This window comes from Sorex araneus, chromosome 2, assembly GCF_027595985.1.
Source record: "Sorex araneus isolate mSorAra2 chromosome 2, mSorAra2.pri, whole genome shotgun sequence".
Taxonomy (NCBI): domain Eukaryota; kingdom Metazoa; phylum Chordata; class Mammalia; order Eulipotyphla; family Soricidae; genus Sorex; species Sorex araneus.
Genome location: NC_073303.1, coordinates 28,888,012 through 29,032,190, shown reverse-complemented (window position 1 = coordinate 29,032,190; position 144,179 = coordinate 28,888,012). Strand labels below are relative to the sequence as shown.

Genomic DNA, 144,179 nt, shown 5'->3' with positions numbered 1-144,179 from the left:
ACTCCTGTCTGGGAGGAGCAGACAGGCCATGAGTTCCCGAGGGTGGCCAATGAGGAGATTATCTGGTGCTGGCAGGATGTGGCTTATGGGTGTTATCTCAGGGTCACAGGAGGCTGAGGAAAGCAGGTAGAGGATCTCTGTTCCCAGGTCCCGTTGAGTCCAGATCTTCCATATGAACCCAAAAAACACACTTATTTATCTATCCGAAGAACGCAAAAATATTCATTATAAGCAATGTATAAAACTTATGTTTATTATAGAACTCAGCAAATAAGCTAGGGGGTGGAAGCAACCCATATATTCCGACAATAGATGAAGGGAAACAGAAGCTATGGCTTGTGTGCATGTCCACACGTGTGCGCGGACACACACACACACACACACACACATACATACACACATATTAATTTAATATTAGGAAGTTGTAAGAATGGTCAATTCTTGATGTTGCTTCAATTTCGATATAATGAAAAGATATATACACATCTCTTAATAGGAACACTGCTAGATTCTATCACTGAAGTTTCCTCCTATAAGTATAGCCCTCAGAAGAATAGAATATGACTACATAAGAATTAGGAGATTATTTTAGATAATGTATTACAACCTCACTGTTTTGATTTTCATTACCCTGTTATAATTGACTTATAATAATAAATATTAACCTTTTTTCTATTTGAGTGGTGGACAGATAATTTCTCATTTCTGTCCAGTGTCTATTATAATCATTTATTTTGCAATGCAAAGTTTCTTAACTTAGTGTAGGCCTACTTATGCATGTGTTTTCTCAGCAAATGCCATTTAGTCACTGAACATACCTTTAGTTTCAATCACATGAATGGTTCTGCCTGTATTTTTCTCAATATAGTTTATGGATTGATATATAATTTTTAGTCATTTTGAGTTAACTTTTGTATAATGTGTAAGATAGTTATGTGAGATCATTTTAAAATATGGCTGGTTAGTCTTTCAGGCAGAATAAACAAAACAATCCTAGGAAATAACTAGGTGGGAGGATTTTTTTTCTCTATTTTTAAATTGTACTATAAAGTTACAACAGTAAATACATTGTGTGCAACTGGAAAAAAGACACAGTTTAAGGCCAATATAATAGAATTCATAGCCCAACATAAACCTTCTGGTATATGGACAAGTATTATTCATCAAAGCATCTAGCTTTGTATGAAAGAGGAGCGAGGAAATACTCTTCAGGGAACGGTATCAGAAAATTTGCCCATTCTTTTTAAAATCAGATTTATCATTAATGTTTGATGTATAACTTTACATGATATTACAAATATTATGTGTGCCATTAATTTCTTGGTGCATGTATGATGTTTCTTTCTATATAACTATTTATTTCAATTTAGAGTTAACTTTCCTGTATGTTGCAAAGAATGTCTGTTTGTATTTTTATTATTTATGATTTTTTTATTTTTTTTATTAGTGAATCATCCTGAGGTACACTTACAGACTTAAAATCTTTAGTGATCCTCCCCTAACGCAGGTAACTTGGACCTTGGATTGACTTCTGCCCTTCCTGCCCCTCCTGAGAGACATTTCATGCAGGCCCCGCCTACCCTGAGGTTTGCAAGTGCCCCAGCACCCCCTCTTCCCAACCACCCACCTCCAGCCTCTCCAAGCACCGCTCTAACCAACACTGCCCTAACCCAGGTATGGGTCCTGAACTGCCCAGGTTTCATCCTGCTTCTCCACTAGGTTGATTGGGGGCGTTTCCTTATGTCAGGGGGTGTGGTCTCAAAAGAGGCGTGACCTCCTTCCAGAGCAGCCCAGTTATTTCTCCACTTCCCTGCATTGTGCACTTAGGTCACCATCTGTGTAACCTATTCCTTTGAAGAACACACTGGCCATCTTAGTCACTATATGCTAATAGTCCACTACCCTAGCCTATCTTAATTTCACAAAAACTGTCAGTGAACACAAGAAGCTGCGCAAAAGCCTTTATAAAAAGATCATAGCCTCAAGTCTTCAATAGAGGCCCTACATAAGCTAGGAAGAGCACCTCACAGTAAGGCCAATAACGACATGAAGAAACAGTGAAAATCCCCACCACCAAGAGAGAATGCAGAAAAGATCTCAAAGACTCAACAGGGGACTACCCACAAATACAGCCTCCTTTCAGATAAAGAATTCAGAGAGGAAATCGTGAAGATGGTTGACGAACTCAAAGCAACTATGGAAGAGACATCCAATAAATTAAGGGAGAACATGAACGCAGCATTGGAACAGACTGCCAAGATAATAAAGGAAGAAATGAGAGCAGAAATTTCAAAGCTACGAACAGAAGACACACAATTAAAGGAATCGGTAGATGAGATAAAATACTCAGTAGGCGCCCTCAACAGTAGAATGGCTACAGCCGAAGACAGAATCAGTGAGCCAGAAGATGAGCTGCAGAAAGCATATAGGCAACAACAGATAATGGCAAAAGACCTCAAAATAGCTCTAGGGTGAATCAGAGTCCTAGGGGATGACCTGACGAGGAACAAAATAAAATTCATTTAAATACCAGAAGCACAGGAACTAGTTCTAATGAAAAAATCACAGTTAAGGACATCATTAGTAAGAAATTCCCAGAGCTAGAGAATGCGGGATCCACATCCAAGGAGCCCGAAGGGTGCCAGCTAAAGGGATCACAATAAAAAAATCTCCAAGGCATATCATAATCAGAATGATGGTTGCAGTGGATAGAGACACAATCCTGCAAGCAGGAAGAAAATCACATGCAAAGGAGCACCCCTTAGATTTACAGCAGACCTATGAGAGGAAACCCTGTAAGCCCAGAGACAATGGTGGGGTATAGTGAAAAAACTCAACAAAATGAACGCCTCACCAAGAGTACTTTATCCGGCTAAACTCTCACTTAAACTCAAAGGAACCATACACTATTTCACTGATAAACAACAGCTCAGGAACTTCATAGACTGAAATTCAAACTTAAAAGAAGGACTAAAGGGGCTACTATAAGACAAGGAAAAACCCTACAAGAAAAACAAACCCTACAAAAAGATGGCATAAAATCCCATGACAGTAATCTCTCTTAATGCACAAATCAAGAGGCACAGAGTGGCAAAATGGATTCTGAAACTAAACCCAACTTTCTGCTGCCTACAAGAAAACACATGTAGAGTCAGAACAAACACAGACTCAAAGTCAAAGGATACAAAATAATCCTACAAGCAAACAACTCACTCAAAAATGCTGGAATGGCCATACTATAGTATCCGACAGCATAAATTTCAAGCTGAAAAAGAGTAGAAGGGATAGTGAAGGTCATTTTCTATTCATCAAGGGATATGTACATTAGGAAGAAATCACACTCTTAAAAGTATATGCACCTAATGAGCGAACAGCTAAATACTTAAAACAACTCCTAACAGAATTTAAAGGAGACATCATTAGCACCACGATAGTAGTTGGAGACTTCAACACTGCCCTGTCACCTCCGGATAGATCAACAAGAATAAAACTCAGCAAGGAAACAATGGTTCTGAAGGAAGAAATGGAAGGGAGAGGGCTAATAGACCTATTCAGGGCTTTATACCCCAAAAATAAAGGATACACATTCTTTTCCAGTGCATACGAAACATTTTCCAAAATAGACCACACACATTCCTCAATAGAATTCGGAAGATAGAAATTGTATCAACTATATTTTCAGACCACAATGCACTGAAGATAGAAGCTAATCACACACAGAAGCGGAGAACCAAATCAACCACCTGGAAATTAAACAACTCATTGTTGAACAATGAGTGGGTCATGAAGGAAATCAAGGAAGAAATCAAAAGATACCTAGAAACAAATGAGAATGAGGACACAAGCTACCAGAACCTATGGGACACAGCTAAAGCTGTGTGAAGGGGAAAATTTAGAGCCCTGCAAGAATTCCTCAGAAGGAAGAAGGGGCCTACATAGATAGCTTAACTTCAGAACTCAAGATCTTAGAAAAGGACAAGGCAAAAGGAACCCAAACCAGTTCGAAGGAAAGAAATAATAAAACTTAGAGCAGAAATTAAAGACATTGAAATCCAAAAAACAATCCAAAAGATCAATGAAACAAAGAGCTGGTTCTTCAAGAAAATAAATAAGATTGATAAACCACCAGCAATACTCACAAAGTAAAAGAGAGAGATAGAACCCTAATAAACTGAATCAGAAATGAAAAGGGGGACATCACAACAGAAACCAATAAAATTCAAAACATCATCAGAGACTACTTTGAAGGTCTGTATGCCACAAAACAAGAGAACCTAAAAGAAATAGATAAATTCCTGGATTCGTAAAATCTCCCAAGACTGAATGAAGAAGACTTGGAGGACCTGAACATATCCATTAATATCAAGGAAATTGAAACTGTAATAAAAATTCTTCCCAAAATCAAAAGTCCAGGCCCAGATGGATTCACTAGTGAATTCTTCCAAACACTTAAAGAGAACCTGTCGCCAGTTCTCCTCAAGATTTTCCAGGAAATTGAAAAAACAGGAACTCTCCCAAACAGTTTCTATGAAGCACATATCTGCCTAACACCAAAAACAAAGACACTGCTAAGAAGGAAAACTACAGGCCAATATCCCTGATGAACACGGATGCAAAGATCCTCAATAACATACTAGCAAATAGAATCCAACAACTCATCAAGAAGATCATACATCACGACTAAGTCGGATTCATACCCGGGATGAAAGGATGGTTTAACATTCAGAAATCAATCAAAATAATCCATCACATCAAGAAAAGTAAAAATAAAAACCGTATGACAATTTCAATAGATGCAGAGAAAGCATTTGACAAGATCCAACATGCATTTATCATGAAAACTCTCACCAAAATGGGTTTAGAAGGAACTTTCCTCAAGATAGTCAAAACCATCTACCACAAACTTGTGGCAAGCATTATCCTCAATGGAGAAAACCTAAGGGCCTTTCCTCTAAGATCAGGGACAAGACAAGGATGCCCACTCTCACCACTTCTGTTCAACATACAACTGGAAGTACTTGCAATAGCAATTAGGCAATAAAAAGACATTCAGGACATCCAGATAGGAAAGGAAGAAATTAAACTCTCACTATTCGCAGATGACATGATTCTATGCCCAGAGAATCATAAAACCTGTACTAAGAAACTCCTAGAAACAATAGATATGTACAGTAAAGTTGCAGGCTATAAAATGAATAGCCAAAAATCCATGGCCTTCCTAGACGCAAATAGTGAGACAGAGTAAAGTGACATAAAAAAAAAAGGCCATTCCCAATTGTGCCCCAGAAAATTAGTACCTCGAAATCAGCCTAACTAAAGAGGTTAAGGATCTCTACAAAGAAAACTACAAAACCCGACTCAATGAAATAAAAGAAGAGAGGAGGAAATGGAAACATATTGCCTGCTCATTGATAGGAAAACTTAACATTGTCAAAATGGCAATACTCCCCAAAGCATTATACAGATTCAATGCGATCCCAATAAGAATACCCATGAAATTCTTCAAAAAAATTGATCAAGCAATCCTCAAATTCATATGGAATAAAAAACGAATAGCCAAACCAATTCTTGGGAAAAAGACGATGGAAGGCATCACCCTCCCCAACCTTAAACTCTAATAATACAAAGCAGTAACAATTAAAATAGCATGGTACTGGAACAAAGGCAGAGCCGCAGAACAATGGAACTGGGTGGAATATCCCTACACACCACCCCAATTATATGAACATCTAATCTTTGATAAAGGAGCAAGAAATGTGAAGGGGAGCAAGGAAATCCTCTTTAACAAACAATGCTGGCATAAGTGGTCAACCACATGCAAAAGTTCCCTGTGCACTGGAAGAGAAATGTGTGTTCTTTCTTTTTGGGATACAAAGCCCTGTATATATCTATTAGCCCTCTCTCCTCTATCTCTTCTTTCAAATCCAGGGTTTGCTTGCTGAATCTTAATCTTGTTGATATATTTAGAGGTGATAGGACAGTGTTGAAGTCTCCTACTACTATTGTGTTGCAAGCAATGTCCTCCTTAAAATATGTTAGCGGTTGTTTTTAAGTATTTATCTGCTTCATCGTTATGTGTGTACACCTTTAGAAGTGTGATTTCTTTCTTCTTTCTGCTTGATTAGTAAAAAATGGCCTTTGCTGTCCCTTCTAATCTTTTTCAATCTAAAAATCTATGTTGTTGGATAGATTGGCCACCCCATCTTTTATGAGGGAATTGTTTGCTGCAGGATTGTTTTCCATCCTTTGACTTTGAGTCTGTGTTTGCTCTGACTGTTCAGATGTGTTTCTTGTTGACAGCAGAATGTTAGGTTTAGTTTCTGAATCCATTTTGCCACTCAGTGTCTCTTAATTGGTACATTTAGACCATTGACATTGAGGGAGATTATTGTCATGGGTTTTTGTGCGATCTTTCTGTAGGGGTTTGTTGCACTTGTAGGAGTTTTTCTTGACTTACAGTAGCCCCTTTAGTCCTTCTTTTAAGGTTGGTTTTGAGTCTATGAATTTCCTGAGCTGTTGCTTATCCATAAAAAAGAGTATCATTCCTTCAAGTTTGAGTGAGAGTCTAGCTAGACAGAGAATTCTTGGTGAGGTATTCATTTTATTGAGTTTTTTCAGTATATCCCACCATTGTCTTCGGACTTGGAGGGTTTCCTCTGGTAGGTCTGCTGTGAATCTAAGAGTTGTTTTTTTTGTAGAGAATCATGCTAAGTGAAATGAATCAGAAAGAGAGGGACAGACATAGAGGGACTGCACTCATTTGTGGAGTGTAGGGTAACATCACGTGAGGTTGACACACAAGGATCGTAGATACAAGGGCTGGGTGGATTGCCCCACAGCTGGAAGACTGCTTTATGAGCGGAGGGGAGAAGTTAGATGGAATAGAGAAGGGATCACTAAGAAAATGATGGCTGAAATATAAGTGGATCGACATGGAAAGTATCATGCTAAGTGAAATGAGTCAGAAAGAGAGGGACAGACATAGAAAGATTGCACTCATCTGTGGAATATAAAATAACAGAGTAGGAGACTAACACCCAAGAATAGCAGTATTTAATACAAGGAGGTTGGCTCCATGGCTTGGAATCTGGCCTCACATGTTGGGGGAGAGGCAGCCCAGATAGAAAAGGGAACATAAGGTAAAATGTGGTTGGGGACCCCGCGTGAGAAGAGAGAAGTGTGCTGAAAGTAGACTAGAGACTGAACACGATAGTCACTCAGCACCCCTATCCGCAAACCACAACACCCAAAAGGAGAGAGAACAAAATGGAATACCCTGCCACAGAGGTGAGGTACGGTGGGAGGGGATGGGATTGGAGGGTGGGAGGGATACTGGGTTCACTGGGGTGGAGAATGGACACCGGTGGAGGGATGGGTTCTCGAACATTGTATGAGGGAAACACAAGCACGAAGTTGGGTAAATTTGTAACTTTACCCTCATGGTGACTCACTTATTAAAAAAAAATAAAGGAAAAAATAAATAAAAGGCTTTAAGGGAAAAAAAAGAAAATAATGGCTGGAGGAACCAGTTGGGATGGGAGATGCATGCCGAAAGTAGATAATGGACCAAACATGATGACTCTCAGTGTCTGTGTTGCAAGCTATAATGCCCCAAAGTAGAGAGAGAGTATGGGGAATATTGTCTGCCTTAAAGGCAGGGGTAGGGTGGGAAAGGGGGGGTGTATACCTGGGATATTGGTGGTGGGGAATGTTCACTGGTGGAGGGATGGATGTTTGATCATTGTGAGATTGTAACCCAAACATGAAAGCTTGTGACTATCTCACGGTGATTCAATAAAATTCAAAAATTTTTTTAAAAAAAGTTGTTCCTTTGTATGTAATTTCCAGCAATACTTTGCTGCTTGCAGTATTGTGTCTCTATCCATGGTATCCATCATTCTGACTATGATATGTCTTGCAGTATTTTTACTAGGATCTCTTTTAGCTGCCACTCTTCGGGCTCCCTGGATATGGATGCCTGCATTCTCCAGCTCTATGAACTTTTCTGCAATGATATATTTTACTGTGGCTTTTTCATTGGTGTTGTCTCCTTGTCCTTCTGGTACTCCAATGATTCTTATGTTGTTCCTCTTGAAATCATCCCCTAGGTCTCTGATTCGCCTAAGAGCTATTTTGAGGTCTTTTCCCATTGCTTGTTGTTGCCTGTAAGCTTCCTGCAGCTCATCTTCAAGCTCGCTGATTCTGGTTTTGGCTGTAGCCATTCTACTATTGAGGGCACCCACTGAGTTTTTAATTTCATCTACAGAATCCTTTATTCATGACACTTCTTTTTGTAGCTTTTTTTTCCTCTCATTTCTTCCTGTGTTTTCTCGGCTATTCGTTCCATTGTTTCTTTCATGTCCTCCTTTAATTTACTGGATGTCTGTTGAACCGTTTCTTTGTATTCATTGAACATCTTCAATATTTCATCTCTGAATCCTTTATCGGAGTGATCCTATTTATGGGTAATGCTTGTTGAGGCATCTGGACCCTTTTCATCATCTCCTCGTAGTAGAGATTTTCTTTGTTTTTTCATGTTTTTGTGGCAGTATGGTGATGGAACTTCCAGTTCACTATCAGTATTCCCCTCTAGTTGCGAGAAAGGATTCTGGATAAGATTGGTCAATGGTGGTCATCTTTTCCCCCTTCTAGAGTATCACCTACCTCTCAGGTGCTCCTCCACGACTGAGGTGAGGTATCTATGAAGCTTTGGAGGATGTGTTCTTTTATATTGGATTTTTTAGAGGTTCTTATGACACCAGTATTACGGTGCAATTGGAATATGCTACTGGACTATTAGCTTAATGTGTTTGAGATTGCCAGGATATTCTCCATCAAATTAGGTGATGGGAGTACAGAGTGCCAAGAAAGTGAAAGTTACTGTGGCCCCAAAAGAACCTAGCTCACTTATGGTGAGGCCACGCCCCCTATCTCAATGTGGGTGGAGTGCCAGTTGAGGGCGCACAAACCTGAGAGAGGGAGAAAACCGGGAGCGGTGTTGGAGGATAGCGCAGGGTGAACGGTATGGTGCTCAGGGAGGAGGGGTGGCTCAGGATCTGAGTGGACACCTGGGGTGCAGGAGCAGGGTAAATGGTGTCCCGGGTCCAATTCACTGACCTGGGAGAGGGAGAAAACCAGGAGCTGCACTGGAGGATGGCACGGGGTGGACAGGATTGTGCTCAGAGATGTTGGGCGGCTCAGAGTCCTAGTGGATGCCTAGGGCGCAGGCGTGGGGGAACTATTATTTATTAATTTTAAGGTAACATGATTTATAACAATATTTATACATTAGGTATAATGTTCTTTTTTTAATTTTATACCTATTTTTAATTTATAATCTAAAAACAGTGACATTTGAAAGCCACTTAAAATTGGGAAATATATACATATATATATACACATATATATATGTATATAACTTTGTATTGACCCTAAATTTTTGTTTATTTTTGGACTACACCATTACGCCCAGAGCTTACTACTGATTCTCCAGTCAGGGATTGCTCATGGTAGAGATGAGCGTACCAAATATGAAGCTGGAGTTAAAACTTAAAAATTGCTTTTTAAAAAAAAAAATTGCTGTCTTTTTTTAAAAAAGATAGAATATTTCAGTTTAGTATAGGTGAAACCTTGTTATTTTTACATATACTAAGAATTAAATGAGTGTTTGGAAAGTAGATCATAAACATATATTGTAGTTTATCCTTTGAAACTTTTCTCACTAAAATATATAATTTTGTGAATGCCTGCATTAGAAATAAGATATTTATATGAGGTTTCCAAAATAGACGAGGAATACCTTCTGTCAGGAGTATAATAGTTGGCTGAGTTCAGGATAATATCAATTTCTGATAGCAGACTACTGACAGAAGGCAATGATAAAGTGAACAGGGCTGTGTGTTTAAGAATGTTACCGTTAGCAATAATAGGGACAAAAAATGAAAAAAATATTTCTAAGTCCTATTTTCACTATTGGATCATTTAGTATCTTCACGTGAGATTGAATCATCAAACATTGACATCAAATTTTCCCAAATGACTCATTCATGCTCTACTAGATCTCTGATACATGTGACATGCTTTCCTTTGTGGAAGCAGATCTTTTCAGCATAATCTCTAATTATAATCACAATAATAAATTTCTTTATACTTGAGCTTTATAAATTTGTACAGATCTGTCCCAATTATGTATAATTAATTTAATCAATTGAACATCTCATTAACATTGATTTTGTATTATGTATTTGAAAGTAAATTAACTGCCACATCCAATGAATTTCCAGAAGTTAAATATTTTTTTACATTTTTTAAATTAATCTAATCAGCTCCAGAAGTTAAATATATTATATTTTCTAAATTAATCTTCCACCCTAAATTTTGAGATTCTGAAGATATTATATTCATAAAAATGGTGATATTATATCTTTAAAAACACTGGTACCCATGCTATATGAAATGAGTCAGAAAGAGAGGGAAAGAAATAGAAGGACTGCACCCATTTGTGGAATATAGAATAACATAACATGAGGAAGACACCCAAGGACATTAGATACAAGGGCCAGGAGGCTTGCTCCATAGCTGGAAGACTGCTTCATGAGCAGATGAGAGAAGAAAAATGGAATAGAGAAGGGATCACTAAGAAACTGATGGCTGGAGGAATCACTCTGGATGGGAGATGTGTGCTGAAAGTAGATAGTGGACCAAACATGATGACCTCTCAGTGTCTATGTTGTAAACCATAATGCCCAAAAGTAGAAAGAGAGTATGGAGAATATTGTGCGCTGTGGAGGCAGGGGGAGGATGGGAAAGGGGGTTTATATCAGGGACATTGGTGGTGGGGAATGTGCACTGGTGGAGGGATGGATGTTTGATCATTGTGTGACTGTAACCCAAACATGAAAGCTTGTAACTATCTCACAGTGATTCAATAAAATTGAAAAAAATAAACACAAACCCAGGGTTATAACAATAGTGAATGAAGGAATGATAGAATTTTATAATATTCTGTATGTAACAATTAATGTATTCACAGATTAAATTAGATTTTTAAAAAATATTTTCTTGGAAATATTCATATCTTGTGCCCCAAAATATTCAAAATATTTGAAGGAGTAATTCAAAAATTAGTTTTTCATATAATATTGATTTAAAGTAAGCTATTAAAGTGAAGCTTAATGCTTTGATAAATATGTATATAATTCTGAACTTCAAAGAGTCTTTTTTCTTTAGCTTGGTGTATGCAGGGCTTGGATCAGTGCTCAGAGTTGCTCCTAGTGGTGCTTGGAAGGCCAAATGTGGGTCAACCAAATGCAAGGCAAATGTCTTATATACTGTACTATCTGTTGACCCCATGAGTCATTTTTAAACTTATCTTCTCTGGACTTCTCAGAACTGACTTCATAACAAAGAATTAACATTATGATTCTAAAGTCAGTTGTTTTGATATTGTGTACGTGAGTATGATGTAAGATGTGCACAACAAAATCATAGAGAATGTGTTCTTTATTTTGAGTCCAAAATAATTTATTATCGTGTGTTTTCTTTCCTGTGAGTTGAACAAGAGAAATAAGACCCATATCAGTTTTCCCAACCTGAAACCCATCTCAACCAAGAGGAAGAGGGGTAGATTTTTGGAGTTGCTCTATGAAGGAGAATTGAAGACAGGTTTGGGATAGGGTAAGTTTCTCTCCAAGGTCATATATGCACTAAGACCAAGTAAATTCTACCAGCAGTAATAGTTATAGAGAGTGAGGGAATTTCTGTATGATCTCAAGCTTGTTCTCATCAATATTTTCCTTCCAGAAGAACATATAAAGTTAAAAGATCAAAACTTAAGACATTTAGAAGATTTTCTTCAGCAAATTATTGTGGAACTGTTTCTCAAGTAACTCAGGTCAGTTTTGGGTGCTGAAATAAAGAAACAAACATAGCATGTTTTAATCTAAGAGAACAAAAATACCTCTAATGTACACAAAAAATGAGGAAAGAAACACTAAGGATGTAGAGATAGTATACGTACAATGGAAATGGATCTGAACATATAGTGATAGAGCTAGATAAATCAGTATCAGAGAAATTAAGATTAAAGCTCAATATTTATGCTTGTATAGGATAATTATTATTCTAGGAAAGACACACTGTAGCTCTGTACTGTAACACTGCCCTCCCATTGTTCATCGATTTGCTTGAGCGGGTATCAGTAACGTCTTCATTGTCATTGTGAGACTTGTTGTTACTCTTTTGGCATATCGAATATGCCACAGGGAGCTGAAGCTGATTTGATATTATGAAAATTTATAGATTAGAAAAAAGAGAAATTTTAAAAGGAAAGGACTATATCTTTGCCATATTTTGCTGTATTGACCTATCACAGGTCATTAAGAAATACACATGCAGAAATACCATTCTTGCATACACACACACAAACACACACACACACACACACACACACACACACACACCCCATTATTTCCCAAGATATAAACTTCCTTTTACATTGATCTGGATTAAAATACAATAGGGAAAAAATGTTTCGCGGAACATACACTAAAAATTTAACATACAGGGGCTGGAGCAATAGCACAGCGGGTAGGGCATTTGCCTTGCACGCGGCTGACCCGGGTTCTATTCCCAGCATCCCATGTGGTCCCCTGAGCACCGCCAGGGGTAATTCCTGAGTGCAGAGCCAGGAGTAACCCCTGTGCATAGCCAGGTGTGACCAAAAAAGCAAAAAAAAAAAAATTAACATACACTAAAAGTTTCTTCCATCTCCCTCAGCCACCATCAGATTGACCCATACATTTGCCCAGCTCTGTTGGTTTGCCCAGGAGGTGCATACCAAACAGCTAAACTTTATGAAATCACTGCTTCCCACAGTTAAAAACTCTGAACAACCCTCCAGTCATGCATGGATTCACCTAGCCAAAGCTCCAACAACTGTACCCACTCTCACATACACATAGCCCCAATGCAGCTATGCCAAAGGTTCAATTTCACCACTTCACAAATATTCTCTGAAAAGATGTGAATTTGTGAATAATTTCAGATACTAAGCGCCCAGGTTGAGAAATCTGTTATTTTTCAAAGTCAAAGTCAGAGTAGGTAACCTCACCCTAGTCCCCATAAATCCAAAAATCTCAGCAGCCAAGCCCACCTCCAACAGCCACAACCATGCTGATTCATTGACCTAGACTATACATTCTGAAGTTATTAGACCACACAACTGCATATGCAGATGCACAATACCTCCTAAAGCAATAAACAGCCCAATAAATGTTTTTAAAGGACTTAACAACCCTGCAATTAGATATAACAATTTTCACAAAAATTGATTTTTATAGTTATTGATTTTAATATTGGAACTTTGTTATCTAATAGATTTTAATTCTAGAATGGCATCAACAGCTGTGGATTTTTCTACATTAAAATAAATTAAAAACAAAAAGAAATTTCTCTTAGTTCTCTGGGGAAGTAAGGGCTTAGTTACACAGAATGAGGAAGTGGATTAAATGGACAAAAAAATAGAATACAGGACTCAGAATGCTGCAACCCCTGACATGGATTTGCTACTGAGGAAATGGTCCAGTATCTGCTCAATCTCATTATGATTTCCTTGGTGAAGGACAATAGATCTAGATCATAAGAGAGTTGTTTTTCCCAAACTGGCAAGGCATAGATGAGAGAACCTAAAAAAAATGAAATGGCTAAATGCCTGTATCCCTTTAACCGCCCAAAGAATGAACCAAGATGATTTGGAATACCTAAACCAATTTATCACTATCAAAGAAGTTGAAGTGGTAATCAAACCCTTCCCCCAAACAAAATCCCAGGCCCAGACAGGTTCACTAGTTAATTCTTTCAGACTTCCCTAGTGAATTATTTCAAACCTTTAGAATACCTACTGCCAATACTTTTCAGACTCTTCCAGGAAATTGAAGAAACACACACACTCCCAAATACTTTCTATGAAGCAAACATTACCCTGATAACAAAAGGAGACAAAGACACCACAAAAGAAGAAATTACAGGCCGATCTACCTGATGAACACAGATGCGAAGATCCCCAACTAGCAAATAGAATACAATAATTCATCAAAAAGATCATACACCAGAACAAGTAGAATTCACTCCAGGAATGCAAGAATGGTTTAACATACACAAGTCAATCAACGTAGCACACCATAGTAATAAAAAAAATAAAAACTATAAGATCATATCAATAGATACAGAGGAAGCATATGTCAAGATCCAGCACCCATTCATTATAAAAGCTCTTAATTAAATGGAAATTGAAGGGACTTCCCTCAATATGATCAAAGCCATTTATCATAAGCTCACAGCAAACATTATTCTGAATAGGAAAAACACGAAAATCTTTGCTTTAAGATCAGGCACAAGACAAATGTCTTCTCTCACCATTTCTATTTAACATAGTACTGGAAATACTTGACATAGCATTAGGAGAGAAAAAGATAAGGAGGGCATCCAGATATAAAAGGATGAGATCAGACTCTCACTATTTGCTGATGACATGATAATTATATTTATAAAATACTAAAGATTCTGCCAAAAACATTTCTAGAAAAAACATATTTGTATAGTAACATGGCAGGCTACAAAATTAATATATAAGTTTATGTATTTCCTATATACAAATAATAAAGAGATTTTTTTTAAAAACTCTATTCGCAATTTTACCTCAGAAAATCAAGTTCTATGGGACAAATTTAATTAAAGAAGTGAAAGGCACATACAAAAAATTACAAAATACTCCTTTAAGAAATAAAAGAGCACATGAGGAAATGGAAATACAACCCCTGCTCATGGATTAAGAGGATTAATATCATGAAAATGGCAATAGTTCCCAAATTTTTGTACAGATTCAATGCAGTTCCTATAAAGACACCCATGTCATTTTTAAAAGAAATAGATCAAACACTCTTGAAATTTATGTGGATCAATAAACCCCATCCCCAAATAGCTAAAACAGTCACTGGAAAAAAAAAAAAGATTGAGGCATCACTTTCCCCAAATTGAAGCTGTACTACAAAGTGGTAGTAAATAAAATAGCATGGTATTGGAATAAAAACAGACCCTCAGATCATAGAATAGACTTGGCTGCATTGAGAAAGAACCACAGGGAAATGATTTGTTAATATTTGATAAAGAAGCAAAAAATATGAAGTGGAGCAAGCAAGTCTCTTCAACAAGCAGTGATGGGAAAACTGGGCAGCTACATACAAAAAAATAAATAAATTCAACTCTTTCTAACATCATACACAAAAATCAAATAAAGCTATTAAAGACTTTGATAGCAGACCTGAATCCATAATGACCATAGAGGAAAATATAGTCATAACTGTCCATGATATTGATGCTAAAAGAATCTTTAAGGATGAAACAAAACTGACCAAGCAAGTGAAAGCAAAGAAAAACAAATGGGACTATATTAAACTAAGAAGTTTCTACACTGCAAAAGAAAGATAACCATAATACAAAGATAGTACAAAATATAGGAAAAATTCTTTATCCAACACTAATCTGATAAGGAATTAGATATATAAGGCACTGGTTGAACTTTATAACAAAATAACATACAACCCTATGTTTAAAATGGGGAGAAGGGATGAACAGAAACTTCCTCAAAGAAGAAATACAAATGGTCAAAGGCACAGGAAGAAGTGTTCTACACCACAATCAGAGAGATGTAAATCAAAACAAAACCGAAATATCAGTTCATGCAACAGAGATTGGCACCCATTAAAACAAACAAAATACACCAATGCAACAAGTATTGGTGTGAACATGGAGGGAAAGGAACTATCATTTACTACTCATAGGAATGCTTATTGGTCCAGCCATTTTGGAAAACAATATGAGCATTCCTCAAAAAAACTAGAAATTGTGTTTCCAATTGAACCAGCAATACTGTTTCTAGCAATATACCCTAGGTTTGGGGTATATAAATAACACATAGCAGAAAAGCCAGCTGCACTCCTATGTTCACTGTAGCACTATTCATAATAGCCAGTGTCTGGAAACAACCTATGTGCCCCAAAACAAATGAGTGGATAAAAAAAAACTATGGTTTATCAACATAATGAAGCACTATGCAACTGTTAGGAAAAAAAGAAGTCATGAAATTTGCTTATACATGGATAGACATGGAAAGTATCATGCTGAGTGAAATGAGTTAGAGGGAGACGGATAGACATAGAATAATTGCACTCATTGTAGAATACTTTTAAAAGCATAATATGTGAATAATACTTAAAGACATAGAAACAAAAGCTGGGGGGATTGGTCTATATTAGTAAGCTTGTCACAAAGGAAGATGCAGAGTGAAGTTAGGACAGAGAAGACACTACTATGATAATGATAATTGCAAACAATCATTCTGAACAAAAACAGTGCTGGAAGGAAAATTGGAAGAAATTCGAAGGAAGAAAATTCATTAAAATAGTATATCTCATCATGATTTATTGTCCTTGTCTCAGGCTTTGCAAAGCTCTTCTTTGCTAGTTGAGCCTTCTATATTATTGTTTTTTGTTTATTGAGCTTAATTGGCTTTTATGTTACTTTCCCATATAATTTGGTGTGTTTCTACTGGGATGTCAGTATTGCAGAATTTTAAAATGTCACTCTAGAGACACTAGGATCTGTAGAACTGGGCCAATGGATGATTTTACATGGTAGGATCTGTGGGATGTGGGTGTGGCTGCTGGGATTTCTAGAAGTATGCGCCAGAAAGTTTCAAACCTCATTCTGAGAAGACCTCAGAGTTTTCAGACTAAAACTGATGTACATGGAATTGTCAACATTTGGTGTCTCTTTAAAGATTAGTCTGGAAGCAGTGAAGTTGGACGATTGACATGACGACAGCTGTGGTGTGTGGGTTCAATAGTTGGGACACAGGCAGGGAGAGGACTTGTTCAGTACCACTCCCAAAAGTACCCCAGGGTTCTCAGCCAGGATGCTGGTTTACCCATGAATCTTAGTGGTTTGGCATGTATCTCCTAAAAGATTAGTCATGAATCTGTAAGGTTAGACCAATGACTCTATATGGTGGCAGCTGTAAGGTGTGGATCTAATTATTTTTGTACTTGGCTCCCAGTCACGTTATTGTGTTTAAAATACTCATCAATTTTCACCAGCACCTTTTGGGACATGAATGAATCTTAAAGGCATCACTTTTCAACTCACTCCAATGCCAAAATCTATAATTATTTGTACATTTTCTTCTTCGAGGGCTTTAAGACTTAGATATTATTGGATATTGTCAAATTCCTTATCACTCAGATATACTCATTCTTATTCTGAGAAATCAGTAAGTTATAATGTGATATATGAAAAAGAACAGCAAAACTTGATCCCATTTCTATATTGTAAAAAAAAGAAAATGAGTCGATTTCATTAATTCTATCCATAAAAACTTTTCAAGATAATAAAATGTTCTTGTAGAACTTAAAATTTTCCTTTATAATCATTTACACTGTAGTGGTTATCAAAAATGCTGTGAAGCTACTGTAAATGGTGTGGTAACAAGATGTGGTTCCAGGCTTAATGCCTGTATTTTTTCAGAGATCACTCCTGGTGGTTCTCAGAGGACTATATGTAGGGCGTTAACCAGAGTCAGCCAGTTGCAAGGCAAGCACCCTAACCCTATATTATCATTTCCATGCACCTTTGCCCCTGTATTAGCTCCACTGCCATTTTGATAACTGTTTCAATTTCCTCAATCATGTTTTATTATTTCCTTACATTTAACTCCTAGAAATCTTCCAACAGCAATCCCTTTACCAGTGTCCTCTTTCCTTCATATCTTGTTTTCCTTGGCCTTCCTCTATTACAGGTTCTTTTCCCTTTTTTCTTTAAGGCACTGTGGTTTGTAGTATGGTTACTGAATGCATAGGACACATATCACTTTACCTCCTTTCAGCACTGTGTTCTTATTCAAACTGGAAATACTTTACATTCTAAGAATGTATTCAGTTAATCAAGGTTTTTGTACCACTTGCAGTGGTACTCATGTCTCTGCATTCAGGAATCACTCTTGTTGTGTTCAGGGGATAGAAGACTGTCAGGGATTGAACCCAAGTGAGACTCATGCAAGGTGAATGTCTTATATGCTATGCTAATTCTTGTGCTCTTTAACTTTTTTCTATCTAAAATCAATGTTGTTATTGACTTAATCATCCTTAAATCTGTGTTATAGCCTTGTATGATAAAGGATACTTGATTGAAGTTCTTTTGATTGAGTTCTTTGAATGTCTTTTTTTTACATTTTTTATTGTAGACAAAAGCCACAACTATTGATACAACTTTAAAGATAAAATTGATACCATAGTAAATGTTAGCTCAGTGCTAAAATGCTAAAATCAAAAAGCATAAAAATCAGTTTTGTATGTGAAAATTGTTATATCTGATCATGGGGTTGTTAGGTCCTTATCTAAGAATTTCTTAAGCTGCTTTTTGCTAGTTGAGCCATATATGTTAATGTTTTTGTTTGATGAATTTATTTGATTTCTATGTTACTTTATCATCTAATTTGGTGTGCTTCTACTGGAATATAAGTATTGAGGAATGAGGAGGTGTATAGTAATTAATTACATTTTGATTGGTCCAGAGACTTCAGGGTCTATGATCTGGTCCTTATACAAAATGAAATTGAGTCAAACTGGCAGCAGCTGTAGGAGGTGGGCATGTCTTCCAGGGCTTCCGGAAGTACAGAGTATTGGGGGAGAATCTGCCTACCCCAATTACAAGAAATACCAGAGTACCTGGGATTTCCAAAAGCCTGGGAACTGAGGTACCTGAGATTATTTGTTGTTTGGCATGTCTGATGAGAATGATCGTGAAGCAGTGGAGTTGAGCCTTTGGCATGGCTGCGTAGTAAGTTGTGGGTGTAGGGATGAGGTTTCTGACCAGTCGATATGTCTTTTATTTCCTTTTTATAGAGTTTATTGTATTTGAGACTTCATTTTACCCTTGCTGATTAAATAGTCTCTATTCCTGTTTAGTTGTTGTGATTTAATAAAAATTTGTCTTTGTAATATTGTGCTTGAATTTATTTTGTTTGTCATTCATTGAACTTCCGAGGTAAGTACATGAGTCTCTTCTCAGACTAGGAAGTTCACTTAATTTTTCTTCAACCAGCATTCTTCCCCAATCTATTTTTCTTATTTTTCTGAAATTCCTATATATTTGATATTGTTCCTCTTGTTCTGTGAATTAAATTTTTTAAATTTTCTCATTTTTGTTTTTAGTATTTTTTTTACCACACGTGATCGTAAGTGCTTATTCCTGACTCTGATCAATGATCACTCCTTACAAACCCAGTGGACCATAAATGGTACCAAGGATTGAATTTAGGTTGAATTTAAAGGCAAACACCTTTCTTGTCATATTCTCTTACCACCCATATTAATTTTTTTATTTCTCTTTTTGTTACCATTTTATTTATGAAATCATGTGTCTTTTCCTTGAGATGACATATTCAGTTTTATTTTGTTCTGTTGTTGAGCTCCTCTACTGCATTTATTAATTACTTGATTAATATTTGAGTTCATTTTTCTATCATTGGTTCTTCAAGTTTATTCAAAACATGTTATGTAAAATCTTTACTATCTTTGATGAAAAAATTTCTCTGGGTGATTTAATACAAGTAAATGTGGTATCAAAGTCCATTTGGTTAAGCAATTGAATTAGAAATTAGTTTTACTTGCAGATCAGTGCTACTCAACTCCATCTCCCTACAGAATCACCTGAAGACAGTTATAAAATGCTCCCATGTCTCACTTACACAAAACAAATAAAATTTTCTCAGTACAGTGAATGAAGGGCTGGAGCAATAGCGCAGTGGCTAGGGCATTCGCCTTGCATGCGGCCAACCCGGTTCGATTCCTCTGCCCCTCTCAGAGAGCCTGGCAAGCTACCGAGAGTATCTCGCCCGCACGACAGAGCCTGGCAATCTACCCATAGCATATTCGATATGCCAAAAATAGTTACAACAAGTATCACAATGGAGACGTTACTGGTGCCCGCTTGAGCAAATTGATGAGCAATGGGATGACAGTGATATAGTAAATGAAATTCACAAAGTATATGTTAAAAATATAGTAAAGTGACTGCTGTGTAGCTTTTATGAAGCATAGATATACACTACCATGTTTTATTTGTACTTAACTATCATATTTCTGTGTATAGCTCATACTGAGTCTCATTTAAACCAGGTAATGAGGTAGTAGGTAATGCATTTATTAAAGAATCATTTTGACCCTACCCAAAACTGGACACATTTGAACTGTTATTCTTATGAAGGGTTTTACCTTCAAGTTATTAAGTGCTACTGATCCATAACATTATCTTTAAGGGCATAAACTATATGATGCCTCACCCATAAATTTTGCTCTATGACAATAAAAATTCATGAGGGTAGTTAAAGTATAATTGGTTTCTAGTAAATTATAAATGTACAGTAATTGCATCTTCATTATATCATTTCAATTTCCTTTTTTTCTAAATGCTCTAATTACAAAGATTACACAAGGCAAAAATGTTCTTTAAAATGAGCTTACTCTAATAAGGACTTTAATATAATAGGTGACCAGGCAAAATGATAGTCACCTTACAATGTATTGAGGCCAGTTTAATAGCTATATATTAACTAACATGGTTACTTATGAGTTGTTTGTAGATAATGCTAGAGAAGAATAGGTTCTAACTAGCATCATCCTCATATGTATTTTCATGAATTTATTATCAAACTTTTTATCTTTCATTACTTTCTTTTGGTTTTTATACCACAGCCACGACTTAGTCCTGATTTTGAACTCAGGAATTACTCTTGACAGTGCTCAGGGAACTATATGGGGTGCCAGGAATTGAACCTGAATCAGTCACATGCAAAGTCACATGCAACCATGCAAGATAAACACCCTACCCACTCTATTATCTCTCCAGTCACTCCTCTTTCCTACAATCTTTATCTCTTCTTACTTGTTCCAGCTCAATATATTAGAGTAGCCATTTTTTTTTATCAACTTCAACCTTTAGAGAAATATTTTGATGATTAAAGGTATATCAATAGCATGAAAATAGGAGCTCCATATTAAATTGTGGGACTTTAAGGTTGTAGTATGAAATTTATCCTGTTGATTATTTTAGAAATTCTTTTTTGTGCCCACCTGTGAGTTCATGTGAGTTCTATCACTACAAAGGAGAAATTCTATCAACTTCAACCAGGCTGATGCTGTCTTAGACTAATATTTTGGTTGCTGATTTTGATACCAATTTGAAACATCCAAAACAAATGACTTGTTTCAAAATAAGAACTAAATTTTAAAAAAATTATTTTATTCTTTGTATATTTAAAATCAGGATATATTTAATCCTAGGTGACATCACCTTTGTAAAAAAATGTTTTCTAATTAACAACAATTAGTTATTACAAAAAAATCAGTGCCAGACATGATTGTTAGGTAAAGACCCACCAGTAAAGCTTACTGCAGATATTATTTAAGACAGATATTTATATGTAAATTTACTAGAAATATTTTTCTGTGATTTTCTATCACTGTATCACTGTCATCCTGTTGTTCATCAATTTACTTGAGCAGGCACCAGTAACGTCTCTATTCCTCCCAGCCCTGAGATTTTAGCAGCGTCTCCTTACTCGTCTTTCCCAACAATTGGAGACTCTTTCAGGATCAGGGGAATAAGACCTATCATTACTGTTTTGGGCATATAGAATATGCCACAGGTAGCTTGCCAGGCTCTGCTCGTGTGGGTGGGATACTCTCGGTAGCTTGCCGGGCTCTTGAACATGTCACTGTCACTGTCATCCCATTGCTCATCGATTTGCTCGAGTGGGCACCAGTAACGTCTCTCATTGAGAGACTTATTGTTACTGTTTTTGGCATATCCAATATCCAATATGCACAGGTAGCTTGCCAGGCTCTGGCACGCGGGCTCGATACTCTCAGTAGCTTGCCGGGCTCTCCGAGAGGGGCAGAGGAATCAAACACAGGTTGGCCCAGTGAAAGGCAAAAGCCCAACCGCTGTGCTATTCAAAGCAAAATAATTTGTTTTCCATTTAAATGGAGAGAAATTCTCTGTATTGCAAGATTTTTGTGCCATGTAAGCTTCTACAGCTCACAATAGAAACTATTGTTGGTGTTTGTAACAGATGATCAGTTTAATGAATACATGACATGAACACATTCTTTATATGTATTAGTTTATGACACTTTTACCAATATTCCCAACATAATTTGTATGAATAATCTACATATTCCCTATGTCCAAAGTGGGCTGTTTTCCTACCTCATTTCCATAAATTTGCTACTAAATATAACAAGGCAATTGTCTCTGCCATTCTCTTTTATCTCTTAATGTTATATAAATTACAAGATACTACTTTATTAAGAGTAGAAATGCTATATAAGCATTTCACAATGCTTGTAACAAAATAAGTAATAAATCATGACATGACTAAGCCAATATTTCTGGACACTAAATTGACCATTGTTACTGAGGTAATTTGACTGGGGAGGAGGAAAGAATGCTCCTACAGAAGATGGAGTAAGTTGACAGAAATACTTTACGTTAATGTACACGAAAAACTGAAGATCTTCTAAGATTCGTAAAAGGAAGGATAAATCACTTTTTAATTCCACAAAGATAGTTAATGTTTATCTGGGCTGAGAGATGGTACAGAGGTCAAGATATTACCTTACATGTGATTGAACTTTGTTTATTTCCCAGGACAGCAGTTTCTTGATCAAAGAGTAATCCCTGAGCACAGAGTCTGCACTAAGTCTTGAGCACCACCAGGTATGGCACGCATGCGCGTGGACACACACACACACACACACACACACACACACACACATTTCCTTTTCAAGTAGTTAGCAACTCTATCTGCAAGGAAGGGACTCTGAACTCAATCTTGGGGTGTAATTCTGATAATAAAATGTCACTCTCACAAGAACATGTAATGACAAGAAAGAAAAGAATTAATTAAAAGGCAAAAAATGAAACCGATACAACTTCTACAATATACCTGCACAAAATGTTGCACATTTTTTTCCCTTATTCAGTCATATCAGGCCTTCAGAGATGTACCTCTTCTCAAGTGTTAACTGTACCTTATGCTGTTGTGATATTTATACCTGACTTTTAGAGTCTTGGCCTCCAAAAACATTTATTCTTCACTTCATCTTTTCTAATAAATATATGGCAATTGTAACTACAGCCAAGGCAAGTAATTTAATCACTGATTAGTCAGTGTCCTGTGGAATATCACCCCATAAATGCAGGCCCTAAGATCTGGGTAAGGCAAGCTTAGCACAAGGCCACAAGAGCGAAAAAATGTGCAGCCAAGCAGGAAATGTGCTTCAAGGGAAAGTTTAGGCTTAAACAGAATAATGTCCTGCTTGGGAAAGTTCAGACTTAAGCAAAAAGCATTTTGCTAGGGAAAGGACAGGCTTAGACAGATTTGGGGGTGGGGACGTCGGGTAGAGGGCATTGTAATGCAGTCAACCTGGCAGGGAAATTTGTGCCAAGAAGAAAATTTTCATAGTCTCAAGGCTATTGCTAGTCCACCATAGGTTCCCTCATACTCACTGTGTCACTGTCACTCTGTTACTCATCGATTTGCTCGAGCAGGCACCAATAATGTCTCTTTCGTGAGACTTGTTACTGTTTTTGGCATATCGCATATGCCACAGGGAGCTCTCAGTAGCTTTCCAGGCTCTCCAAGAGGAGCAGAGTAATCGAACCCAGGTTTACTGCGTGCAAGGCGAACACCCTACCTGCTGTGCTATTGCTCCAGCCCCTCATGCCCACAGCTATGCTCAAAGGTTTTCCTTTGTTCTATGTACTAGCTCATAATGAATGGAGTGCACAATGCTAAGGAAGGAGGAAATGGCCACTGTACAAAAGGCCAGGAATGCTTTGTCAAGATTAGCTTGCTACCTGAACAACCACTGCATTTGTCTCATTGTCTTACACTGACCACGCTGGACAGACTGAAGGTATCAATTTGATGGGTTTATCCTGGTGATCCCCCACAGTGGTGCTCTTATTCCTGAGATACCTTTTCCACCATGACTTCCTAACAGTCTTCTGAATTGGCCTCCACAAAACCTCCTCTGTTTTCCCAAGCTCTGTCACTTTTATTTGTACCTTCTCTCTGGCAATGTCCCTCTCTGATTTCCTTCTAAAAAACATATATCTGGTATCTCCCATTTTAAAAATTAAGCAAAATTTTTTTTTGCAAAATAAAATTAAGCAATATAAACATAAACTAAATTTCTCTTTTCTAATTTGCATTCTGTTAAAGATGATTTTATCTCTTTTTCCCTTGAAGTCTCTGTTTCTCTGAAGCGGGGGTCTAGTCTAAGACTCTTACCCTAATATTCACTCGACTCCTTAAGCCCCATTAATCTGCTGAAATTGTCTTAGTTAAGTCTCCTGTTATGGACATTTTATGGAGTTTTGGGAACTATTCTTAGCAGTGCTCAGGGTTAACTCTTAGCTCTGTGTTGGGGGATCATTCTTGGCAACTCTCAGAAAATCAGGATCAGGATCAGGTGTTGGCATCCGACCTTCCAGTGTGTACTCAGTCTTTTAGCTCAACTCTATAATGCTGGACAGAAAAGGTCACTAAGTACTTGACACATTCTTTTCAGATTGTATTTCTGTGTGTACCTATGGGTGAGTCAACCACAGGGTGTTTCTCCTAAACTCAGGTTCTTAATCATGTCCTATCAGCTAACTCCTCTTGCCTTGGTTTACAAATTTCAATTTAACAGTTTTTTCCCTCCACGAGTTCCTCATTTTAGTTATTCAGATGAGATTGGCAGTTGTTTACATGAACATTTTAGACACCTGTCTTGAGCTTTTGGTTGATATCTCTAACTACCGTCAGAATACCTCATCTTGACCTGTACCTCAAATTCAACTTATACAAAGATGAATTCACCATTTCTCCTCAAATTTTTCTCCTGTGACTATATATCCCTTTCTCAGACAATGTTTACCATCTACTAAAACTAAACTTTTTTTGATTATAGAGAAAAATTTTAAAATAGCTTTTTATTATTTCAGTAGACTTGCAGTATTATTATTCCCTATCTTCCTTAATTCTTTGTGTGCATATATGTAGTTCTGTCTTTCAAATTTTGTTTATCTTCATTGTGTCTATTAGACCAGAAACCGTGAAATAGTCCTTAAAATACTGTTAAGTAATTAATTCAATTTAATTATTTAAAAGTAATTGTGTCTATCAAACATGAAACTGTGATATAGTCTTTTCCTACGTATTTAAAATATTGTGATGTGGGGACTGTTAAAGAGGACACAAAGGGCTGGAGCTCATGCTTTGTACATGAGAACCCTCCATTTAATCCAAGGTACCACCTGGTCCCCAGGCATTCTCAAATGTAGCCCCATTTAAAAAAAATGCCATTGGGGCTGGAGCGATAGCACAGAGGGTAGGGCATTTGCCTTGCATGCGGCCAACCCAGGTTCGATTCCTAGCATCCTATATAGTCCCCTGAGCACCGCCAGGAGTAATTCCTGAGTGCAAAGCCAGGAGTAACCCCTGTGCATCACCAGGTATGACTTATAAAGAAAAAAAAATTAAAAAATGCCATTATGGCTGAATGTAGAATAACATAGCCTCAGGTAGTTTAGGTTTATTGGGTTACTCCCATCACAGTGCTCCCATTCCTCTGTGTTCATTTGTAGCTTCTTTCTTAGTGTTCTGTTGACTTGTAAATATTGTTTTTCTCTTCTCCCATCACAGTACTCCTGAAAAGGAGGGCAGGTTAAGAGTTAAATTTGCCTTTGTAACTGTTTGACTGCTTTGAAAGATATTTTCTTCATGACCTCCCGCTGGGCAGGAAACTGTCACCAAATGGGCCAACAAACTGCCCTAGGAACTCTAAGCAAACATTTGCAGGGAAGCAGTTAACAGTCAACAAATGTTTATATACGCAAATTAAGCGACCTATCTGTGATCCCCTTTGATCTATAGGTGTGATTCCCTTTGATATGTGAGATTTTCATTTCTCAACAAATGTTTAGATATGCAAATTAAGTGACCTATGTGTGATCCCCCTCTGATCTATAGATGTGATTCCCTTTGATATGTGAGATTTTCATTTCTCCCCCAAAAGGGTATAAAAACAGCTAGCTTTTTGAGTTCGGGGCCTTCAGTTATGCCACGCTATTGAGGCACAATTGAAGGTCCCAATATAGCTATATTGGCTTAAATAAACCCCGTGCATTTGCAGAAAGAGTTGTCTTGGTTGTGTTCTTTTGTCTCTCCAAGCCTCCCCCAGGCAGAGATCTGCCGCCCCTAACACTCCCATTCCTCTGTGTTTATTTGTAGCTTCTTTCTTAGTGTTCTGTTGACTTGTAAATATTGTTTTTCTCTTCTCCTTGAGTCCTTTGCATAGTTTATTCTCAGTCATGTCCTTTTTGTATGGACACAGGAAGACTTAGCAAATGCTATGCTTTTGTAACCTGGGAGTCATTTGACTGTACATGATATTTTTCTCTTGGGCATCTGTTCTCTTGACCTAAGCCTCAGTTGCCCTTACTTCCTAGCACCCCCAAAAGCAGGGTCCCGACAAGGGACGAGACAGACCCAGGGCAAGTGGTGAGTTGTGTGCTACCCTGGCATCGAGATGGGCCTGGCCAAAGTGCCTAATGCTTAACTATAAGTTAAGAGCTTGGTCATGGACAAATGCTGTCATGATCCAAACAGTGATAATTAGATTTGGACCCTGCTAGGGTTAGGAATGATTAATCTGGCCTAAGTGCTGTAGTCTGAGTCTGTGGTAAGATGTTGCCAGGAGAGCTGCCTTGCAAGCCTCAATGTATCTCTTGCTCTGTCCATCCAAAAATAACTAGTATTAAGATGTTAATAAGTATTTGGACTAAGGAAAGGAGAAAAACACCTTAAGAGTCAGGAAGGGCTTTGGAATGGCCTTAGGTAGTATTGCCTTTGAATCTAACAGTCCTCAGGAAGGGCTTTCTTATGTCCATTTTTCTACCTGGCTGTGTGTAGCCTAGAGGGCAAGGTGGGAGAGACAAGTAGGGGGAGAGACTAAAGAATTGAGAGATGCTGAGGTAGTTCTAGAGAGAGAACAGAGCTGGGAGTGCAGGAGATGAGAAAGATGGAAAATTGAATAAATGGTAACTAATCAGCAACCAGCTTGGCCTTCTTCCTTCTATCACCTGCCCTTGACCAACAGGCACACACAGCAGGTTCCAGAGCACCGAACATGGGCGGTGAGACAGAGCCGCTCGGAGAGCCCGCGAGTGCATATGCCCATCGGCGAACCTTAATTTTTTACAGCTGAATACTTTTATTCAGCATATTCAAAAGTTGAATAATCTGTATCTGGTGATAATCCTTATAAGAAAATATTTTCCCAAGGCCCTAAGAATTTTAATAAAATTATATTTTAAAAAAACTCTTTACCTCTAACCTTTTCAGCCACCCTAAGAATTTTTTGTTGTTGTTGTTTTTGCTTTTTGGGTCACAGCTGGCTCTGCACTCAGGAATCATACTGGGAATCGAACACGGGCCAGCTGCGTGCAAGGCAAACACCCTACCCACTGTACTATTGCTCTTGTCCTGCCACCCTAAGAATTTTAAGAAAATTATATAAAAGCTCTTCACCTCTCTAACCTTGTCAGCTTCCCAAGAATTTTAAGAAAAATTATGTAAAATGTCTTCATTTCTCTAACCTTGTCATCCTCCTAAATTGTCCCAGTACTGATATAGAAAATAATACCCCTCAAATGTGAAGTCTCTCAATTCTAATTAATTGTTCCAGTTTTCTCTGTCAAATTCTAAATTATTTTCTCCTTTTCTCAAATTAAAATTCCTCCATTTGAACTAAGTTCCTACCCAGAATCAGGAAATATCCTCGGGGGGGAGGGGGCTGGAGCAATAGCACAGTGGGTAGGCGTTTGCCTTGCACGCAGCCAACCCAGGTTTGATTCCTAGCATCCCATATGGTCCCCTGAGCACTGCCAGGGATGATTCCTGAACTCAGAGCCAGGAGTAGCCCCTGTGCATCGCCAGATGTGACCCTAAAAGAAAAAAAATAAAGGAAATATCCTCTGGGAGGAAAGTCATCAGTCAATCAATGGATATGATTCATCAAATCAAAATAGTTTCCTCATATTTTTTACTTCTTTAAACATATTATTCTTTTTGAGTGCATGAATTTTTCTCAGTTGTTGGAAAAGGAGTAACAGTCTTATTAATGTTGAAGAATGCTTGATTTATTTTACATACTCATGGTGATGAAAAACATCTAATAAATACATTATATTTATACTATACTATTATCTAATATCTTCAGATCTAATAAGTAACAAAGTAGCCATAGTCTGACAAAGTAGCCATACACTCATAATCCACATCTGTGTTGTTTTGATTTTAGTTTCCACTTTTGTAAGATGTGTGTAAAATCTGAGTACATTGTCAAGAAGCAGATTTGCTGATCTGATGAATAATGTGAGAAAATGCATGTCAAGCAAGTTGTGAAGAGGAAAAAGAAGATAATCCCTAAAATCAACTGTAAGATCTCTACCACAAACTTGGAATGCTTATACAACTGTACTGAAGAGTGATCACAGATGAACCAAACAGTGAAAGTGTGACATAGAAAATCTCAAAAACTGATGCTAGTATAGCATCTCTTAATTCTAAAAATTTTGAAACTTACTCAAGAATTAACTGATGAATAACAAAGCAATAAATAAGGAATGGATCAGATATTCTAATAGAGGTTAATAATGTTATTACATGTTTGTAGGGCAGGAGAAGGCTGGGGGGGGGTTGGTAAAATGTAAACACACACAAAAACCCACCACAAAAGGTCTGTATTCCTGCACATCCTTAAGGCCCATTCTATTCTCTCCTCCACATTTTGGTGACCTCATCTCTTTCATCAGCATCTGAGTGTGTTTTCACCAAACTTTCTTTATCCCCTTGCTTTGTTTCTTCATATACGAGATCTGAGTAAGTTCACCCAGCACTTTGTTTCCCCTGATTTATTTCAATAAATATAACACCTTATATTTCCATCCATTATGTAGTAAAAAGCAAGATTTATTTTAATTTAATCACTTATATCACTTGTTATCCTTGATTTGCTTGAGTGGGCGCCAGCAACATCTCCATTTGTCCCTGTTGCACACTCGTGTAGCCCAATGATATCTGCTCACTCCAGGAATAGGAAGAACCTCAAATCATTCATTCAGGGTTTTTAAAAAGATGTCTGACCATCTCGTTGGTGGGCGACCACATGGTCTTTTGACGTTCCATGGGAGCCAGTTGGTAATAGCTCTAGTCCAGCGGTTGTCTCTGAATCATATTACGTGGCCGGCCCATTTGATTTTCAATGGCTTGGCAAAGGAGACAGTGTCCCTGATTCTTGACCGTCGATGGAGGTCAGAACTCCAGATTCCTTCTCTCACTTGAGTGAAACGTGATACTCCGAGCATGGCTCTTTTGATTTCTCTTTGGGATACCCAAATAGAGTTCTCATCCTGTTTGCATAGGGCCCAGGTCCCTGAAGCATATGTTAGTGTAGGAAGAACGGTGGAGTCTAAAAGATGTGCCCGGAGCCAGAGGTTCTTCATCCTCTTAACAACTTTTTCAACACTGTTGAAGGCGTTCCCCGCTGCTCTCTTCCTCCTGCGCAGTTCTGGTGCCAAGTCATTCCTCATGTTGAGCTCTCAACCCAGGTACACGTAGCTGCTGCATTTGGAGATGTTCATTCCATTGAAAGCAAATGGAACATCAGGAACTAGTCTGTTTTTCATGAACATCGTTTTGCTGAGATTCAACTGCAGTCCAACCTTTCCACACTCACTGTCAAAGTTGGCCAGCATTTGTGCTGCCTGGCTAATGTTTGGTGTTATGAGAATGATGTTATCAGCGAAGCAGTGGTGGTGTAGTCACAGACCATCTATCTTCACTCCCATTCTTTCCCATTCCAGTAGTCACATGATGTTCTCGAGGCTGGCACTGAAGAGTTTCAGTGGAATGGTATCACCCTGCCAAACTCCTCTTTTTTTTTTCTCAAAGCTAATATTGTCTCATTTTTATTGTATAATTGACAAAGTATTGCATTTTTCTACATTTATTATCCAGAAATTGTCAATATATTAAACTATTAGCACTGGTAACAAAGATGAAGATCTTTATTACTATTTATAAGACTATATAACAAGAGGCAAACTGAAAAATATTTAATGATTTTTATTAATTTTTACTTTGTTCTATATCAAGATTTTATAGTTTTCTATACAAAAACTTTTACGGTTTTTATGTTCTATTTTAGCTGTAATATCAACTACAATTAAAATAAGTTTTTTGTACAGTGATGCTATTACAAACTCTTTTTATTCTTTTTTTTTTAATTTATTTATTTTTAATTAGAGATTCACCGTGAGGGTACAGTTACAGATTTATACACTATTTGTGCTTATACTTCCCTCATACAAAGTTCGGGAACCCATCCCATCACCAGTGCCCATTCTCCACCACCCCCAAACTCCTCTTTTTTTAAAAAATGTATTAGTGAATCACCATGAGATAAAGTTAGAATTATGAATTTTCAGCTTACATTTCAGTCATACAATGATCGAGTACCCATCCCTCCATTAGTGCCCATTTTCCACATGGCCGAGCCTGGCAAGCTACTCATGGCGTATTGGATATGCCAAAAACAGTAACATTAAGTCTCACATTGAGAGCCGTTACTGGTGCCGGCTCAAACAAATAGATGAACAACAGGATGACAGTGATATTGACTAAAAGCAAAGGTAATATTTACATAACAAGCAGGGAAAAATAAAGGTAGGAGACACAGATAAATATTGTAAGGCATAATTGACTGAACACATAAGATGGAAAGTTAGTTTTGGACATGATAGTCCTATATTTGGGGTAACAACAGAAAGGGAAAAAAAAGAAGAGAAATTAGAATTAGAACATGGAACAATAAGATCATTCTATCTTGGATGTTTTACTTATGATATGCACTTGGTACAATCAATATGAGGTTACCAATGAATTTATAATGTATCTTGTGCAGGAGCTTTTGTAGTTTTCTTCTATAGCAGAATCCTTCTACCTACAGATTCTCCAGATTCTCCATTCATTTTAATGGCTTTTTGCCCTCCAAATCTTAGAAATTAGGAAATAGGGAATAAAAGAAAAATCTAAGAATTGCATTCTATTGGAATCAATGTTGCATAAATGTTATGGGGTACCATTGTTCCTCATAGTCTCTAGCATTGTGTAAATCAACAAGCAATGAAGGACCCAAGTAGTCCATGGTAGTTCTGGCAAGATTGACTCCATTATAACTTCTTTATTCCAGACTACTCTGGCAATCCTATTTTCCATAGTTTATGAGGTATAAAAAGAAATAATGTTTTTTAAAAGTTAAAAAGAAAGACCACTTGAATTTCAAATATATTTTCATCTTGAAGACCTGTCCAATACAATCTACAAATAAGATACTCAAGAAGCGGTTGGGAAATACCAAAGGATTAACCCATATCATGTTATCATATCATGGTTACCAGTTCTATCTCCTGATGAAAACCCATGCATGGAACTCCTTGCATCTCTAGATACATCCTTTGAAAATCCCTTGAGTCTCACAGATGAGTCTTGGTGGTGCCTCAATCACCAGGATGGCTGTGGAGATCCCTCACATCACAGGAGCCAACCAATATTACATCTTTCATAGTTGGATGTTGATCACTGGGCATAGCCCGCAGGTCCACCAAGTTCTGCTTTGGGACCCTCCCCACAAGTAACCCAATATGGCAATTATATTACTTATAAATCTATAAATGCATTCTAAAATTTTATATTAATCAACATATCTACCTTAGTGTTTGTGTGTTTAGAGGATAAATCAAAAAAGTAAAGTATTGCCTTGGTGAAAATTAGAGGACGGAAGAGGAAATAATCCTAAAGAGAAATTAACAAACTCAGTCTCTTTATTTTCTTCCATTTTTTTCCTTAAAATAAAGATCCATTTAATCCATACATATATTCTGAATATTGTTATGTTTTACATGACTATAGACTACTGTCTGCCTTAAAAGTGAGATAAAGCTAGATCCTTGAAGCACCATTCCAAATGATAGTTTTGATTACTGGGGTGTTTAATTCAAGCAACTAATCATGTATCTCCCTTAAAGTGTTTATAAGTAAAACTGAGGGACTCAACATTTATAATATTAACCCCAGTTTGCAAGCAAATAATAACACATTTTAAATTTTTAGTGTGTATTTTTCATTTTTAATAATTTTTAAATCAAACCACTATGAGATACTCAGTTACAAAGTTGTTCATGATTGGGTTTCATTCAATTATACAGTGTCGCAACATCCATCCCTTTTCCAATGTACATTTACTCCACCAATGTTCCCAGTTCCTCTACTACTTGTCCCACCCAACCTGCTGCCTCCATGGCAGACACTTTCTCTCTGTCTGTCTTTCTCTCTCTTGCTCTCTCGCTCTCTCTCTCTCTCTCTTCTTTTTTTCCTTTTAGACACCAGTTTTCAATACTACTTTATCACGCAATGTATATCACTTTATTTCATTTCAGCTTCCGTATGACTCAGTTATACCACTCCTGGTAATATATGCTATGGACCCAAAAACACAATGCAGACAGGTCATCTACATTCTTATGTTCATTACAGCACTATTCACAACAGTGAATAAATGACCCAAGTGCCTGAGAACAGATGAATGGATAAAGAAACTTTGGTACATCTACAAAATGAAATATTATGCAGCCATTAGGGAAAATGAAGTTATGGAATTTTATTATACATGGATGGACATGGAGAGTATGATACTTAGTGAAATGAGTCAAACGGAAAGGGACAGACCTGGATTGACAAACATTTAAAATTTTATTTCATTTTATTTTAGGGCCTATAGTTTAAAATACCATTAATGGGAACCAGAGCAATCCAGCATTCAGGTCATTTGCCTTGCACACAGCATACCTGCCAGGAGTGATCCTATGTCAAAGAGTCAGGAAAAAGCCCTGAGCACAGCCAAGTGTGTACCCAAAACCACAAATAAGTAAACAAACAAAATACTGTTAATTGTAGTGTTACAGGTATAAAATATTCCAGCACCACATCCTCCACCAGGATTTTCATGTCCTTCCACCATTGTCCCAGTCTTTCTGCCCAGTCTACCCATGACCTCACCCCTTTGCCGTGATAAACTTCCTACTGAAGATCAGTTCTCACTTTCTGTTGCAGTAGGACACCTGCTATCCCTACTGTGTTTCTTTATATCCCACTTATGAGAAAGATCATTTGTCCTCCCCTATTCTACTAACTTCACTCAGCATGATACTCTCCAGACCCAACCACATAGTGGAAAATTGCTTGATTTTGTCTTTTCTTAAAACCAAGTAGCATCCTATTGAGAATATATACCATAGTTTTTCTTTTATCAATCATCCTGAACATTTGGGATTAGTATTTCTCCAGTGTTTAGCTATTGTGAATAGTGCTGCAATGAACATAGAAGGGCACATGTTTTATCAGAATATAATTTTTGGGAACTAAGAAAAAAAGTAATGAGATTTTTCTAGAGAATTTAGATAGATAGATAGAGAGAGAGAGAGAGAGATAGTTCTCATGGGCCTACAGTTTATGGAAAACCATGGAAGAGGGCATAATAGCACACAAGTTAGCAAAATGGGAGAATTCTTAGGAAAAATACATTCTTTTGGAATAGAGTGTCTATAAAACTGTTTAGCGGCTGGAGCGATAGTACAGCAGGTAGGGAGTTTGCCTTGCACCCCACTGACTGAGGTTCGATTCCCAGCATCCCATATGGTCCCCTGAGCACTACCAGAAGTAATTCCTGAGTGCAAAGCCAAAAATAACCCTTGTGCATTGCTGGTGTGACCCAAAAAGAAAAAAAAAACAACCTTTTTACCTGTACATCTCTATTTACTTTCAACAAAAGAGTCTGAAGTACTTGTTTCATATAACTTTCCAGATTATGTTTTAGCGATTTTTTTCACCCTGTTATACAGTTATATATCCTTTTTACCAATTTCTGTTTTGTTTTGCCTGGGATGAGTGCTGCACTACTGGGCTCAGAGATCATTCCTACCTTGGTTCTTGGTGCTCATTCCTTGCCATTCTTGGGGGTCAATAAGATACTGGGAATCAAAGACTGGTCCTCACACATGCAATCAAGTTCTTTCCACTTAGGCATATGCCTCTCACCTCTTATATTTTTAAGCTATATTTTTCTCAACATCACCTGGATAATTATCATCTACCCAAAAAAACATCAAATACGTGATTATTTCTTGCATCACTTCAAGGATAATTAATTTCCCACTTGACTTTCAAGAACTTCTTGTCACAGACATCACACTGAACATTAGGATATTTAAATATGTTTATAGGATAAATTTAAAGCTAAGGGGAGATTCATTCTTATTTTATTTTTATTGTTTTATTGTTATAGTTTAAGGAACAATTTAACAGTAGTATTAACTTTTATGAACTTGATACACACAGTTACCACACCTCACCACCACCAAAAATGACCCGTTGTCATTTCTGGTTCACATCATCTTTTCCCTCTCCACCCTCCCCTATTTGTAATCCTTTGTTTCATAATACAAGGTGAAGAGTTTGTCATTATTTAATACTGCTTTCATTTCCATATTTTATTTCTCCACATATTACATTTGAGTGAGATTATTCTACCTTTGTGCCTCCCCCTCTAATTTACTTAACTTAACATGATATTCTCCAGTTCCATCTAAATTGCAGGAAACTGGACTATTTTAGTTATTAGTATAACTATATAATATTTCATTGTGCACTTATACCAACACTACTTTGTCCATTCATCTGTCTTTAGACATTTGGGTTGTTTCCATGCACAACAAAAGTAGTACAAAGTGGTAAGTTTATGGCACAACGTTCATCAAAAACAAGAGAAAACCCAAATAAATACCCTAAGTTCACAGTTTTGTGAAACATATTTTTTAAAAAGTTAACTCGAAATTAAATAAAAGGAATTAAATAATAAGCTAGAATATAAATCAATGATATATGGAGCCAGAGCAACAGTTCAGTGTTAGGGTACTTGCCTTGCATGCGGCCAACCCAGTTCAATCTCCAGCATCCCATATTGTTCCCTGAGCACTGCCAGGAGTAAATCCTGAATGTAGAGCCAGTGATAACCCCTAAGAAATGGTAGGTGTTGTCCTCAAACCCAAAAATATCAATGACATAGAAATCAGGAAAACAAAAGAGTAAATAAAGCCAGGATGTGTTGTTTTTTAAAGAATAAACAACATTAACGAACCCTTGACTAGTCTTATGAGGAAAAAAAAGAGGAAAATACAAATAAACCGATCCAGAGATCAAAAGGCAGAAATCATGATATCACAAAAATACAGTTCTAAGAGGTAACTATGTAACTTAGTTGGAGAACCTAAAAAAATGGATAAATTCTTAGAATTATACATATTCCCTAAATTGAATCTGGAAGAAGTAGAAAATATGAACAGATCTACCATAAATAAGAAAATTGAAACAGTAATTTTAGAACATCCCAAGAACAAAAGTCCAGATCCAGGTTCTAACAATTTTTCAAATACTTCCAACCTATGCAATCAAAACTCTTCCACAATATCAAAGAAATGATAAAACCTTTTATGAAGCAAATGTTACCTGATAATAGCCTAAAGCTGATAGGAATTATTAAAAATGAAAATTATAGATCCATATCCCTAATGAACATTGATACAAAATCTTGGCCACTGAAATCCAATATATCAAAAAGTTAATGTAAAGTGATCAAGTGGGATCCATTCCAAGAATGTACGATTGTTCAAAATACAAAAATTGATTAACGTGATATTGCCATATCAATAAGAGGAAAGAGAAAAATCGTACAATTATATCAATAGATGCAGGTAAAACAGACACAATTCAACATTTATTTTTATGTTTTTTTAAACCCTAACAAAATAGGATAAAAGAAATGTACCTTAAGATAATAACAGTTATTTACAACAAACAGTCAACATCATATTCAATAGTGAAAAACTTAGTTTCCTCTTAGATCAAACTCAAAGCAAAGATGACCACGTTTTTTCACTGATAACTGAATATAGTTGCCTCAATATAGTTTTTGAAGCAATCAGTCAGGAAAAAGACGTACAGTGGATTCAAATAATAAAAAAGAAGTTAACCCATTATTATTTGCAGATGTTATAACATATATTCAGAAAAACCTAAATATTCCATTTACAAGATTGCTACAACCAATAAGCCAATACACCAAAGTAGCAAGCTAAAAAATCAAATCACTCTTGATTTGACACATGGATGATTTCTTAATCCCTTTCAATAGTTGGTTGAAAGGAGAAAAGAGAAGTTACTTAAAATATACCTGAAATAAGTAGGCTTCCAGAATCCAAGGTTTTGTTTTCCTTGGAGGTGTATCAGAGTCTGCCTTGGATACAGTAAATATATTTAAAAGATGTGCTTTGTTTCAGAGAAAATCTGGAGGAAGAGGAAGATGGACTGAGGACATCTTTTGGCCATGTTGTAAAAGAGAGGTGTGTGCAGAAGGAGAGTGAAGGAACAGTTTGATCTGGCCTCAGGAGGAGTTCGCAACGCTTGTTTCTATGTAAACCCAATCCCTGAACCCATTCTCATGACACAAGATGATTCTTTCATGACTCTGGTCTTCAGACACACAGGTGTGATCCCATTCTGACCCCAAACACCATTTTCCAGTATCACTCTTCAAAATGTCTTTTGGCACCAGGGTTTGAACCGGTTGTCAAATCTCTGTAGGATGTTTTTTTAAAAGAATACACAAGATTGTTTTTCTCATAATGAGCTGTGTGTAGATCCTGTGTCATATTCACTGTAGGAAAAGAAAATTCACCATATAAATCAATTAAGGTATTAAAGTGTTAATTTAATATTATTACTATTTAGTTAAACAAATGCTACAGTGACATAAGAAACTTTGAAAGTTTCTAGGATCCACTAAGCAGTCTCTGTATAAATAGTGATAAATCCTTTATTATCTGTCAGAACAGGAACTACCAATAAGCAAATGAACACATTTTAAGTGATTTCAGTGAAAAATTCACACCAAGTATCAGCTTTAGCTCTGAAAACCAGGATAGCTTTGCAATAAGCATTTTTTTCTTAATTAAATATATCACTTAGGAATATGTATTAGAGAACCAAATTCCCTTCTCTTGCAGTCAAGAGAGATAGCACAGAGATAGCATGCATATATACATATATATATAATTTCTTCTAATGTCACATTAAATTCTGATACTGAATTACATGAGAAAGTCATGGACTCTCACATTTGGTTAATTATTGAATATTACTGAATATCTTGAAAATGTGACTACTGAAAAAAATGAGGTGGAATCATCATGCAATAATATTTCCAGCACAAAGCGCTCCATATTATGTTTACTTAGCTTACCTTTTGGATAGTTGTCATCCAGATCAAGATTCCTAAACCCAAAATTACTGTTAGCAATATGTACCCCATCACAATTATTCTTGACTCTGAAATAAAACCAAAAACTTTCTTAAATCATGAAATAGGGAAAATTTCAATATCATCTTTTTCACTTTAGTAGCAATTGGACTGGAGATAAGGGTGAGTTAAGCCTCCCCATGAGGAAATTTTTCCTCCCTACTCTGCAGAAGCAGAGACACTATAATATCATGCAAGCTCATTGCTAGCTCTTCTCAAAAGCACACACAGATTCAGGCATATAGAATTCTCCTCCTATCTTCCGATCATACAATTATGATAACTGGAATAATATCTGCTGGAAAATGATAAAATGACACCAACCAGAGAAAGAAAAGTTTGTCGCTTTCTCCTCGCTGAGAAGTGGGTTGCTGATGGAGCAGGTGACATTCACGACAGAGCTGTTTGTGACCAACAGGTGTGTCTCCACATGGAATAGCCCATGGCTTCCTTCAGTCAGGACCTCTGACAATGACTGGATTGTCTTCCCTTCCACATCCTTCCACTGCACAAGGGGCCGTGGGAACCACCCGTCTGAAGTACACTTCAGCTGGACTTCTCCATCCTTTGCTTCCTTCATGGTGATCACTGGAGACGAACCCATGCCTGGGAAATATAGTCAAGAAACAAAACATGAATTCTCTGAGTTTATCTGGCCAGTGACTTCAAAAAGAGGAAAGAGGAAATTTCAGGAGCTTGGAGGAGAGAGCAAAGTTTATTGAGGTATTCAATCCCACTTAAATACAAAACTTAGTGAGTTCATAGAGATAGCACAACAGGTAGGCAGCTTGCCTTCTACACAGGCCTCCCATTTCTGTCCCCAACAAATCCCCAAGTAGTAAAAGTAGTAATCCCTGAGTACACAGTTAGGAGTAAACTATGAGCATAGCTAGGTGTAGCCAAAAGACAAAACAAAAGAGAGAGATAGAGAAAGAGAAAGAGAGAGAGAGAGAGAGAAGACTGACTGGAACATTTTCCTGTTTTGTTTACCTATCTTATATTAATTTTTATATTCAAAAAAGTCAATAAAATAAGTGTATGAATAGCATGGTCAATATAAAAGTAATGAATAGAAGAATAATCTCATAGATTGTTGCTTTTGCTTTTTGTTTTGGGGATAATACTAGCAGTGCTCAAAGCCAGGAGTAACAGGTCTCTGAACACAGAGATCACTCTTGGTAGGACTTTGGGAACCATATAGGGCATCTGAAATTGAATCCAGGTCAGCCACACAGAAAGTAAGTGTACCTAGTGTACTATTTCTCTGGCCCATGAGATTAGATCTTATTAATATATTCTAATTGCAGAAAATGTTGGAGCAAATTTAACTTCACAACATGTGGGTATTTTCTACTGTGGATGTTTTCGAATTTTTTATCTCATATACAATTTTTTTAAGTTGATTATTCAACATTGGTTAAATATCTCAGTGGCAGTTGCTACACTTGGAAAATTAGCTTTCACAAATACAAACAGTGGGAAATTTTTGAGACAGGGAGAATTTTTTTTTTATTTTCCATACTGCTAATACTATCAATATGTGTGATTTTTGTCAGTTGTTGGATACTTAAATCATGTCCTTAAATCATGACATATCCTAGTAACTATATACGTTTCCCAAAATTCTCATAACACTGGGAACGAAAAAGTCATTATAAAGCTATGAAGTAAAAGTCTCAAGTTTACTACATGCATATAGTAAGGGCTGGAGCGGTAGCACAGTTGGTAGGGCATGTTTGACTTGCACTCGGCCAACCCGAGTTCGATTACTCTGTCCCTCTGGGAGAGCCTGGCAAACTATCAAGAGTATCTCACCAGCATGGTGGAGTCTGGCAAGCTACTCGTGGCATATTCGATATGCCAAAAACAGTAACAAGTCTCACAATGGAGATGTTATTGGTGCCTGCTCGAGCAAATTGATGAACAAGGGGAGGACAGTGACAGTGACAGCATATAGTCAAACTGGGAAGGGTACATTTTCAAGACTGAATTAAATCTAATCTATTTGCGTGTGTGTTTGAAGAACTTATGAAAATCCCTGCATGTTGAATGGTTCAATATCAATTTGATGAGTGAATAGATGGTGAAAACTATTTTGTGAGCCAGAGAAATTTTCCAGGAACCACATGTTATTAAATAAACAACAATAGAACATTTTATCTGGAGACTTTACCTACTATTTTCAAATCCAAACTGGCCTCCTGGTAGACGCCATCTTTTTCAAAAAGACACCGGTACTGTCCATCATCTGAAGTTCTGGCTTTGTGTATCTGCAGAGTTACTGTTCCCTCGTTGATGGAATCACTCACCAGTGTAGTTCTCCCTCTGTATTCTTCCATCTGCTCTCCGGCCACATGATCCCCATTCATATACACGTAAACAGCAGGATAGTAATGGCCTTTGACCCACCTCACCTCCATGTCCTGGGCATTAGCCTTAGGGGACAAGGAGCAGGTCAAGTTTACATCTTCCCCAAATCTGACAAGGATGGGCTGAGAAGGTCCAATCACTTTCAAGGAAGCTAGTAAATACAACCGACAAAAGAGAAGACTTAAAATGCAGCAAACAGGGTCATCAGCAAGAACACCTCCAGAGGGGATTAGGACCCAAGGGGCTATCAGGGATATCTATAAGACTCAAGGTTATGCTTCGGAGAGGTGGATTTTATTAAATCTACACTTGACCTTTCCCAAAATTTCACTCAATTAGGAGCCCAGTAACAAAACTTTTGTCAATCAAGTTTGCTGTGTTAATAAAATTAACACTTAAAAAAGAGAAGGGCTCTGAGATAGTACAGCAGATAAGGCACTTGTCTTAAATGCAGCTGACTAGGCTTCAATCTCCAGCACCCCATAGGGTCCCTGAGCACTGCCAGGAATGGTCCCTGAATGCAGAGCCAGAACTAACCCCCGGTCACCACTGGGTGCAGGCCCAAACAGAAACAAAAATCTCACTTTCAAAAAAAAAGTTTTTGTATTCAAATACAAAGTGTGTAGATAATTCTGCCATGACTGTTTGCACGTAGACTGTGAGACAAGTGATGAGGACACTGAAATCATTGCATACTCTTGATAAGGGATAGGATAAAAATGTATTTCTGGTGGACTTTTGGTTATGAAATGTGAAGAAATTTTCCTAAAATTCATTCCCACAATCCCTTATAAATCACAGTCAGCCATTATACTTCAGCATCTCATGTATATATATGTATATATATATATATGTGTGTGTGTGTGTGTGTGTGTGTGTGTGTGTGTGTGCGTGTGTGTGATAGGTGTGTGTGTTCACCTGGTTCACATTATGGAAAATCTTCACGGAATGCCCATAAGTCATGCCATGGTCAGAATATAGCCAGAGTCTACCTACACGCTCTCCAAATGACCCAGATGACATCTTCTTCTATAACCCAATGGATAGACAGAGAAGAGGCTCTCTTTATCAGCCATGTCAATAAAGCTCGTATACACATACAAAAACACACACACACAGACACACAGACACACACAAACACTGGCTAAAATATAACCAAGCATAATCTATATAATGACAGGAAATCTAATTGAAGGCTCATGCATATGGCTGCCTTCATGCATTTTACTAAAAATGGTGCTATGCAACTGCTGAAGGCAGATAGACAATGGATCTGGCAATGTGTACTGGGAAAAACACTGTCCAAACACTAAATCAAAGATCTGAAAGCCTTTGACAAGCCAGGGAAATAGCTGAGATGCAGATTTCAGACCCAGGGCATGACTGGACTGGGAGAAAAGCTCCACTACTGGAATACAAACATAGCAAGACTGTCAAAGATAAGCATAGCTCCAAACTCTGTCCATTGACAACCACCCACCACCCAAACAACAGACTTTGGGAGATAGTTTGGAAAAACCATGATATATAAACTATGCTGTCATTTGTCCCCATCTCTGCTTGAGATGTGCACTTTCTTACACTAAGGTACATTTGCCAATACCTGCCTGAGATAAGTACTTTTTTATATGACATGGATTGTCCATCCATCTTGGGAAATCACTGCAGCTATATTTGGGATGTGAACTTTGCTCTTTTCCCATATGAAGTGGTCATTCTTTTGGATCTTTCTCTCTCTCTCTCTCTCTCTCTCTCTCTCTCTCTCTCTCTCTCTCTGTCTTTCTCTCTTTCTTTCCCAAATGAATTGATCTTTTTTTTACTATCTGTCACCTCCTGAAATTATTTTCTGTGAAAAGACCTGGAAACGTCTGAGTAAGATTCAGGACTGACTTTTCTTTCCTAAAAAAGAGCACTTCCTCCTCCAGCCTGAGTTCCAAGGCTTCCTGAGAAATGATGCATGAGGTGGCAGGAATCTCTCCTATGCCAGGCAGAAATGTGACTTATAGGACTGGTGAATCATAAGTTCAGCTCATAGCCAGATTTCAACTTTCCTCAGTTTCAAACTTACCCAGGCACTTCCCTGGGTGACAGAGCTGGGTAGAGAGAGAAGTAGTAGATTCTCCAGGCTGCTATCTCTCTGCTACTCACTTCACAGAAGCTGCCCACAACAGAACACAACCTGGTGGATAGAGCCAGAAAGCTCCTGAACAAGTCTGTTAATGCTGTTAGAGCTGGAGAAGCTCCTGTGCACTCATATGGCAATATTGTCATGCTATTAACATACCAAAGACAATAAGACCTGAGTACTTAAGAAAATGATAAGTGATATTTAGAATAACTGGAAGATGGAATGTAATGGCTTAAGGAGTGTGTGTGTGTGTGTGTGTGTGTGTGTGTGTGTGTGTGTGTGTGTGTAGGTAGTGGGGCGGGGGGGGGGGGATGCTCAGAATACCAGATCAGGGACATCAGTGACATCAGTGAGATTCCTGGTCTACTCAACTGACAGCACACCCTCCAAGCTTCTGAGAGCACAGTGCTCCAGCCCTGACCTGACAGGGACCCAAGGAAAATGTTATCTTTTGTCTTACTTGATGATAGCCCCAGAAGATCAGCACAACTTGGAAATTGCATGATAGAATATTGTGTGTTGAGTCTCTAGTGGACCTGTCACATTTCTTTCCCTCTTTCTAGAGGGAAAGAGGTATCAAGCTGTCCAAAACAGACTCCATTAACTAATGTATAGCAAACTCTGCAAAGGTTCTATCCAGTCAGGAGCAGATGCAGGCCCAGATTATAAGGCTCACAATTGTGAAGCTCTCCTCAGACTGTAGAGAACATGTGATGTTCCCGAAGACCCTCCCTTTATATGTATGGTTCAAAGTATCTCACTATACCCTTGGAGAGAATGGGGTGTTTTTGCCACACTTACTTTTATCAGATGCTTCTACATGAATGAAAAATATTCTCATGTGCAATATAACATTCACACATGTGTGCATGCACACACACTCCCACACAGACACAGACACACACACAAAGACACACATTTCTTTAACAGGTAACTTGAGGAACAGTAAGGTAGTGACAGGTAGAGAAAATGATACAGGTTCTTGGGTTATTGAACAGGCTCTTTATCATGAGCAAAAGGTCAAAGAAAGGAGGAAGAAGGTAAGGAAATAAAGGAGGAAGTGAACGAGGATAAAATATCAGATGACGATTATAGGCCTTTCGCTGTAGTAAATAAGTAATCTTTCATATCTTAAAAATGTAAGAGCCCCATCCCAATCGTAACGTGTTTAGGCCTTGTGAGGTTAAAAAAAAAGACCTAGAATGGTGGGTGGTGATGTCCATTTCTCATGATAATATTATCCTCACCTGAGAAATGTCTTTAAAGAACCCCAGAGCCTAGCAGCTGTTTTGTGCCATGCTACACACTCCAAAGGCATCTTCCTATGAAATAGGACAGAGATGATGTCTCTGATACCTTATAGGCACCCACTGAAGCTCACTGGGGTCCCAAGAACACAGGAGTGACAGGTTACACAGTGCCAAGGAGCACGGAGGAGGTTTTGGAGGTCCATGTGCTTTGTTCCTGTCTAGTAGTAACTGAATTCAAGAAATGCATAGCTCAGCTTCTGTTGTGAATCACAAACTGCAAAGGTAACTCCAGTTGGCGTTGTCCATGGAGCACTTCCTCCATCTGGGAGGCAGAGACTCATCTACAATGGTTTGTGGCATTATATTCACTTACCGAGCTCTGTCTGGAGTTTATCTGGAAATTAAAAATAATAAATAAATAAATAAATAAATAAACAAATAAGCATTTTACAGATTTTGGCCTAAGGAAAAAAAGAAAAAACATTTTAGAAAAATAAAACCAAGTTTTATATTTGTATTGCAATGTTCAATTCATAAAAAAGAAACAAGGAAAAAACATATTGATTCATTCCAAGGACCACAGAGCAATCCAGTTAGACCTCCTTTTCTCTGGACAACTAAAATCTCAGTGATTTTGATTACAGTTACCATTCAGATATTACAAAGTTATCACAATCATACATTCTCTTGGGGGTAGAGAGATGGAATAGGGGTTAAGGTGACTTGCATTGCATGTGGCTGATCCCTTTTCTATTCTTGGCCCCACATACGGAATCTAAGAATTTCGATGATTGATCCCTGAGCTCAAAACTAGAAGTGAACCCTAAGCACAATCAGCTGTGGTCAAACCTCTTCAGTCTCCTAAAGTAATAATACATTCTATTTTCATAAATTTGCAAAAAGTATAAAATATGTGGATGCATATATACATCTGTCACCTATAATTCCAATCAGAGTAAGTTTACACTGTAATTGGGATTATAAATATACATGCACAAACACACGAAAATTTGCTCATTTGGGGGCAGAAAAAATAGTAAAAATGTTAGGCATTTCATTGTACACAGCCAAGCAGGGTTCAATCCCAATCACTCTATATGGTTCCCCAGTCCCACCAGGAGTGATCCCTGAATGCATAGCCAGGACTAAGTCCTGAGTACTGCTAAATGTGACCCCAAAATACAAAAAGCAAAAATGAAAATAAACCATTAATTCCTTTTACTTTTAACAAATAACATTAAATTTTAATTTGCTCCTATATTCATTTACTATAAGGAACAATGAAACACATCCATGTTCCTAAATATTGAGAGCACTAAATGTGAGTGCAGTTATAAATTATATGGAGTAAAAAGGCTTTATGTAATTGGAAATATAAATTATAGATATACAGATAAGTAAATACATTGAGAGATTTATGGATAATGGATGGATAGATGGATAAACACATAAGATATTTATCACTGAATAGAGCATCATGAATATGATGTTTTTCAACTGAATCATGCTACAACTAAAGGCAATGTAACACACATAACATTCCATTCTGTATTAGGTTATTTGGGTTGTTGATTTTATTATATTTATAAATAAAAATATTATGATGCAAATTTTCACCTCTGATTATATTCATATGTGATATGTCCCTAAGAAAATTTGGAATAATACATCTTAGAAAAACATCTTGGTTGCAAAATTATAATTTAATTTTCTTGCCAATATGATGGATACTTCTGGGTGAAGAATAGCAACGCAGAACGGAAAGGTAAAGCATTAAAGCAACCGAAGTACCTTTATATATTCAAAATATAGCAAAACATAGTAGCATGTATGATTATGACTTTGATATAGCTTAGAACACATCACTAAATAGTAGGATGGTTTAACATTTTTTATTGGTGCTGTGGAACAGTTTATGTAATTTTTATATGAAACTGAGCCTTTTTGTGTGAGAGGAACAGCACCGACCTGGAATGGAGATGGTCGCATCCTTCTGCTCATGGAGGACAGGGTTGTGGATGATGCAGGACACAGTCTCTGCAGCGGCATTCCTGACCACATGAGTGGCTTCCACATAAAACAGGCCATCTTCCTCTTGGATACTCCGCTCAGAGAAAGTCAGCAACTTCTCTCCAGTGGTAGATTTCCAATGAATCCTGGGTTCTGGGAACCAGCCTTTTGCAGCGCACAGAAGCTGGAATTCATTTTCCGTAGATCCTGCCATGTGAATGCTAGGGGTAGAGCCCAGATCTAAGAATGGAAAGCACAGCTCTGAGACCCAGAGCTCACAGAGACACTAGTCACAGACTTAGATTCCAGTGATACAGCGTACAGGGAGATAGCAGGACTTCAGGGGTCTGAGTATAAAAGCCATGCAAAGTATTTTTCCCCTTAAGTTTCAGGTTCATACACACATTATTAGCTCTGTCAAGTGGATCTGTAAATTTTGACATCGGATTGATATTTTTCTTTAGATGAAGAGAGAATAAGAGATGCGGCCAACAGCTAATTAGAGAGAGAAAACAGAAGGGAATGCCTTGCCACAGTGGCAGGGTGGGGTGGGGGGGAGATGGGATTGGGGAGGGTGGGAGGGACACTGGGTTTACGGGTGGTGGAGAATGGGCACTGGTGAAGGGATGGGTTCCAAACTTTGTATGAGGGAAGTATAAGCACAAAAGTGTATAAATCTGTAACTGTACCCTCACGGTGATTCTCTAATTAAAAATAAATAAATTTAAAAAAAAAATTGAACAGTTAAAAAAAAAAAAAGAGATGCGGCACAGTAACATTTTATGTGTCCATTGCTGCAAAAGAATAGGTGTTGTATTGTAATGTATTCATTAACTCCTCTGCCTTTTTCATCATAATTCTTATATTTTAAAATTCCATGCAGCCATTCAGTGAGAAAACCATTTATGAGAAATCCACACCTCTCAACACAAAAGTAAATGGTCTGTCATTTTCTATTTTTTTTTCTTTTTGGGTCACACCTGGCTGTTCACAGGCTACTCCTGGCTTTGAAATCAGGAATTACTCCTGGCAGTGCTCTGGGGACCATATGGGATGCTGGGAATAGGACCTAGGTCGACCGTGTGCAAGGCAAATGCCCTACTCGCTGTGCTATCACTCCAGCCCCGAGCCTTTACTTTTAAGATAATTTTTTTTCATAAAACAGATTCTTTCTGCAGCCATTCTTTCTCCCCATCTCTCTTCTACTTGGATAATACAAAAATATTCAGAGTCTTGCCAGGCACCATGGATTTATCCTCAGATTATCTGTGAACCCCCAGTTTGTTGAACAATGCTTATATTCATAAAAATCCATGACTCCTTACCACTCCAATCCCATCACTAGTTTTCTAACTGCAGATGTTATATATAGAAACAGAGTGTTAACATCTCAGTCACTGCATGGTTGACATTGGATAGAGAATAGCAGGGCCTATTAATACACAGAAACCAGGCAGTTCTACTGATATGCAGATACCAGGCACTCAGCTAAGTTCACTGACAGAGCAATTGATTTGTCCTTTTATACCTGTTTTACTTTCATGGCAAAGGGAATTAACCATGTAAGCTAAATTTGACAAAAGTGTTTACAACTGAGTTTTCTTTGAGGAACCACTTGCCTTCACATGAATCAGTATAGAGAACTGGACATTAGGAACGGCCTTCATAGTTAAAGAGGAATTATTCAACAGAAAAACACTATTCACATGTATACTTCTTCCTTCAATATTCCGTTTTTCCAGGGCAGGAGCGATAGAACAGTGGGTAGGCTGTTTGCCTTGCAAACAGGCAACCTGGGTTCAATCCCCGGCATCCCATATGGTCCCTTGAGCACCACCAGGAGTGATTCATGAGTGCAGCACCAGGAGTAACCCCTGAGCATTACCAGGTGTGACCCAAAAAGGAACATAATAAAAAACAATCCGTCTTTCCCCCAAATACTCACTTGCTACTTTGAGATACAAGCTTGTTTCTACATAGTAGTCCCCCTCTTGGAAACGACACCAATATTGTCCATCATCAGATGGCTGGGTATTGTATATCTTCAGCGACACACGTCCCTCAGCAATGTTATCCTCTATCCACTCTACCCGGCCTCTGTACTCCTCCAGCTGCTTCTCTGTCACCTCAGATCCATCCAGAAGTGTAAACACAGGTGTGCTGGAATCCAAGCGGTACCATGTCACGTTTGTGGGCAACACAGTCTTCTTAGGGTGAAGCTGGCAGGTTAGTAAAGCATCTTCCCCAACCCTGGACACGATAAGATGGGAAGGTCCAATCACTCTAAAGTCACCTACAAAATAGTGGAAAAAAGGAACAGGAAAAACCATAAAATTAATGTGCTTGTTTTGGAATGTCCAAATATCAAAAATAACATTTTGGTGTAAGTTTTATTTTCAGTAGAAAAACTCAGTGTTATAATTTTCACATTATTTCCCTAAAATATTACAGGAAATATTTTTAACATCTGGCCATTACCCTTGCTGGCAATAACAAGATATAACATATTACAGGGTAATATCCAGATGTGTAATATAGTGTAAGATTGCTATTATTTCAGTATTAAATACTGAAAATAACTGAAAACATAAAAAGCAGACTTTACCATTGCATCTGTAACTTGCTTACATGAATCAGGGAAAAAAATATTAATTGCTTTGAGACTGTGAGATTTTAAATATCAAGTTATTTATCTTACTCAACCCACTATGACAAGGTCATTTTTATTCTCATAAGTTAATTAGCAAATTTATATGGGAGGATTTCTTTTGGATGGTGGTCACCCCAAACAGTATAGGGGTGATTCCTGGTTGGGACATTCTCTTGGCCATACTCAGTGGACCAGGTAGAACAGAGGATCAAATCCTAGTATCTTGAATGTAAAGTATGCTCTCAGTCCATTGAGCTAAACATCCATCCAAAATTAAATTTTTCAGTTGGGTTCTTTTTTTTCTTTTTCTTTTTGGGTCAATTGCCTGGCAATGCATAGGCAAAGCATAGGGATTACTCCTGGCTCATGTACTCAGGAATTACTCCTGGAGTGCTCAGGGGACCATATGGGATGTTGGGAATCAAACCTGGGTTGGCCTCAAACAAATGCCCTACCCTCTGTGCTATCACCCCAGCCCCTCAATTGGGCTCTTTATCAATTATAAATTTAATTCATGCTTTATGGTTAGTGATTTTGCTTTATATTGTTAGTGACTAATAAAGATGGTAATGACATTTCCTTAAATTAGGATAACAAATTTATTGATTTACATGATTTTATAAGTCCTCTATCCTAAGTAATAAATTTTTGTTATTTATTTACTTAAATGTAATTCTTTTTTTTTTTAGCTTTTTGGGTCACACCCGGTGATGCACAGGGGTCACTCCTGGCTCTGCACTCAGGAATTACGCCTGGCGGTGCTCAGGGGACCATATGGGATGCTGGGAATCAAACCCGGGTTGGCCGCGTGCAAGGCAAATGCCCTACCTGCTGTGATATCACTCCAGCCCCTTAAATGTAATTCTTATCTTCCTCTATTTACATCAACAAAATCCCAGTTGTAGAGGTTAATACAAGTAATTTACAAGATATTTTGTAAGGATTAAGGTCAAAATTTGTCTAGAGTCTGAATTTGCCAATAAAATTTTAAGTCATGTTTGAACTATTCATTTTCATCTGCAAATTGTAGAGATAATCAATAACCCTGTATGTCACTACGTTTAATAATTTCATAGATCATATTTATGAGTGGTTCTTAACCTCCCATCCATGGACCACGGTTGGGCGGCAAGAGTAGAAAGATTGAAAACCAACAGTTTGCCACAGTAGTTAAAACTGCTGGCTGTGGATTGATGTGCAGACAGATACCTATCTTCAGGTGTAAAAAGGTTGACAATTACTGATGTATATGACATCACTCTTATTCCAACACAACCCAGGCCATTTGCACTTTTCCTGTGTAAATTAAGTCCTTCAAATAAGAACTTGTCCTTGTTTACTTTCTAATGAATATGAAATCAAAACTCTTCAACAGGTCACTGTAGAATTTTCTTTAGGATTCTAATGTCACACGTGGACATTAACTTTACATAAATTCTTTTCAAATCACTGTAGTTTGACTTACTTTATTCAGCTATTGAGAGTTCCTGTTCATTTCTTACAAGTCACCTTTAGCTTATATTGAAAGGTGTTTTTTTTAATGCTATTCAATTTGAGCTAAGAAATTGTCACTTTTCTGCCCAGAAAGATTCTCACAAGGATGCAGGACATAAAACTTAACATGATTTGGGTTCATTCTAGGGATTCCCACGGCAATCTCATCTAATCCTAACCCTGTGTTATCTTATTAGGCAGAAATATATTGTTGTTTCAAGCTGCAGGGATGCCTCCAGACCCTGCACAAGGCTGAGTCTCATTCGGTCCCTCCCACCCCAATGGCGTAGGGTGGGTCCCACCACCTGCCCCAACAGAGTCCCGGCAGCAAAAACCTCCAGAACCCAATCACCAGCATGCTCAGGGCCGATCTCCACAGGCTCAGGATGAGCCTCATCCATAGAATAAATCTGCTAAAAAACTTCAGATATGCAGGTTTTGTGACCAAAATCTCCAGGCTTCCATTGAGTCAGGAAGGGTGAGCTCCCCCACCTCTCTCTTCTTCCAGGAGCCTGGCAGTCACCCTCACTGGCTGCCTCTGGTGCTAGATAAGCTCAATACTGGCCATAGTCCAGAGACTCACAAGTGAACCTTAGAAGAGAGGAATAAGCTGCAGAGATGCCTCCAGACCCCAAAGTCAACACCCAGTTTAAAAATTTAACTCCAGCTGTCCCACCCTATTTAAAATTTTAGAACTTTTGGTATGATATCTTTTAGTCTATACCACTGTTGTAGCATACCACATTTGATAGTGTGTAAGTAGAAGGCAACCGATCTCAACTTTTAAAAAAGATATATACATATAAACATATAAACACAAGGCTCAACCTGTACTAACAGATTATTAATCTCCTATACAAGGGCTATTGGCTCCAGGGTGAGATACAACAATCTTCGCACACTTTCCTCTACAGAAACATTTTTGGATCATTTTTAGTGAATTATTCATAATAAACAATAAAAAAATTATTTAGGACCTGCTTTAGGAGCAGAATTGGGTAGGAAAATTCAAAACAAAGGTGGTGGGAATAATGGTGCTATGATTGGTGTTGGAATATGGAATGTATTAAATTATTGTGAACAACTTTACAAAATAAAATAAAATAAATTATTTCAAAATTATATTGCTATTCTTACTATAAAGATGTGGTAACCTAAGAAACAGGTCTTCAAGTAACATTTCAAAGGTAATACAGAAGCCCCTCCTGGAACACAGACACCTTGACCTCTGGATTCCCCGCTTTTCCAATTGCTCTAAACAATTTCGATTTAGAACTCTGCATCCAAACGCGATCTTTGGCACATCAGGCTCAGAAAAGGAAAGAGGAGCATCCTACCTGAAGGCTTCATGCTGAGCAGGACAAATAAGAAGGAGGCAACTGCACCAAACAGAAAGCATTCTGAAATGTACGCTAATCCCCTTGAACACAAGAGAAAATATGATGACCAAGATGATACTGTAATGCATCATGAACTCTGTGTTTCCAATGATTATGTAGTCACACAAAGAATCAACTTCAACTGAACACTCAGAGATGGGCTGTGTTGTAGTCAAACAACTTTTTGCCTTAAAGGAGAATTTTTGACTGGAATGAAAAGCTGGGCTAGATGGAAAATGATATATTTAAGTCCATTTGAAGTTACAAAAAGTAGAGAATAGAAATATGGAAAATAAAATGATCACTCACCTTCCTGTTCTTCTCATTAAGTTCTTTGTCACCACTATTTCCTGGGTTTAAAGGAACAAGGCCCAGAGTCCTAATGGATTTTGTAAGCCAAAACTTGTGCATTGGGAGAAACCAGGCACATTGTTTGCTTTAGAAATTGAAAGAAACTAATGATGGAAATGATGCTACAGAAACTTATCACAAGAAATGACCCTAAATGCCCTTTAAACATCATTTCAACACTGAGAACAAATGAGAAATTAATTAGGAATAAATATTTATGAATAAATTAGGAATTAGTACACTTCAGAATAAATTTTAAAAAGTTATGTTGGAATATAGCTCTAAATATTTTTGGCCTGACTTTGGTTTGTCCTTTCTCCCTTACTATAAAGACTTTAGCTTTATCTGGTAATAATCTTTAAACAATTCTAGACTACATTGGTATGTCCTGCTCCCCTTGCCACTAGGAGCTTAGGTATATCAGTCACACCCATCAAGGTGCTTCCCGAGTCACTCCCATTTCTTTGTTTATCCGTAATCACTTCTATGCTCCCTTCCCCAACTAGTTAATTAGCTCTTCCTCTAATCAGAGACTGTTAATTTGTAAGGTCAGACCTTGCTAGGACAGTGAACTTGTATTGTAAGTTAATATTGCCTTTCTCTTCTCCTTATGTCTTTTGAATAGTTTACTTTAAAGCAATATCCTTTTTGTATGGACAAAGAAAAACAGTTGTTAATATGCTTTGGTAACATGCATAAGTAAATCGAATATTATTCATTCCCGGGCATCTGCTTTCTCGACTTAAGCCTCAGCTGCCCTTACTTCCTAGCACCCCCAAAAGCAGGGTCCTGACAAGGGACGGGATGGACCCAGGGCAAGTGGTGAGTTATGCGCTACCCTGTCATCGAGATGGGCCTGGCCAACGCACCTAATGCTTAACTATACGTTAAGAGCTTGGTCATGGACATGTCATGTCATGATCCAAAAGCAACGAGACTAGGACCCTGCTAGGGATAAGAAAGACTAATCTGGCCTGAGCACTGTAGTCTGAGATCGAGATGACCCCAGGAGAGCAATTCTATAAGCTTAATGCATCTCTTGCTATGTCCATACAAAATGATTAATATTATGAATACTTATATGTTAGTTGGACAAGGAGAGGAAAAACACACCCATGGGATTCCGCTCTTGGATGGATGTCCTGCTGAAAGACAGTCTGTCCTAGAAGAAGCATCCCCTAAGGGAAACAACTTTACCCCTATTGCCCTATTGATTGTGACCACACCTATGTGTAAGCCCTGATCCCTTATGTGGGGGATTTAAGGTGGCTGTATGAGGGGGTTCGGGGAAGAAGAAGAGAGAGAGACGGGAGTGTATAGGTAGGAGATTGGAATAAACTACAATTGAGACCAACCAGCCTGGCTCCGTTCCTTCCTTTGCCTGCCTCATCATAGGCATCAACCTCCCCGGGGTGGGGAAAGCGGCTGGAGATTACCGAATGCAGGTGGCGGGAGAGACAATGCCTATGCCCAGTGCCTGGCGGTGTGGTGCCCTCTTTCTCTTTTCTTTTTTTGTGTTTTTACACAAGTTAAATTGGTAGATGGATAAATCCAACACTTTTATGATGCGAGGAGAGATGAGCAAACCAAAACATTACACAGCTAAAAAGTTTTAAGGTTACCAGGAGTAAAAAAGAGAATGCTGGTTTCTTGTTTGGAAAGTTAAAAATTCAGAGTAAATAAAAGGGGGATCAGGTTATTCTACATTATATACTAAGTAACTTATTGGAAAAAAACTGGGTTCAATCAAATACTCAAGACATAACCTACTAAGAAGTGATGAAAAGTTGGTTACTGCTTCCTTTTTCACAGAAATTAAGACACAATAAAATTTGTTCTCTAGGATCAATTAATTATTAATTGCCACATAGGAAGGGGAAAGGGAATGGACAAATCATAACTAAGGGGCTAACCATATGGTCAAGGACAGAACTAGACTTTCAGGAAATCTAGTGTATATACACACATTGATAGAGTCAATAACATACAGTTGAAACATACAAATAATAGTTGTAATAGTAGTATATCATATTAGTATAGTGTAATGTAATTGCATTAATAAAAATCAACTATTGAATGGTAAAATGCTGAAAATATCAAGTAACCACGTGATTATGTGATGCAACACATAATATTTTAGTCAGTGGTGACACACATATTTGATAGAGTCCAAATCTTGTTGCCTAGTGACATCTAGATGTTTAGATGTACAAATGCCACTTTTTTACAATTGCCTCAGTATTCAATGCAGTAATACTTATGATGCCCCTGAACAATATGCTCACTACACCATCCAGCCTGCGCATGTAGTTGTTTACCCCATACAAGTCGTAAAAGTATTATTTACTGTACATCATTACCTCAACAGTGACACTACCTAATGACACATATCTCAAAGGCATCCCCAATATCAAGTGATGCATGACTGCAATTAATTGATGAGAATAAATTTATTTCATTCACAAACTTTGAAGCTATATATCTACATGAAGTTTAAAAATAAATGCAATACGGACTAGTGCAGTAGTAGAGCCAGTCAGGTGCTTGCCTTCAATGTGGCCATCCCAGGGTCAATTCCCAGCAACACATAGGTCCCCCAAATACCACCATGAGTAATTCCTGAGCACAGAGCTAAGAGTAAGCCCTGAGCACTGCAAGTGACTCCAAAACCAATATGTAACTATATACAGTGATACATATATGTAATAAAACATCTCATTTCATGGAGAGAAAGGAAAGTAAAATAAGAGTTCTATGAAACAAGACTGCTTCTCGTGACTGCAAGCATCTCCCGTTATTGTCTTCAAGCTCTTCATTCACTCCTTTGTAATGATGACAATAATTCCTAATATGCTTCCAAAAAACAGCATGCAGCGTCAAACAAATAAAATGTTTCCAGTTTTCTGAGATTTCATCCAGCATTCTCTTTTTATCCAGTCTGCCTTATAGAGATATTGTGTGGGTCACATGAGTTACAAAGGCACTTTGAAAAATGTGACATGGAATGAGAGTATAAAATACCAGTGACTGTAAGGACACTGGTGGTAGAATAGTGTTATGTAACAGTATATGCCTGAAACAATTCTATTATAAACAACTCTGTAAATCACAGTGTCTTAATTAAAAATAAATTTTAAAAAATTATCATGGAAGTAGGGGACAATTCTAGAGGGAGTGTTATACTGGTGGTGGACTTGATGTTGGAACACTGAATTCCAAAACAGCTGTATTATAAACAACTTTGTAAACCATTGTGTTTAAATAAAGTTTTTTTTTTAAAAATAATAATACCAAAGAGCAGTATTACAAATGACAGTTTCCATGTGAAGCACTGACTGACTGCATGCCCTTCCTTTATCTTTTTCATCTACTTCCCTATCTCAATCCTATCTCCCTCCCCAGGGCCCCTCCAAACTACTCACATGACTCCTGCCTTCACTAAGAATCCAGGTACACTGGGTCTTCTCGCTCCACCTCAGCTGTGGCCCTTAATTCATTCAGCATGAGTCCAAACACACAGGTGAGAACTTGTGGAGTGACTGGAGCAAGAAATATAGGCAGCTGGTTGAGAAAGAGCTGTGGGACGCCACCCCAAGTCTTTGAATGAAGGAGATCTTTTGCTGCCCCACCCAAACTGCTGAGAAAGCCAAACCTTGAGGCTCAACCTTGAAAGTAAAATGTTAATCAGAAGACCGCCTGTCAGTTAGACAATTCTGAAAATGGAAACAGGGCGACTTGTGAACTTTGAGTTCGACTATGAGTCCTATAGACCTGCAGAGCCTGTGATTAGCAATCTCTGCCTTCCCCTGAGCCCTTATTATAGCAGGAATTTATATCCTTAATCACATAAGCATAGTTAGCAGACGCCAAGTGTGTTCACATAAGCATAGTTAGCAGGCACCAATGATTATGCTTTGCGGGTATTTCCAGTAACAGTTTACAGAACAGGACAACAGGACATGTCACTTACTGATTAATGTAAGTGGGTATGGACAGGGGGGTGGGGGAAGGGGGGTTCTTTACAGTAACTCTAACCACAAACTTTTGGGGAAATAGGAACACTGGTCCTCGGGAAACAGAAACTTAGGCCTACTGCTTGCTTTGCTGCAGTGCAGTCTGTCGTGGCTTCTTGTTCTGCCTCACTCCAGCCCTTTACTGGGTCACAGGGTGATCTTTAATTCTGGGAATGTCACTGCAGCCTCATTCGGTCCCAAGCAAACCTCACAAGTACCACTTGGCAGAGAGGGACGGTCACAATCTTAGAGCACTCCCTTACAAGAAGGAAAACAACAAATGCAAGCAAATCTGTGAACCCTTGAGTAGATGCCTATTAAGTATTTCCCTAAATCCCATCCCCAAGGTCTCACTATTTTTCCTTAGCAAAGAATTTATTCCCATCCTGATCACTCAAATGTGCCACCAGATATGTAGCCTATTTGGGCCAAAAGCCTTACTGGGTTTGTATATGGAAAATATTAGGACCGAGACCACCCTTCAGTATTCAGAGAGACAAAGAGTGGAGCAGGACTGCAAAACACATATCAAGACTTTATTATTCCAGCTAGCTGGGGCCAAGCTGTTCTGCTGAAGCAGGAGGTCAGAGCTCGACCCCGAGGGTTTACAGCAAAGGGTTTATAAAGCCATTCTGGGCACACTGGCCTCAGGAGTAGGCACAAAGATAAACAATTCCAAAGGCAGAAATAAATTCAAGCATTTCATAAATAAGCAAAAGCATACAAGAACAATATATCAAGAAAACATTCCCAATTAGGAAGACATTCCCAATTCCCATACATCAAGAGAGCAAGGCATTCCCATACATCAAGAAAGAATCTCATCAGTTAGACACAGGATACAAGACAACTCTTGTATCCTGTGTCAACTCTTGACTTCCCAGCTCCATGTCTGTGTAAACACCAGTTAGTACCCTTAGTCCATTAGCTCAGTCATATATTCTTCATGGCCAGAGCTGCTTCCCACCAAGTGGTACTGTTAACCAATTAGCTCAGTTAAGTCATATATCCTTCTGGCCTGAGTTGTCTCCTACAAACTTTATGGCCAGAGTGAGAGGAGGCAAGTTAGCCGCTTCTCACATCCCCCGCCCTTTTCTATGATCATACTGAAGAATCTGCCTCTCACAGAAGCGATCTCATTTCTAAGCCTAAGTAATATTTTCTGGTTTCTAGAGCTAGAGCGATGATAGCTCAGTGGGTAGAGTGTTTGCCTTGCACATGGCCAACGCGGGTTTGACTCCTTCGTCCCTCGAGGAGAGCCCAGCAAGCTACGGAGAACATCCCACCCACACAGCAGAGCCTGGCAAGCTACCCGTGACGTATTTGACATGCCAAAAACAGTAACAATAAGTCTCACAATGGAGACATTACTGGTGCCCACTAGAGCAAATAGATGAATAATGGAATGACAGTGCTACAGTGCAGATTTGTTACTGGGGAAAGAACCAAATCAAATAACATAAACTTTCACTTAAATTTTAAAATAAAATTTCCATTCACCTATTTTTGTTTTGGGGGGGCACGGGGTCATACCTGCCTGTGCTTTGGACTTACTACTGACTCTGAGTTTAGACAGTCTCAGGAGACCACATATAAGGGGTGCTGGGATCAAACCTGGTTAGTCTTTTTTTGTTTTTGCTTTTTGGGTCACACCCGGCCATGCACAGGGGTTACTCCTGGCTCTGCACTCAGGAATTACCTCTGGCGGTGCTCAGGGGACCAATGGGATGCTGGGAATTGAACCCGGGTCGGCCACATGCAAGGCAAATTCCCTACCCTCTGTGCTATCGCTCCAGCCCCCAAACCTGGTTAGTCTTATGCAAGGCAATCACCCTTCCTGCTGTACTATTGCTCTGACCCATAAATTCCTGTTCACTTGTATGAGCTATATGTACTAGAGGACTAGAAGTAAGAATATTACATTGCCCAGGCTCACTTTGTTCCAGGTTTCCTAATGTGGTCTACATGCTATTCTGTCAGTGACTCAATATTATGAGATCTGGTAGGTTTCAGTAAGTGAAATGTTTACTTGCCCGGGTACTGCTTCATAGACAGGAGCCTGGCAATGACCTTGTGTTTCTGTCATGTTCTTGCCCAAAGATTCTAGCAGAGCTCTGATGTCAGCTGTGGCATCCCATGACGTCTTAATCTCTCCTATTCCAGATTGCATTACACCTTCAAGCTAAGTATAATTTTCTGCTATAGAAAAGACATAATTTTGATTAGAGTCTACTGACATTTTTATTTCTAGTGTCTTATCACCATTTTAATATCATCTCCTCCAGTTTCCCTCAGAAATCCCCTCAAATACACAGGATGCTAGAGATCAGGAAGCAAACAGGGAACTATGACAGTATAAAAATAGGAACTTCTCTTCTGTCACAGAGAAAGGGAATCAAAAATCTTTTCTAAAGCCTTCTGATTCAGTAATCTCATTAGGAAACCCAATCAGTGCTTTAGGACTAAACAATATCATAAGTTGTTAAGCAAGACCTTAGATTATAAATGGCATTTCAACATGTAAATTGATTTTCTGTAGAAAATCTGGTTTGACTGTATACTAATTAAAAGCTTTGTAAGATTGAGCCTTATATAGCCAGTGAAGATCAGGAAAAATATTGTAGTTGGATTGGCCTTTGAAAATAATGAAAAGGCCAAATCATGGGAGCAGATTCTCAGTAGAAAATAATCTATTGAATTCTTAACCTACCTTCCAGCTCCAGGAAGCATATTCCTCAAACAACTATACTTTGAGTGTCCTCCATGTGATCAAGGAGTCATATTTAGTAATGTTTTAAGCCCTTAGGTGTTTGCATTTGTTATTTGAGAGGATTACTGCAGGACTGTGTGGAAAATCTATGAGTGTATATAATGACTGACATCAAAAGAGTGAATTCCCTCATGAGCTGCATACGAATAAGAGAGCTCAACAGTGCAGACATTTGAAATCCAGTTATTTTTTATATACGGCTATATTTTCCTTTCTATTGCACTGTTTTTTCAGAATAATATGGGTTAGAGTATCTTAATGCTTAATATTCTCAAAAATGAACATAAAATTTATTTTAGGATCGTAATTTTTACTTTTTATTATTTATTTATTTATTTTTGCTTTTTTGGTCACACCCGGTGTTATTCCTGGCTCTGCACTCAGGAATTACTCCTGGAGGTGCTTGGGGGTATGGGATGCTGGTAATTGAACCCGGGTTGGCTGAGTGCAAGGCAAATGGCCTATCCTCTGTGCTATCACTACAGCCTCAGGATCAGAACTTTTATAATACTATCAGGAGAATTTGCCTTATCTATTAGATGAAGGACATGAGAGTAAAGCCTTCCTGTAGGCTATTGTTTATTACAATTGATGCATTCATTGACCCGAATCTTCAAATGAATCTATTCCCATCTCTGGTCATTACTTCTGAAGACAGAAGTAATCAGAAAAAGGGACCCTCTAAGCAGTGAATTGCTTCTAGTAACAATCATTTTTGCTCTCAATTCTCACCTTAAACCATTTCCATGAAATCTATTTTCTCGAATGCATTTCAAGCATGTCCCTTTCTTGAACATGAAGTAGTATGAAAGAGATGAAAGAGTCTATGAATGAACATTTTCAAAACCTTTTTTGTTGTCGTTTCTGCTTGGTTTGAAGAGGAGGGCAGGTTAAGGGTTAAATTTGCCTTTGTAACTGTTTGGCTGCTTTGAAAAGATGTTTTTTCAACCTCCCGCTGGGCAGAAAACTGTCACCAAATGGGTCAACAAACTGCCCTAGGAACTGTAAGCAAACATTTGCAGGGAAACAGTTAACAGTCAACAAATGTTGAGATAAGCAAATTAAGTGACCTATGTGTGATTCCCTTTGATGTTGCAATATGTGTGATTTTCCCTTTTCTCCCCCAAAAGGGTATAAAAACAGCTCGCTTTTTGAGTTTGGAGCCTTCAGCTATGCCGCACTATTCAGGCACAGTTGAAGGTCCCAATATAGCTATATTGGCTTGAATAAACCCCGTTCGTTTGCAGAAAGAGTTGTCTTGGTTTTGTTCTTTTGTTTCTCTGAGCCTCCCCCGGGCAGAGATCTGCCACCTCTAACAGGTTATAATCTTGCTTGCTTGATTAAAAAATCTCCATTTTAAAAAAATCTGATAAAGTATCTCTTTTCCCAGACACTTTTAAATAATTCTTCCATTAGCAACAGATTTGTTATATAAAGAGATTTTTCTAATTGACTGCTGCTTACCAGATTTGATTTTTTATTAGTTAAACTATATTACTATTACAGATAGTCTCTTGCCTGCACACCTGGCTGTCTTCCCCAGAGCCCCTTGGAAGGGATGGGCTCCAGCTTCCCTCCCCGCCCCGAGCAGAGCTCCCGGCGGCTGAAGACTACCAGAACCTAGCTACAGCCATGCTCAAGGCCCCTCTCCACACGTTCAGACAATCCTCATGCATGAAGGTACTGGCAGGGGAACCCAGGTGTGTGTAATCCCATCAACAACCAACATCCAGAGACTTAAAAGCAAGCTCCCAGAAGCGCACGGCCGCAAAGCGTGTGATACTTATAACCTACTTCTCCCTCTGGGAGAAACTAGCAAGCTACTGAGAGTTTCCTGCCCACATGGGACAGCCTCACAAGCTTTCCATGGTGTATTCGTATATTCGTATGCTAAATCCAGAAACAAGCTGGATCTCATTCTCCTGACCCTGAAAGAGCCTCCAATGTGGCATCATTTTGAAGGCCGAGTGGAGAGAGGCTTCTAAAATCCCAGGTATAGGACGAATGGAGAGGTTACTGAGCCCACTCAAGAAATCGACAATCAACAGGATTTCGAGATTCATGACTATATTACTGTTTTTTATTGTAAATTAATAGTTTTTTACTATAGTACCCTAAATTCTATTTTATTTTTTTTCTCTTTTTTGTCCTACTCCTAAGCTCTCCAGATTCCCATCAAAGAATACAAGAAGAAAATAACCTCAAGGGGAGTCTCCGTGCTAGTTTTTATTGTGCTGTCCTAATGAGCCTTCAGAAATCATGGACTATCAAAGGTAGGTTTTGGGAGAATTAAAACTAGGCAAATAAATTCTGATAACAGTGGGGAAATTATTCGAAAATATTTGCAAGACAATGTTAGAAATGAACGAAAGTGTCATAGGTATTATACAAGCCTAAATCTAAAATTATCATAAATTATATTTAGAAGAGTTATATCCCCTCAAGCTGAAGTAATTTCAATTTAGTTTAGAGGGCATAGATGAGTTGTATATTATTGAAGCTGTCAAATTTGAAATATGCCAAACTTAGGGGAGTATAGAAGTATTTTCTGATAAGAATTATTATAAGCTCATCCCATAGATTTTAGTTTTGCTTTGTGGAAAATAAGTAAAATAACAATTTCATGTGATAGATATTAAGTGAGAGAAAAATTATGCTTTCTTGGTGCTTGTTTTTTTTTTCATTAAACTCTAGGTAATTATTTTGTTTGTTTTTGTTCTTGCTTTATTAAAAAAACAGTAACAACAAATCTCACAATGGAGACATTACTGGTGCTTGCTCGAGCAAATCGATGAACAATGGGATGACAGTGCTACAAGAGCTTGTTCTTGCTTGTGAATTTTGTCATAATTTTTGAGTACAGGAACTATATTTAAGAGGGAAAAAAAGAACGTTGCCAAAAGGCAACAATCTTCCAGAGGAAGATAAAAGGGCAGAAATGCTGCTATGAGTTGCTTTCAGCTGACTGCCTCTTGGAACAGTGACACCCCTTTCCACGTGGGAAGTGATAGGCCTCTCTATAGGGGAAACACTCACTCCTATTTAGTATTACCACCAAGAATAAAAAATGGAATAAATGAAGAGTCTAACAATACTCACTGCCATCTCCAGAGAAAATAGTATGCTATTGTGAAGAGAAATTGTGAAAAAGTATTCTTTACTCAGTGTGGCCCTCAGAGAGGTAGGCATGGAGGCTGGAAGTAAGCAAAGAAATAAGCCAATGACTAGACCCATGAAGGCAATTGTAGGTTTCTATCTATGTCCCAGAGGTCAAATATGAGGATATATATATTGGGCAGTGAGAGAGAGAGAGAGAGAGAGAGAGAGAGAGAGAAGGCACATATTTGAGCATGCACATTGAAAAAACTAAATAAATTCTGATTTTTCAAACATTTAAAAATTGAGATTCTGTAGTTTACAATACTATTAGTGATGGTTTCTCAAGAGCATATGTCTAGAATTACACACATAACTGGAGTATCCATCTCTCTTCCCCAAGGACCCCAGTGCCTTTCTCTCCCAACTGCCACTCCTAACTCATTTGTGTGTCAGTTCTCCCATTATGCTGTCTTTGGACCTTTGTTGCTACCTTACTGTGTATCTCAATACAGTAAGATTTAAAAATTTCCCCTATACCTATATACACTAGAAGGACTATATTCTCTCCTACTGTAATTTTCTCATTTTAAATTTATTGTTCTCCTTATATGTATTTTTCTTAGTATCAACCAAATTGTATTTCCCATGCCCTAACAATTCCTTTCTCAATTGAAGGAAGTTTAGTAACACAGAACAAAAACTTTAATAACATAAAACTTTTAATAACATATGGGTATATTGTTAAGGTCAATCCAAACATAATTCTCTTGTCTAAAGTATCCACAGTGTGAGTATGCATTCAGGGAAGTTAGTGTTCTACAATACTACAAGACACCAGATCTAATTTTCTGGATACTTCATGCTCTAGTCATATTTTTATGGATGCATACGTTAAATGTAAAGCATTGGCTCTAATGTGCAGAGAACCTGGCAAGCTACCAAGAGTATCCTGCCCGCATGGCAGAGCCTGTTAAGTCCCCTGTGGCGTATTCGATATGCAAAATACAGTAACAATGATGGGTCTCATTCCCCTGACCCTGAAAGAGCCTTCAATTCTGCACTGTTGAGAAGGACAAGTAAGGAGAGGCTGCTAAAATCTCAGGGTTAGGATGAATAGAGAAGTTACTGGCGCCCACTCGAGCAAATCGATGAAGAACAGAATGGCAGTGATACAGTGACAGTGATTTAATACAAGATAATATAATGCCTAATATTTGTATGATATGAGATAAAGGTTGGATTGTATTTATTTATTTATTTATTTTTGCTTGTAGTGCACAAACTTTACCAGTAAAGTTGGTTTATTTTGGTGGGGGAGGGGACACTGACTGTGCTTAGGAATTAATGCTGATTCTTAGAAATAATTCCTGGTAGTGCCTCGAGGATTATATGCAGTGCGAGAAATGGAATCTTATCCACTGTTCCATATTTTTAGCCTCCAATACAAAACTTTTGAAGAAGTTCTCTTAGTTGATCTTAGACTACTAACTTAATTGTTGCAGACTAACTCCATGTATCTAAGAGTGTATCTCTAAGCACTAAATTATGTTCTATAAGGGTCTGTCCCACAGTGAATGAATTAAAAATTTTTTAATACATAAAAATATATAAATTATGCTCCATTGAAGAAAGAATCTGCCCTTATTCCAGTAGCTCATAGTATTTATTAATATATATATATATATATATCACTTGTATCACTTGTCCTGTTGATCTTTGATTTGCTCAAGTGGGCGCCAGTAATGTCTCCATTTGGCCCTGTCATGTGCTAGTGTAGCCCAATGATATCTGCTCCCTCCAGGAACAGGAAGAGCCTCAAAACATTCAGAAAGGGTTTTGACAAAAAATTCTGAACATCTCACTGGGGTACAGCCATGCGGTCTCTTGATGTCCCTTGGAATCCGGTCAGTAACAGCTCTAGTACAGCAGTCATCTCTGAATGGCATTACATGTCCGGTCTATCTGACCTTTGATGCCTTGGCAAATAAGACAGTGTCCCTGATTCTTGACCAAAGATGGAGGTCGGAACTCCGGATTCCTTCTCTCACTTGAGTGAGATGTGATACTCCTAGCATAGCTCTTTCAATTCCTCTTTGGGATACCCAAATAGCGTTCTCATCCTGTTTGAGTAGAGCCCAGGTCTCTGAGGTGTATGTTGATGCAAGAAGACCGGTGGAATCAAAAAGATGTGCCCAGAGTCGGAGGTTCTTTGTCCTCTTAACCACTTCTTCGATGCTCTTGAAGGAGTTCCACGGTGCTCTCTTCCTCCTATGCAGTTCTGGCGCCAAGTCGTTCCTCATGTTGAATTCTTGAGCCAGGTACATATAGTGCTGCATTCACAGATGTTCATTCCATTGAGAGCAAATGGAGCTTCAGGGACTAGTTCCTTTTTCATAAGCATAGTCTTCTTAAAATTCAGCTGCAGTCTGACCTTTCCACACTCGAGGTCAAAGTTGGCCAGCATTTGTGCCGCTTGGCTAATGTTTGGCGTTATGAGAATGATGTCATCAGCGAAGCAGAGGTGGTGTAATTGCTGACCCTCTATCTTCACTCCCATTCCCTCCCATTCCAGTCATCGCATGACGTTCTCGAGGGTGGCACTGAATAGTTTTGGTGAGATGGTATCACCCTGCTGAACCCTTCTCTTTATGTCAATGATCACTTCCTTGTAGAATGGTGAGATCCTGCTGGTGAATCCATAATACAGCTCATGGAGGATCTTGATGTACTGAGTTTGAATGCCCTGTTTGGCTAGGGCTTCTATGACCACTTCAGTCTCTACAGAATCGAAGGCCTTCTTTAAGTCAATGAACATTAGGCGGAGCAGCATCTTGAACTCTCATGAAACTTCAATGAGTTTGGTCACTGTGTGGATATGGTCGATCGTGCTGAATCCCCTTTGGAACCCAGTTTGCTCTCATGGTTGTTCTTCATCTTGTGTTCTGCCTATTCTATTCAGGATGACATGAGTGAACAACTTGTAGACGACAGACAGCAGGCAGATTGGGCGATAGTTGCCGATGTCGTGGATGTCTCCCTTCTTGTACAACAGAACGGTCCTGCTTGTTTTCCACTGGGATGGAACCTTGGATTCAGACAGGTACCGTGTGAAAAGCCGAGCCAGTGTATTGATGAGTAATGGTGGCAGATTCTTCAGGTGTTCAGGTCTGACCTTGTCTGTACCAACGAAGTAGCAAGTTGGATTTCAGAAGGGAGGACATTGGGAACGACATAGCCATCCTGCGGAATTTGGTATGTGGACAGATGGACATGGCTGTCAAAGAGATCCGAGTAGAAGTCGTGAACAGTCATCTCCATTACCTTTCTGGATGATGTGATAAATCCATCAGGACGTCAGAGGGCAGTCATCTTAGTTTTGTATTTGGCGAAGGACAGGTGAGCATTGCAAATACTTTTCCCGGTTTCTGCCACATCAGCCAACGCTGCTGCTCTTCTCTCTTTGGGGTCTTCCTTTATCCCTTCTCTGCACAGCTTTGCAAGCTCGGACGTTAGCTTGTGGTTGCCTGAGTCTCGCACCAAACCACATTGATGAATGAGCTCGATAGTTTCCAAAGAGAGGAGTCTCTTTGTGGCTTTCTCACTCTTGACATTCTTCGCGCAGTCATAGAGGTGCTGAACCAGTCGATCGTATTCCTCGTAGATGTTGTCAAGGACGGCATCTTCCTACGTTGCTGCAATAGTGCCAAAGAGCTCCCAGTTGGTGGTCATTCTGGGAGTTGTCTTCTTAGACTGAAATTTTTCAGACTTTTCTCCCTACTCTGTGAAGTAGAATTTCGCACGAAGGAGATGGAGGTCTGATCCCGTTTGGAATTTTGGGACAAAACAGCGACATCGGTCAGGCGATTGAATATGATGTGGTCAATTTCATTGTGGAACTATTCACCGGGAGACTCCTATGTCCAGCGTTTAGATTCGGCCTTCTGGAACTGTGATATACCATGGATGGTCTTGGTCAACATGATGAACTCAGACAGTCTCTCACCCTGATCGTTCCATTCTAGGCCATGGGTCCCAATGTGGAGTTCTTCAGGCGACCTTCTCGGTCCTATCTTGGCATTAAAATCACCAACAGTGATCTTGTAGAAGGTGTGGTCTTCTTTATAGAACTTCTCCAGCTCCATGTAGAACTTCTCAATTTCTTCTTCATTGTAGTTGGATGTTGGTGCATAGACAACGAAGATAGAAACTGCAGGCAGTGAGCCACATATATTCAAGCATAATCATCTAATTCGGGCTGTTAGGCATTTGAATGAATCAATGCTCATGGCCAAGTTCGTGTTGACAAGGACACCAATGCCACCGACACCACCAATGCCTCTGTTGTCGCATGTTCAGAGGAACAATTCTCCAGTGTTGAAAATGGCGTGATGTGATCCATGTCTTCTTGTTTCGGTCAGACCAGTGATGTCATACTTGATCTTCTGCACTTGCACCATCATGTCCTCGATGGATGCTTCTGATGCCAACATACGTGCGTTGAAAGTACAGACAGTCATTTTAGTCTTTCTTCATTTTGGCAGCCCAGTTTGTCCCTGAGATTTTTTTTCATCCCCTCCTTGCTCATCTTTCTTAACGTTGCCATACTTGGGCTCTTTCAGTGTCAGGTGAATGAGGTCCATTGTTGTTACTGTTGTTGGCATATTGAATATGCCACAGGTAGCTTGTCAGGCTCTGCTGTGCAGGTGGGATACTCTCAGTATCTTGCCAGACTCTTCGAGAGGAATGGAGGCATTTAGAGCGGCCTCCAGTTGCCCTTAGAGGTGTCCCATAGTTCACACCATATTTGAATCCCATCAAATATGATATGGAAATAATGGGTATTAAATGTCTTATGGTGTGTTGGCAAGCTGCAAAGCAGCCCCATAGTCCGGAGAGCAGCCTGGATCATGGCAGTGGATGGGTAGTGGAGGTAGTGTGGGTTGGCTGGTGAGGTATTTATCTTGCTTGGGTAGGGTGGGGCATCTGGGTTTGGCCTCCTCCCTAAAGTGCCAGAGATTGGAGGAGGCAGACAGAGGATCTTGTTTCTGGCTCTCATTGAGCCTAGAGTCCAAGGTCGCAAAGTTCTGCTTACCTGGTTCTGTGGGACTTCACTTGTGCTTGAGGTTTGGCCCAAGAGTCTGGAGGGCGGCCTGGAGCTTGGCAGTTGCTGGGTAGTGTATATTAAAGTCAGAGTATGCAATGCTTCCAAAATGTGTTCTTTTTAGAGTTACTTTGATAATTTTTGAATAATTTTTTATAAAACAATTTTTAGCAGTGTTCTAAGGTCTTGAAGAATGTCATTAGAATTTTAAAGGGAAGTACACTAAATATGTATGTTTTATATAGTATGGTGATTTTGACAGTGGTAATTCTTTACAGTAATTTAACATGGCATTTTGTTTGTTTGTTTGTTTGTTTTAGGGCCACACACAGCAATACTCAAGGTTTATAACTGGCTCTGCCCTGAGGCATTACTCCTGGAAGGTTGGGGGACCATATGGATCAAACACAACCTGGCTGGCGTGCAAAGAATATCCAATACTGTGTACCCAATAAGTATGGCATTTTAATAAATCTCATTGTGTCCTATTCAGTTTATTTTAATAGTGACATATAAATTTTGATGCCTCTGTGTTTTGCATCTTTGTTAAATTGATTTCCATGTAATTGATATCTTAGAACACAATTTTAAATGAAAAGTATTGTTTTCTTGATTTCTTTCTCTTCTATTCAATTGTTTCCATATAAAATTCAGCAGGCTTTTCTTTTTTTAGTCTGTAGCCTGGTACCATGTTGAATTTTTAATTGTTCACAGTGATTTTACTGGAGTCTTTAAGAATTTGCCTACTTAATATTATGTAATATGCCCAATACTGAGAGTTTAATTTCTTCTTTTCCAATTTGGATACAGTTTATATATTTTTCTCTACTGATTGCTATGACAGAGTCTCCCAAAGCTACATTAAATAATATTGGAGAAAGTGGGCATACACTCTATTTGTCTTGAATGAAAAAAAATATTTTTTGCCATGATTATGATGTTAATTGGCCAGAGGAACATTCCAAGTTCTGTGTTTGGTCAGGTCAATTGCAAATAGTAATATATTGACTTATGTTTTCCTAATGTGGATGCCTTTAAAATCTCTCTTTATCTGATTGCTATGGCAAGAACTTCAAATGTTATATTAAAAATTAATGGTGTTGGTGGGAAACCCTTTTTTTGTGCTTGATCTTAGAGGGAAGGTCTTCAATTTTGCACAAAGACTTAGTTTCTGATTAATTGCCATAGTCAGCTGTTCTTTTTTCTCTTGATTCAACCTAGAAAGTTTCTTTCTCCTAGGTTTTCCAGTTTCATAGCTTAAATATTTTCATAGCAATCCTTTATGATTCTTTATAATTCTGCATATGTGTTGTAATGTTTTTCTTTTGTATCTGATTTGGTTTGAGTTTTTTTCTTTGTGAGTATAGCTAATGTTTTGTTAATGCTGTTTATTCTTTTTAAATATTTCTTTATTTATTAAAACATCATACTTTACAAAGTTATTCCTATCTGAGTTTCAGACATACAATATTGCAGTACAGATCACACCATTGGTGTCAAGTTCCCTCCGCCAATGTTCCCAGATTCCTTCCAATGTCCCCCCTTCACATGCCTGCCCTCCTGACAGGAACCTTTCTAAGTTCATTTTTTTATTCTATTTTGTTTTTTTGCTTTTGGGGTCACACCCAGCGATGCTCAAGGGTTACTCCTGGCTTTGCACTCAGGAATTGCTCCTGGCAGTACTTGGGGGACCATATGGGATGCTGGGGATCAAACTCGGGTCAGCCACGTGCAAGGCAAATGCCCTACCCGCTGTGCTATCACTCCAGCCCCTCTAAGTTCATTTTTAATGTTTGGGTCTATTGATTTCATTGCTGTTCCCTCTGTGGTTTGGATATTTGGCTCGATCATTCATTACCACCACCTTTGCACTTCAATCCATTGACCTAGTTCCTATTGATTCTCACCTGTCTCTTAATCTTAAAAGAAAATGCTTTGTTACATTGATTGTTGGAATTATTTTTGTGGCTTTCATTTTATTTATTACTGTTATCATTTCTTTCTTCTTATTCTGGATTCCTTCTAATTAAATTTCTGTAGTAGCGTTGTCTGTGTTAACAGATTATGATTTTGACTATTTATTGTTTACTGGAGCGATAGTACAGTGGGTAAGGCTTTTGCCCTGGTTCGATTCCTCCGTCCCTCTCAGAGAGCCCAGCAAGCCACTGAGAGTATCCCGCCAGCACAGCATAGTCTGGCAAGCTACCCATAGCATATTTGATACACCAAAAACATTTACAGCAAGTCTCACAATGGACTAAGGTACGACAGTGCTACACTGGTACTGTGCTATTGTTTACTAACGAATGCTTCCCTTGATATGAACTTCTCTCATAGAACCACATTTTTTTTGCACTCCTTGTGTTTTAGTAATGCATGTCTTCAGTCTCCTTTGTTTCCAGAAATTTTTGTTTTGTCTTATCTCCTGTTAGACATGGCTTGGTTTTTAGAAGTTGTTTAATTTTCAGAGAGATTTGAGATTTGGTCCAGTTTTCTTTTCTCTTCTTCTTTTTTTTTTTTTTTGCTTTTCAGGTCACACCCAGTGATGCACAGGGATTACTTCTGCTTGTGCACTCAGGAACCACCCCTGGCGGTGCTCAGGGGACCATATGGGATGCTGGGATTCGAACCCAGGTCTGCCTCTTGCAAGGCAAACACCGTACCTGATGTGCTATCACTCCAGCCCCATGAGATTTGGTCCAGTTTTTATTTGTCAACAATTTCCACTTTCAGAGTATAATATTTTGAGAAGATTAATATGTTTTGCCTTTTGATATTTTAATTTATTTTTTGTGGTCTAGTGTTGGATAGCATTGGGTTGTCCTCGCTCCTTCCCCATGGAGCTTAGGTTTATTGAGTTAATCCCACAACAGTGCCCCTGAGGCACACCCAATTCCATCAAGCACTAATAATCCCATATTGCTTTTCCCTTTCCTTTATGTCATTTGCATGGTTTGTTTAGCAATGTTCATTTTGTATAGACACAGGAAGACAGTTCATGCTGTGCTTTGTAACATGGGAATTAATTGACTCCAAATAATATTTACTCTTGGGTATCCACCATATTTATTTGACTTAAGCCTCAGTTGGCCTTACTTCCTAACACCCACAAAAGGAGGGTACCGACAAAGGGACTGGATGGACCCAGGGCAAACTCTAAGCTACCCTGGCATCAAAAGGGGACAAAGCCAAGCACCTTAAGTATAATAAGAGCACAGTTACAGAACAAACTCTGTCATGGCCCCAAAAGAAGTAACTGAAAAAGGACCCCGCTGGGGTTAGGAAACAGTAACCTTGCCTGACGACTGTAGTCTGGGATATATAGTGAGAAGAACCAGGAAGAACCAACCTTTAAAATTAATATGTATCTTACTGTGTTCATACAAAATGACTGGAAATATTACAAGAAGGAAATTCACTGTGATTGATTAAATAGATTTGTAGCTGAGGAAAGGAGAAAACAATACACTCTAGATGAAATTCTGCCCTGGAGTGGATATCCTAGTAATTTGGAGTACTGAACCTCATATGAGATTTTGTCTTTGAGTTAATCTCCTAGAACATCCTCTGAAGGAGTGGCTTTACCTCTGTTTGTTATTATGACAATGTTAAACCCCACCTATGTCTACTCCCACCCTTCATGATTTCTATATAACTATGCTGTAAGGGGAAATAAGGGACTAAAAGTAGAAGACTATGAGGGAACTGGAATATAAGGACTATGAGGAGACTAGGATTTAGGAACTATGATGACTGCAACTATGACCAAAACTACGACTATGATTGTGCTGTAAGGGAAGAGATTGGACTCTGCTGGGAGGAGAGAAATAAACTGACTAACAACAAGTCTGGGGCCCTGTTTCTTCATTCCCCAGTCCTTCATCCATTCATCACCAAGGGCCGGGACGAGGAAAGGTTCTCAAGTCCCAAGTGCTTTCCTTTGGAAACTCACAGTCTAGCATGTGGTCTATCTTGGAGAAAGTCTCAAATGTAATAGAGAATAAAGCATACTCTAATTTGGGGGATGAAGATATATGTCACATTTTTTCCTTTCAGGTCTGTGTTTCTCTATTGATTTTTTTATCTAGATGATCTATTCAGAGATAGATCAGTGAGAGGGGAAAACTAAAATATCCTAATAATATTGTTTTACTATCAAACAATTAAAACAAGTAAAAGATTGTTTTACTGTCTTTCTTTATGCCTATTAGCAGTTTTTAAAAATATTTTGATGATTATTAGGTGCATATATATCTAGGGTTTTAAGACTTTCTTGAAGTATTGTTTCCTTATCCTTATGCATTTAGTATCCTTGTTCTCTATAGCCTTTGTTAAATTCACTTATTCTACTTTTTGGTTTTGGAGTCACAAATGGCAGTGCTGAGGTTTACTCCTGGCTCTGCACTGAGGGATCACTCTTGGTGGTATTGGGGGACCCACAGAGTGCCAGGATCAAACCCAGGTTGGCCACTCACAAAGCAATATCTCTACTCATTGTACTATGGTTCACTTCTTCAGGCATATTTCTTCAGGCATATCTTTATGTTGGTTATTGTAGTTTGGGTCTCATATTTACAATGTTGTTTGTTTTGTGGTATATAGTCTATGAATATATAAATATATGCATACTTCTACACCACTGATATATCTGAGGCCCTGACTCCCTTCTACTATTTCTTCCAACTGCCAGTTTTATCTTTACCAATAAATTTATCTCATTCCCTGTTCTAAGTTCTTTAATCTAAGGCCAAATATAATCTAGGTATACACCCTATAATACCTTGCATTCCCTTGCCTTCTTATTTTGTATACCACAGATAGTGGGTTCATCCAATATTGGTTCTCCTTCTTACTTACTTCTCTTAACATGATATCCTCAGTTCCAACCAGGTTACAGTTATTTGTATGATTTCATTGTCCCTTGCAGCTGCATAGTAATCCATTGAGAATATATACCACGCCTTTATTATTCACTCCCCTGTCTTTGGACACTTGAATTGATCTCATATTGTAGCTATCATACTAAATGCTGAACTAAAAATGTGGAATTTCTGGATCATTTGCCAAACCTATTCTAATTTTTTTGAGAATTTTCTACACTTTTACACAGGTATTGAACCAGATATCAGTGGATGGAAGTTCCTTTCTCACTACAATCCCCATCAACAGATTGTTGCCATTTTTTTTTAATGTGTGCTATCCTCATTGTTATTAGGTAACATTTCATTAACATCTTCAAAGCAGTTTTCTGACATTAGTGCTAATGAACACGGTTCAATGTGCTTATTTGTCATCATCTATTTTCAGATCACAATGGTATTTTCAGTAATCACTGTCACTGTCATTGCTGTCATCCCATTGTTCATCGATTTGCTCAAGTGGGCACCAGTAACATCTCCATTTCTCCCAGCCCTGAGATTTTAGCAGCCTCTCCTTACTAGTTTTTTCCAACGATTGGAGGCTCTTTCAGGGTTAAGGGAATGAAATATGTTTTATTACTGTATTTGGCATATCGAATATGCCACAGAGAGTTTGCCAGGCTCTTCCGTGTGGTCAGATACTCACGGTAGCTTGCTGGGCTCTCCAAGAGGGACAGAGAATGTATATCAGAGACTACAAGCAAGTATATTAAAAACAAACACATGTGTGCTGTTTTAGGCAAATCAGTGAGCTAGAAAAAAAGAGATCAGCCGCACACTCCTGGTAGCTTTGTTTTCTAAAATTATTTTATATTTTACTTTATATTATTTTATATTACTTTATAGTCAGTAATATAATTACTTTATATTGCTTCATCCAACAGAACCTAAAAATATGGCAAATGGTATGCTCAGAAAATTAATGGTGAAATGAAATTCAAAAGATCATCAGAAACTACTTTGAAAGTCTGTAGGCTACGAAACAAGAGAACCTAAAAGAAATGGATGAATTCCTTGATTCCTACAATCTTCCAAGATTGAGCAAGAAGACTTGGAATACCTGAATAGACCCACTAATATCAAGAAAATTGAAACTGTAATCAAACGTAATCCCAAAAACAAAAGCCCAGGCACAGATGGGTTCACTAGAGAATTCTTCCAAACATTTAAAGAGGAACTGTTGCCAGTTCTCCTCAAGCTTTTCCAAGAAACTGAAAAAACAGGAACTCTCCCAAACAGTTTCTATGAACCACATATCTCCCTAATACCAAAAGAAAATAAAGACACTGCTAACAAGGAAAACTACAGACCAATATCCCTGATGAACAGGGGTGCAAAGATCCTCAACAAAATATTAGCAAATAGAATCCAACAACTCATCAAAAAGATCATACATCACAACCAACTGGGATTCATCCAGGGATGCAAGAATGGTTTAACATTTGGAAATCAATCAACATAATCATCATATCAACAAAAGTATAAATAAAAACCATATGATCGCCTTTCCGGCCCTGCGCGAGATCGACCCCGGAGGCAACTGAACCACTTTGGACACGAGCGGCGCCCCCAAAATGCCTCCAAACTGTGCTCGGAGCTTCTGGCCCAGGCGCTGCCAGCGGGGTATGCTCTTTTCTCCCTCAACCCTTTCTTTTTGAATGCAACGAGGCAATAGCCGGTTTTTAGACTATGCAGAAAGTCCGGGAAAGCCGATGGGGCGGGACTTCCGGATCCGCCCTGTGCCGGCCGACATTTAAGCACAGAGCCATGTGGGGACGCTCCTTTCCGGCCCTGCGCGAGATCGACCCCGGAGGCAACTGAACCACTTTGGACACAAGCGGCGCCCCCAAAATGCCTCCAAACTGTGTGCTCGGAGCTTCTGGCCCAGGCGCTGACAGCGAGTGATGCAATTACCAAAAGAATTTTCCCTGGACTTCATATAGAAATCCAAAACCGCGCAGCTGCGATAGCTAATATCTTTTGATTGTTTGATTGTCAGCAACGTGTAAATGTTCCTTTTTGGCAGGGCTTACCGTGGGGGGAAACTCCAAACAATAGTACTGAGTTTTTTGTTGAAGGGTAAAAGATTGTAACGATAGAATTTTAGGCAGATTTTTCCCTGGACTTTATATAGAAACCCAAAACCGCGCGGCCTCGGCAGCCTAATGTCATCTAATCATCAGCAATATGAAATGGCTCCTTTGTAATGGGTTGGACTTTGGGGAGACCATAATAGGGTTAAAGTTTGTAGCGACGTGTAATTTCTGGCTGTACTTTCTCTGGACTTTATACAGAAATTCAAAGCCGCGAGGCCGCTGCCATGGCCGCACAACCTATTGTCATTTAATCATCACCAATATGAAATGGTTCCTTCTTAATGGGTCGGACTTTGGTGGGAAATCCTAACAAGAATAGTAAGTCTTTTGCTGATATATTGAAGGCTACCAAAGTGGTAGCCATCTCTATAGACTGAACTAAGCCATATCCCCACGCTGGCTGAGAAGAAATATCCTTCTTTCTCGGGAAGAAACGCGGCGTGGCGTTAACCATAGTATGATGTCCATTAAGCTGACACGGACCTGGTGGCGTGGGAATGGGATACAAGGGAATAAATTATTATGTACTTGGAACAGCGGGATGCTGGTGGAATCTCAAGCCGGGGCCGATACCAGCATATTACCTTTGGTTCCAGAAACTGCTTGCAGACATTCTACCAGACTATCAACTAAGCCAGAGCCCCACGCAGGCTGATGACGGGAAATAACCATCTTTTTTGGTTTGTTTTCCCTTTGTCAGGCAGCGTGGTGATTACTAAACAGGCGTGATCTCGGTGGCGTGGGACGAGGGGGGAAAAAAAATAGAAAAGTTATGTAACAAACAGCGGGACTTAATATCTCTACATTCTCAGCAATGGAGAGCCATCAAATGCTTCCTTGACAGTGGGACTGTCTTTTCTTTTTTGGGGGAAACCCTAGCAACAATAGTGAGTTATGTGTTGAAACATGGACTGTAACCAAGATAAAGCGTAAACGAAGTGAAACTTATCACTTACGAGGGCGGGGACTGGGGGGGCGGGAGGGGGCGGGAGGTTTAATGGGGTGGTTGGTGATAGAATATGGGCACGGGTGAAGGGAAGGGTGTTTGAGTATTGTATAACTGACATAATTCTGAGAACTATGTAACCCTCCACATGGTGATTCAATAAAATTTAAATTTAAAAAAAAACCATATGATCATATCAATAGGTTCAGAGAAAGCATTTGACAAGATACAACACCCATTTATGATGAAAACTCTCACCAAAATGGGTTTAGAAGGAACTTTCCTCAAGATAGTCAAAGCCATCGACCACAAACCTGTGGCAAGCATTATCCTCAATAGAGAAAAACTAAGGGCCTTCCCTCTATGATCAGAGACAAGAACAAGGATACCCACTCTCATTCTGTTCAACATTGTACTAGAAGTACTTGCAATAGCAAATAGGCAAGAAAAAGACATGAAGGGCATCCAGATAGGAAAGGAAGAAATCTAGCTCTCACTATTCTCAGATGACATGATTCTATACCTAGAGAATCCTAAAACTTCTACTAAGAAAGTCCTAGAAACAATAGACTTGTATAGTAAAGTTACAGGCTATAAAATCAATACCCAAAAGTCCATGGCCTTCCTATAAGCAAATAATGAGACAGAGGAAAGTGACATAAAAAAAAAAATCCCATTCACAATTGTGCTCCATAAAATCAAGTACCTCAGAATCAGCCTAACTAAGAAGGTTAGTTAAGGATCTCTGCAAAGAAAACTACAAAACCTTACTCCACGAAATAAAAGAGGACACGAGGAAATGGAAACATATTCCCTGCTCATGGATAGGAAGACTTAACATTGTCAAAATGGCAATACTCCCCAAAGCACTATAGAGATTCAATGCAATCCCTATAAGGATACCCATCAAATTCTTCAAAGAAATGGGTCAAACACTCCTGAAATTCATATGGAACAATAAACGCCCACAAATAGCTAAAGCAGTTCTTGGGGAAAAGACGATGGGAGGCATCACCCTCCCCAACTTCAAACTACTACAAAGCGGTAACATTTAAAACAGCATGGTACATGGAACAAAGGGAGAGCCACAGACCAATGGAACAGGGTGGAATATCCCTACACACAACTCCAAAAGTATGACCATCTAATCTTTAATAAGGAAGCAAGAAATGTGAAGGTGAGCAAGGAAAGCCTCTTTAACAAATGGTGCTGGCATAACTGGACAACCACATGCAAAAGAATGGGCTTAGGCCTCGACCTAACCCTATGCACAAAAGTCAGATTAAAGTAGATTAAAGACCTCAACATCAGACCACAATCCATAAGGTACATTGAAGACAAGGTCGGAGAAACCCTCCATGATATTAAAGCTAAAGGTATCTTCAAAGATAGCACGCAACTGATCAACCAAGTGGAAACAGAGATAAACAAATATGACTACATTAAACTAAGAAGCTTCTGCATCGCAAAAGATGCAGTGTCCAGAATACAAAGACAATCTACAGAATGGGAAAGGATATTCACCCAATACCCATCTGATAAATTGTTGATATCAAGGGCATATAAGGTACTGGTTGAACTCTACAAGAAGAAAACATCCAACCCTGTCAGAAAATGGGGTGAAGAAATGAACAGAAACTTTCTCAAGGAAGAAATATGAATGGCCAAAAGGCACATGAAAAAATGCTCTTGATCACTAATCATCAGGGAGATGCACATAAAAACTATGAGATACCACCCCACACCACAGCAACTGGCACACATCCAAAAGAAAAGCAACTGTTGTTGGCGTGGATGTGGGGAGAAAGGGACCTTCCTACACTGCTGGAAAATGGAAAACAAAAAGCTGGCACAGACATAGTGATAGCAAATTAAATTGTGTTCAATCAAAAGAAAGTAATTAGAGAGAGGAATAGTCACTACTTATTGATCAAGGGAAAAATAGACCAAGAAATATTAAGTCTAATCAATATATATTTACCAAATGTTGGGTCAGCAAAGTTTGTAAGGCTTTTGCTCACAAACCTAGAAACACAATATGGTTAGATACATGTCGCTGTTCCTGGGGGAAACCTGTCCTCCTGTGGTGACCCAAATTTCCCCTCATGTTTGGGCCAAACACTACCCCTGCCAGCCATGCTAAGGACAAATGAAGGAATGGTAGCCACCAGGCTGGTTAGTATTCAGAGGCCATTCAAACAAGTCTCACAGCATTAGTTTTAAAGAAATAATGAAGGGGCGGGGGTAGAAATTACACATTGGTATGGTTAAACATTATCATAAACAATAAACAGATGTAAAGTCTTTCATCTAAAGGCTCAACCCACTAGATCCCTACTAAGAGATCTGCCTAAGGATAGAATTCCATCTAAGGGCATATTGCTTTCTCCTTTTCTTCACTAATAATCCATTTAAACAGTCATCTTAAATTCATTTCTTAATAATATTTCTGGCCATTTTGTATGGACACAGTAAGAGATATATTAAGCTTATAAGGTGGCTCTTCCTGGGGCCATCTTTTTATATATCCTATTATAGTCCTCAGGCCAGGTTAGTTTTTCCTAACCCCAGTAGGATCCTTATTCAGTTACTTCTTTTTGTCTCATGACAAAGTTTGTTCCATGACCATGCTCTTCACTTATTATGCTTCATATGGCAGTCCTTTTTCAATGCCAGGGTAGCTTATGGCTTGCCCAGCATCCAGCCAAGTCCCTCACTGGCACCCCACTTTAAAGATATTAGTAACTAAGGGCTACTGAGGCTTAAGTCAAGTAAATGTAATGGATACCTAGGAGTAAATATTATTTGGAGTCAATTAGCTCTCACGTTAAAGCATGATATCAACTGTCTTCCTGTGTCTATACAAAAAGGATATTGCTAAATAAGACATGCAAATGACATAAAGGAAAGAGAAAAACAATATAGTATTATTAGTGCTTGATGGAATTGGGTGTGCCTTGGGAGCACTGTAGTGGGAGTAATTCAACAAACTTAAGCTTCCTGCGAGAGGAGCAGGACAATCCAAAGTTAAACATAAAATGATTAGAACTATAATCTATCGGATATATAATAACGGTGGCAGACTTCAGCATACCACTGTCACTACTCTGTAGATCCACTGGACTTAATATCAGTAAAGACAAAAAAATACTAAATAAGGAACTGGAAGAGCTGGAACTAATCAATTTATACATATCTTTCTACCCTCGAAGACCCAAATACATGCTTTCTAGTACACATGAAACATTCTCTAGGATAGATCACATTTAAGTTCCTAAGTCTAGTTTACATAAATTCACAAGCATAAAAATCATACCAAACATCCTATCAGACCACTTTGCCTTGGAGATAGAAATTAACCATAAAAAGATGATGGGGGAGATACTATAACACCTGGAGAATGAACAACATCTGTTAAATATCAACTGGATCAAAGAGGAAATAAAGGAAGAAATATAGTATCATAATAAAAATTTTAAAAGATAAGCCAAATGACAAAAAATAAATCATAAAAAAAATCACACAAGTTCTAAAATGATATTCTATAAAGGTTTCAATAATGTCTAGAAAACTAATAGATGAAAATCTAGGATCCTCAAGTGAAAAATGTTTTTTAATTACTGACTACGGAGTTGGACTGGGGCAATAATACAGCGGTAGGGTGTTTGCCTTTCACGCAGCCGACCCGTGTTCGATTCCTCCGCCCCTCTTGGAGAGCCCGGCAAGCTAGCGAGAGTATCGCGCCCGCATGGCAGAGCCTGGCAAGCTACCCATGGCATATATGATATGCCAAAAACAGTAAAAATGAGTCTCACAATGAGAGATGTTACTGGTGCCTACTCGAACAAATCGATGAGCAATGGGATGACAGTGATAGTGACAGTGACTACAGAGCTGAGAATGTTTTATACATTGTGATGTTTTTTCTAAGAGACCCCAAAGTCAATAATGATAAATGTACTCAAGATTTGTCATTCAACACACTTCACATTAAATAATAAACACAACTATTCTGTTTCCATAATTTGAGACTAGACCATGTAAACATCAGATATATCAATCTTACATATATTAAAACTTGCATTTTAATTTTTATTGCTTTGATGAGTTATCATATTATTTTTTATATCTTAGGTTTTTCTAAGCTAACTTTACTTAGTTTTAGTGTATGAATTCCATACCCAACAGTACTTGTTGTTGCCAGTTGAATCAGAGAGCCCTCTTAAAAAGTCAGATAAGGAAATTACGTGGTATGCACTTAATCAGGTCTACATTATCCTCTAAAATAATATATTTTTTAGGTTTGGGAGCCACTCTTGAGTATGTTCAGAGCTAATCCTATCTCTGTGCTAAAGGGTCATGCCTGGCAATACTCTAGATACCATATATGATGCTGGGGGTCTGTTTGAAGTCAGGCATATGCAAAGCAAGTTTCTTAACCTCCTATTATCTCTCTGGATACAAAATGCATTTATCCTGTATTGCAAACCATAATGCCCAAAAGAAGAGAGAGAGTATGGGGGAAATTGTCTGCCATGGAGGCAGGGAGTGGGTTGGATAGCGGGGCGGGGAGGGGGGCCGGGGGGAGGAGTGAGAGGAGTTGAAGGGTGGGGGGTATACTGGGGACATTGATGGTGGAGAATGTGCACTGGTGAAGGGATAGGAAATTCATCATTGTATGACTGACACTCAAACATGAAAGCTTATAACTGTATCTCATGATGATTCCATAAAAAAAGTGTATTTATTTTTTAATTTATAGATTTGTGATACTGGTAGTAGGAAAGGAATAAAAATATTGTATGCATGAAACAGCTACTAATCACTTTGTAAACTTTGTAAATTATGGTCCTCTAATTAAATAAAAAGTTATTTTTAAAACACCACATTGATCTCCATACAAAAAATTAATAAACAAAATTTGTCAGTTTGGGGACCACATCCATTGTTGCTCAGGTCACTACTGACAATGCTCAAGGTACCATAAATAACTGGTTCCAGGGTTGGAATTGGGTCTGGTCACATGTAAAGTATATGCCTTAACCTCTCTGCTTTACATCAAAATGCATTTTTAAAAACAAAACCCAATCAAAGCTAAATAATTTGTTTTTCCATTTAAGTGGAGAGAAATTCTCTGTATTGCAAGATTGTTGTAATGTGCCATGTAAACTTCTACAGCTCACTATAGAAGCTATTGTTGGTGTTTATAACTTAAGAATGTTGTGATTGATATATGATTAATATAATTAATTATAACTAGTTATAATTAATTTTATAACAGCAGTTGTTGATAATTAGCAATTAACTTAATTAATTAATGACACTTTAATGAATACATGACATATGCATATTCTTTGTATGTATTAGTACCTGACACTTTTGCCAATATTCCCAACATAATTTATATGAATAATCTGCATATTCTCTTTGTCCAAAGTGGGCTGTTTCTCTATCTCTTTTCCATGAATTTGCTACTGAATATAACAAGGCAATTGTCTTTCTGTCATTCTCTCTTTCCTCTCTTAATATGTCATATATATTTTAATATACTACTTTATTAGTAGTAGAAATGTCATAAATATTTCACAATACTTGTAACAAAATAAGTAATAAATCATGACATGACTAAACCAATATTTCTGAACACTAAATTGACCTTTGTTACCGAGGTAATTTGGCTAGGGAGAAGGAGAGAGTGCTCCTATTGAAGATGGAATAATTTGACATAGAAATATTTTAAGTTAATACACGTGAAAAACTGAAAATTGAAGATTCATAAAAGAAAGATAAATCATGTTTTCATTAGGCAAAATAATGACTTTAAGTCACAGAAGATGTTCGAGAGGAAAATAATGTATGAGCATGTGAGATGAACATTGAGAAAGACTAAATAGAAAATATTGAGGTGAGTCAATAAAGTGAAAAGATTAATTCTACAAAGATAGTTAATGTTGGTCTGGGCTGAGAGATGGTACAGAGGTCAAGGTATTTATCTTGCATGTGGTTGAACTTTGTTCATTTCCCTCATCACAGCATAGAGTTCCTTGATAAATGCAAAGAATAATCCCTGAGCATATAGAGCCTGTAGTAAGCTCTGAGCACCACCAGGTGTGGCACACACAAACACATGTACACACACACACTGGACACACACACACACACACATTTCATTTTAAAGTGATTAGCAGCTTTATCAATAAGGAAGGGACTCTGAACTCAGTCTTGGGGTGTAATTCTGATAATAAAATATCACTCTAAGAGAACAAGTAATGAAAAGAAAGAAAACATTAACTGAAAGGCAAAAAAAAATGAAACAGAAACAGTTTCTACAATATATCTGCACCATATTTAGTTATGTCTGGCCTTCAGAGATGTACCTCTTCTCAAGTGCTAACTGTACCTTATGCTGTTGTGATATTTATCCCTGACTTTTAGAGTCTTAGCCTCCAAAACCATTTATTCTTCACTTCATCCTTTCTAATAAATGTTCAGCAACTGTAACTGCAGCCAAGGCAAGTAATTAAATCCCTGAATAGTCAGTGTCCTGTGGAATATGACCCCATAAATGCAGGCCCTAAGATCTGGGTAAGGCAAGCTTAGCACAAGGCCACAAGAGCAAAAAATGTGCAGCCAAGCAGGAAACTTTCTTTAAGGGAAAGTTTAGGCTTAAACAGAAAAATGTCCTGCTTGGGAGAGTTCAGACTTAAGCAGAAAGCATTTTGCTAGGGAAAGTACAGGCTTAGACTGACTTGGGGGTGGGGAGGTCGGGTAGAGGGCATTGTAATGCAACCAACTTGGCAGGGAAATCTGTACCAAGAAGAAAATTTTCATAGTCTCAAGGCTATTGCTGATCTACCATATGTTCCCTCATTCCCACTGTGTCACTGTCACTGTCATCCCATTGCTCATCGATTTGCTTGAGCGGGCACCAGTAATGTCTCCATCATGAGACTTGTTGTTACTGTTTTTGGCATATTGAATACACCATCGGTAGCTTGCCAGGCTAGTGAGACACTCTCAGTAGCTTTCTGGGCTCTCCGAGAGGGGCAGAAAAATTGAATCCAGATCGGCTGCGTGCAAGGCAAATGCCCAACCCGCTGTTCTATTACTCCAGCTCCTCATGCCCACAGCTGTGCTAAAAGTTTTTCCTTTGTCCTATGTACTAGCTCATAATGAATGGAGTGCACAGTCTAAGGAAGGATATGGCCACTGTACTAATAAAAGGCCAAGAAACCTTTTGTCTGTTGAAGTTAGCTTGCTACCTGAATAAATCACTACATCTATCTCAATGTCTTTAGCTGACCATGCTGGACAGACTTGAAGGTACTAGTTTGACGGGTTAATTCTGGTGATCCCCCACAGTGGTGCTCTTATTCCTCAGATACCTTTTCCACCATGACTTCTTAACAGTCTTCTGAATTGGCCTCCACAAAACCTCCTCTGTTTTCCCAAGCTCTGTCACTTTTATTTGTACCTTCTGTCTGGCAATGTCACTCTCTGATTTCCTTCTAAAAAACACATATCTGGTATCTCCCATCTTAAAAATTAAGCAAAATCATTCAATATAAACATAAACTAAATTCTTCTTTTCTAATCTGCATTCTGTTAAAAATGATTTTATCTCTTTTTCCCTTGAAGTCTCGTTTCTCTGAAGTGGTGGTCTAGTCTAAGACTCTTACCTAATATTCACTTGACTCCTTAAGCCCCATTTAATCTGCTGAAATTGTCTTAGTCAGGTCTCCTGTTATGGACATTTTGTGGAGTTCGTGGAACTATTCCTAGCAGTGCTTTTGGGTAACTCTAAGCTCTGTGTTGGGGGATCATTCTTGGCAACTCTCAGAAAATCAGGACCAGGATCAGGTGTTGGCATCCTGCCTTCCAGTGTGCACTCAGTCCTTTAGCTCAACTCTCTATAGTGCTGGACAGAAAAGGTCACTAAGTACTTGACACATTCTTTTCAGATTGTATTTCTGTGTGTACCTATGGGTGAGCCAACCACAGGGTGTTTCTCCTAAACTCAGGTCCTTAATCATGTCCTATCAGCTAACTCCTCTTGCCTTGGTTTACAAATTTCTGTTTAACAGTTTTTACCCTCCACGAGTTCCTCATTTTAGCTATTCAGATGAGATTGGCAGTTGTTTACATGAACATTTTGGACACCTGTCTTGAGTTTTTGGTTGATGCCTCTAACTACCTTCAGAATACCTCATCTTGACCTGTACCTCAAATCCAACTTATGCAAAGATGAATTTACCATTTTCTCCTCAAATTTTTCTCCTGTGACTGTATGTCTCATTCTCAGACAAAGTTTACCATCTACTAAAATTAAACTTTTTAAATTATAGAGAAAAATTCTAAAATAGATTTTTATTATTTCAGTAGACTCGCAGTATTATTATTCCCTATCTTCCTTAATTCTTTGTGTGAATATACGTAGCTGTCTTTCAAACTTTGTTAATTTTCATTGTGTCTATTAGACCAGAAACTTGAAATAGTTCTTAAAATACTGTTAAATATTTGATTCAATTTAATTATTTAAAGGGACTGGAGCTATTTAACAGCAGGTAGGGCATTTGCCTTGCACGAAGCCGACCTGGGTTCTATTCGTCAGTCCCTCTTGGAGAGCTCGACAAGCTACTTAGAGTATCCTGCCTGCACAGCAGAGCCTGGCAAGCTACCCGTGGTATACTCTATATGCCAAAAACAGTAACAAGTCTCACAATGGAGACATTATTGGTGCCCACTCGAGCAAATCAATGAACAATGGGATGACAGAGCTACAATGCTAATTATTTAAAAGTAATTGTGTCTATCAAACATGAAACTGTGATATAGTCTTTTCCCACATATTTGAAACATTGTGAAGTGGGTACTGTGAAAGATGATACAAAGGGCTGGAGCTCATAGTTTGTACATGAGAACCCTCCATTCAATCCAAGAGACAACATGGTTCCCCAGGCATTCCCAAATGTAGCCCCATTTAGAAAATGCCATTATGGCTGAATACTTTTATTCAACATATGCAAAAGCTGAATAATCTGTACCTGATGAAAATCCTTATCTTATAAAAAAACATTTTTTCAAAGCCCTAAGAATTTTAGTGAAATTATATTTTTAAAAAAAACCTCTTTACCTCTAGCATTTTTCAGCCACCTTAAGAATTTTAAGAAAATTATATAAAAGATCTTCACCTCTCTAACCTTGTCAGCTGCCCAAGAATTTTAAAAAAATTATGTAAAATGTCTTCATTTCTCTAACCTTGTCATCCTCCTAAACTGTCCCAGTATTGATATGGAAAATAATATCCCTCAAGTGTGGAGTCTCTCAATTCTCATTAATTGTTCCAGATTCCTCTGTCGAATTCTAAATTATTTTCTCCTTTTCTCAAATAAAATTCCTCCATTTGGACTAAGTTCCTACCCAGAATCAGGAATATCCTCTGGGAGGAAAGTCATCAGTCAATCAATGGATATGATTCATCAGATCAAAATAGTTTCCTCATGTTTTTTACTTCTTTAAATGTATTATTCTTTTTGAGTGCATGTATTATTTTTAGTTGTTGGAAAAGGAGTAACAGTCTTGCCAATGTAGAAGAATGATTAATTTTACATAGTCATGATGATAAAAACATCTAATAAATACATTATATTTACACACTATACTATTATCTAATATCTTCAGATCTAATAAGTAACAAATATGTGACAAAGTTAGCATACACCCATAATCCACATCTGTGTTGTTCTGATTTTAGTTTCCACTTTTGTTAAGATGTGTGTACATTTTTGTAATCTGAGTACATTGTCAAGGATGCAGATTTGCTGAACTGATGAATAATGTGAGAGAATGCATGTCAAGCAAGTTGTGAAGAGGAAAAAGAAGAGAAGCTCTAAAATCAACTGTAAGATATCTTCCATAAATTTGTAATACTTATACAACTATACTGAAGAGTGATCACAGATGAATCCAACAGTGAAAGTGTGACATAGAAAATCCACAAAACTGATGATAGTGTACCATCTCTTAATACTGAAAATTTTGAAACTTACTCAAGAGTCAACTGATGAATAACAATGCAATAAATAATAAATGAATCAGATATTCTAATAGAGGTTAATAATGTTATTATATGTTTGTAGGGCAGGGGGAAGGCTGGGGAGGGATGGTAAAATGTAAACACACACAAAAACCCACCACAAAGCATCAGTGTTCCTGCTCATCCTTAAGACCCATTCTATTATCTCCTCCACAATTTGGTGACCTCATCTCTTTCATCAGCATCTGAGTGTGTTTTCACCAAACTTTCTTTATTCCCTTGTTTTGTTTTTTCATATACCACATTTGAGTGAGTTCACCCAGTATTTTCTTTATCCTGATTTATTTCAATAAACAATACACCTTACTATTCTATTCATTATGTAGTAAAAAGCAAGATTCTCATTAATTTAATAATTGAGAAATACTCTTTATGATTTTTTATCCAGTACCCTCTTATTCCAGCCATCTGTCATTGACACATGAGTTCTTTAGTTTATATTGACTAAAAGCAAAGGTAATATTTATATAACAAGCAGGGAAAAATAAAGGTAGGAGACACATAAATATTGATAGGTATAATTGACTGAACACATAGGTATAATTGACTGAACACAAAACATTATCATGTTTTGGACATGATAATCCTATATATGGGGTAACAACAGAAATGAAAGCAAAAAGAAGAGAAATTGGAATTAGACATGGAACAATAAGATCATTCTGTCTTGGATGTTTTACTTATGATATACACTTAGGAAATTCAATATGAGGTTCCCAATGAATTTATCATGTGTTTTGTGTAGGAGCTTTTGTAGTTTTCTTCTATAGCAGAATCCCTCTGCCTAAATATTCTCCATTAATTTTAATGGCTTTTTGTCCTTTAAGTCTTAGAAATTAGGAAATAGGGAATAAAAGAAAATCTAAGAATTCAACATAATGATGTTGAAATCAATGTTGCATAAATGTTATGGGATAACATTGTTCCTCATAGTCTCTAGCTGTGTGTAAATCAACAAGCAATTAAGGACCCAAGTAGGCCATGGTAGTTCTAACAAGATTGACTACATCATAACTTCTTTATTCCAGACTACTCTGGCAATCCCATTTTCAATAAAGTTTATGAGGTATAAAGAGAAATAATGTTTTCTAAAAGTTAAAAAGAAAAGACCGCTTGAATTGCAAATTCATCTTGAGGACCTGTCCAATACAATCTACAAATAGGATACTCAAGAAGGGGTTGGGAAATACCAAAGGATTAACCCATATCATATCATCACATCATGGTTACTTACCAGTTCTGTCTCCTAATGAAAAACCATGCATGGAACCCTTGCATCTCTAGGTACATCCTTTGAACACCCCTTGAGCCCCACAGATGTGTCTTGGTGGTGCCTCAATCACTGGGCTGGTTGTTGATGTCCCTCTCACCAAGGGAGCCAACCAACACTATATGTTCCATAGTTGGATGTTGATCACTGGGAATAGCCCACAGGCCCACCGAGCTCTGCTTTGCGACCCTCCCCACAAAGTAATCCAATATATGGCAAGTATATTACTTATAAATCTATAAATGTATTCTAAAATTTTATATTAATCAACATATCTACCTTAATGTCAGTGTGTTTAGAGGATATACCAAAAAAGTGAAGTATCACTGCCTTGGTGAAAATTAGAGGACAGAAGAGGAAATAATCCTGAAGAGGAATTTAAAACTCAGTCTCTATTTTCTTCCAGTTCTTTCCTTAAAGTAAAGATTCATTTAATTCATACATATATTCTGAATATTGTCATGTTCTACATGACTACAATCTACTGTATGCCTCAAAAATAAGAGGAAGCTAGGACTTTGAAGCACCATTCCAATTACTTAGATGTTAACCACAGTGACAGTTTTGATTATTGGGGTGTTCAACTCAAGCAACTAATCATGTATCTCCCTTAAAGTGTTTGTAAGTAAAACTGAGGGACTCAACATTTATAATATTAACCCCAATTTGGCAAGCAAATAATAACACATTTAAAATTTTTAGTATGCTTTTTTCATTTTTAATAATTTTTTTTCTAAAAAATTTTATTTTATTTATAAAGTGTTCTTCATGATAGTGGTGGAATGATCCCTCTTTCTCATAAAAGAAAACTCTAAAACACATGTTGAGAATTGGAAATAACTTCTGTTCAATAGAGCAAGCCAGAGAGTTTTCCATTGCTTCACTTTTTCTTAATTTATTTTCAGATTTGCCAGTGATGTTTCAAAATCAGAATTTATCTTGGAATTGCGAAGCTGCAGGTTTAAATGGACTTTCCATTAATGAGCAGGTTTAAGCATTATTCTATTTTGAGAATAGTCAAATTAGTTTTGACTTGAAAGTCTAAAATGGAGAGCTTGGAAAGGTCTGTAAAATCAGATGATTCTTCCTCAGTTTTATTAAGCCATCTCGGAGAGAGGAGGAATTTGATAATGCCTGTGGATGTGTTGTAAAAACATGAGCTTTACCAGCATTTATCTGGTGCCCAGTTTGGGCCCACATTGATTGAGGACATCTAATCATTTCTTCTTGTCCTTGGCCTGTAGTACTCTATGCTGCTTTCCAGGTTTATGCTCTCATCAGAACCTCATAGCGACCCCCAACTAAGGCAAGCAGCAGCACAGCATGAGTGTCAGCCCCTTACTCTATATTCCAGAACTTACTGAGGAAGCATGAGTCTTACAGATAAGTTGCAGAGATAAGGCTGTTTACCTGTACTTCAGTTTCTTCAGAATTTTTCTTTTTTTTAAATTTATTTATTTTTAATTAGTGAATTACTGTGAGGGTACAGTTACAGATTTATACACTTTTGTGCTCATGCTTCCCTCATACAAAGTTCGGGAACCCATCCCTTCACCAGTACCCATTCTCCACCACCAGTAAACCCAGCATCCCTCAAACCCTCCCCAATCCCAACTCCCCCCACCTGAACGAGGGCTAGAGACTGAGCACAGTGGCCACTCAACACCTTTATTGCAAACCACAACAGCTAATTAAAGAGAGAGATCATTTTTAATAATTTTTAAATTGAATCACTATGAGATGCTCAGTTACAAAGTTGTTCATGATTGGGTTTCATTCAATCATACAGTGTCGCAACATCCATCCCTTTTCCAATGTACATTTACTTCACCAATATCCTCAGTTTGTCTACTGCTTACCTCACCCAACCTGCTGCCTCTATGACAGACACTTTCTTTCTGTCTGTCTGTCTGTCTGTCTGTCTGTCTTTCTCTTTCTCTCTCTTACTCTCTTGCTCTCTTTCTCTCCTTTTTTTTCCTTTTAGACACCAGTTTTCAACACTACTACTGAAAGTTTATCATGCAATGTACATCACTTTATTTCATTCCAGCTTTCATATGACTCAGTTATACCACTCCTGGGAATATATGCTAGGGACCCAAAAACACAATGCAGAAAGGTCATCTACATTCTTATGTTCATTACAGCACTATTCACAACAGTGTATAAATGACCCAAGTGCCTGAGAACAGATGAATGGATAGAATGGATAAAGAAACTTTGGTACATGTACACAATGAAGTATTATGCAGCCATTAGGGAAAATGAAGTCATGGAATTTTATTATACAGGGATGGACATGGAGAGTATCATACTCAGTGAATTGAGTCAGAAGGAATGGGATAGACATGGATAGACAAATGTTTAAAATTTTATTTCATTTTATTTGGGGGCCCATAGTTTAAAATACCATTAATGGGAACCAGAGCAATAAAACAGCATCCAGGTCATTTGCCTTGCACAGCAAATGTGCCAGGAGTGATCCTCTGTCAATGAGTCAGGAACAATCCATAAGCACAGCCAAGTGTGTACCCAAAACCACAAATAAGTAAACAAACAAAATACTGTTAATTGTAGTGTTATAGGTATAAAATATTCCAGCACCACCCCTTTGCTGTGATAAACTTCCTACTGAAGATCAGTTCTCACTTTCTGTTGCAGTAGGACACCTGCTATCCCCTACTGTATTTCTTTATATCCCACTTATGAGAAAGATCATTTGTCCTCCCCTATTCTACTAACTTCACTCAGCATGATACTCTCCAGACCCAACCACATAGTGGAAAATTGCTTGATTTTGTCTTTTCTTAAAACCAAGTAGCATTCTATTGCACATATATACCATAATTTTTCTTTTATTCAATCATCCTGAATATTTGGGATTAGTATTTCTCCAGTGTTTAGCTATTGTGAATAGTGCTGCAATGAATATAGAAGGGCACATGTTTTATCAGGATATAATTCTTGGGAACTAAGAAAAAAAGTAATGAGATTTTTCTAAGGAATGTAGATAGATAGATAGATAGATAGATAGATAGATAGATAGATAGATAGATAGATAGATAGTTCTCATAGGCCTACAGTTTATGGAATACCATGGAAGAAGGCATAATAGCACACAAGTTACCAAAATGGTAGGATTGTTAGGAAAAAGACATTCTCTTGGAATAGAGTGTCTATAAAACTTTTCAGGGGCTGGAGCGATAGTACAGCAGGTAGGGAGTTTGCCTTGCACCTGGCTTACTGGGGTTCGATTCCCAGCATCCCATATGGTCCCCTGAGCACTGCCAGAAGTAATTCCTGAGTGCAAAGCCAGAAATAACCCCTGTGCATTGCTGGTGTGACCAAAAAATTTTTTAAAACCCACCTTTTTACCTGCACATCTCTATTTACTTTCAACAAGTGTCTAGAGTACTTATTTCATATAACTTTCCAGATTATGTTTTAGCAATTTTTCACCGTGTTATACAGTTATATATCCTTTTACCAATTTTTGTTTTGTTTTGTCTGTGAGGAGTGCTGCTGCACTACTGGGCTCAGAGATCATTCCTAGCTTGCCATTCTTGGGGGTCAATAGGGTACTGAGAATCAAAGACTGGTCCTCACACATGCAATCAAGTTCTCCCCACTTAGGCATATGCAACTCACCTCTTATGCTTTTAAGCTATATCTTTCTCAACATCACCTGGATAATTATCATCTACACAAAGAAACGTCAAATACTTGATTATTTCTTGCATCACTCCAAGGATAAGTATTTCCCACTTGACTTTCAATAACTTTTTGTCACAGACATCACACTGAGCATTAGGATATTTAAATATGTTTATAGGATAAATTTAAAGCTAAATGGAGATTTATTCTTATTTTATTTTGATTGTTTTATTGTTATAGTTTAGGGAACAACTTAACATTAACTTTTATGAATTTTATACACATAGTTTACCATACCTCTCCACTACCAAAGTGCCCATGATCCGTTGTCATTTCTGGTTCACATAATCTTTTCCCTCTTCACCCTCTCTTATTTGTAATTCGTTGCTTCATAATACAAGGTCAAGGGTTTGTCATTATTTAATGCTGTTCATTCCCATAATTTATTTCTCCACATATTGCATTTCAGTGAGTTCATTCTACCTTTGTGACTCCCACTCTAATTTATTTAACTTAACATGATATTCCCCAGTTCCATCTAAATTGCAGGAAACTGGACTTTTTTAAATGTTTTAAAAACACTTTTCTTTATTTATTTTTAAAATATTTTTTAAATTTTATTAAATCACCGTGAGATGGTTACAATCTTTCGTGTTTGTGTTACAATCTCACAATGATCAAACACCCATCCCTCCACTAGTGCATTCCCCACCACCAATATCCCAGCTTTACCCCCCCTTTCCCACCCTCTCCCTGCCTCCATGGAAGACAATATTCCCCATACTCTCTCTCTACTTTGGGGCATTATAGCTTGCAACACAGACACTGAAAGGTCATCATTTTTGGTCCATTATCTACTTTCGGCATGCATCTCTCATCCCAACTGGTTCCTCAAGCCATCATTTTCTTAGTGATCCCTTCTTTATTCCATCTGTCTTCTCCCCACTGCTCATGAAGCAATCTTGCAGCTATGGGGCAATCCCCCTGGCCCTTGTATCTACCATCCTTATCTTGGGTGTCAGCACATGTGATGCTACCCTATACTCCACAAATGAGTGCAGTCCCTCTATGTCTGTCCCTCTCTTTCTGACTCATTTCACTTAGCATGATACTCTCCATGTTTATCCATTTATAAGAAAATTTCATGACTTCATCTCTCCTAACAGCTGCATAGTATTCCATTGTGTAGATGTGCCAAAGTTTCTTTAACCAGTCATCTGTTTTAGGACACTCAGTTGTTTCCATATTTTGGCTATTGTGAACAGTGCTGCAATGAACATATAGGTACAGATGTCATTTCTACTGTGCTCTTTTGCATCCTCGGGATATATTCCCAGAAGTGGTATTGCAGGGTCATATGGAAGCTCAATTTCTAGTTTTTGAAGGACTGTCCATATTGTTTCCCAAAAAGGCTGGACCAATCAGCATTCCCACCAACGTCCCTTTTTCCCCACATCCACACCAGCACTGGTTGCTTTTGTTCTTTTGAATGGGTGCCAGTCTCTGTAGTGTGAGATGATATCTCAATGTTGTTTTGATTTGCATCTCCCTGATGACTAGAGATGTGGAGCATTTTTTCATGTGCCTTTTGGCCATTTGTATTTCTTTTTTAATCTCTATGACATTGAAACTAAAAGCATCTTTTTTTTTGATGGATGTAAACAGCACTGACAATGCAAGTGGAAGCAAACATAAACAAATGGGACTACATCAGACTAAGAAGTTTCTGCACTTCAAAAGAAACAGTGACCAAAATACAGAAAGAGCCCACAGAATGGGAAAGAATATTTACCCAATGCACATCTGATAAGGGATTAATATCCAGGATATACAAGACACTTGTAGAATTGTATAAGAAAAAACCCTCCAACCCCACCAAAAAATGGGGAGAAGAAATGAACAGAAACTGGATTATTTTAGCTATTAGTATAACTATATAGTATTTCATTGTGCACTTATACCAACACTACTTTGTCCATTCATCTGTCTTTAGACATTTGGGTTGTTTCCATGCACAACAAAAACAGTTAAAAGTGGTAAGTTTATGGCACAACTTTCATCAAAAACAAGAGATAACCCAAATAAATACCCTAAATTCACAGCTTGTGAAACATATTCTTTAAAAAGTTAACTCCAAAGTAAATAAAAGGAAGTAAGTAATAAGTTTGAATACAAATCAATGATATATGGGGCCAGAGCAATAGTACAGTGGTAGGGTACTTGCCTTGCATGTGGCGAACCCAGTTCAATCTCCAGCATCCCATATGGTTCCCTGAGCACTGCCAGGAGTAAATCCTGAGTGCAGAGCCAGTGATACCCGCTAAGCAATGGTAGGTGTTGGCCCAAAAACCAAAAATATCAATGGCATATAAATCAGGAAAACAAAACAGAGTAAATAAAGCCAGGATATGCTGTTTTTAAAGAACAAACAATGAATCCTTGACTAGTCTCATGAGGAAAAAAAAGAGGAAAATACAAATAAACCGATCCAGAGATCAAAAGGCAGAAATCATGATATCACAAAAATATAGTTATAAAAGGTAACTATGTAACTTAGTCGGAGAACCTAAAAGAAATGGATAAATTCTTAGAATTGTACATCTTCCCTAAGCTGAATCTGGAAGAAGTAGAAAATATGAACAGATCAACCATAAATAAGAAAATTAAGGCAGTAATTTTTGAACATCCAAGAACAAAAGTCCAGATCCAGGTTCTAACAATTTTTCAAATACTTCCAACCTATGCAATCAAAACTCTTCCAAAATATCAAAGAAATTGTAAAACCGTTTATGAAGCAAATGTTATGTGATAATAGGCTAAAGCTGATAGGAATTATCAAAAATGAAAATTATAGATCCATATCCCTAATGAACATTGATACAAAATCTTGGCCAATAAAATACAATATATCAAAAAATTGATGTAAAGTGATCAAGTGGGATCCATTCCAAGAATGTATGATTATTCAAAATACAAAACTCAATTAATGTGATATTGCCATATCAAGAAGAAAGATAAAAATTGTATGATTATATCAATTGGTATAGTAAAACAGACAGAATTCAACATTTATTTATATATATATTTTAAATCCTAACAATATAGGATAGAAGAAATGTACCTTAAAATAATAACGGTCATTTACAACAAAACAATAGCAAACATCATATTCAACAGTGAAAAACTTAGTTTTCTCTTCAATTAAACTCAAAGCAAAGATGACCACTTTTTCACTGATACTGAATAGAGTTGCCTCAATATAGTTTTTGAAGCAATCAGTCAAAATAAAGAAGTATAGAGGATTCAAATAGTTAAAAAGAAGTTAAATCGCTACTATTTGCAGATGTCATAATAACATATATTCAGAAGAACCTAAATATTCCACTTACAAAACTGTTACAACCAGTAAGCAAATATACCAAAGTCGCAAGCTAAAAAATCAAATCACTCTTGATTTGACACATGGATGATTTCTTAATCCCTTTCAATAGTAGGTGCAAGGAGAAAAGAGAAGGTACTTAAAATATACCTGAAATAAGTAGGCTTCCAGAATCCAAGGTTTTGTTTTCCTTGGAGGTGTATCAGAGTCTGCCCTGGATACAGTAAATATATTTAAAAGATGTGCTTAGTTTCAGAGAAAATCTGGAGGAAGAGGAAAATGGACTGAGGACATCTTTTGGCCATGTTGTAAAGGAGAGGTGTGTTCAGAAGAAGAGTGAAGGGACAGTTTAATCTGGCCTCGGGAGGAGTTCGCAACGCTTGTTTCTACGTAAGCCCAATCCCTGAACCCATTCTCATGACACAAGATGATTCCTTCATGACTCTGGTCTTCAGGCACACAGGTGTGATCCCATTCTGACCCCAAACACCATTTCCCAGTATCACTTTCCAAAACGATTTCTGGCCCCAGGGTTTGAACCAGCTGTCAAATTTCTGTAGGATGTTTCCTTAAAAGAATACACAGGATTGTTTTTCTCATAGTGATCTGTGTGTAGATCCTGTTTCATATTCACTGTAGTAAAAGAAAATTCACTCATATTAATGAATTAAGGTTTAAAGTGTTAATTTAATATTATTACTATTTAATAAGTGTTAATTTAATATTATTAATATTTAGTCAAACAAATGTTACAGTGACTTAGAAACAAAAGTTTCTGGGATTCACTAGCAGTCTCTGTATCAATAGTGATAAATCCTTTACTATCTGTCAGAACAGAAACTACCAATAGGCAAATGAACACATTTTTAATGATTTCAGTGAAAAATTCACACCAAGTATCAGCTTTAGTCCTGAAAACCAGGATAGCTATGGAATAAGCATTTTTTATTTTCTGAATTAAATATATCACTTAGGAATATATATTAGAGAACCAAATTCTCTTCTCTTACAGTCCAGAGAGATAGGACAGAGATAGCATGCATATATATAATTTCTTCTAATATCACATTAAACTGATACTGCATTACATGAGAAAGTCATGGACTCTCATATTTTGTTAATTATTGAATATTACTGAATATCTTGAAAATGTGACTACTGAAAAAATGAGGTGGAATCATCATGCAATAATATTTCCAGTACAAAGTGGTCCATATTATATTTACTTAGCTTACCTTTTTGATACTTCCAGATTCCTGAACCGATAATTAATCCAATAATTAGTGTTAGCAATATGTACCACATCATAGACATTCTTGACTCTGAAATAAAACCAAAAATTTCCTTACATCATGAAATACAGAAAATTTCAAGATCATCTTTTTCACCTTAGTAGCACTTGGACTGGAGATAAGGGTGAGTTAAGCCTCCCCATGAGGAAATTTTTCCTCCCTACTCTGCAGAAGCAGAGACACTATAATATCATGCAAGCTCATTGCTAGCTCTTCTCAAAAGCACACACAAATTCAGACATGTAAAATTCCACCCTTCTCTTCCAATTATATAATAATGATAACTGGAATAATATCTGCGGGAAAATGATAAAATGACACCAACCAGAGAAAGAAAAGTTTGTCGCTTTCTCCTCGCTGAGAAGTGGGTTGTTGATGGAGCAGGTGACATTCACGACAGAGCTGTTTGTGACCAACAGGTGTGTCTCCACTTGGAATAGCCCATGGCTTCCTTCAGTCAGGACCTCTGACAATGACTGGATTGTCTTCCCTTCCACATCCTTCCACTGCACAAGGGGCCGTGGGAACCACCCGTCTGAAGTACACTTCAGCTGGACTTCTCCATCCTTTGCTTCCTTCATGGTGATCACTGGAGACGAACCCATGCCTGGGAAATATAATCAAGAAACAAAACATGAATTCCCTGAGTTCTTATGGCCAGTGACTTCAAAAAGAGGAAAGAGGAAGTTTCAGGAGCTTGGAGGAGAGAGCAAAGTTTATTGAGGTATTCAATCCCACTTAAATACAAAACTAAGTAGTTTCATAGAGATAGCACAGCAGGTAGGCAGTTTGCCTTGTACACAGGCCTCCCAGGTTCTATCCCCAACAAACCCCCAAGCAGTAAAAGTAGTAATCCCTAAGCACAGAGTTAGGAGTAAGTTATGAGCATAGCTAGGTATAGCCGAAAAATAAAACAAAAGAGAGGAAGAGAGAGAAAGAGAGAGAGAAGACTGGATGAACATTTTCCTGTTTTGTATGTCGATATTATATTAATTATTATATTCATAGTCAATAAAATAACAGGGTATGAATAATATGGTCAATATAAAAGGAATGAATAGAAAAATAATCTCAGAGATTGTTGTTTTTGCTTTTTGTTTGGGGGCTAATCCCAGCAGTGCTCAAAGCCAGGAGTAACAGGTCTCTGAGCACAGAGACCACTCTTGGTAGGGCTTTGGGAACCACCTAGGGTGTCTGGGATTGAACCCAGGTCAGCCACATAGAAAGTAAGTGCCCTAACTAGTGTAATATTTCTCGGTCCATGAGATTAGATCTTATTAATGTACATTCTAAATTTTTTGGATTTTTTTTGCTTTTGGGTCACACCTGGCAATGCACAGGGGTTACTCCTGGCTCTGCACTCAGGAATTACTCCTGGTGGTGCTGTATAATATGGGATGCTGGGAATCGAACCTGGGTTGACAGTGTGACAGGTAAATGCCCTACCCGCTGTGCTATTGCTCCAGCCCCTAATGTATACTCTAATTGCAGAAAACATTGGAACAAATTTAACTTCACAACACGTGCGCATTTTCCACTGTGGCTGTTTTCGAATTTATTATCTCATGTACAATATATTTTTTAAGTTGATTCTTCAACATTGGTTTAAGATCTCAGTGGCAGTTGCTACTCTTGGAAAATTAGCTTTCACAAATACAGACAGTGGGAAATTTCTGAGGCAGGGAGAAATTTTTTTTTATTCTCCATACAGCTAATACTACCAATATGTGTGATTTTTTATCAGTTGTTGATACAATTAGTCCTTAAATCATGACACGTCCTAGTAACTATATATGTTTCCCAAAATTCTAGTAACTCTAGGAATGAAAAAGTCATTGTAAAGCTATGAAGTAAAAGCCTCAAATGTACTACATGCATATAGTCAGGGCTGGAGCGATAGGGCGTGTTTGCCTTGCACGCGGCCAACTCGAGTTCAATTCCTCCTTCCCTCTTGGAGAGCCTGGCAAACTTGGAGAGTATCTCACCTGAACAGCGGAGCCTGGCAAGCTACCCATGGCATATTCGATATACCAAAAACAGTGACAAGTCTCACAATGGAGACATTACTGGTGCTCATTCGAGCAAATCGGTGAGCAATGGAAGGACAGTGACAGTGACAGCATATAGTCACTGGGAAGGGTACATTTTCAAAACTGAATTAAATCTTATCTATTTGAGTGTGTGTTTGAAGAACTAATAAAAATCGCTGCATGTTGAATGGTTCAATATCAATTTGATGAGTGAATAGACAGTGAAAACTATTTCATGAGCCAGAGAAATTTTCCAGGAACCACGTGTTATTAAATAAACAACAAGAGAACATTTTATCTGGAGACTTTACCTACTATTTTCAAGTCCAAACTGGCCTCCTGGTAGACGCCATCTTTTTCAAAAAGACACCGGTACTGTCCATCATCTGAAGTTCTGGCATTGTGTATCTGCAGAGTTACTGTTCCCTCGTTGATGGAATCACTCACCAGTGTAGTTCTCCCTCTGTATTCTTCCATCTGCTCTCCGGCCATATGATCCCCATTCATATACACGTAAACAGCAGGATAGTAATGGCCTTTGACCCACCTCACCTCCATGTCCTGTGCATTAGCCTTAGGGGACAAGGAGCAGGTCAAGTTTACATCTTCCCCAAATCTGACAAGGATGGGCTGAGAAGGTCCAATCACTTTCAAGGAAGCTAGTAAATACAACCGACAAAAGAGAAGACTTAAAATGGAGCAAACAGGGTCATCAGCAAGAACACCTCCAGAGGGGATTAGGACCCAAGGGGCTATCAGGGATATCTATAAGACTCAAGGTTATGCTTCGGAGAGGTGGATTTTATTAAATCTACACTTGACCTTTCCCAAAATTTCACTCAATTAGGAGCCCAGTAACAAAACTTTTGTCAATCAAGTTTGCTGTGTTAATAAAATTAACACTTAAAAAAGAGAAGGGCTGTGACATAGTACAGTAGATAAGGCACTTGTCTTAAATGCAGCTGACTGGGCTTCAATCTCCAGCACCCCATAGGGTCCCTGAGCACTGCCAGGAATGGTCCCTGAATGCAGAGCCAGAACTAAACCCTGGTCACCACTGGGTGCAGCCCCAAACAAAAACAAAATTTTCACTGTCAAAAAAAAAAGTTTTTGTATTCAAATACAAAGTGTGTAGATAATTCTGCCATGACTGGTTGCATGTAGACTGTGAGACAAGTGATGAAGACATTGAAATCATTGCATACTCTTGATAAGGGGAATGGATAAAAATGTGTTTCTGGTGGACTTTTAGTTATGAAATGTGAAGAAATTTTCCTGAAATTCATTCCCACAATCACTTATAAATCAGACTCAGCCATTATACTTCAGCATCTCACATATATATATATATATATGTGTGTGTGTGTGTGTGTGTGTGTGTGTGTGTGTGTGTGTGATAGGTGTGTGTTCACCTGGTTCACATTATGGAAAATCTTCACGGAATGCCCATAAGTCATGCCATGGTCAGAACATAGCCAGAGTCTACCTACACGCTCTCCAAATGACCCAGATAACATCTTCTTCTATAACCCAATGGATAGAGAAGAGGCTTTCTTTATCAGCCATATCAATAAGGCTCTGCATACACATACAAACCCACACACACAGACACACAGACACACAAATACACACATACACACACTGGATAAAATATAACCAAGCATAATCTATACAATGACAGGAAACCTAACTGAAGGCTCATGCATATGGCTGCATTCATTCCTTTTAACTAAAAATGGCGCTGTGCAACTGCTGAAGGCAGATAGACAATGGATCTGGCAATGTGTACTAGGAAAAACACTGTCCAAAAACTAAAGCAAAGACCTGAAAGCCTTTGAGGAGCCAGGGAAATAGCTCAGATGCAGATTTCAGACCCAGAGCATGACTGACTGGCAGAAAAAGCTCCACTATTGGAATACAAACATAACAAGACTATCAAAGATAAGCATAGCTCTAAACTCTGTCCATTGACAACCACCCACCATCCAAACAACAGACTTTGGGAGATAGTTTGGGGAAACTGTAGTATACAAACGATGCTGTCATTTGCCCCCATCTCTGCTTGAGATGTGCACTTTCTTACACTAAGGTACATTTGCCAATATCTGCCTGAGATAAGTACTTTTTTGTATGAGATGGATTGTCCATCCATCTTGGGAAATCACGACAGCTATACTTGGGATGTGAACTTTGCTTTATTCCCATCTGAAGTGGTCAATCTCTTGGATCTCTCTCTCTCTCTCTCTTTCTCTCTCTCTCTCTCTCTCTCTCTCTCTCTCTCTCTCTCTCTCTGTGTGTGTGTTTGTCTGTCTCTGTCTCACTCTCTCTCTGTCTTTCTCTCCTTATTTCCCAAATAAGTTGATCTTATTTTACTATCTGTCACCTCCTGAAATAATTTTCTGTGAGGAAAGACCTGGAAAAGTCTGGGTAAGATTCAGGACTGACTTTTCTTTCCTAAAAAAAGAGCACTTCCTGCTATCATTAGCTACTTAGGTGGGGGATGGGGTGGGAGGGGGGTGTATTGGGGTTCTTGGTGGTGGAACATGTGCACTGGTGAAGGGATGGGGGTTTAATCAGTGTATGACTGTCACTTACACCTGAAAGCTTTGTAATTTTTTTTCATAGTGATTCAATACAATAAAAACTTAAAAACAATTTCTTTAATGAAAAAAAGAGCACTTCCTCCTCCAGCCTGAGTTCCAAGGCTTCCTGAGAAATGATGTCTGAGGTGGCAGGAATCTCTCCTATGCCAGGCAGAAATGTGACTTATGGGACTGGTGAATCATAAGGTCAGTTCATAGCCAGCTTTCAACTTTCCTCAGTTTCAAACTTACCCAGGCACTTCCCTGGGTGACAGAGCTGGGTAGAGAGAGAAGTAGTAGATTCTCCAGGCTGCTATCTCTCTGCTACTCACTTCACAGAAGCTGCCCACAACAGAACACAACCTGGTGGATAGAGCCAGAAAGCTCCTGAACAAGTCTGTTAATGCTGTTAGAGCTAGAGAAGCTCCTGTGCACTCAGGTGGCAATATTGTCATGCTATTAACATACAAAGACAATAAGACCTGAGTACTTAAGAAAGTGACTTGTGATATTTAGAATAACTGGAAGATGGAATGTAATGGTTTAAGGAGTGTGTGTGTGTGTGTGTGTGTGTGTGTGTGTGTGTGTGTGTGTAGGTGGTGGGGGGGGATGCCCAGGTCAGGGACGTCAGTGAGATTCCTGGTCTACTAAACTGACAGCACACCCTCCAAGCTTCTGAGAGCACAGTGCTCCAGCCCTGACCTGACAGGGACCCAAGGGAAGTGTTATCTTTTGTCTTGCTTGATGATAGCCCCAGAAGATCAGCACAACTTGGAAATTGCATGATAGAATAATGTGTGTTGAGTCTCTAGTGGGCCTGTCACATTGGTTCAGATACATCAGAGGTTTGACCGCAGTAAATTCTTCTTGAGGGAAAGAGGCATCAAACTGTCCAAAACAGACTCTGGTATCTGATGTATAGCAAACTCTGCAAAGGTTCTATCCAGTCAGGAGCAGATGTAGCCCCAGATTGTGAGGCTAACAATTGTGAAACTCTCCTCAGACTGTAGAGAACATGTGATGTTCCTGAAGACCCTCCCTTTATACGCATGGTTCAAAGTATCTCACTATACTCCTGGAGAGAATGGGGTGTGTTTGTCACTTATTTTTCTCAGACACTCCTACATGAATGAAAAATATTCTTTTGCCCAACCTAACATGCACATGTGTGTGCACACACACACACTCACACATACACACATAGACACACACACAAAGACACACATTTCTTTAACATGTAACTTGAGGGACAGTAAGTTAGTGGCAGCTGGAGAAAAAGATACAGGTTCCTGGGTCATTGAACAGGCTGTTTGTCATGAGCAAAAGGTCGAAGAAAGAAGGAAGCAGGTAAGGAAATAAAGGAGGAAGTGAACAAGGATAAACTATCAGATGATGATTTTAGGCCCTTAGCTGCAGTAAATAAGTAATCTTTCATATCTGAAAAAGTAAGAGGCTCATCCCAATTGTAAAGTTTTTAGGCCTTGTGAGGTTAAAAAAAAAAAAAAAGACCTAGAATGGTGAGTGGTGATGTCCATTTCTCATGAAAATATTATTCTCACCTGAGAAATATCTTTAAAGAACCCCAGAACCTAGCAGCTGTTCTGTGCCATTTCACACACTCCAAAGGCATCTTCCTGTGAAATAGGACAGAGATGATGTCTCTGATACCTTATAGGCACCCACTGAAGCTCACTGGGATCCCAAGAACACGGGAGTGACAAGTTACACAATGCCAAGGAGCACGGAGGAGATTTTGGAGGTCTATTTGCTTTGTTCCTGTCTAGTAGTAACTGAATTCAAGAAATGCATAGCTCAGCTTCTGTTGTGAATCACAAACTGCAAAGGTAACTCCAGTTGGCGTTGTCCATGGAGCACTTCCTCCATCTGGGAGGCAGAGACTCATCTACAATGGTTTGTGGCATTATATTCACTTACCGAGCTCTGTCTGGAGTTTTTCTGGAAATTAAAAAAATAATAAATAAATAAATAAATAAACATTTTACAGAGTTTAGCCTAAGGAAAAAAAGAAAAACACATTTTAGAAAAATAAAAACAAGTTTTATATTTGCACTGCAATGTTCAATTCATAAAAAAGAAAAAATGAAGAAAAATATGGATTCATTCCAAGGACCACATAGCAATCCCGTTAGACCTCCTTTTCTCTGGAAAACTAAAAGCTCAGTGATTTTGATTACAGTTACCATTCAGATATTACAAAGTTATCAAAATCATACATTCTCTTGGGGGTAGAGAGATGGAATAGGGGTTAAGGTACTTGCATTGCATGTGGCTGATCCCTTTTCTATTCTTGGCCCCACATACAGTACCTGAGAATTTCGAAGATTGATCCCTGAGCTCAAACCTAGGATAGAACCCTAAGCACCATCAGCTGTGGCCAAACCACTCCAGTCCCCTAAAGTAATAGTACGTTCTATTTTCATAAATTTTCCAAAAGTATAAAATATGTGGATGCATATATACATTCCAATCAAAGTAAGTATATATTGTAACTGGCATATAAATACACATGCACAAACATATGAAAATTTGCTCACTTGGGGGCAGGAGAAATAGTAAAAATGGTAGGCATTTACATTGTACACAGCCAACCAGGGTTCAATCCCAATCACTCCATATTGTTCCCCAGTCTCGGCAGGAGTGATCCCAGAATGCATAGCCAGGACTAAGTCCTGAGTACTGCTAAATGTGGCCCCAAAATACAAAAAAGAAAAAATGAAAATAAACTACGAATTCATTTTACTTTAACAAAAGACATTGAATTTTAATTTGCTCCTATATTTACTTACTATAAAGAACAATAAAACACATCCATGTGCCTAAATATTGAGAGCATTAAATGTGAGTGCAGTTATAAATTATATGAAGTAGAAAGTCTTTATGTAATTGGAAATATAAATTATAGATATATAGATCTCTTGAGATCTATATATCTATAGAGTCACATATATCAGAGAGTCTCTTGCCCACATGCCTGGCTGTCTTCCCCGGGGCCCCTCGGAGGGGATGGGCTCCAGCTTTCCTCCCCACCCCAAGCAGAGCTTCCGGCGGCCGAAGACCACTGGAACCTAGCTGCAGCCATGCTGGAGGCTCCTCTCTACACGTTCGGACAGGCTTCATGCATGAAGGTACCGTCAGAGGAACCCAGGTGTGTATAATCCCATCAACGATCAACATCCAGAGACTTAAAAGCAAGCTCTCAGAAGCGCACCGCTGCAAGCAGGCAAGCAGCCACGCGATATCTTTAGCCTGCTTCTCCCTCTGGGAGAAACTGGCAGTCTTCTGAGAGTTTCCTGCCCACATGGGACAGACTTGCAAGCTTCCCATGGTGTATTTATATGCAAAATCCAGTAACAAGCTGGATCTCATTCCCTTGACCCTGAAGAGCCCCCAGTGCAACATCTTTGGGAGGGCCAAGTCCAGATGGACTTCTAAGATCTCAGGGAAAGGATGAAATGAGATGTTACTGGGCCCGCCCAAGAAATCGAGAAATCGGTGTTTAACGGGCTATCGTGATTGTGATCATGATAGATAAGTAAATACATGGAAAGATCAGTGGATAATGGATGGATAGATGAATAAACACATAAAATCTTTATCACTGAATAAAGCATCATGAAGATGATGCTTTTCAACTGAATCAGTGCTACAATTAAGGGTAATGTAACACACATAACACTCCATTTTGTATTAGGTTATTTGGGTTATTGATTTTAGTTTATTTATAAATTAAAATATTATGATGTAAATTTTCACCTCTGATTATACTCATATGTAATATGTCCCTAAGAAAATTTGGAATAATACATCTTAGAAAAACATCTTGGTTGAAACATTATAATTTAATTTTCTTCCCAGTATGATGGATACTTGTGGGTAAAGAAAAGCAATGCAGAATGGAAAGGCAAAGCATTAAAGCAACTGAAGTACCAATAATATATTCAAAATATAGCCAAAACATAGTAGCATGTATGATTATAGCTTTGATATAACGTAGAACATATCACTAAATAATAGTTTGGTTTAAAAAATTTTTAATGGTGCTGTGGAACAGTCGTTGTCATTTTTATATGAATCTGAGCCTCTTTGTGTGAGAGGAACAGCACTGACCTGGAATGGAGATGGTCGCATCCTTCTGCTCATGGAGGACAGGGTTGTAGATGAAGCAGGACACGGTCTCTGCAGTGGCATTCCTGACCACCTGAGTGGCTTCCACATAAAACAGGCCATCTTTCTCCTGGATGCTCCACTCAGAGGAATTCAGCAACTTCTCTCCAGTGATAGCTTCCCATTGAATCCTGGGTTCTGGGAACCAGCCTTTTGCAGCGCACAGAAGCTGGACTTCACTTTCCATAGATCCCGCCATGTGAATTCGAGGGGCAGAGCCCAGATCTGAGAATGGAAAGCACAGCTCTGAGACCCAGAGCTCACAGAGACACTAGTCACAGACTTAGATTCCAGTGACACAGCTTACAGGGAGACAGCAGGACTTCAGGGGTGGTCTGAGTATTAAAGCCGTGCAAAGTATTTTTCTCCTTAAGTTTCGGGATCATACACACATTATTAACTCTGTTAAGTGGATCTTTAAATTTTGACATCAGATCGATGTTTTTCTTTAGATGAAGAGAGAATAAGAGATGGGGCACAGTAACATTTTATGTGTCCATTGCTGCAAAAGAATAGGTGTTGTATTGTAATGTATTCATGAACTCCTCTGCCTTTTTCATCATAATTCATATATTTTAAAATTCCATGAGCCATTCAGTGAGAAAACCATTTAGGAGAAGTCCACAACTCTCAACACAAAGCTAAATGGTTTGTGATTTTCTATTTTTTTTCTTTTTGGGTCACACCTGGCCATGTACAAAGGTTACTCCTGACTTTGCACTAAGGAATTACAGTTGGCAGTGCTCGGGGGACCATATGAGATGCGGGGATCGGACCCAGGTCGGCCACATGCAAGGCAAATGCCCTACTCACTGTGCTATCACTCCAACCCAAAGCCTTTACTTTTAAGATATATTTTTTTTTCATAAAACCGATTCTTTCTGCAGCCATTCTTTCTCCCCATCTCTCTTCTACTTGGATAATACAAAAATATTCAGAGTCTTGCCAGGCACCGTGGATTTATCCTCAGATTATCTGTGAACCCCCAGTTTGTTGAACAATGCTTATATTCATAAAAACCCATGACTCCTTACCACTCCAATCCCATCACTAGTTTTCTAACTGCAGATGTTATATATAGAAACAGAGTGTTAACATCTCAGTCACTGCATGGTTGATATTGGATAGAGAATAGCAGGGCCTATTAATACACAGAAACCAGGCAGTTCTACTGATATGCAGATACCAGGCACTCAGCTAAGTTCACTGACAGAGCAATTGATTTGTCCTTTTATACCTGCTTTACTTTCATGGCAAAGGGAATTAACCATGTAAGCTAAATTTGACAAAAGTGTTTAGAACTGAGTTTTCTTTGAGGAACCACTTGCCTTCACATGAATCAGTATAGAGAACTGGACATTAGGAACGGCCTTCATAGTTAAAGAGGAATTATTCAACAGAAAAACACTATTCACATGTATACTTCTTCCTTCAATAATCCGTTTTTCCAGGGCAGGAGCGATAAAACAATGGGTAGGCTGTTTGCCTTGCAAACAGGCAACCTGGGTTCAATCCCCGGCATCCCACATGGTCCCTTGAGCACCACCAGGAGTGATTCATGAGTGCATCACCAGAAGTAACCCCTGAGCATTACCAGGTGTGACCCAAAAAGGAAAATAATAAAAAAAACAATAATCCGTCCTTACCCCAAATACTCACTTGCTACTTTGAGTTGCAAGCTTGTTTCTACATAGTAGTCCCCCTCTTGGAAACGACACCAATATTGTCCATCATCAGATGGCTGGGTATTGTATATCTTCAGCGACACACGTCCCTCAGCAATGTTATCCTCTATCCACTCTACCCGGCCTCTGTACTCCTCCAGCTGCTTCTCTGTCACCTCAGATCCATCCAGAAGTGTAAACACAGGTGTGCTGGAATCCAAGCGGTACCATGTCACCTTTGTGGGCATTGCAGTCTTCTTGGGGAGAAGCTGGCAGGTTAGTAAAGCATCTTCCCCAACCCTGGCCAGGATAGGATGGGAAGGTCCAATCACTCTAAAGTCAGCTACAAAACAGTGGAAAGAAGAAACAGAAAAAGCCATAAAATTAATGTGCTTGCTTTGGAATGTCCAAATATCAATAATGGGCTTTTGGTGTAAGTTTTATTTTCAGTAGAAAAACTCAGTATTGTGATTTTCACATTATTTCCCTGAAATATTACAGGGTATATTTTTTAACATCTGCCCATTACTCTTGCTTATTACCTGGCAATAACAAGATATAACATATTACAGGGTAATATCCATATGTGTAATATAGTGTAATATTGTTATTATTTCAGTATTAAATACTGAAAATAAATGAAAACATAAAAACCAGATTTCACCGTTGCATCTGTAACTTGCTTACATGGTTTAGGGGAAAAAATCATTAATTGCTTTTGAGAATGTGAGATTTTAAATATCAATTTATTTATCTTATTCAAACCGCTATGACAGGGTCATTTTTATTCTCATAAGTTCATTAGCAAATTTTGGGGGGAGGATTTTTTTGGAAGGTGGTCATCCCAGACAGTGTAGGGGTGATTCCTGATTGGGACATTCTCTTGGCCATACTCAGTGGACCATGTAGTACAGGGGATCAAACCCTGGTATCTTGCATGTAAAGTATGCTATCAGTACATTGAGCTAAACATCCATCCAAAATTAAATTTTTCAATTGAGTATTTTTTTTTTTGCTTTTTGGGTAACTCCTGGCAATGCACAGGGGCTAATCCTGGCTCATGCACTCAGGAATTTCTCCTGGAGGTGCACAGGGGACCATATGGGATGCTGGGAATCGAACCTGGGTTGGCCACAAGACAAATGCCCACCCTGTGTGCTATCACTCAGCCCCTCAATTGGGTTCTTTATCAATTATCAATTTAATTCATATTTTATGGTTATTGATTTTGCTTTATATTGTTAGTGACTAATAAAGTTGGTAATGACATTTCCTTAAATTTGGATAATAAATTTATTGATTTACATTATTTTATAAGTCCTCTGTCCTAAGTAATAAACTTTTGTTATTTATTTATTTAAATGTAATTCTTATCTTCTTCTATATACATCAACAAAATCCCAGTCACAGAGGTTAGTACAAGTGATTTAAAAGTTATTTTGTGGGGATTAAGGTCAAAATTTGTCTAGAGTCTGAATTTGCCAATAAAATTTTAAGTCATGTTTGAACTATTCATTTTCATCTGCAAATTATAGAGATAGTCAATAACCCTGTATGTCACTAGGCTTAATAATTTCATAGATCATATTTATGAGTGGTTCTTAACCTTCCATCCATGGACCAGGGTTGGCCGGCAAGAGTAGAAAGATTGAAAACCAACAGTTCGCCACAGTAGTTAAAACTGCTTGTTGTGGATTGATGTGCAGACAGATACCTATCTTCAGGTGTAAAAAGGTTGACAATTACTGATGTATATGACATCACTCTTATTCCAACACAACCCAGGCCATCTGCACTTTTACCGTGTAAATTAAGCCCTTCAAATAAGAATTTGACCTTGTTTGCTTTCTAATGAATATTAAATCAAAGCTCTCCAAAGGGTCACTATAGAATTTTCTTTAGGATTCTAGTGTCACACATGGACATTAACTTTACATAAATTCTTTTCAAAATACTGTATTTTGACTTACTTTATTCATCTATTGAGAGTTCCAGTTCATTTCTCATAAGTCACCTTTAGCTTATTTCAAAAGTATTTTTTTAATGCTATTCAGTTTGAGCAAAGAAATTGTCACTTTTCTGCCCACAAAAATTCTCACAGGGAAGCAGAAGGACAGAAAATTTAACATGATTTGGGTTCATTCTAGGGATTCCCATGGCAATCTCATCTAATCCTAACCCTGTGCTATCTTATTAGGCAGAAATATATTGTTATTTCAAGTTGCTAGGATGCCTCCAGATCCTGCACAAGGCTGAGTCTCATTCAGTCCCTCCCACCCCCAGTGGCCTAGGGCCACCACCTTCCCCAACAGAGCCCCAGCAGTCAAAACCCTCCAGAACAAAACCACCAGCATGTTCAGGGTCAATCTCCAAAGGCTCAGTGTGAGCCTCATCCATAGAATGAATCTGCTGAAAAACTCAGATATGCAGGTTTTGTGACCAAAATCTCCAGGCTTCCACTGAGTCAGGAAGGGTGAGCTCCCCCCACCTCCCTGTTCTTCCAGGAGCCTGGCAGTCACACCCACAGGCTGCCTCTTGTGCCAGATATGCTCAATACTGGGCCATGATCCAGAGACTCGCAAATAAATCTTGGAAGAGAGGAATAAGCTGCAGAGATGCCTCCAGACCCCAAAGTCAGCATCCAGTTAAAAATTTGACTCCAGCTGTATTACTCTATTTAAAATTTTAGAACTTCTGGAGTGACATCTTATAATCTATACCACTGTTGTGCCAGGAGTAGCACACCACATTTGATAGTGTGCAAAGTAGAAGGCAACCGATCTCAATTTTTTAAAAATATATATACATATAAACATATAAACACAAGGCTCAGCCTGTAACAACATATTATTAATCTCTTATACAAGGGCTATTGGCTCCAGGGTGAGATACAACGATATTTACACACTTTCCTCCAAGGAAACACTGTTGGATCATTTTTAGTGAATTATCCATAATAAACAATACAAAATAAATTATTTAGGACCTGCTTTGGGGGCAGAATTGGGTGGGAAAATTCAAAATAAAGGTGGTGGGAATAATGGTGTTATTATTGGTGTTGGAATATTGAATGTAATAAATTATTGTGAACAACTTTATAGAAATAAAATAAAATATTTTTTTCAACTTATATTGCTATTCTTACTATAAAGATGTGGTAACCTAAGAAACAGGTCCTCAAGTAACTCTTCAAAGGTAATACAGAAGCCCCTCCTGGAACACAGACACCTTGACCCCTGGATTCCCCACTTTTTCAATTGCTTTAGCAATTTCAATTTAGAACTCTGCATCCAAACTCGATCTCTGGCACATCAGGCTCAGAAAAGGAAAGAGGGTCATCCTACCCGAAGGCTTCATGCTGAGCAGGACAAATAAGAAGGAGGCAACTGCACCAAACAGACTGTATCCTGGAGTGTCCGCCATTTCCCTTGAACACAAGAGAAAATATGATAACCAAAATGATGCCGTAATGCATCATGAACTCTATGTTCCCCATGATTATTTAGTCACACAAAGAATCAACTTCAACTTCTGAACACTCAAAGAGGTGGGCTGTGTTGTATTTAAACAACTTTTTTGCCTTAAAGGAAAATTTCTGACTGAAATGAAAAGCTGGACTAAAGGGGTAATGATATATTTAAGTCCATTCGAAGTTACAAAAAGTAGAGAATAGAAATATGGAAAATAAAATGATTACTCACCTTCCTGTCCTTCTCATCAAGTTATTTATCACCATTATTTACTGGATTTAAAGCAACAAGCAGGAAGACCCAGAATCCTAATGAATTTTGTAAGCTAAAACTTGTGCATTGGGAGAAACCAGGTATATTGTTTGCTTTGGAAATTGAGAGAAACTAATGATGGAAATGATGCTACAGAAGCATATCAGCAAGAAAATGACTCTAAGTGAGCTTTCAACATCATTTCAACACTTAGAACAAATGAAAAATTAATTAGGAATAAACATTTGGATAGGCAAGCATTGCGAATACTTTTCCCAGCTTCTGCCACATCAGCCAACACTGCTGCTCTTCTCTCTTTGAGGTCTTCCTTTATCGCTTCTCTGCACAGCTTTGCGAGCTCAGACTTGTGATTGCCTGAGGCTCGTGCCAAACCATGTTGACAAATGAGCTTGAGAGTTTCCGAAGACAGGCGTCTGTTTCTGGCTTTCTCACTCTCGGCATTCTTTGCATAGTCATGTGGTGCTGAACCAGTCGATCGTATTCCTCATTGATGTTGTCAAGGACGGCATCTTCCCACGTTGCTGCAATAGTGCCAAAGAGCTCCCAGTTGGTGGTCATTCTGGGAGTTGCCTTCTTAGATTTAAATTTTGTAGACCTTTCTCCCCGCTCTGTGAAGTAGAATTTTGCATTAAGGAGACGGAGGTCTGATCCCATTTGAAATTTTGGGACAACAGCGACATCAGTCAGGCAAAACCTTCGATTGAATATGATGTGGTCAATTTCATTGTGGAACTGTCCATCAGGAGACTCCCATGTCCAGGTTTTAGATTTGGCCTTCTGGAACTGTGAGTTACCATGGATGGTCTTGGTCGACATGATGAATTCAGACAGTATCTCACCTTGATTGTTCCATTCTAGGCCATGGGTTCCAATGTGTAGTTCTTCAGGTGATTTTCTTGGACCTATATTGGCATTAAAATCACCAACAATGATCTTGTAGAAGGTGTGGTCTTCTTTATAGAACTTCTCCAGTTCCATGTAGAACCTCTCAATTTCTTCTTCATCGAAATTGGATGTTGGTGCGTAGATGACAGACGACGAAGATAGAAACTGCAGGAAGTGAGCCACATCTATTCAAGCGTAATTGTCAGGTTGTTAGGTATTCGAATGAATCAATGCTCATGGCCAAGTTTGTGTTGACAAGGACACCAACACCACCGACACCTCTTTTGTAGCATGTTCTGAGGAGCAATTCTTCTCCAGTGTCAAAAATGGCATGATGTGATTGATGTCTTCTCTTTCGGTCAGACCAATGATGTCGTACTTGATCTTCACCAACTACAAGACCAAGATGACTCCCCTCGACATCCTGATGAATCTATCACATCTTCCAGAAAGGCAATAGAGAGGATTATTCATGACTTCTACTCGGATCTCTTTGACAGCCATATCTACCTGCCCACATACCAAATTCCGCAGGATGGATATGTCAGTCCCAATGTCCTCCCTTACAAAATCTGACATGCCATTTTGTTGCTAAAGACACATACAGCACCTGGTCCAGACAAGGTCAGACCCGAAAACCTGAAGAATCTGCTGCCAGTACTCATCAATACACTGGTTCGGCTCTTCACATGCTACCTGTATGAATGCAAGGTTCCGTCTCAGTGGAAAACCAGTAGGACCATTCTGTTGTACAAGAAGGGAGACATCCACGACATCGGCAACTATCATCAACTATTGCCCAATCTGCCTGCTCTCTGTCATCTACAAGTTGTTCACTCGTGTCATCCTGAATAGAATAGGCAGAACACTAGATAAAGGACAACCATGCGAGCAAGCCAGATTCTGAAGGGGATTCAGCATGATAGACCATATACACACAGTGACCAAACTCATTGAAGTTTCGAGAGAGTTCAAGATGACGCTCTGTCTAATATTCATTGACTTAAAGAAGGCCTTCGATTCTGTAGAGACTGAAGTGATCATCGAAGTCCTAGCCAAACAGGGCATTCAAACTCAGTATATCAAAATCCTCCGAGAGCTGTATTGTGGATTCACCACCAGGATCTCACCATTGTACAAGGAAGTGATCATTGATGTAAAAAGAGGGGTACGGCAGGGTGATACCATTTCACCGAAACTCTTCAGTGCCACCCTTGAGAACGTCATGAGATGACTGGAATGGGAAGGAATGGGTCGGCAATTACATCACCTCTGCTTCGCTGATGACATCGTTCTCATAATGCCAAACATTAGCCAAGTGGCACAAATGCTGACTGACTTCAACCGCGAGTGTGGAAAGGTCGGATTGCAGCTGAATCTCAACAAGACAATGCTCATGAAAAATGAACTAGCCCCTGAAGCTCCATTTGCTCTCAATGGAACAAATATCTCCAAATGCAGCAGCTATGTGTACCTGGGTTAAGAAATCAACATGAGGAACGACTTGGTGCCAGAACTGCGCAGGAGGAAGAGAGCAGCGTGGAATGCATTCAAGAGCGTCGAATAAGTGGTTATAAGAATGAAGAAACTCCGAGTCCGAGCACATCTTTTTATTCCACCGTTCTTCCTGCACTAACATATACCTCAGAGACCTGGGCTCTACGTAAACAGAATGAGAATGCTATTCAGGTATCCCAAAGAGGAATCGAAAGAGCTATGCTAGGAGTATCACATCTCACTCAAGTGAGAGAAGGAATCCAGAGTTCTGACCCCGTCGATGGTCAAGAATCAGGGACGCTGTCTCATTTGCCAAGGCATCAAAAATCAGATGAGCTGCTCATGTAATGCGATTCAGAGACGACCGCTGGACTAAAGCAATTACCGACTGGATTCCACAGGACGTCAGAAGACTGCGTGGCTACCCACCAACTAGATGGTCAGATTTTTTTGTCAAATCCCTGAATGAACAGTTTGAGGCTCTTCCTATTCCTGGAGAAGGCCGATATCATTGGGCTGCACTAGCACGCGACAGGGACAAATGGCGATGTTACTGGCGCCCGGTCAAGCAAATCGAAGATCAACAGGATGACAAGTGATAGGAGTGAAACATTTGGAATAAATTAGGAATTAATACATTTCAGAATAAATTTTAAAATGTCAAATTGGTAGATGGATAAACCCAACACTTTTATGATGCTAGGAGAGATGAGCAAACCAAAACATTACACAGCTAAAAAGTTTCAAAGTTGCCAGGAGAAAAAAGAGAATGCTGGTTTTTTGTTTGGAAAGTAAAAAATTCAGAGTAAGTTAAAGGAGTATCAGATTATTCTACATTACATATTAAGTACCTTATTGGAAGAATAACTGGGTTCAATCAAACACTCAGTACAAAACCTGCTAAGAAGTGATGAAAAGTTGATTACTGTTTCCTTTTCCACAGAAACTAAGACTGAAACAAAATTTGTTCTCTAAGACCAATTAATTAGTAATTGCCAGAAAGGAAGAGGAAAAGGAAAGGACAAATCATGATTATGGGGTTGACCATATGGTCAAGGACAGGACTAGACTTTCAGGAAACCTAGTGTATATACACACATAGAGAGAGTCAATAATATACAAATTGAAACATACCAATAATAGTTATAATAATAGTATATTATAATAGTCACTGTCATCCTGTTGCTCATCAATTTGTCCGAACAGGCACTAGTAATGTCTCTCATTGAGAGACTTATTGTTACTGTTTTTGGCATATCCAATATGCACGGGTAGCTTGCCCGGCTCTCCAGAGAAGGGCAAAGGAATCGAATACGGATCGGCAATGTGAAAGGCAAATGCCCAACCGCTGTGCTATCGCTCCAGCCCATTATAATAGTATAATGTAATATTATTACATTAATAAAAATAAACTATTGAATGGTAAAATGCTGAAAATATCAAGTAACCATGTGATTATGTGATGCAACACATAATATTTTAGTCAGTGATGACACATATATTTGATAGTGTCCAAATCTTTTTGCCTAGTGACATCTAGATATGTTTAGATGTACAAATGCCACTTTTTCACAATTGCCCCAGTATTCAATGCAGTAATATTTGTGAGGCCAAGAACAATATGCTCACTATACCATCCAGCCTGGGTATGTAGTTGGTTACCCCATACAAATCTCTATAAGTATTGTATATTGTATGTCATTACCTCAAGGGTGATATTACCTAATGACACATTTCTCAGAGGCATTCCCAATATCAAGTGATGCATGACTATAATTAATTGGTGAGAATAAATTCATTTCACTCACAAAATTTGAAGCTATCTATCTACATGAAGTTTAAAAATAGATACAGACTGATGCATAGTACAGCCAGTCAGGTGCTTGCCTTCAATGTGGCCAACCCAGGGTCAATTCTCAGCAGCACATAGGTCCCCCAAATACCACCATGAGTAATTCCTGAGCACATAGCTAAGAGTAAGCCCTGAGCACTGCCAGTGACTCCAAAATTAGTATGTAAATATATACATATACGTATTAAAATGTCTCATTTTATGGAGAGAAAGAAAAGTAAAATAAGAGTTCTATGAAATAAGACTGCTTCTTGTGACAATGAGCATCTCCCATTATTGTCTTGAAGCTCTCCATTCTCTCCTTTGTAATGAAGACAATAATTCCTAATGTGCTTCCAAAAAAAAGCGTGTAGCATCAAACAAATAAAGTGTTTCCAGTTTTCTGAGGTTTCATCCAGCATTCTCTTCTTATCCAGCCTGCCTTACAGAAATACTGTGAGGGTCACATGGGTTACAAAGACACTTTGAAAAATGTGACATGGAATGAGAGTATAAAATACCAGTGACTGTAAGGACACTGGTGGTAGAATAGTGTTATGTAACAGTACATGCCTGAAACAATTCTATTATGAACAACTTTGTAAATCACGTCTTAATTAAAAATAAATTTTTCAAAAATATCATGGAAGTAGGGGACAATGCTAGCGGGAGTGTCACACTGGTGGTGGGCTTGGTGTTGGAACATTGAATTCCAAAACAGCTTTGGGGTTTTTTTTATTTTTTAAATTGTATTGAATCACCGTGAGATAGTTACAAGCTTTTATGTTTGGGTTACAATATCACAATGATCAAACACCCATCCCTCCACCAGTGTACATTCCCCACTACCAATATCCCAGGTATTCCCCCTCTTTTCCCACCTTCCCCCTGCCTCTAAGGCAGACAAAATTGCCCATACTCTCTCCCAAAACAGCTTTGTAAACTATTGTGTTTAAATAAAGTTTTTTTTAAAAAAAAATAATACCAAAGAGCAGTATTACAACTGACAGTTTCCATGTGAAGCACTGACTGACTGCATGCCCTTCCTCCATCTTCTTCATCTACTTCCCCATCTCAATCCTAGCCTCCTCCCCAGGACCCCTCCAAACTACTCACGTGGCTCCCGCCTTCACTGGGAATCCAGGTACACTGGGTCTTCTCTCTCCACCTCAGTTATGGCCCTTCATCCATTCAGCGTGAGTCCAAACACACAGGTGAGAACCTGTGGAGTGACTGGAGCAAGAAATGTAGGCGGCCGGTTGAGAAAGAGCTGTGGGACGCCCCCCAAGTCTTTGAATGAAGGAGAGTCTTTTGCTGCCCCACCCAAACTGCTGAAAAAGCCAAACCCTGAGGCTCAACCCTGAAAGTAAGATGCCAATCAGAAGACCGCCTTCTCCTCCTGTCAGTTGGACAACTCTGAAAACGGAAACAGGGCGGCTTGTGAACTTTGAGTTTAACTATGAGTCCTATAGTTAAACTCTGTGATTAGCAATCTCTGCCTTCCCAGGTCAGGGCTCCATTCCATACCTGTCCACCGGGGTACACTGGGCACACTGCATACACTGCTTTCACCCTTCCCTCAACTGTTCAACTGTACCACAAATTTAGAATTTCCCTTCCAGTGCTCCAGTCCTCATTTTACTGAAAAAAAAAAAAAAAAAAGAGAGAGGCACAGAGAAAGGAGTTGCTTATCCAGGCACAGAACTCTGGGTCAAAGTCCCTTGTCTACTAATTCTTTGCTCATTTTTTTCGGTGCTTTATCTCTCTTCCTAAGTAGTAAAGAGTATAATTACACTTGAGTATTGTGCAAAAAATAAAGTGCCATAAACTCTCAGAACAATTTTGGTCACAATAATTTTAACCATAGAGATAATAAGTATGTTGTGTGTGTGAGATAAGCACATTGTATGTGTGTGTGTTTGTATGTGTGTGTGTGTGCACACTTACATGTACTTGTGAGGTGAGCAGCTCAGATTCGATTGAATATAAAACCCCATTAAGTCAGTTTTTCTCTTTTTTAAGCTTTATTTGGGCTGTGATTTATAATAGTCCATATTAAGTTGTATATTATATAATATATTGAATATGCCATGGGTAGCTGCCAGGCTCTGCCGTGCAGGCAAGATACTCTTGGTACCTTGCCGGGCTCTCTGAGAGGGACGGAGGAATCAAACCCGGGTCGGCTGCGTGCAATGCCAAAAACAGTAACAAGAAGTCTCACTTGGAGACGTTACTGGTGCCTGCCCGAGCAAATCAATGAGCAACAGGATGACAGTGATACAGTGATAGAGTGATATATATATATACATATATATATAATTGCATACATCAGAAATATAATATTATTGCCCCACACCCATACCAGGCTATGAACATCTTCCACCACTGTCTTTTCACCTCCCCAAAGTCAATTTTTTTGTAATCAGAGCACAAACACTCTTGAGGGGCTGGATTCAAGAGTTCTCCTGAGCTCTTGAAATTCGTTTTAGGTGTTGTAGAGCCCTGAGGGGTGTAGAGGAGGAGTGGGCGTGTGAGGGTTCTGCCCTGTCTTGCACTTGAAGGAGGTGCTAGTTTCCTCTCTGGAGTTTGGGTCTAGGGGGTAAAGCAGCCAGAGATACCAGTGGTGGTGAGAGGAGAGTCTTAATTGCAGCATATTCCAGCTGCCTTGTTCTAGCCGTGATACAGATGCTCATTTGCGATTACCAGGTTCTCATAATAAAGATGCTCAGACTCAGCGTTGGAAAGTAGAAGAGAGGAGAAAAGAAGCTCTCCAATTGAGGAGGGACTTACTTAGTATAGGACTAAATTAAAAGATACTTTTAAGTTCTCTGTAGGTCTTTTGAAAAGCCCTTTGCATTTCTTATCAATGGACAAGTATTACAAAGAATGCAGGGAATCTACAGGTGGCCAGGATGGTTGGAGTCCTTCAGGCCATCTGCCTCAGGTGTTGTTCATTATCTTATGCTCCCTGTGAGCCTAAGCTCTGGGGTAGAATTTTTTTTTTTAAACAGAAGTTCTATTTTATTTTATGTTATTTATTTATTTATTTATTTATTTATTTTTGCGGCACACCAGGTGATGCACAGGGGTTACTCCTGGCTCTGCACTCAGGAATCACTCCTGGCTGTGCTCAGGGGACCATATGGGATGCTGGGAATCGAACCTGAGTCGGCCTCGTGCAAGGCAAACGCCCTACCCGCTGTGCTATGGCTCCAGCCCCTGGGGTAGAATTTTATGATGAACAATTGTTAACTCCCTGTCTCACAGAAAAGCCCAGGAATTTTCAGGGAGTCAAAAAATGTAGGATGGGCCAGCCAAAAGTGGGGCTGCTCACAGCAGCTGGCAAAGGTAAACTGAGGCTTCCTCTTTCTGTCTAGCAATTTTAGGACAGTCCCGGCTTTCCCAGCAGCAGTCTATGGTTCTCAGGGATCCAGACTGTAGCTGCCATAGCTAATAGTGACTGGCAGGTTCCTCTGCCCGAACCTCATCTCTGTAAGCAGCAGCAGACGCACCTTTAACTCAGGGCACCCAGACTGCCTTCCTTCATGGTGATTTAGTGATAAAGCCAATGGATTGACATCTCTTACCTCTGTCTCAAAGATTGAGATAGACAGTGACAGTCCTGGAGGAATGCTACCCTCCACAGCCCAAACAAGGGGCATGGCTGGTCATTTAGTAAATGAAATTTCTGCTCCCCTTCCCTGGCTCCCGGGATCCCTGGCTTCAGATGTGTTAGTCATTGTTTCTGTTAACAGTTTCTTTTTAAAAATAATAATAATAATTTTATTTTATTTTTATAGTTATTCACAATATTTGATTATATTTAATATTCGAACACTAACCCCACCACCATTCCACCTTCCCACCACCATATTTCTATCCCAAACCCTGCCACTAAAGCAGAAGCAAAATAATTTATTTTGATGTGTTTGTTATAAATAATTCGCTAAAAATGATTCAAAAGAGGTTTCTTAGAGGAAAGTGTGTGAAGATATCCCCCAGAAGACATTAAGCCCTTAAAGACATTAAGTAATAGTTGTTAAAGGTTGAGTCTTGTGTACTTATGTATATCTGTATAAATATATTTCCCCCTAAGATTGGTTGCCTTCTACTTTAAACGCCACCAAATATGATGTGCTCCTCTTGGTATATTAATGATGTTAAGTCTGAGATGTCCAGGAATTGATGGACTCATAGGTAAGGCTCCTCCGAGCTTATGGAGAGTGGCTGTGAGCTTGGCGGTGGTTGATTTCTGAAGAGTTTTGGCTTGGGGGATGCCTCCCTGGGGGCAGGGAGGGGACCTGTTAGCAGGTTCTTTAAAGATAGTGAGCACTTAAGGACTTTATGAGCAAAGGCTGGGGTGTGTACATAGGCCTAGCCCTGGGGTGATAAACAATCAGCAAGTACCTTTTGTGGATAACAGTGAGGTCAAGGCCTCCATGAATCTCTTATTCTAGCCTAGTAGGATATTTCCTGCTTGGGCTCACTTTTGTAGTCCTCATTGTCTAACCTAAGCAAAACTATTTTAGCCAGGGGACTGTCTTGACCTTGGAGCTTTTATTAAAGGAAGAGATTCCCACTGCAGTAGCTTTGGCAGCTCACAGCTCTGTCTCTCCTCAGCGCTACTGTCTGAAGCTACAGTGCCTCAGCTCTCCCGGCCCCCTGCAGGCCCTCTCTAGTGACTCATGCTGCAGCACTCTGTCTCTCTGTCTCTGTCCCTCTGTTTCTCTTCCCCTTCTCTGTTTCTCTGTCTCTGTCTGTCTCTGTCTGTCTCTGTCTCTGTCTCCCTGTTTCTGTCTCTATCTCTGTCTCTCTCCTCTCTCTTACTCCTTCTCTCTGTCCCTCTTCTCCTCTCTCCCCCTCCCCTCTGCCTCCTCCCAGGGGTCTCTGGGCCCATCTCAGTGTGCAGCTGCTCCTGGCAAAAGCACCCCAGACAGCACTAACAGATTTGAGAACCCTGTCTGTCCAGCACAGACGGAGGGACAGAGATGAATAAAGTGAAGGAACTAGGAGAAGCTTATTGGGGTGTGCTCCCGGACAGAACTCTATGAACCTCGATTGAGGCTGGGGTAGAGCCGACCCCTTTGAGACACTAGGGGACTTTTAAGATGTCTTGGGTGAGAAAAGGGGAGAAGGGAACAAAGACCAGTGGAACCGGTGTGCTTGGTCTGGCCTGTTGTCTGGAGGGGATGGATGAGATGAAGCATGGAATGCAGCCTGGTGGCTTCCTGTTGCCAGTTGGGCCATAAGTCCTGTCCTCCACAGGGCTTATGTTATACCAGGTTTAAGGCTTCCCGTTTGCAGAGAGACCAGTTCCACCCATGAGAATGCAAAAGCAAAGGACCTTTATTCCTAGTTCAAGCTAGGGTCCAAGTCTCATCCAATGCAGTGGACTCTTTTTTTTTTTTTTTTTTTTTTTGGTTTTTGGGTCATACCCGGCGATGCACAGGGGTTACTCCTGGCTCTTTACTCAGGAATTACCCCTGGCGGTGCTCAGGGGACCATATGGGATGCTGGGATTAGAACCCGGGTCGGCCGCGTGCAAGGCAAACGCCCTACCTGCTGTGCTATTGCTCCAGCCCCTGCAGTGGACTCTTGACAAGGACACCGAGGCCTTATTATAGCAGTTTTTTCTGTCCTTAATCACATAAGCATAGTTAGCAGACGCCAAGTTTGATCACGTAAGCATAGTGAGCAGGCACCAACGGTTACACTTTGCGGGTTTTTCCAGTAACAGGCTATAGAACAGGACAATAGGACATGTCACTTATTGATTAATGTAAGCATGTAGGGACTGGGGGGGTGGGGGTGGGGGGTCTTTCCAGTAACTCTAACCACAAACTTTTGGGGAAATAGGAATACCGGTCCTTGGGAAACAGAAACTTAGGCCTACTGCTTGCTTTGCTGCAGTGCAGTCTGTTGTGGCTTCTTGTTATGCCTCACTCCAGCCCTTTACTGGGTCACAGGGTGATCTTTGATTCTGGGAATGTCACTGCAGCCTCATTTAATCCCAAGCAAACCTCACAAGTACCACTTGGCAGAGAGGGACGGTCACAATCTTAGAGCACTCCCTTACAAGAAGGAAAACAACAAATGCAAGCAAATCTGTGCACCCTTGAGTAGATGCCTATTTAGAATTTCCCTAAATCCCATCCCCAAGGTGTCACTGTTTTGCCTTAGCAAAGGATTTATTCCCATCCTGATCCCCGAAATGTGCCACCAGATATGTAGCCTATTTGGGCCAAAGGTCTTACAGGGTTTGTGTATAGAAAACACCTCATGCATAAGACAATATGATATCAAAAAGGTTTAAACTGATTTTTCGGTTTGTTTGGGGGCCACACCTGGAGATGCTCAGGGGTTATTCCTGGTTCTGCACTCTGCATGAGGGAGAATAGGACCTATATACAATCCTTGTTGGCCACAGGAAAGACAAGGTCCCTGAGCACTATACTTTATCTCCAGCCCTAAATTAATATTTTTAGTTGAAGTTTCTTTCCCTCCCTTGTTACAATCAGCCCGTATTTGACCACCTAACTTGAGTTACTATTCCTTCTGTGGTGGTGCTGATAGTTGCTCCCAGCTGTGCTCAGGCGACCAGGACCTTCATTCAGCCACAAATCCTGAAATTAATGCAGGACCACACATGGCCAGACCTGTTCTCTACCATTTGAGACACATCCATAGTCCCCTATTCTATTGTAAGATATTTATTTTCCCTCCAACCTTCAGCGTTCATAAAGATTCTTTGCACTATGGAGGATAAAGTCAAAGTGGTCTAGCAAAAGGGCCTTAAAGGGGCTAGAGCGATAGCACAGCAGGTAGGGTGTTTGTCTTGCATGTGACTGACCCGGGTTCAATTCCCAGCATTCCATATGGTCCCCTGAGCACCAGCAGGAGTTAATTCCTGAGTGCATGAGCCAGGAGTAACCCTTGTGCATCAACTGGTGTAACCCCCCCCCCAAAAAAAAGTGCCCTAAAAAGAAGCCTAACATAAATCCCTGTTTCAGATGCCTAAGTAGGCTGAGACTCCTTGCTAAGATAGTGAGCTATAACCAGGAGGCTCTAAAGAACCCACTATTGCTCCATTCTGCCCCACAGTTCCTAAGAACTGGCCTAGGCACCTCTGCCTTGCCTATTTGGCCCAGCAAGACAGATACTATGTGCTTTTGTCACCCAAACTCCTAGATTTGACCAGACTTCCCTTCCCAGAAATGGGTAAATTATTATCTTTATATGATTGGCTCAGAACATTGCATAATTGATCCAAATTACTATATGCTTTTCATGCAATGGTCTTGGAATATTTTTTACACTATTTTTTCTCTCCAAAAATCAGGTCCGTGCCTTCTGCTTGCCCCCTCCCAGGACTAACCTATAAAAAGTTTCCCACCTGAAGCATCGCAGAGGGATGAAGGTGTCTTTGGAGGCCTCCCTGTGTCAGTCTGACCAGTGCGCTCTCTTTCCAATAAGCTGACTTTGCCCTACCTAAACCATTTCATTCCTGGTAAATTCTTTTACCACCCCTCTTAGACCCTGTGGAGTCTGGATTCCAGCACCTCTCCTGAATCCTTTAGAGTTGTTTGAAGAAGAGAGCAAAAGAATAAACCTTGATGAAATTGTTTTTAATCTGGTATCCTCTCTCAGTTGGATTGGGGGGTGGGGGAGGGGACGGGCAGAGCTCCACGTTACTTCTGGTTCCCAGAATGGTGGAGAAGCCCACAGACTACCCTCTCCCGCAATGTCACTAGATAGCATCTACAAGAGGCAAGTTACCCAGGGAGAGAAGAGGCAGGCCATGGAAAGTTAGGGACTAGGTTCTGCCTACAGTGCTGGCACAGCATGAGGAGAGGATGTCAGGGATGCTGCAGTCCCTATCAGTGATATGGAAAGGACAGTGAAGACTGAGGGTACAATGTGTCCTCAGCAAACAGGGAGAGTCAATACTGGAAATAGGAGGAGATGCTTTCCCACCACCTGTACCTTATCTACCTCAGATGCCATGCTGGGCAGAGGCTGTTTTTAAACTGTTAACTGTTGCAGAATTTGCTGAGTTTACCTGCAAATGACTATCTAACTGCTCTACGACATCACAGTATTTGACACCAAAATTAGGATCAATATTTAGGAAACACATTTTTTGTTCTTTCTGTACAACTTGGCATGTTAAAAATTATTTCTGTGGATTTGTTCTGTGCCATCATCATGATATATCATGCAAAAGTTCTTCCAGAAGTCTTAATACTCATCTCTTCACTTTTTTTGTTTGTTTGGTTGTTTTGGGGTTTTGTTTTTTTTCTTTTTTTTCGCTTTTTGGGTCACACCTGGCGATGCACAGGGGTTACTTCTGGCTTTGCACTCAGGAATTACCTCAGGGGACCATATGAGATGCTGGGAATCGAACCCAGTTGGCTGCGTGCAAGGCAAACACCCTGCCCGCTGTGCTATTGCTCCAGCCCTCTTCACATTTTGTTAGTGGTCAATCACATAAGACCATCTGCCAAATTATAGAAACTCAACCTTTCCATGCATTTTTTAATAGTTCCATCCACTTTCTCAAGGATTCATGAGTTTTTGAAATAAGAACTAAGTCCTAAATAGTGCTGTGAATTATGAATGCCAATTTTATGTAGGGTCTAAGGGGTGGCAAGCAGGAAAACAAGAAAAATGTACATAGCTCCCAGCCAGCCAGGAAGTAGAAAACTGAGAAAACCCGAGTAGAATGTGGGTGAGTAATACCTATATATGACCACCAGATGGCAGCAGAAATTGGTTCCCTGTCTCAACCTGGGGGGGCTTTTGTTCAGATGAAATAGGCTCACAAATGTTTTCTCCTCCAAAGACCCTTGTGATGCACTGTCCAGATTCATACCCCCGCAACATGAATGACAAAAGGAGTTTTGAATTTGGGATATCTGAAAAATTAATTCTGGTTTTGTTTTACACCGAGGTAGAATTTATTGAAGTCTGTTTAGCTGGAGCTATAGCACACCGGGTAGGGCATTTGCCTTGCAGACGGCCGGCGAACCGGGTTCAATTCCTCCGTCCCTCTCAGAGGACCGAGTATCCCGCCGAACAGCAGAGCCTGGCAAGCTCCCCGTGGTATATTCGATATGCCAGAAACAGTAACAACAAGCCTCACAATGGAGACATTACTGGTGCCCGCTCGAGCACATTGATGAACAACGGGAGGACAGTGCTACAGTGCTATTTATTACATGACTTCAATCATTAGTTTTCTATCTGTACAAACCATCTGAATGGATTCTGTAGAGAATTTAACTCTCAGAAAACAGAACCACCAAGGGTTCCTTTGCATGAAAAAACCTCCTTCCTTCCTCTCTTCACTCTGTGCTACCCTGACCTCAGCAAAGGGTGCATCAGATGTGGAATCAGACGTTTCTTCTGGAGACACCGGGAGCCTAGGACTGTTATTCTAAATCAAGAGGGGGAATAGCACTATCCTCTGGGTAAGGAAAAAATAAAAATCAGTGACAGAGTGAGATGCTATGGACTGATGAGTTATTGGAGTATAAAGAGGATGATACCCAAAGCCATGAAAAGAACAACAAAAGCCTTATTACTGTAATTGTCCCCAAGAACTCTAATCCAGACACAGGAAGGATTCTTAACAAAATCCCCTCAATATAATAAAGTTGTCACCAACTCTGTCAAAAATATCCTGAAATTTCTGGCAAGTGGTACCTGAAATGTCCAAATATTTAATAGAGGTCTGTGGCATCCCCTACTGCTGACAGACCCACAAGCTACACTGAATGGAATGTTGTACTGTCTTAAAATATAACAGTGTCTGGCAAACCATTAATTTAAAAATTTTAAATTAAAAAAATGCTACTTTGAACTTTCTTTTCCAAAGTTAGTTTTATAAAAATGACTCAAATGAAGTAACTTCAAAATTAGATTTTTTTTGAACATGATTACATTTTGTCCTGTTGGTTCTGCTGCAGATTTTATCCTGAAGGAGTGAAGCTCTCAGAAAAGTATATAAACATTGAAGAAATTCACACCCAGACCACTAGCAAACCAGTGAAGATTTATCACTGAGAGAATTATGCAGATCCACAGACTATATAACCTACATGAGATCCCATACCCTCTGAGAATAACCGAGAGAAATCCAGAAATGCTACATCTGCAAGTAAAATTTACCAGATGTTGAGAGAACATATTAAGAATATCAGCTTTCCAGGCCTCTGTATTTTCACTATTTGTCCTGCCACACTTTCTTCCTTGTAGCAGTGTGCAATTTCCAAAAATCTGTTGCAAGACTGTGTGAGATCAGTGGATGGCATGTTCCCCCAAGTACGATGCTGGGGATTAAGGACAGAGTAACCAAACAGGGTTAAAGATTGTTCAAATCTTAACTTAATCACTCCTTTTCTTTTACTTTAAATTTTTTATTTATTGTTTTTGTTTGCTTTTTTCCCAAAAACACATCTTTTCTTAAGCTGTGCAGTAAGTTTTCATAGTAAATGCAGTACAATGCCCATGGATTAAAAATAGCCAAATATATCTCCTGGTGAATCTATTAGTACTGAATATGTTTTCTGTTGCTCCAAGAGATGTTAGTAGTTGAAACACTGGAGATAGGGCTGGGGTTGGAGAGAAAGAGAGAAAACTGAAAACAAGAGAAATTAAAAAGAATGAAAACAGGATATGTTCATTGAGAGAAAGAGTGAATTATGATTTCCATTATATGGCATTCTTTGGGAAGCAGCAACAGATTAAATTATAAATCCAGCTTTCCAGAACATTGATAGTTTAAAGATGACAAAACGTGGCCACTAGGGCTGGACAAATACTACAATAGGTAGGTCACTTGCCTTGCAGGCAGCCAACCCAAAGTCAATCCCCCTGCACCCCATATGTCCAGGAATATATTCATTGATTTAACATTATCTGAAGGATTCCAATTCCTTTATATTATTGGTGTCTGTGGAATTCAGAACTACATAATAATTTATAACTATAACTCCACGATGTTTTATGCAGGTGAAAAGAAAAAAGTTTCCAACTTGTTCCCCATAAAATACTTTTTTGTCAAGTTCCTTATGTTTGTTTTTCAGTTTCCCTGTATTACTGTATTAAGTTTTGAGTGAGATTCCTACTAAATAAAATGTCTGAATGTTTTTGAAAGTAATCTATAATTCAAAAAGAAATTCAGTATGGATTTTTTCTATTCCCCATGTCATTTTCCCCAATAGGCAGACATTTTTCAAACTATTGAATTTTTTTAAGCTACAAAAGTTGATAATAATGGATAATTGATAGAAAGATGAAATTAATGGGGCCATATAGATATTCTTATTTTTATTAAAATAGCGTAGTCTATTTTGTTTTATAAACAAAACAAATTTTTTGTTTTGTTCCTATTTTGTTCCTATTTTGTTTTATAAACATTTTAAGGATTATTTTGTGGAAGAGTATTTTTAAATTTTCTTGCAAAGTTGAATATTTTATTCTTTATATTATATTTTATGTGTAGGAAAGTTTATTCATACTTTCTCCATTTCCCATAGTTGTTTCTAATTTCTGTTAGGTAAGTTCCACATAGAATTCTCCTGTACAAAAAAGTTTTTGCAGAATATAAAAGATCTCAGAATTGATTTTATCCTTGTAGTTATTGTTTGAGGGAAAGAATGCATTCCAAGTCAAAGAATCAGCAAACCGCTGAATTTTATTTGAGACAAAAGTATAAATTGAAGTGTTGAAGTCTTACTGATACTAATATAATAAATAGGGATCATAAGAAGTATACTCTGTTCCACACACTCTCATATTCTTTTTTAAAAAAATAGCTTAAAGGGACCAAAGAATAAATTAATAAATTGTATGTAGACATAAACTTCTTATAAATTAGCTGTGTTTCTTGTACTTTTCCCTCTTCTATATCTCATAATGTGAAGGGAACTATATATTTGTCTTTGAGAATAAAAGAATGTAGGCAAACATCACGATATTGATTCAATAATGGTTTTCTGCTACTCAGAAAAAAAGTCTAGTTTCAGAATACAAAAATAAAGTCCAGAGAACACAAAACATTTTTGTGGTGTCTAGAAAATGTCTTAGAAGTTTAAGGCACTTGCTTGACAAGCTCAAGCATTCGAGTTCAAACCCTCATCTACTACACTCACCAAACCAATGTAGTCAGTGCTAAGTTCTGGGATCCCTGTTGAGGTAGAAAAAGAAAATGTTCTGATCCACATGTGACCAGAATTCATAACTGTAAATGAAAATCATTATTTTTTTATGCAATACTCCTATTTTATTTTAAGGAGTGAGGGTGGTGTAGGCCTCACTTGCCAGTGCTCCAGGACTATTCCTACTGACCTGGAGGCGCTCAGGAGACTATATGCAGGGATCAACTCTGGCAAAGCTGCCTGCCAGGCTTGTGCTTTAACCTCTGTATTTTTGCTTTAGCAAAATTTTTTAGGCAATTTTTTCAGCAAAAGTTTACTGTCCTTCCCACTTCTTTTCCTTGAGGCTGTATAATTTTTACTTCATGTTTGTTTGAGAAAATGGTATAAAGAAATGTGAGAATAAAAGTTCAGATACTTGGTGGGCAGTAAGGGCGGATTATACAGGAGACAAGGAAACCATGTCTTGTCTAAGACTAAGGAGCTAAGGGTCTACAGTTATTCTTGGAACTTCCAGAGTTGGGGCAGAAACTGAGAAAATGATTCAGGAGGACATCTCTTCAGGGTCACTGAACCAAAGCAAACCCTGTCTTGAGAAACAGCTCCTTTCATAGACGAAGAAGAGCCCGTGAAAAACCATTCCATGCTGTGAATAAAGAAGCGGAACAGAAGATTCTTCTTTTAGCCACAGTTCAGGAGTTCTGCAGAGAAGAGAAGAGTGTTGTGTCCACACCTAATGCTACACAAGCAGCTTCCTGCCCCCTCTCCTAGGGCCCCATATTACATCACTGCAGTAAGAAGGGGAAATATTCTTTAATTTTTTAAATTAAAAAAACTATTGAAGTTTGATTGTATTGTTTTCAGTGTTGTTGACTGTGGTTTGGGTGTTTAGCGATTACCACTCCTCTGTGCCACCATGACTCCTTGACTCCTGTTCCCCTTGACTCCTGTTCCCCTTGACTCCTGTTCCCCCAATTGCTTCCCATCTCTCTCTTCTTCCCACACTCCTCAATTTCATTCATTCTCTGTCCTTCTCCTACCTATAACCTAGGGACAACGGTAACCTGTATTCCCCCTTTTCAGATCTTGCATTCCCTCATCCAATTATTCTACATACCATATATACATGATAGATCATCATCCTGAGGCAGGCAGGTAGATAGGAGAGGACCTATGGCGATGCAATTTCTGAGAAGTAATAAATCCAATAACACGGAAACTGCAAGAATTAAGGCCTACACTAGTAAGATCTGCCTGGTGCCAGTGACGACCCTGAGGAGACTGGACCCCACAGAGACACAAACTTCAGCAGAGACAGAGACTGCAACTAAGGACCTGAAGGAGATTTACGACACCTTAACAATATGTACCTTTGCCAGAGAAACTCCAGCCCAAGGTAGCCCCCCCCCTTGGAAACCACCTAGCAAGGAACTCTTAACTAGCTAGAAATTCCTATGTGGGGGAAGGTTGGGGAAACCCTATAAAAGCCACCTTGGACAAAGGAAGTGCACACATATGCTGTCTGAGTCCATGTGCTGCTTGTGCCCACATGGCCGAGCACATGTCTTACCCACAAATTTGCTGTTTGGATGTGGAGTGAGGCCCTCTCCACTTTGGGAGAAGCCCACCTCTCCCTTGAGTGCATTACTCTCTCACTTTCTCTCCATCCCCTTCCTAAAAAACCAAACAAAATCTGTTTTTACTTCACTGCTCTTCTACTCCTGAAATTCCTCTCTACGAGGAAGACAAGAACCTACAAACCCAGGGAAAGGCCCGGAACTGACTCTCCTTTCCCACAAAGAGCAAATCCTCACTCCATCCTGAGTCCTAGTCTTCCCAGCAGTCCAGCACAGCGGAGGAGAAGTGGGAGAAAGTGACTCTCTCTCTTTCTCTTTCTCTCTCTCTCTCTCTCCCTCCTCTCTTCTCTCTCTCTCCTCTCTTCTCTCTCTCTCTCCTCTCTTCTCTCTCTCTCCTCTCTTCTCTCTCTTTCTCTCCTCTCTTCTCTCTCTCTCTCCTCTCTTCTCTCTCTCTCCTCTCTTCTCTCTCTCTCCTCTCTTCTCTCTCCTCTCTTCTCTCTCTCTCCTCTCTTCTCTCTCTCTCTCCTCTCTTCTCTCTCTCTCCTCTCTTCTCTCTCTTTCTCCTCTCTTCTCTCTCCTCTCTTCTCTCTCTCTCCTCTCTTCTCTCTCTCTCCTCTCTTTCTCTCTCTCTCTCTCTCTCTCTCTCTCTCTCTCTCTCTCTCTCTCTCTCTCTCTCTCTCTCTCTCTCTCTCTCTCTCTCTCCTGCCTCACACAAGCCACCCATGGGGCCCACCATCTTCAATCCTGTATAAGAAAGAGAAATATTCCCATATCATACTATGCTAATACCATTTTAGAGAACACAGCTTTAATTAGTGGAGACCAGTTTTAGTATAAACTTTTAGATCAGAAGTCACATCCAAATCTAACCTATTATCCTTCGTTTCTGAGTTTTTGTTTTTTGGTTTGGTTTAGTTTGGGCTTTGTTTTCTTTCCTTTGGGGGGGGTGTTTTTTGTTTTAGTTTTGTTTGTTTTTTGGGGGGGTTATTTGCTTTTTGGGTTATACCCAGAAATTCACAGGGGTTACTCTTGGCTTTACACTCAGGAAGTACTCCTGCAGTGCTCAGAGGACCATATTGGGTGCTGGGAATCTAACCCAAGTAGGCCTCGTGCAAGGCACATGCCCTACCCGCTGTGCTATTGCTCCAATTCTGGGGTGTTTTGTTTTTGGTTCTAGTTTTGGTTTAATTGTCCATTGTTTTTTTTTGGGGGGGGGGGCATGCCAGTCAGTTTTCAGAATTTACTCCTTGCTCTGTGATCACAGATCACTTCTGGAAGTTCTCAGGAAACCATTTGGGATTTCAGGGACCAAACCCCTTTCAACCACAGGCAAGGTTAATGCTTCACCTGCTATACTATCTTCCCAGTCTCTGACTTCTGTTTCGTCACCTCTGTCATCTATTCTAGGGAAGCCCAACATGTTTGTTAAAGGGGACCTGTTGGCTGAAGTTCAGAGTTTCCTAGAAAAGAGAAGTAATAATTTTATTAAATTATATGGAGGTATCGTAGGGCTGAGACTACTAGGGAGTGGAAACTGAAGTGGTAAAGAGCTCATTATACTGCTGTGGAAGGATATTTCTGGTTGTGAAACAGTAACATACACTTTAGGGAGGTGTACAATTGGACCACAAAAGCATACTCATATGTTATGACGGTCAGTTAAAAAAAATTAGTAAATAATGAAGGTAAATCTAACCCCAGATACAATGACCCCAGCCCGGACCCACCCTAAGATTTTGGCAGTGCTACATTAACATCACGGGATGGCAGTGATAAGTGAAACTGAAATTCTGTAACCTGTGAAGTTTCTATCATTTGAATCCAGTGTAATTTCCTCAATCTTAATAGCACTTCCTGCATTTGCCCCTAGATTTTTACCTGATATCTCCCTGAATGACAACTTTATTTTTAACGCTGAAGTTCCTAATCTTGTATGTTTCAGCATACCATACATGAAATGTTGAGTTTTGATTTCAAGGAAATTTGAGGTCAATTGGAGAAAAAAAAACATTTTTTAACAGGGCCACTGACAGAGAGAAAACTGAATTGTGCGAAGAACATTTTTCCCCCCAGGAAAGCCTGTGAAGAGTCTCAATGACCAAGAAGTTTCTTACCTTTCTGATGCCTAAAGTTAGCAGAGTCCAGCCCCAAGAAAGAGCAGACCCAGAACAAAGTTCGCAATTTCCACTCAGCATCTTTCTCTATGCAAAATCAGACTGTGCTCCTGAGGGAAGCAACTAATTTTAGTGAAGTTTATCTGAACTAACTTTTTTTTTTTTTTTTTGCTTTTTTTGGGTCACACCCAGCGATGCACAGGGGTCACTCCTGGCTCATGCACTCAGGAATTACTCCTGGCGGTGCTCGGGGGACCATATGGGATGCTGGGATTCGAACCCGGGTCGGCCGCGTGCAAGGCAAACGCCCTACCCGCTGTGCTATCACTCCAGCCCCCTGAACTAACTTTTTTAATTGAGATTCTTAGATTAAAATTGTGGATGGAAGAAAAAAAAGTATCCCTGGAAAAATTAGGATAATCAGCCATAACTGAAAAGATAACTAGTAGTTGCGAGGTTCAGTAATCACATTTATTGAAATATTGAGACCTTAACATAAGATCTCTACTTCACATCTGACAGACAAAGAGTCTGTAACTCAATGAGGTTGAGTGGTTTGTCTGTGGTGACAGTAACAAAATGCGGAGCTGAAACCAAACAGATGCCTCTTATGTCAAGAAGACTCCTAAGGTATAAAGGATGTGCCTCTTTTTATATCAGTGAAAAACTCAAATCAACAGTGTGCAAGCCCAGTCTGATACAGGGGACTGGTACCCAGGCAAAGGGAATATCAAGATCTCTATCAATGTAACAGGCTTAAAATAGGAACAGTTCTTTTTATCAACCTCCCAAGATAAATGCCTTCATAGGGAATATAGACAAGCTTTTAAGGAACTACCATAGGTCACCCGCAATAGACATGTGCTGAAGGAGGGGAGACCATGGAGCAAGTGAAAATAAGTTATGGAGGAAATATGTTACAGTCAGGGATAAACATGCCCCCTTTCTTAGCGAGATCAGAAATCTACTCACTCCATTTCACTGTGACTGGCTCTTCAGGCTTGATCCACTTGGCAGCTGTAGTTGTCTCCACTTTGAAAAAACGTTTCAAGCATCATCAGTGTCTGGAAGGTCCAGTCTTCACTGGGGATGAGGCCCGTGGAGATAACCCCAGCCTCCTCTTCCTGGCCATTCTGGAACCACCTGACTTCTATGTGACCCGGATAGAAACCATTCACACAGCAGACCAGGAGGTCGTGGTGCTGCGGGGGCTGGGTCTTTGCAGGAAACACAGTTACTGTGGGCTCAGATAGGAGGGAAAAGAGAGGAAGTAGTAAATCTCCTTGCTTGGCTGCCTTTCTCTTTCAGCCCCGACTTCAGTGTAAGTCACGCCTGCTACAATGCTGGGCATGTGGTCCAGGAGGAGTTACTGTCACAAACATTGACTCAAATCCCACAGCACGGGCCCACTACATTTGAGAGATGCTGAGAAAGTTTGTGAGTTTATTCTCATAGAATGATTGCCAGAGCAGCCTCCTTTGGATTCAAATTCATATTTTACCTGTGACCAGCTGATGTCATGAGTATTTGGAAATTCCTCTGTTCCTCAGCCTTCTCACTTATAAAGGGCTTATAATTCTACCTTACCTAGCTAATAACTTACCAAATAACTTTTTTTTTTAATTGAATCATCATGAGCTAGAGTTACAAAGCTTTCATGAGTTTCAGTCATACAATGATCAAACACCCATCCCTCCACCAGTGCACATTTTTCACCACCAATGTCCCCAGTATCCACCCCCCACCTGGTCTCACTCCTCCCCCTGACTCTATGCAGACAATTCCCCTCTTACTCTAAGTAACTTTTTAAGTGGAACTATAATAAAAGCTTGAGTCCAATAAGAAAGGGCTAGGAGGAAAGAAATTGATTCAATTTTTTTATAAAATTTTTTTAGAAGTGCGCTGTTAAAGAGTCCCTCTCATTTGCAAAGCAAACATTTCATTGTAATTTTTATTACTTTATAATGATATTTCTTTCTAAGCTAACTTTTGAGTTTGGAATTAGGTCTGGGACTTGTTAACATGTATGTTGAATGTTTGATACAATGCCTGACACTTCCATATTTCAAGACACAAAACATAGTTCCTTTTAGTAAATAGGAAAAACCTGAGAGAAAACAATGTTTTAATAAAAGTAGATTTAAGACTAGAAGTAAATCATTGCTAACAATTCTGTAGTCTTTTTTTATTACATTAAAACCTCTAAATTCATAATGTGAAAATAATAAACACAGTAAGCATATAAGCCACAAATTGAAGGCAAATAAATATCAGCAATGTCAATCATACCACATAGAGAACTCATAAAATTTTTTTCAGATTCTTTTCCTTTGTTCTTCTGTTAAGACAGTTTAAACATAGCAGATCTAACTCCGTTTTAGCCACAAACATTTTTACAGAGGCAAAACTCTAGCATTTTCTAAGTTTGTGGTCTTTCAGTTTTGTTTCTTTTTTTAAACTGAACCACCATGAGATACAGTTACAAAGCTTTCATGTTTGAGTTTCAGTTATGCAATGATCAAATACCCATCCCTCCACTAGTGCACATTTTCCACCACCAATGTCCTCCCCCTTTCCAACCCTCCCCCTGATTCTATGGCAGACAATTTCCCCCATACTCTATCTCTACTTTTGGACATTATGGTTTGCAATATAGATACTGAGAGGGGTCTTTCAGTTTTAAGGCAAGCATGCAACATTTTGGTAAATTATACCAAGCATCACATTGATTTGTATTCCACAAGCATCTTTAATTCACAGAATTAATTTATTAATTTCCACAGATATGAATGCTATGAAAAATTGAAAATAGGCTATATTTCAATAAATCCTATGGACCTCAACTACTGTAAAGATCACCTAAATATCTAACAAATTAAACAAATGGTATCTGTTACATTCAAAATAATATTTTCCTTCCAATGTTTCCCAAAATGCTCTTTGATAGTCAACAACAACCACCAAATTGCATGAAATTCTAGGGGTTGTGGGTTTTATGCTCTTTAGATGTGAGTCTGTTGAAATCTGGGTTATAAAAATGAAATCTTTAAAGAGCAGAGGCTTTTCTTTACGTATTTGTCCTCAGAGCTGTCCCTTCATCTCACTTTAGGTTTGCACATTAATCCAATTGCGGATTTTCCTGGAGAGAGCCGTTCTAATCAGTGACATCGGGAAGAGAATTGGACAAAAGCGAAATGAGAAAATGCAAACCTTCTCATGTCAAGTCTCTTTGAGAACAGGGAAGATCATTAGAAACCATCAGGCAGTAAGTCACGATTTCACTTCCCACAAACCCTTTACCTATCAGGCATGGGGGCAGAGACGGGAACGAGGCCTTCGTGTATTCATTGCACACCCCACTCCACCGGCAGTCCAGTTGAGTCGGTTCCCCCTCCCATGTGCTGTACCGTCCTTTAATGGTTTATTAGTGGACGATTGACTAGCAGGGCCTGGCTAATCCCTACCAAATGGTGACTCATAAGAGACACATTCCCTCACCTAGAGCTCTCTCCTGTTACCAGCGCCCTCCCTTCAACAGAAAAGTGATTTACAGCAACCACACACACCTCCCAAAAAAGACAGCGGCTCAACTCCACCCCCTTCCTCTTCCCACTTCCCCCCTAACGGCTGCCAGTGACGTTGGTGGGCCCCACGGGTGGCTCATGTGTAGTGAGAAGGAGAAAGACGGTCACTTTCTCCTGATCTGCCTCTACTACCCAGAATCCAGGGTTACTGGGTTCTTGTCTCGTCTTGCAGAAAGGAATTTCAGGAGTAGAGGAGCAGTGAAAATTACAGTCTTTATTTGGAGGTTTTGAAGGGAAGGAGGAAGAGAACGTGGGAGAGAGTGGAGAGTAACCTGCCCGAGAGAGAGAGAGAGAGAGAGAGAGAGAGAGAGAGAGAGAGAGAGAGAGAGAGAGAGAGAGAGAGAGGAGCCTGGGCTTCTCCAAGGGCAGAGAGAGCCCCTACACACATCCCAACATTAGACAGGAAAGTGTGAAAGTCCATATCTCCAGAGGGGAGATGCGGGAGACACCTGTGCTAAGGCACCGAATGTGCTCGGCCACATAGGCAGAAGCAGCACATGGACTCGGGCAGCATATATGCGTGCTTCCTTTGTTCAAGGTGGCCTTTTTAGGGTTTCTCCAATCTGCCCCCATGTGGGGCTTCTACCTAAGTAAAAGTCCCTTGCTAGGGAGGTTACCAAGGCGGTTGGGAGTGGTGATGGTCTTCTTTGAAATTCCTTTCCTGGCCTTTGGTTTCTGCAGGAGCTTCTGTTGGAGGGGGTTGGTCCAGCCTCCTCAGTGTCTGTTACAGACTGGCACCAGTTCTCCTTGAGTTCAGGGCTATTACTTCCCAGGAGATTTACTGCCATTGCCTTGGGAAGGGCCCTTCCCTATCTTTCTGCCTTCCTGCCCGCCTACGTTACTAGGACCCTCCGGAGCTGGCAAACCCCTGGCCCCTGATGGTGCAGGAAGGCATGTCCTGCCTCCAGGCTTTGCCTGGCCCATCCATTCTCCTCCAATGATATGCCCTGTCACTGCCGCCTCTTCCGGGGCTCTGGCTCCTGGAGGGCGGGGGGGGGGGGGGCGGGAGGAGGGGCAGGGGGTTCTGCATCTTGACATCTTGGGGGAGAACTTGCCTAAGTTGTAGATGAGCCAGTCAGGGGGACAGCCAGCTGCTGGCTCTTGATGTGCTCACTCTGCGGCTTGAGTATCATGTACATAGATCTCACAAATTCAGAGGAAAAAACCTAGAAGAAAAACATGGATGAAAGGTAAACTTTAGGAAAGAAAAGTCATTGTAAATAAATATGCAGGGGGAAAACCAAGAGCCTCAGAAAAATTCTAAGTTAATTTAAAAAATATATTTAAATTAAAGTGCAAATTTTCAACTTACTTTGAGCATACTGAAAATAGATCTAACAAAGGAAAATGTTATGTAAACTGATCACTGTACCACTGTATTACTGTCATCCCGTTGATCATCGATTTGCCACGAATACACATGGAGAGCATGCAAGGCATGTAAACTGGTAACACTTAAAATACTCTTAAAAATAAATGTGTTTGGGGCTGGAGCGATAGCACAGCGGGTAGGGCGTTTGCTTTGCACGCGGCCCACCCGGGTTTGATTCCCAACATCCCATATGGTCCCCCAAGCACTGCCAGGAGTAATTCTTGAGCGCATGAGTCAGGAGTAACCCCTGTGCATTGCTGGGGGTTACCCAAAAAGAAAAAAAAAATATGTTCAACTACTTAAGCACTACTAATATTGTAAGGATACTAATATCAACATGTTAACAAGGGACCAGAGCAATAGTAATCAGTTATGAAACTTGCCTTGCACAGGGCCAATTTAGATTCAGTCCCCACCATCCCCTATGGTTACTTGAGCCCTACCAGCTTTGATCCCTGAGCACAGAGTCAGAGGTAAGTGCTGATTGCCTCAGGGTATGGCCTAAACAGCAAAAACAAAACAAACAATATATTAACAAAGTTGCAATTCACAATATGGAAAAAACCAGAGTGCCCGAAAACAGATGATTGGCTAAAGAAACTCTGGTATATTTACACAATGGAATACTATGTAGCTGTCAGGAAACATGAAGTCATGAAATTTGCATACAAGTGGATCAACATGGAAAATATCATGTTGAGTGAAATGAGTCAGAAAGAAAGAGACAGACATAGAAAGATTGCACTCATATGTGGAATATAATGTAACTGAGAAGTACAAGTTGGCAATGATTCAACTTCTGGCAGATATCTCTCTGGACTTAGTTACTAAAATATTAATTACAGAAACCCAAAACTGAGAGGCCGCTAAGTGTGGTCACTCGACCTCATACTTCTTCATCCTCAGCAATGGAAAACAAATTATCTAATGCTTCCTTTTCAGCAGGTCTGACTTTAGGGGAGAGACTCTCCAAACAATAATAGTGAGTTTTGTTGAAATATTGTATGCAATCAAAGTGAAATAAAGTGAAATTTATTAGTTACACAGGCGGGGGGGGGTTAGGGTGGGGGGGCTAGGGGCGTGGGGGGGTTTGGGGTGTGAGGGGGCGGGGTGGAGCTATACTGGGATTCTTGGTGGTGGAATATGAGCACTGGTGAAGGGATGGGTATTCGAGCATTGTATAACTGAGATTTAAACCTGAAAACTTTGTAACTTTGTAACTTTCCACAATAAAAAATTAAAAAAAAACAAAGTTGCAATTCAAAAAGTTGATTTTTATTTTCCTTTATTTAATCGACGCAAAAGAACACTAAAAAATAAAACAAGAAATTTTAGACATAGAAGCCAAAAACAAAAAGGTTACTTAGATATTCCCCATCTCAAAAATTAGTATAGCACTGTAGCACTGTCGTCTCATTGTTTCTAGGCTTTTGGGGTCACATACAGCCATACACAGGGGTTACTCCTGGCTCTAGCACTTAGGAATTACTCTTGGCGGTGCTCGGGGGACCATATTGGATGCTGGGAATCGAACCCGGGTTCGTTGCGTGCAAGGCAGACGCCCTACCCACCATGCTATCACTCCAGCCCCAGTGTGTACATTTTTTCCCCTTAATTAAATTCTGCTTTGGATCACCTCCTAAGAAGCCTCATAAGCAGTGCTCTTGGTAACACTCGGCAACCAGGGTGTGTCCCAGGCCTGGGATGAGCGACGCCATGCTGCTCAGACTCAGCACTGCTGTGGGACCCAGGCCGCACCCAGAGGTGCTGAAGGGATTATCAATCTTGGGTTTCTGTTCATGCAAGGCTTGATCCCTTGACCTTTGAGCTATCTCTCTAGTCCCTCAAATAAGCTCTCATGCACAGGTATACTGACTCCAGGGGATTCTGTGCTAGAAGGATGTAAGGCAAGAACAGATTGTGAGCGGCCTCATTGTTGTCTCCTCCAAGCTTTACATCCATCATCTCTCCCTCCCTAAACCATCACTCCAACACCTGTCTAACCACCTACTCACTGCTTCCTCCATCTCCAGACTCTAGGCTGGCATAAGTGACATCACCTCCTCTCCACACAGTGGCCACCATTGCCTGAAGCCTGCTGTCTGCACTGCTCCCACTGCAAACATGCTTTGCCTCCCCACCCAGACCTACTTCCCCACTACTTACACTCTGTTTCAACCTTGCTTTATACTCCACACACAGTACTCCAAAATTCACCGACCTCAATACAAAAGAATCACAGAATCTCTCCTCCCTCCCCCTCTCTCTGCCTGTGTATCTCTTTCCTCTCTCTCCCCCTCTCTCTTCCTCTCTCTCCCTCTCTTTCTCTCTCTCTCTCTCTCTCTCTCTCTCACACACACACACACACACACACACCACAATGTTTCTGTGAAATAAAGTTGAACAGAGGAGATAAGTTAGCAGATTTTTTTTTTTAGTCAATCATGCAACTAAATACAAGCAAAACTGCTCGATGACTCTAGAAAGCGGTGTAGGTCTGGCTAACAACATTTTAGCTTCTTGCTTAAAGGAGGTGACATGAAGAGACAGCAATTAAAAAGCTTTCAGCCAAACAAAGGAAATCTTATAATGAGTTTTTGTCTCTTAATTTTCATTTCTTTGGACTTAGAAAGTTTTTGCCTTAGAGGTACTCTCTTGAATTCAGACTCTGCATTTTTATACAAAGTCGGGATATTAAGAATGATAATATGTCATCACAACATAATGTTTTGTCATTTTAAAATGCTGATATGAGGTAACCTTTCCTTCTATTGAGTAGAGCTCACCTGTCACAACTGTATGTAAGCTGGAATTTGCTTTGGGGAGGGAGGAAAGCAGCTAACCAGAAATCTCTGTATAAATTGCCTTGGTTTCTCTCCCTGCAGGCCTTCAGCATCTAGTCTAAGAAAAATTACATTTACACTAATAATGACTAGAGTGGGACTGCAGAAATGCTATCTGATCACATGTAGCTACATAAATTTGAAACCAGGTACCCACTGTTATTGTAATACAACTCCCAACGTAGGATCCTATTCTGTGGGGGTACTAAGAGAAAAGTTAAGAATGACCCTGACTGGACCTTCCAAACTTTCAGTTAAAAACTACAAGAAGGTAATTTTCAGAGTTGATGATTTCTTTAGCCCCTGTAAGTAGAAAATAACTTTTTACAGGAAAGCTTTCTTCTGGTTCTTTTCCAGTTTTCTCTTTGGCATTCAGGAGAAATTGGTCCATCTCTACAGTTTCCCAGCAAAGAGAGAAACAAAGGAAAATTCTTTCTATCCTCTGGTTATTAGAGGGCACAATAAAATACTGTTCTATCGGTTCTGCTAGCAGAAAACCGAAATGATTTTCAGGAAGATTTCCCCCACTTTTTTTTTCTTCTTGACTGGCATAGTTGAAAAGACAAGACAAATAAAATTCTTGTAAGATCACTCTGGTACAACTAACAGGAGAAGTTTTCCTCAAGGGAAAGCCACTGAGAAGAATTTTTTTCCTCAGGTGAAAGAATCCAAAAGAAGGCAGGATGGTGATGAGGGGGTTTGAGCTTAGTGTTTTCCCTCTTCTTAAAATATCAGATTTATTTTGCAAGACAAATATTTCTTTCTAATGCGGGTTAGTAAGCCCTGAAGAAAAGAGACAACAGTTCCTACCAGCAATGTAGATATTGTCAGTAAACTGATGACCAAGCAGGAGGCTAAGGGTTTTGCCCTGGGCATGGATTGGTCTCACAAGGAAATCCAACTAGAGTAGTTACTATTGGCTTATCCAGCTGATGCATATGAAGTCAATTAACTGGCACCCGAACACTTTGTGGAGGGTAATGTTGGGAAAATTGAGACCCTACAACCCATCTTATCCACAATTCATAGTCTATAGTTATTTGTCCAGCTTAAAGGAGTATTTTTTAATGGAAAGTAAAACACCCAACACTGAAGTAAATAGAGCACTAGATAACAAGTCCTCTGAAGGCACCCTAGCAAACTTCATGCATGACACACATGCAGTTCGCACTTGTCATTTTCTCAGTTCATGGGCAGATTTTATAAAAGGAGATCTCACAGGAAGGTGGGCAACACAGAGCACTCACTTCTCATACCAAAATAAAACTTTTGTGTATGCATTTGTAATGACCTAGGTCAAAAGTTAAACAAAAGAACAAAGGCTGAGATGCATTCCTTGATTGTTCCTTGGAGGCAACAGGACCATGTTATTTCAATGCATGTGTAGTAGAACTTGAGCAGGAAGTCTTTCTAAATTGGAGTGATTATTCAGGCAGCTCTCCTACTCCTTCTTTTAACATCCCACATTATTTTGCAAAATCTGAGAAAAGCCTTCAAATCAAAGTATGCCTGCAAGTTCCTTCCAAGGTCATCAAACAATGGCTCAGTCCAGCATTAGGTGAAATATCAAATATCCTAATTAAACAGAATTAAACATGATTAAACATGATTTAATTTAACATGATTTAAACTAATTAAACATGATTTCAACTGAACAGCACTTCATACAAAGCATCAGTCACATTCAGCTATTTAGTTAATTGACCAGTTAGATAGACAGATAGATAGATAGATAGATAGACAGACAGACAGACAGACAGACAGACAGACAGACAGACAGATGGGGGCAAGAATAAGGCCAGTAAGATTATGACTCTCCAACAAATAACTGAGCAGACTCAGCAGCGTGATTATAAAATTAGATCAGATTTCCATTATACTAGAAATTCTGGAATTTTCCTTTTCTGCAACAAACTTGGCATTAGTAGAAAGATTACAGAATAAGGAAGAAGGCAGTAAAAATTAATAAGAAGTTTAGGTGCAAACAAAAGACTAATTTACTGTGAGAATACAAATGTCTTGTGGGACTTGAGTCATCTCATTCTCCTGTCCAATATCTTAGATAAAACTGAGATTTTAGTAAAGATACAAAAGACATATTAAGACAAAATAGCTTTGATTGATATTGTGTCTACATTTTCAATTCTAAACCTTACCAAAACCAAATTTTTTCTCCTTCAGAGTATGAAAACATAATAAATGGTAGAGAAGACTGATTCTCTCACAACAGTCTGCAAACTCCTCTTCATCTATTTCCCGCAGTAAAAATTGAAATTTGTCATGTTTTTCACAGTATAAAGATCCTCTATATCTTTATTGGACAATACCTTCTTGAATAATGTAAGTCATATTACACCCAAGTAAAAATGTGTTTAAATTCAAAACCAACTCAAATATTTGCAGCCTCACACATTGAGGAATTATTAAATTAAGTTTTTTTTTCTTTTTACAAAATGTGGATTATAACCTCTACAAATTTTTGGAAGAATCCATTTCACTGAGACTATGTAAATGACAGTAGATTAATAAATTCCTTTCCAATGTCCAATAACATCTACTGAAGCTGGCAACCATAGAGAGCCAAAAACTCTTAAGTCAGTCCTATTTAAAGAAGGGGCTAATGATTTTCTGTACAAGTCCCTGTGACACCCCTATCCTGCCAGGACTATCACTGCAACCACAGTATAATTCAAGGTCACAGGAGGAAAAAAAGCTATAGTGCAGGGCCTCTGTTCATCAGTGTTCCACACTTTCTGCAAAGGCTTTTAAAAAACTATAAATATCTACCCCAGTCTGAGTTCACACCCTGAAATAATTGGTTTATCAGTTCAGACCTAATGGCTCAGTGCTCGGAGCTGGCTGTGCTCAGGTAACAGGAGAGACACTCGACAGTGTCCGGTCGCCTGTTCAGTATCAGGAATCACTAGGGTCTTGCATATGATTTTCATGTGTTCTACCAGTTGAACTAGCTTCCAGCCCTAAAGACTCTTTAAAACACCATTGCATACATCTTTTCACCAATATGTTAACTTTACATGAAATTTGTACCTCTGTTAGGGAGACCTGGGGAACATGGGGCATCATCTCTCAGCCACCAATTACATGTGTTACTCATCCCCACATATGTTGAACTCACACCATGTCATTATTTGCTTAAAAGAATTTGACTGGGGCCAGAGGGATAATACCTTGGGTAGAGCTGGTCTACCCACTTGCCTTGCATGAAGCTGATCTGGGTTTGATCCCTGGCATCACATGTGGTCCCTCCAGCTGCCAAGAGTGATACCTAAAATCAAAACAAATCCTGAACACTGACAAAACACTGTATCACTTTATCACTGTTATCCCATTGTTCATCGATTTGCTCAAGAGGGCTCGAGTAAAGTCTCCACTCATCCCAGCCCTGAGCTTTAAGCAGCCTCTCCTTACTCATCCTTCCCAACAGTGCCATATTGGAGGCTCTTTCAGGGTCAGGGGAATGAGACCCGTTATTGTTACTGTTTTTGGTATATCAAATACACCATGGGGAGCTTGCCAGGCTCTGCTGTGTGGGTGGGATACTCTAGGTAGCTTGCCGGGCTCTCCGAAAGGGAAGGAGAATGTATATAAGAGAATACAAGCAAGTATGTTAAAACAAAACACATGTGTGCTGTTTTAGGTACATCAGTGGGATAGACTATAAGAGGTTTCGCAGCTGAACACTGACAGATGTGATCCCAAAACCAAAACTAAGCAAACAAAAGAATCTGATTGGTTTGATATTGACAGAGACACTCCAGAATTTAGTGAACTTCAGGGGAAGTCCAGTGGGTATAGGCAAGACCTAGCTACCACCTGACTGGTTAGATCATTATATATGGGTTTCTTTAGACATGAGGGCATATCCAAGACTCCCTGCCAAAACTGCCAACCTTAAAGAGATGAAAGGTTTGATGGATCTTGCATTGCAGAACACCTGCTTTTTCCTCTTATTTCTTTTTGCTTTCTTTAGATCTTGGAGCTAACATAACACACATTGAGGCATTAACAACATATATTTAGCCTGTTGTAAATGACAGTTCATGTAGAACCAAAACATTAAATGCAGATGTCTGCAATAGTCCATAGACAACTTTACAGAACCATATGGCTTACATGTTCTTACAACCTCCCAGGAGAGTACAAGAGTTATTATAAACACAGAATGTTGCACCCTTTTTTGGTTAAGTTGCTTAAAATCTGTATTTTGGGGGGGCTGGAGTGGTAGTGCAGTGGGTAGGGCATTTGCCTTGCATGCGGCCAACTCGGGTTCGATTCCCAGCATTTCATATGGTCCCCTAAGCACCACCAGGAGTGATTCCTGAGTACAGAGCCAGGAGTCAGTCCTGAGCATTGCTAGGTGTGACCCAAAAAGCCAAAAAAAATCTGTATTTCTTTAGTCATGATTGTTGTTATATATAAAATATAAAATTTCTGTATAAAATTTTAATTGGCTTTTAATTGGTATTAGTATACAAATAAGCTCTACAACTGCACCAATAATGGGTATATGGATAAAGCTCATCTTAGTTTCTTAGGTTTTCTTTCAACAGACACCAATCATCAACATCCTCTCTACTGCCAGTCCTTAATCTGGGGATGAGAAGAGGAAACAGCATATAAGTCTCTGGAATCCTAGTAACTGTATTAAAATGAATCAAAGGTGCAGGATTTTCCCTGGAGAAAGGAGCACAGAGGGTTGAGGTCAGTGTGAGCTGGGATCAGCAAGCAAGATACCACTGGATATCTGATCACAGGGGAAACTGTGAAATAAAATTAGGTTCCCAGAAGTAGAAGTTGCTGAGGTGTGTCAGATATTGAAACATTTCTTTTCTGACCCTGGAAAGTCCCCAACTCATTTACATGTGTGAGGCAGTAGTGAAACCATTTTGAGTTGAGACAAAGGCACAGCCATTTTAAAATTAAACAGGGGCTGGAGCAATAGCACAGCAGGTAGGGCATTTGCCTTCTACGCAGCAACCCAGGTTCAATTCCCAGCACCCCTATGGTCCCCTGAGCGCTGCAAGGGATAATTTCTGAGCGCAGAGCCAGGACTAACCCCTGTGCATCACCAGGTGTGACCCAAAAAGCAACAAAAATTAAATTAAATTAAACAGCTTCTCCAGTCTCCCCTAGGCTCACGACAGCACCCAAGGTTGCTGCAACATTAGAACAAATGTTTCCCTGAAGATAATGCTAAGCTGGAAGGTCTGGGGGATAAAAGTCTGTGCAGGAGTTTCTCTGTCCCATGTAGGAGAGATAAGACTTGGAATGTGGGAATGTACCTCTGCAGATGCTATGTGCTAGATAAGACTGAAATATAACACTGCCTTGTGTGAATGAAAATAAACTCGGCTTCTGTGTGCAGCCTCTCCCTGTCTCTGATCAACTCCATTGTCAGGAGGTTCGGCAAGAGACTGTCCTAACACATGCCAATCTCCTGTCTTGAGGACAAGAAGGTACTTGCCAAACCACAGGATGTGTAGAACAGGAAAAAAGTTTCCATTCTCTGTCTCTATGTCTCTCTCTGTCTCTCTGTCTCTGTCTCTGTCTCTCTCTCTCTCTCTGTCTCTCTCTCTCTCTATCTCTCTCTCTCTCTCTCTCTCTCTCTCTCTCACACACACACACACAAAGAATGCAGTTTGTGCCTCTTAATTTGCATTTCCTCACACCAAGAGTAGTTCAGAAATAACCCTTCTGAGTTCAAATATCTGGTTGAGTTATTTTCCTTTCAACCAGAATTACCCTTACAGACAAAATGACTGTTCCTTTAAAATGTTGGGTAGGATGTCAATTTTTCCTATATTGAGAATAGCCCCTGATATGTGAACCAGTTGTAAACTGGAATTTGCACTAGGGAGGGAGAAGAATGTGGCTAATGCTTTTGTTTGTTGGTTTGGTTCGGTTTGGTTTCGTTTCATTTGGGGCTCACACATGACTGACTCCCGTCTCTGTGCTCAGATATCACTCCTAGCAGGGCTTAAGGTAACAAAAAGGATCCTGAGGATCAAGCCTGGGCTGGCAGCAAGTGAAGCAAACGCTTTCCTACTGAATTGCAACTTGGGCCCTACTAATACTTCCTTATGATTGATTTGTTCTTTCTTATCAGCACGCCCTCATTATAGTCAAGTTTGAAGAAAACATAAATTTCTTTCTTTCCTCCATGTAGAGATGATGTTTTACTCTAGTAATCTACCACTCAAGCCCAACACACTCACTTCTCTGCCAGATCAGGAAGCTCTGAATAATTATGTAGTGGTGTCTACAGAATCTGTCCAGTTAAGTATGCAGCTGCTGGAGAAAGTCCTTCTGCTGTTCCAGTACTCTGCATCAGGTCTCCCCAGTTCCGTCACTGTCACGAACACCCCTACTACACTGTCAAGGAGCTCTAGCACACATTGATTATAGATGTAGGACGCTAGAGGGCGCACCTGCTCCATCCTCTTGGCAAAAAGAACGACATGAGCATTTATCCTGCATCATGAAATGTGCTGTGGGGACAAAAGATCCAGGAACCAGGTCAGGCTCCTCAGGAGAAACAGGTGGTGACCTCCAAGAATACAGGACTCCAGTCACCAGTGAAGGCACTATGACACCCGTCATTGGCTCCTCCCTATCCCAACTACCAGCAACCAATACTTTAGCACTTTTTTCTATTACAAACAGACAGAGGCCTGGCCAGCCAGAAAATTGCCCTCTGGTCCAGAACCATTAGAATTTTTTGCCTCTGGTTTTGTTGTTGCTTTTTGGGGGAGGGAGGGGAATGAGGGAGCACACCTAGAGGTGTTCAGAGCTTACTCCTGACTCTGTGCTCAGGGATCACTCCATTTGGAAATGCTCACAGAAACATAGACTGTGCTGGGGGTATAACCCACGGTATGTGCAAGCAAGCACCTTACCCAACTACTTTCTTATCTTTCCAGCCTTCAAAACCATTTGGAACTAACTCATGTTTCTGGAAGGTTGACTTCCAAGCACAGCTGGAATAGAATTTTACTTCATTCTTCTTACCACTAGAAGCATCTATCTGAAAAACACTCATGGCTCCTTCCTCTTATTCCACAGGTTTCTACAATATCCCTTAAATACATTCCACCTAGTTTACTCTATAAATATTAACCTTTTGCCAGGCCTATGATGCCTTCTGAGAATCAAAAATCAGAAGGGGTAATTAGACAATTTCCTTTCCTTCAAATGGCAGAGCTTGATATTTATTGCAAATGATACAGTAAAGCCACATACACAAGCAAATCTATTGGAGTGAGAAATATCAGGAGAAAATTTTAGAGTTCTAGTACAAAGAAATGATTTAATGAATTTAAGAAAAAAATGATGAAATATATTATATATATTAACAAGGTAGAGGACTTATTAACAAGCTAAACTCATGTAAGGAGGCTTTCTAGTGACTGTTAAAAAGCCAAACTGCAAAGAACGGACTGAAAAGTGAATGTATATATAAGTGGAGTACACCATTTCTTTCGTTGCTCAGCTAACTTCTTTAATGCTGTCAACAATTTAACTAAACTATCCGTAGTGTCCTTTGTTCCCTGCTTTTGGGGGCCAGGTAAACTTCAAGTATCAAAAACTGACATTAGTGGGGGCTGGAGCAATAGCACAGCGGGTAGGGCATTTGTCTTGCTTGTGGCCAACCCGGGTTCGATTCCCAGCATCCCATATGGTCCCCTGAGCACCGCCAGGAGTAATTCCTGAGTGCAGAACCAGGAGTAACCCCTGTGCATCGCCAGGTGTGACGCAAAAAAAAAAAAACACAAAAAATGGACATTAGTAATGTCATGTGACCACATGTCCTAGACAGAAACTCTCATAAGAAAAACAAATATTAAGTCCTGAGTATGTCTTCCCCAATAGTCATTGTAATCAGTAGTTCTCCCTATCTTCATAGATCTCCAGCCTGGGTCTTGCTGACTTCTGTTTTTATAGAACACTCATCTCACTCTTTTTTTTCTTTTTTTTTTTTAGTGAATCACTATGGAGGACAGTTACAAACTTATAAACTTTCATATTTGCATTTCAGTCATACACGATTGTTTACCCATCCCTCCATCTGTGTCCATTCTCCTCCACCAATGGGATCATCTCACTCTTATATTATGATTATTGCCATAAAATCCACCACAAAGGAAGATATTTTGTTTTCAGCTCCTTCATAAGATTGGTATGGTCCA

At 39.1% G+C, this 144,179-nt stretch overlaps 2 protein-coding genes and 1 pseudogene across 2 annotated transcripts; all 3 read right to left on the bottom strand.

Moving 5' to 3' along the window:
• Positions 1-37,914: 37,914 nt before the first annotated feature.
• On the bottom strand, positions 37,915-89,556 carry LOC101541549 (butyrophilin-like protein 2). Its single transcript, XM_055124334.1, has 7 exons — positions 89,534-89,556; positions 50,880-50,962; positions 47,344-47,691; positions 45,357-45,638; positions 43,762-43,782; positions 39,814-40,161; positions 37,915-38,246 (listed from the first exon to the last, which is right to left on the bottom strand). The coding sequence occupies exons 1-7, from the start codon at positions 89,554-89,556 to the stop codon at positions 37,915-37,917; spliced, it is 1,437 nt and encodes a 478-aa protein (XP_054980309.1).
• Positions 89,557-93,117: 3,561 nt separating this feature from the next.
• Positions 93,118-107,791, bottom strand: LOC101541285 (butyrophilin-like protein 2). Its single transcript, XM_004617737.2, has 7 exons — positions 107,713-107,791; positions 104,364-104,711; positions 102,648-102,929; positions 100,455-100,475; positions 96,249-96,596; positions 94,233-94,514; positions 93,118-93,248 (listed from the first exon to the last, which is right to left on the bottom strand). The coding sequence occupies exons 1-7, from the start codon at positions 107,789-107,791 to the stop codon at positions 93,118-93,120; spliced, it is 1,491 nt and encodes a 496-aa protein (XP_004617794.2).
• Positions 107,792-127,484: 19,693 nt separating this feature from the next.
• Positions 127,485-143,032, bottom strand: LOC101541027 (H-2 class II histocompatibility antigen, E-S beta chain-like; annotated as a pseudogene).
• Positions 143,033-144,179: the final 1,147 nt, after the last annotated feature.

Excerpts from the sequence above, each read along its gene's own strand:
- LOC101541549 (XM_055124334.1), bottom strand. The coding sequence starts at position 89,556 with ATGGGCACTTTGGTAGTGGAGAG. Across the intron at positions 50,963-89,533 it reads GGCACTTTGGTAGTGGAGAG|GGGATTAGCGTACATTTCAG; the intron begins GTATGGTAAACT and ends CTTGTGTTCAAG. Across the intron at positions 40,162-43,761 it reads TAAACTCCAGACAGAGCTCG|CTTCCTTGAAAGTGATTGGA; the intron begins GTAAGTGAATAT and ends TGTATTTACTAG.
- LOC101541285 (XM_004617737.2), bottom strand. The coding sequence starts at position 107,791 with ATGGCGGACACTCCAGGATACAGTCTGTTTGGTGCAGTTGCCTCCTTC. Across the intron at positions 102,930-104,363 it reads CTTGCAACTCAAAGTAGCAA|ATCTGGGCTCTGCCCCTCGA; the intron begins GTGAGTATTTGG and ends TTCCATTCTCAG. Across the intron at positions 94,515-96,248 it reads TTTGGACTTGAAAATAGTAG|GCATGGGTTCGTCTCCAGTG; the intron begins GTAAAGTCTCCA and ends TATATTTCCCAG.